The following is a 123530-nucleotide window of genomic DNA, read 5'->3' as shown; positions in this document are numbered from 1 at the left end:
GCAAATTGGCAATGTAAGTATGGTTTTATGGATACATAAACCCAATGATAAACCTCAACGTCTTTAGTTCCAATGCAATTAAAATGACCCTTAATTCTTCTGACATTGCAACAGCAATTATGACAAGACAAGAAATTAACTTTTTAACTTTGCTATTAAAGAAGACAAACTCAAGATGCAAAATATATGAACCATCCACATTTAGATCATCTATACCTGCAATGGCCATTCAAAACTGAATACATATTTCATGGCATTTTTGGTAAATTACGTGTGATCCCTTGGATTCACTAAAACATGAATGCAGAACTTTGTTCCACATGTTTTTTTCTTTGAACATGTGAGGATAAACATGATGAGATAGTGAGATACCACTGTAGGCAGTAGGTTCAAAGCCTCAACCCATTCCCACCCCCCACCCGAGGTCTACCACTTTACATACCCCCCCCCCCCCCCCCCACACACACACACACACACACACACACATAGGCAGATGGGAAAGATGAGTACCGGTATTCCAATATTAAAGGGCCACTTCACCCCTTTTGCAACCACATTTGAATGATGTTTGGGAGAGAAGAAACACTTTCCTGGGGTTTTTATGTGGGCAATATGTGTTTTTAGATATTTTAGTATTTCAAAGTGTCCATGGGCTCCATGATGTCATGGACACTGGGCTAAGTTACTTCCTGGACTACATGTTGTCTCAGTATGGGTCTGGGCACACCTAAGATTCCATGCGCGGACAGAAGAAGCTGTCTTTTGCGTCATTTCTGGGTTTTTAGACAGCTGGTGGATGGAAATGAAGCTCCACCCACGTGGCAGATTGCCTCGTCGGCCAGATCCCCGGAAAAGCTTGCCCCAGCGGCATTCTGCCGCGTGGGTGGAGCTTCATTTCCATCCACCAGCTGTCTAAAACCCAGAAATGACGCAAAAGACAGCTTCCTTTGGCCTACATGTTATTACGAATATCAGAACGCTCGCCTCAGGCGTAAATCCGGCGGAACGGTTTCTGCCTGGTTTTCCTAAACGTAACCTCAGTAAACTATGCCTAAACGGTTAAACATAACCTTATTTCTAACCTTCACTTCACCTCAGTAAAACTATGCCTAACCCTAAACTTATTATTACTTAATTACCGTATCAGTAAAACAAATACAAGAATACAAGAACCGCCCCAACAAGCGGTCGGCGGAAAAATAACTGAGGGCAAGCGTGTTTTAAGGCGAGCTTTCCGGTTACCGTTATTACTAGTTCATTCATATTTGTTCTGTGTCTTAAGGTAACATGGATCACTATTAACATGATTTCCATCCTGTTGCCCTCATTCCCAGAGGAAATGCTTTGAGAAGCTAATTTCTTCTAAACCCCACTGTGATGTAGCAGCTGGTGTGTCCTGTCTGTACTGACCTGGCTGTCTACACAACCTCCCCAGAAGAACAGTAGGTGTTGGGCAGTGACAGCTATGGACTATCCCTGAATTGACTACATGGGGGAAATTGGCATAATAATGACTAAATTGGGGAGAAAAAAAGAATAGAAAAATAGCAGATGCAGAGGGAGAGGCTAGACGACTAAGGGTAAGATGGTAGAAGTGTGAGAAAGGTGGTCAAGGTGTGAAGGTGATTTTTTATTCCTTTATTTATTTTTAACAGCTACTGTGTTCTGACACCATTGAGGCGTAGACTCTAGACTCTTGATGTTTTTGTCCCTTTGTGTATGTTTCTCTGTCTGTCCAGGGCTAATATCACAAACTACTGTACTAACATAGTACAAAACTTACAATATCTTGTGCAAGATGCTAGAAGGTAGTAGGAAGTACAATGCATTTCTTGTTCACATAGTGCAAATATTTTAATTATTGGGCTGAAAACCTATGGTGTCATATAACGCCATAGATATATACGATTGACATCATACTGTATACTGGCCACATTAAGTCTGAAATCCATAGGAGCCACAGTGTTATTACTTATTAGACCCTGTCTTGTTCATTGATCTGCAGGTGGTTCGATCAGGTTAACGGGGGTGGATGGTGTGGGTGTTATGTTGTAGTGTGTGTGTTACGCCACACACTACATGGAGAAAGTAAATGGAATCCTCATTGACAATGAATGGAGAACTTAAATGTGTCTGAGCAAATTGGTAACACAAATATTAAATTCCTATCAACAATTAATGAAAAATCTACGTCATGTATCCTAGCCCCTCCTATATTCAGCTATAGTGTAGATTTTTGTTCTAACACAAACATTAAATGCCATTGACAATGAATGGAGAATTTGTAGACGAGCAAATCGGCCAATTTGATTAATGGACATGGACATGTTCGTTAAAAAGTGATTTCATGACAACTAATTCATAATTAATTCATAATACGTCTCTAAATGTTCTGATGAATTGAAAAAGGTGGACCCTGTTGTAAACAAGTGTAATGCTTTATCAGTGTGTCGTCCACAGTAACAGTCTTTGTATTGAGTTGTGCTTTCATGTGAAATGTACCCATTCTGCAAACTGTTAAGAAATACTTAAATCAATCAATCAATTATGTTGTGCATGTGTATATTTCTCATATCGTTGCTGTCGGGAGGAAACCACCTAACTCCATTTTAGACTTTTTTGTAATGCTATTGAACATCCCTTTGAAGTGAGGGCCGCTCTTATCATCATGCATCATCATACATCATCTCATTTCGGCCAATCACGATTTGCGTCCTCACCTTCGTCTTCAATGTTTGTGTACTCAAAGCTGGCCATTCATTGTCATTGTCAATGGCATTCAATGTTTGTGTTAAGACAATGTTTGTGTTTACACAAAACCTCAAAGCTGGACTTGAACCAATGAAAAGTATTAAAAAGTGCTTCAGCCAAAAACCTCCCCCGCCGGCGGGGGCAGCGGCTGTCCAGCGCTCAGCGGGTCAATGGAGGGAGGAGACCCAATTGGTCTCCGGTTCCAACTCCGATGTTGCGGTTTTACCCCCTTTACCCCCCTGGGGTTTAAGAGGTTAACTCTATTGGACCCTCAAACTGTCTGCGAAAGCAGCTAACTCCATGCGAGTAATTGACAATATATAGTCAAAATACCAACTTTGATGAGATGGTATTGCATTGATTTAAAAATATAAGGTTTTCTTCATTTTATGAAAAACATTTTGGAGTTAGGTGGTTTCTTCCCGAGAGCAGAGATAATTATACTACAGTAAAACCTACCTATAGGCATGCATGCATGTGTATCAGGGACAGAGAAGACAGTTTAGCGCTTTATAAGTATTATTATTGGGTTGTGCGCATCCTTGTTGAGATATGTGCTCATTAGCATACCTTTACTGCACCCGGACGGTCAGTATATGGACACTACTGGCTCTTGTTTTTACGCCACATAGCTGTACTCGTTTGCAGAGTTCTGGCTGCGCTCAATGTACTCGTTGTTGATGAGTCCCTCGATGCATGTCTTGATCAAGCTGATGCTTGGGTTGAAACTGGCGTTGGTCTGGTTGATGACCTCTTGGATGAGGGTGTTGTGTTGCAGAACCTTGCGGGCCTTCATGATTCTCACTATAGCGGAATCTAAATAATATTTTCTCTCCTTATCTACAGAGCTCCTCGTCTGCTCTGTCTCTTGTGGCGTGTCTTTCTGCATCGACATTGTTATCTTGAACTTTGTCCTTTTACTGGTGAAGTCCATATTTAATGAAAACATGGACTTTTCCTTTATTTCCTCCTCTTGCGAGTCGTGGTTGAGTACCTTAGCATCCAAGAGGGAACTGATGGTCTTCTGTAGCTCCTTCTCGTTCATCTGGGTGCTGTCCTGCAGTTCCTTGTAGTCCAACGTTTGGTTGCTGTTGAAGGCCATCAGCACAACCATTTGGTATGCGGTCACCACAGCCACGTAGGGCGTGGACAGGTAGTTCATTCTGACCTCACCTGTGCAGAGATAGTGCAACCAGGTCAACTTTCTACCTCTTGTGTGCTGACTATTATAGAACAATTCAAACATCTGTACAGTCCTCTCTAGTTCTAGAGGGATGGTGAAGGTGGAGGTGATGCGTGTTACTGGCCAGGCTCCTGCCTGTAGTACATAGATTTGGAAGCTGATGCCCAGGTCTACCGAAGTCTCTTGAGCTTTGATAAAGTTGTTGAACTTGTCGTTGAGGCCGGTGCTCATGCTCATGTCCATGTACATTATGTAGAGTTTATTTGTGAACCCATGGCCGCAGGCTTGCTTTAGTTTGTTGATCATGGCTTCTTCTGAGTCCATTGACAATGACAGGCCATATATTAACCGCTTTGCTAGCATTCTGGAGTAAAACTGCTGAAACACATCCTTGTCGTCCATGTACTTGAACACGGTGAATACGCTGGTCAGTTTGTCGTCCAACTCGCTCTCCATCTTTCCCTTTGCAGACTTCTTCAGGAGATTGTCACAGTACTTGGCCAGCAGTTCAGGGGCTTTGCAGCAGATAGACTTGGGTTCCCTATAGTTCACCACAGATGTGAAAGCTTTTTCAAGTGCCCTCATGAAATGAAGATTGCCGCTCAGAGCAGTGTTAATAAGTCGAACAAATTTACTGTGAACCTCCAGCAGAGACTCGACAAACGGTGTTGACGTGTCTTCCTGAGAGAGATTACCAGTAGCTCGGAGGCCCGTGTCATGGATATGGACCTTCAACTCCTGGATCATATAACATACGCCACCGGACACATGCTGCAGTAGGATGTATAGGTTGGCAATGTCATTTGTCTTATCTTGTCGGATGATGTTCTGACACCCCTCGAGGAGGAATTGCTGGTGGTCAACCACCGTCCTCTGCAGGCATTCGCGTTTGACTTTAGCATGGGAGCTAGGATGCAGATAGTTCTGACATAGCAACCCCTCCTCTTTCAACCATGCTAAGACCTTTTCCATATACTGTGAACAGTTGGACTCTTGCAGTAGATTGGAAGATTCCTGTCTGTAATACTCCCCTGTTTTAGCCAGAAATGCCCCCTCGAAGATTTCCTGATATAATTTCAGTGGGAACCTCTTCTTGTAATGTTCAACGTGAACAAAGGAGTTGATGACCCCATTTATACCCCACATTACTTTCTGGTCATTTCTTAATTCATTGAGCAACATTGGGATGAGCACAGCTTTGAGGGGCTCGATCATCCACTTCCTCCACATGTCTAACGACAGCTCTCCGATCTGTGGACACGACAAATGCAAGTCTGCGCCCCAGGTCTGTCCCATGTCGGCTTGTGTTAGTTTGTGCTTGTTGAGATAGCTGTATAAACGGTCCAGGTAGTCAGCAGCCTTGCTGTAGTCTTCCCAGTATCTGTGGTACATCACTAAAACGTTCTCATCTGATTCCAGAATGTTCTTGTGCAATTGCTTGACGTGATTTTCCAGAAGCACCTTTGTCTCCGTGTATAATTCTTTGTGCTGTGGCTCTGGGTATGCAACGCACAAGTTATAAATGTCGGAAAAGTCGTTGTTCCATGTGGCTCTGTCCACACAGTCGAGCATCAAAACATCCTTGATTGTCTTCTGTAGCCTGTTCCATGACTCATCAAAATCCACCCGGGGCTTCTTCATCGTGGTTTCTGTTTTAGACTGTACTATACTATAATTATATGTTGACTTGTTTTGAAAGCTTTCTCCAGCATAACTTAAATGCACTTCAAGTATGGTAGATTTTCACAGGACACATGCTATACATGGTCTACCTCAGTGACGTCACTGAAATGTCATGTCCTGTTGTGGGGAAAATATTGGAATAAACAATCCTATGCATGCTATATTAACATTTGCTAATTGGTGGTGATATATGGGCATATAGTATACTGACGACACCAGGGATCTCCATTATATGGCATAAAAGGGACAGAAGTAGACTAGACCGACACACAGATCCATACAGTACCCTATATGGGCACAAAAGGGACAGGCGGCTACTCTGACAACTAAGGCACTATGACTCAGACATATCGGTCGGAATGGCGGTGCGACATAGGTGTCACAAATATGCCCAAAATATGTTGTGAATTGCACAGGCAACATTTAGTATCTTGCATTATATATTTAGACGTTCCAGGAATCGGTGTCTCTGTGACCCGGTGTGCCTATATCCATGGTCAATGCCACATAGAGATAAGATGACTGATGGCCTCTGTTATGAATTGGCCTTTATCTGCTTGACCCAGTACATACATACGTGTTGAACTACTATCATGTGTGTAAGCATATCCTCGATACCATGATGACCATCAACCACTTTATCAGATAGACCGACTGACGTCTGTGCACAATGATACGAGATGCGTGTTTTGCATGCATGTTCTGTTCTTTTCCATGTCTCATATCTTCTGGTCACCTCATGTGTCCATTTGTCCAATACTGTATAAATATTCTTTGTGTGTAATAAACTTCATGACTTGCCGTATGATACCGTCTGTTCTGCATGTCGTCTTGATTCTGGCTGGTGTCGTCTAGTTCTGCTCACACATGACTCAACTGAAATATCAGTCACCACCAATTGAGTTGAACTCAAAATGTTTGGTTTGTTACACACAAAATAAAATAAAAATGAAAACTCTCTTTCTGCTGCAAGGTGACAATTTCTTTAGGCAGGATGGCTAGTGTTTTCTCATTTCCAAAACAAATATGTTTATATTTAAGACCTTCTTCATACAAGTATTATTTTCACAGAAACACACATTTGCATTGTCAAAAAGAACTCTTCACTTTCACATAAACGTCTCTATAGGGTATAACATTTTATTAATTTGCCTTTCTAATTACATTTTTGCAGTTATCTCACATTACAGTAGTAGGAAATGCTGTTGTGCATGGAATGGAAATTGTGGAAACAAGTTTCAAAGTGGCTAAACTAAATTCTGTACCGTCCGCTAATGCCTGAGATCTTGCAAAAATGATATGTAATAAAAAACAGTAATGGAATTGCAAATGTTTGCTACAAATATTTTTTTGTATGGGAGATGACAACTTTAATTGATGACATGGGTGATGCATTTTTACTAAATGTTAATAAAATCTGAAATGTGGTTAAGAGAGCAAAATAGTGGGTGTTTCACATTCTTAAAGTTGCCTCTATGTTAAAAGGTGGAATGTTTTTAAATTTGGAAGCCAATCAAAGTACCGGTAATTAAAAAAAATCTCCAGCTGTCAAATGTAGTTTTTTAATCCAAAAGTAAAAGATTTGTGGAACACACTTGACAGTATTCCACCAAAGTCAAATGCAACTGTTTTGATGTAGTCGTCTCCTTGGCTGCCCTAAACAGTACATGCTTTTAGCCAATTATTACTTATTTTATTAGAAACTGAATCAATGTTAATGTAACACTGAGAGTGTACACTCTCTGAGTTACAGACCCATAAGGGTTCCAAACTATCATTTAGCTGGGGACCCCCTGGAACTCCCTCAGGTACCCCTGGGCGTCTCCGGACCCCAGTTTGGGAACCACTGCTATAAAGGGTGTATAGAACCTTAACCCTGTATCCAATGTGGCTATATTGAAATGATTTATATCAACATTTTGATAGATATCCAATAATTATAGATATCCACTGAATGAGACAAATCAACAAATACACGTTCAGTGCAGTTCAGAAATGCAAAACACCTTCACACCTTTATGGCTATAAAGAGATAAGAGATTGATAACACATTATTATAAATACAGGTCTAGAATTGAGGAATATAAATAACGTTAAAAGCAAAATTACACTTTGATACGTGTTTGGGTTGTTACTATAGTTACATTAACTATTCTTCTGCCTATAGGCCATGTCCTAGTATGATCGAATAGGGGAAGGGAATCAACGTCACGTGATTCCTTGTTTGACCCGGCAAAAACCAAGGACTGTCTAAAGAGGACAAGAAGCGAAGACCGTAAGGGCGCCGCCATGTTGCTCACATGGTGCTCCATGGAAGGAAAGAAACATGCGCAGTTGAGACCAAGGAAGCTGAACGAGGAAGTGATGGCTGCATAAAGCCCATTGCGCATGTTTCTTTCCTTCCATGGAGCACCATGTGAGCAACATGGCGGCGCCCTTACGGTCTCCGCGTCCCGTCCTCTTTAGACAGTCCTTGGCAAAAACCGGGAAGTGTGTTTCAAATAATACGATTATTGGCAGAATCATGGAAAGTTTTGAATATTTTGCGGTGCAGTTTTAATTTTTCAGAAGATCGCTACTGGTTGGAATTACCTGCACTACCTGCATTACTTACAATAATGCAATTCCAATGATGAAAGCCGTGTCGTTTTACCCCATGAAGGAATGGCCGATTCGGCCATGCCCTGAAATACCCGTATGTCTCTCAAAGACTACTAACATATTGAATTATATACAGTATATGAATTGACTTACCATATATTGCATGGTGAAACTCAAAATCATACAGTAAAAATGTCAACTTCATGTTGATTTTACAAATTGAATGAGGAAGAAGACCCAGACTGGATCTGTGGATCCTTATTTGGATCTTCAAAGCATATATCTTTTCTATGTCCGAGCATAGACATGGCAACGCCCCGCCTGCCTCTGATTGGCCTACCGACACTGCCGGCCTTACCAGAGGTGGAAGATACCTGCTGGATAGTCTGCCGCGAGGTTACTCCGTGGTGGGAAATAATTAAATAATACAAGTACGACATAATACAAGAGAATGACAGCAATTGGCATGCGCGGCAGTACGTTTTATTTTTGTAGAAGAGGCAAACTAATACTGTTTATACCGTTAGCCTATTTATTGGTATACGTGTAAACTTGATACATTATTGTACTGTAAAAAGGTCTATTTTCCTTTGATCTTTATCTTTTTTTTTTGTATAATAGTATTAGTTTCATTAGATTAATACACAATAATCAACACTTAACACTTTAATTTAGAACACAGCCAAATCAAATCATAGTACATACGTACTTGTTCAATCAATTATTCGACCAAAGCAAACGGCACAAACAATATTAGTTTGCCTCTTCTACATGTAAGTTACAAGTTACTGCCGTGCGTGGCGTGCCAAGCTGAGCGAGTAACCTCGCGTCACGGAGGACAGTCTGGTGAGACCCTGGGGGCAAGACGGGCAGTGTCTGTAGGCCAATCAGAGGCAGGCGGGGCGTTACCATGTCTATGCTCGGACATAGAGTAGATACACGCATCTTCAAATAGTAAAATCAACAGGATGTTGAAATTATTAATAATAAGGCTGTGGTGAGTTTTGTAATGTTATACATTGGTTTGTTTACATTCCTTTATGTGTTAAAAATGGTGATTTGAGACCTGTGCAATATAAATCAAAGGGGATGTCTAATCAATTGAGCAACTATTGAAGACATCTCACCAATATCTGGAGATATCATGGCACGTTAACTACACAACCCGAACCTCTACCAAAGCGTAATTTAGCTTTTTCTTTCTGCTCTGCAACCGTAGATCAGAAAAAAGGAATCTTATAAAGGAATGTGTTCATACACAATCATACTTCATATTTGGTCAAAGCATCCTGCAATGACTTAAGAAAACAATCTTTATCCCAAATACCCCCAATATCCCCCAACTCTTTTCTAATATTAGAAGCTAAGTTAGCATTCCAGCCCTTTAGTTATATTCTCATAAGGAGATATTTAGTAGTTTCTATTAATAGTGTTCCAACAACAAAATATATTCACAACTGCTTCAATGCATTGCCTTTCAGACAATCATTGCCACCTGTCCCTTGCAAAGCGGAGGAATGGACAGAATGTTCCTAAAAAAGTAAGGCATACTTAGTTTTACTCTATTAATATTTTAGTGAAATAACTTAAAAATAAAAAACACTACAAACACTGATTGTAGGTAAGCTACTATGCCCAATCATACTTTCTTTATCAGGCTATGTTCGCTTAACCTTGGAAGAGTAGAGTATGGCTGTAGTAAAATGGTCACAGAGCGGTTCCTTTCCTGCTGTATTACACTACAGAATCTCATCAGCAACGTAATGTTAAGTGATGGTACAAGGCCAATAATCTGTTTCTGCAGACTTGTAGTAGTTGCTTACTAAGGCAGCATGTCACTCCGACCCTCTGTGGCACAGATGTCTCAAACAAGAGGATTCTGTTCGTGTGACGATTCTAGGAGTCAGTCGTGTCAAACAAAGGTCTGCACTGGAGTGATGGAGCGTGTGGGAGATCCTGCCCTCTCGGAGGAAGAGGAGGCTGAACGGTTGGTCACCTCTCGCTGAAGTTCCTCCACTCTCTTCTGTAACTCTGCTCGCTTGGCCAACAGCTCCTTGTAACGCTGGTGCACAGGCTCCTGGAAAAACGAATCACAAGAAAATCAAGGAGGATTTGTATACATGGGGAATTATGTACGCTCATATTTCATGGCTGGGGTGAATTCGTTAATGTGTTATCAATATCTTTCTATTGATTATTATAATGTTTTTCATTATTTGTAATACAAGTGTCCTTTTTCTTTTGCTGAATATTTGATGCTTAGCTTTTGCCATGTTATTCCTCTGGCTGTCATACACACGTGTGGCCGTCAGGGGTTGATCGAGTGCTTAATGGCATGTCTATATAATTACTGATGTATTAACTGTGCCTCTGACACTTCTCATTGCAAAGCTGTGTTTTCTTGCTGCTATATAATGAGTGTGTTTGGTGATGTGCTTCATTCTTGCCCAGATGAAGACCAGTGAGGTCGAAACATGTTGGCAGTCGCCCTTTTAATTTAATAAAGGCTTCCCTCCTCTTTTTAACTTTGAGTTCCCGGATCGTCTCTTAAAAAATAAAATCTATGCCTTCATCCCGTTTTGATCTGTGTGAGCACCTTTTTTCATCATTACTTTTTGACATCTCCGTTGAGCACCTGGTTAGTTCCTTTTTTTCTGTGATGAATTCGTGAACATTCTTCAAAGATTATTGTACCCATTGCAGAATGATGCTGCCAAATTCAATTCCCAATGCCATTGTTTTACAATTTGCATTTTGAATAAAAGGAAAAAAGAAAAAACATGGGTTGCAATCTACAAATGAGGCGAGGAATTATGAGTGCAAACAAAACAACACAATACATGCTTCTACATACCTGTGGCCTCATGCGAGGGTTCCAGCGGATGTAATAGCCCACCCAGAGCTCTAGGTGACGCAAACTGACAACGGGGAACAGTACATGGTTGTAGTAGTTCACATACAGAGGGTTGGTAAACTCCTCCAACTGGCTGTTGATGTAGGACCACAATGACACAGACCTCTTGGGAATCTCCTGTCAAATACAAAAATGTTTTTGTTTATTGTAACACGCTTCAAAAAAATCCCCCAGTCAGTGTATGTTTAATATTTTAGGATTATAAATAGAGCTTCATTTTAGTGTCCAACTGGGCACTAGGCACTAGCTCTTAAAACATAAAAATGCAAACATGCACATGTGTGCAAAAATGCATACATTTCACATACATTTCTAGATTACAAAATGCTCAAAATGCGTAGGAACAAATAGGTTAATTCATACTTCTTTCACCCTCTGTTGTTCACTGTTACACAAGAACGTCCCAAACAGGCAGCTGTACAGGTGGTCCAGGATAGTCACCAGGAAGTATTCGTTGAACTCAAAAGCTGCTGGAAACTTCAGTCAAAAAGACAATCATTATCATCACGTTAAACTGAAGATTTTGTTCACTTCAGTAACAGATCCTATCCTTTACCTGGCGGGTCATCTGCCAAACACAGTCGATGAACTGAACGAAGACGGGTGAGCGATCCGCATCCGTGTGGTTCTTATCTCCATGACCAATCCTCTGAAAGAAAAGAGGTGCAAAGGAAAGTAAAGTTATGCAACTGGAACAGTTCGACGAGTGGAGCACTAGCCAATGCCATATGGCATTGGCTTCTTTAATTTCCTCCAGAGATGTTCTATTGCATATCTGGTGGAAATTAAAGAAGGCAGTTGCAAAATGCAAACCCAAGAATACTAGTGAACTGGAAGTCATTGCACATGCGGAATGGGGTTAAGATTCATCAAGAATGCTGCCAGAAGCTGGTGCCTGGTGTCTGGCTATGCATCACCTTTGCAGCAGGTCGAACTGCAATAGTCATTGAAAGTGGCTTTTTATTGAGCCATTTAAATTGTTTTTGTCCGATTCATTTATTGGAAACAAAACGTTGATAGTTGATAGACATACATTTTGTCAATATCCCTAATTTGCAGTGGGGGTTGTATAATTTACGGTGCACATACGGTAGTTGTTTTTGTTTGTTACTGGTTTCACTGTACAACAATGTGTTCCTTCCAATACTTAATTGTGAAACGAAGTGTTTACAGTATGCAGACAAGCAGGCAATGAAATGATAATTGCAATAATTTAGAAGAGAGCCTATTTACCATCTGGAAACGGTGGCCAAAGCTAAGCCACTCTTTCTCCAGGAGCACCTGGAAGCCTTGAATGGTGCGGTAATAACCATCCAGCATTAGCATGGCCAGCGAGGTGAGCTGGGCTGTGCGGTCCCAACCATCGCTACAATGCACCACTACCGACGTCTTCCCAGACTCCACCTTGTCTGCAATCCTCAGTGCTCCAGCCAGGATCAGCTGTGTGTAAAATACATGAAATAACTTGGTCCAGACCTCATTTCTCCTCATTTAAACCTTGGTTTCTACCAAATGTTTGAGGGGCACAGGTTTAACGTCTGTTTTTCCTTAAACAATAATTACGTCTGATAATTACGTCATAAAATATGTATATATAGCGCCCCTCACTTCACACGGGTGTGATTTTTCATTTATCTAGAGCTCGGTAATATGAAGAAAATTAAACCATGTTATATATCGTGATTCATTGAAATTGAACTTCCAAATAACACTTAAGCAACAGGGAGAATATTTTTTGCACTACCTCAAAGCTGACTGAATTCTTCACATCGTTCATTGATTCAATTCAACATAATACTGTATTGCCCAGCCCGAACTGACAGGTGGTGAATGACGGTACTCAAACTGACCTTTATGTGCTCAAGCCAATGAGTGGACTCAAGGTTGGAGAGCCAATGGGATTCCTCGATGTTTGGGTACACCACCTCCTTCACCTTGCGAAGTGACTCCCTCATCACATGGATATTATGTATATCCAAAAACACCAGTTCAGCATTCTGATATGCATCCTCACTTTCATATCCACCTCCTTTCATCTAGAGGAAAAAATGAAAAAGAGGACATTTTCATTGGTGTATTACTTTATGCTCAATACGAATGCAACTTTAATTTAACCCATTTTGGGCGGGGTTTTGGTGTTTTAAGCGTAATGTTATACTTTAGCTATTGAAAAGATCTACAAGCAGATCTAGTTCTGCTATTTTAGAAATCTTTCAGAGTGAACGTTTTAACTCAAATATTTGCTTCTGGGGGGGGGGGGGGGGTCCCTGGAACAACATATTTTCAGATGGGATAGGCAGCCAATTACATATATTTTTGGGGGTCCCTGACATGAAAATGTTTGAGAATGACTGACATAGAAATATGGGTTTTTCAGAAAACTGTCGTGATTTAGAAGACATTTTGTAGAATCGAGCTCAGGTCTAAATGGGTTAATAAATACACGATATGTTATGTGGGGGCGGGGCACACACTCACGCAGAGATTCTGTGCATTAAGTTACAGTAGATGCATCTATTATTGATTTGGCCACCCCCACACATGTGGTACTCAGTTTACACACACATTTACACTCAAAAGCACATGGTCAAGATTTGTTCAGTTTTTTTATCCCTTTCGACAGATATGAATGTTCACGTATCAAACGTCAATTCACCATCCGTGAACAAACCTTATTGGCAGCCGCATTGACGCTGGGCCTGGCATCAAAAATGAAAAGCTTATGGGATTGAGCGTTGGCGTCCATAATGGCCTGCAGGTATTTCTCATCCTCTTTGCTGCGCTTCCCATTCACTCCGACCATGGGTTGACTGCACCGGGTCACTGTGGCCTGGCTCTCTGGATGGATCCAGGACAACACCTATACACAACACCAGGAAACATTATTACCACAGCCAGTATTTCTTATTTTATTTCATTTAACCAGTAAAGAAACGTGTGAACTGGCCAAGAGAAGAGGCAAAAATAAGTGACACAGCTCTGCCAGTAACAATAAATACAAGACAACAACAGGACAAACATGCAACCCTCATAAATAAATACAGTACCCACTAACGAAGAAGCTCAAAGGGAGAACAGGAACGTCTAAATAGCAACAGCCGGCTATGTAACAATTCATATGTACAATCTTGGCGAAGCGTGATCACTTACAGGTATCCTGCCCTTGGCCCGGAAAGCAGCGACTCTCTTCACTTCTTCATCTGGTATGTTGACGGGCACCACCAGAGTAGATGGATATGTGTCACACAGCTCGTAGTGATCATTTACTTTTGTTATCCTCCAGCTTTCATTCGGTATGCCCTACAACAACAACAAACACACATAACCGGCTATAATATCTCTCCAAACATTTTAATAAGGACCCCAGAGCATGCGAGCAGATCATTTTAAGTACCAGTCTTTTGTATTCCGCCTGGGCGTCATACACTTTCCATCCGTTTTCAGGAAAGACCTGCCCGTATTCAAAGGCAAAGATTTGCTGGGGAATGAAGAAAGGAACATGTCAGCTTGGTCTCCATGCAGGATTTAAACAGACATGGTGTGTCAAAGACAAGTGACTCACTCACCAGCCCATTGGAAACAGGAAACGCACATTTCATCAGGACTTCAAAAATTGACTTCCTGAGTGAGTCCTCCATCTGCTTGTGTGCAAACCGTAAATTCCTCATATCCTGGAAAGAGGGAGAGAAAACGCAAAATAACACACTAAATAACTCATGTGTGGGTTGTTTTTTTTCCAAGGGCAATTCCTGCTTCAGCTTCCCAGCTGCTTAGATTGTCATGGTGAGTTAAGTGTCTTGCTCAGGGACTTTGACACGCATGACTGGGCCGGACTCGGGAGGCGAACCAGTGACCATATGATTATCAGCCCACTAAGCTACGACCAGCCCCAAAATAGATAAGAGAAGACCTTAGTAGGTGTTATGGTCTCCATCTGTGTGCTCATTCAATCATTTTTGTGCAAAATCCAAGAAAGGCTTGTTTCCCACATCTTGCTGAAACCATTAGCTTTTTCAGACCATGCTCACCTTGCAAACTAGTCCATAGGAAACATCACCACGACTTGATGCACCTCCAATCTTTTCCACACGACTCACCACCCCAAGGGGCAAGTCTAACACAAATGCTGGCTCCTAGAAGCGAAAGATGAGTTATAGTGACATAAGAAACTACAATTCATTTGTATTGTTACTTACCATTATCTAACATACCCTGTCTGTGCATTTGAAGAAAAGCCTGTAGTTGGTGATAGTGAGTGTTCCCCTGAGTGCTCCAATAAAAGGACAAATATAGGTGACATCTTTGGCTGTAAAACAAAGCAAGTAAAATACTTGGCTTTAACCACCGGCTATATACAGATATATAAATAGTAGTACCGGTAGTTAACACGTAGTTATCACGTCTCAATTAACTGTCAATACATTCAGACAAAGAAACAGCTCTTACTCATATCTTGCACAGTTTCATTTGGAAGTAACTGTGGTTCCTCTTTGTCTGACTCTCTAAGAACCTGAAACAAAAACAAAAGCCCTAGCTGTCAGTCTTGAGCTTGCCGGACTTATCCATTTGGGCCCTATTGGAAGCCCTTGTAGATCTTCTATTTCAAAACATTGCTGAAATGTCATGGACAACATACCTTAATGGGAGCTTTGGGCCTGACCTGAAGGGGGAAATTGAGTCAAACATCGAGACTGTGTTAGAGATACTTGAGTTAATGAAGTATAAAGTTGTCATTTAACACAGTAACTAAAGCCAACATAACTATAGTACGAACCCTCAGCTCAGGGGAGAGCTCTGTTGGAGACACAGAGTCTGAAGACATTGCAGAGGGTGGTTTAGCTTGGCCAGACCGGTCAGAGCGAGATGTGGAAGTGCTGAAGAAAATAATAATTATAACAACAACAACAACAACAACAACAACAACGGTAGTAGACAAAAGATTCATCCTAGTACTTTCATATCAGCAGGATTAGGTTTTCAGTGTACTAACTACTGCACTGCTGTCAACACATCAGACATTGACAAACTAAGACGAGACCAACACATAATACACTGTTGCACACCCAAGCTCACAATGTGTTGCAGTTCATGCAATGCATTGTGAGCTTGCTAATGTACAATCTATTACCGGCGCTAAATATTACCATACATTATATAGCCCAGGGGTTCAGGACCCCCTGGAGAGTCCCCATATGATTTTGGGGGTCCCCAGATAACAGTGGAGACATTTTTGAGGCCCTCCTATGCCCGGCTTTCCGTAAACACAAACATTGGCTTGTGATTGGCTGATCACCCCATAGCAACGTTTTGATTGGCTGAGCAAAGTACATATTGAAGATAAAAGTGAGGGCGCCAAAAGTGATTGGTCGGAATGACTTTTGTGATGACTTGATTGGCTGAGCACGGAATGTGATGTATAAGAGCACGCCTCACTTCACACGGGTGTGGTGCATAAAAAGTAATCAACCAACTATACTATAAAAATCACACCCGTTTCCGACTCCCCGGTGGGTCCCCGGAACTTCCAGACCCACAGGAAGCTGGCCCAGGGTGCCAGCCCGGTTCCGCCGAGCCGCCCCACATCCGAAATGGTCGAGAAATGACAGAGTTACTGTGTGGGGGAATTAGCATTTAGCAGACACCTCTCCCCCTCTCCCTCCCTCCCTCTCTCTCTAATTAGCAGGCAACAGTGCAACACTATATCTCTCTCTCTCGCTCTCTCGCTCTGTTTCTAGCACAACAGCGCCACTTTTGCCCCTACTGGTACTCTAAACATAGTGACAGAGACATTAGTGTATGTCATTGTGTAATTAAGTGAACGTTTCGTGAAGATTCTTGTAAACCATGTTTTTTCTGTTCTATGGACCCTAGAGGACACAAAAAAAACGGTTTACATTTTTTTCCCCCGCCCTAACAATATTTTTTCACCATGGCAATACATGGCAATGTGTAGCAATATTTCGTGTCTGTCTGTATTTCTGTCGACATCATTTCTCCAAATCTGCTAGGCCGATTAACACCAAATGTGGTCCAGGAGTGTATGATGTGCTCTGGAAGACCCCATAAAAATTTCACCACGATCGGCCCATAGGTGGCGCTACAGCACCAAATTCAAAACGAAAATTCATGATTATTCACAAACTACTTGTCCAATTTCAATGACATTGGCTAGGTTGTTGTACCATGGGCTGAAGCACAAGCCCAGAAAGTTTGACCACAATCCACCAATAGGTGGCGCTACAACAACAGATTCAATATGCAATTTCACAAGGTGCTACCTGACCAATTTTCCACAAAAACCTTGAATAATCAGTAACGGACAGTTTTATTTCAAATCAAAGGGTTGAACCCTCAGCAGCCTCACATTTGCAGAGCTCTGTGAATGGAAGGTTATTACGTTTGCAAGAACAGCGGCCTCTACACTTGCTGGCAACACATGCACACTTGACGAGTTCAACAACGGCCTCTGGTGCAGGTGGAACCTTTGAGACTACAGGGACACACCTTCCATCATCTTGTTGCTTCCATCCTAAAGAAAGTGGATCTAAAACATGTGGCTCAGAAACGATGTCTTGTGCCCATACATTGGCTTGCCAATGTGCTCACAGAATGTGTTCGACGATGGACCCTTGCGTTGGACATATCTTTTCAACACCCTGATTGCCCTTGAGCTGTGCCACCGAAGTACTTCAGCTGATTTAAACCCAGGTTTGAAGAGCTGACACACAAACTTTTCACAACCGGCTAACACGTCCAAGGATGGATGAGGGCCAACACCAAGTTCAGCAAGTGCATGGAGAACATCATCACCAGTCTTCATGAACGATTTGAAGCAGGAAGATTGACCTTTTCCTCGGATGTGACCAGTGGTATCGCAACCAGTGAGCGTGTGGAATCCTGGCAATGCGGCTGCTCGTTTGGGGCCAATGGCCGTGTAGATTGGTCTGAGTTTTATCGTCCGTCTTTGATCTCCTGTGCCCATGATGATTGCACTCTCTGGTTGAAGGTCTGGTACCCTTCGAAGGGCAAGTAAGTACCAAAACATCAGTGTCACATGAGTATATATGTGGCATTTTACCTAAATGACTCACTGCTGCGGCATACATAACCAGTAACGTATCCGCCTCTTCTTGTGTACTTGTGATGTTCACCATTTTTGTGTTTGTGGACATGACACCCTTGTGTGTGTGTGTTGTGATTGGTAGCTTGCAAAGATCAACAGCTTTTTGTGCAAGGTAGAGGACGAGGTTGGCCTTGGTTTCCTTGCTTCCGAGGAAAGCCTTGAAGTCTTTGACTGGTGTGTTATCCTCTATTTTATACCCCTTTTCTTGTGCTCTTCCTGCTGTATGGAGATGTCTTGTTCTGTCCTTCATGGAGTAAATGTGTGTGTTCCCACAATGTTCTGCAGGTCCAGATCTCTTGAGGACTTGGCAACGAGAAGCAAGCGAACAAACAAGGAGTTTGTTGCTTTCAAGCTGACTATTTCAGATGATGCCTTAAGCTTGATAGTTTTGCATCCATCTTTCCAGGTCAGATACTTCAGCTTCGTCATTTTGTCCCACATGTTCTTTTCCCCTCTGACCCTCTGATTCACAAAAGTTTCAAGTGCTCTGCTCCCTCGTAACTCAATGTCCAATACATGGCTCTGCACTGCTGTTGTCATTATTTGTTTGGAAACAAAGTTGACTAACTTAATTTCAACTTCATCATCGTTTTCTGGAGGACAGAAGGGGTTTGCGCTGGTCAACACATCCTTGAGTTGTTTCACAGATTTCTCCTGTCGTGCATTTCTAGTTGCTGAGTGTTGGTGATGCTTCTTTGGGTTGGCATCAGCTATGTTAAGTAGGCGCTCAGTTTCACCAGCCAGTCTTGCTAGTACTGGGGTACTCAGACAGTATTTCAGCAGACCCTGAGGATCAGTGGTTAAGCCAGAAATGGCACCTTCTCCTTTATGAATCTTGTTCATAACCAGATTAACACACCCAAGCTTTAAGTTATTGTTGATTATATAAATAAATATTGCTTTGTGCACTTTTAAAAGCAGTGTCTTCATCCTTTGTTTAATTTCATGAAAATCATTCTGGTAATTTTTGAAGCTCATGCATTTACTTCTTAAATGGGTTACTGGAGCGCCATCTATGGGTGTATTATGATCACATTTGCATGGCTTGTGCAGAAGCCCTTGGTGCATGAACCCAGTAATTTTCATTGAAATTGGACAAGTAGTTTGTGAATAGTCATACATTTGCCTTTTGAATTTGTTGCTATAGCGCCACCTATGGGCCGATCGTGGTGATCTTTTTGGGGGGTCTTCTACAGCACATCATACACTCCTGGACCAAATTTGGTGTAAATCGGCCTGGCAGATTTGGAGATATGATGTCGACAGAAATACAGACAGACACGAAATATTGCTACACATTGCCATGTATTGCCATGGTGATAAAATATTGTTAGGGCGGGGGAAAAAAATTTAAACCGTTTTTTTTGTGTCCTCTAGGGTCCATAGAACAGAAAAAACATGGTTTACAAGAATCTTCACGAAACGTTCACTTAACTGGATTCTGCTACATAACTACATACACTACATTGCTGTTCCTTGGAAACTGGTCAAATTGTCAAAAAATATGAGAAAGAGGCAACAATTGTGAAAATAGCAGCTCTATAAGCCCACTAGAGTGTGTAATTCTACTCAAACTGTCATTGACCTCATTCTGACCTTGGACAAATGCAAAATCTCCAAGAAAGGTGTCATTGTGTATGCGGTCATTTTATGATATTCTGTACCCGCAAAAAACAAAAACTTAACACCGTCGGTCCGTCATATCTAGGGACCTCAAAACCTACTCTAGTGAGGTCTTTAACCAAGAATTGGAGAGTCTGGATTGGTCCGATGAGCTTAAGAGCACACTTGTCGAAGAAACATGGATTGGCTTCAAAACAAATTTACATCAGTACTGTACAACATGGCTCCCCTGAGAACCATCAGGGTCAAAACCCGCTCTGAGCCATGAATTCGGACATACCGGTAGTCCGAAATACTGACTGCAATGAAAGCCAGAGACTATAAATGCTCTGAATTTCTGAAATGCAAGTCAAAGCTTACCAAACGCTTCGACAGTGATCTCCAAGCTCAACTGGACAACATTAAAACGCAACGAAACCAGCAAAGAAACATTGTTACTGCCATGACCAAATATGCAAAAACTAACTTTATCAATGATAAAGCTGAGGAAAACAAAAACAATCCTCGGGAGCTCTGGAAGCGCTACTCAACAACCAACTAGGCTGTGGTTAGAAACTGAAATCCAGGTTTACAAACATCAAATCGAACGACACTCTCATCACTGAAGAGCTTGATGTGGCCAACTGCTTAAACATTTTCTTAACAAACTGCCCTCCCACTCTGGGCGTTTTGGTGTAGAGCACATTAAATCCTTCTACAGAAACCTAGGTGTTTGTAAAGACGATTTTAAACTGGTAAATGGTAACAACTACTGTATGAGGTACTTAAGAAACTAAGTGCCCTCCAACCCAACAAGGCCACTGGCCATGACAATATTCCCTCCAAATTCCTCAGACTCACTCAGCCATCTCTATAGATCTACATCACCCACATAATAAACCTCTCCTCCATCAAACAGGGACAGGTCGCCTAAGATTTCAAACTTGCCAAAGTAACCCCCCTGCACAAGAAAGGGAGCAAATTAAACCGCCCTATTTCCATTCTTAGCTCCATCTCGAAAGTGAACAAATAGTCTATCTATGAACTTGTTGAAAAGTATCTTGTCGTGCCACTTAAAAACTAATGTAAATGTACCAGTTCAAATCTGGCTTCAGAACATCCCACTCCACTGACACATGCCTCCTCTATTTGAGCAACCACATCAAACACGAGGTGGATGCTGGCAGATACTGCTGCATGGTCATGCTGGCCTGGACCTCCAAAAGGCTTTTGACAACGTGAACCGGTCGATACTGGTTAACTTAACAAGCTAAAAGCAACATGGGTTTTGATAGCACATCAGTGAGCTGGATGCAATCCTACCTGGAAGGGAGAGAACAGATGGTGGAGATGAACAGAACAACGAGAACAACCAACAACCAAGATTCCTTTACAGGATCTCCTCACTGGTGAACAAAAACACCTTGAAGACCTTAACAGGAGCCCTCGTACAAGGTTTCTTTGACTATGCATCCACCTCTTGGTACCACAGCACCTCAAAGGCCCTTAAAACAAGGCTCCAGACCTCCCAAAACAAACTGGTCAGGCTCCTACTTGGCCTCACCCCCCGAACCCACCTCACCCCTGCCCACTTTGACAGGCTGGGATGGCTTAGGGTCGACGACAGAGTACAGCATCTTGCAATGGGTCTGGTCCACAAGATTCGATACACCACCAAGATACCCATGTACCTGTCTAAATACTTCCTTAATGTAAACGAAGTCCACACCCACAACACCAGAGGGAGTGCAACAAACCATGTACAACCCAGATTCGGCACAAACAAGGGACTAAATTATTTTCGCTCCTTTGCCACCAAAATGTGGAACACCCTACCAACAGTCATTAAGACATGTGAATCCTTGTATGATGATTTCCTGTGTATATTTGTACGTCTCTAAATGTTCTGATGAATTGAAAATGGTGGACCCTGTTGTAAACAAGTATAATGCTTTGTGGTGTCGTCCACAGTTAACAGTTTGTGTATGGAGTTGTGCTTGAAATGTACCTATTCTGCATACTGTTAATAGATCTTTCAATCAATCACAAGATTCACAACGCCTTCTCACCGTGAGCGGTTGTGAGCTTATAGATCAGCTATTTAAACAATATTTTTCTGTGAACCTGAGTCAAACCACATGTAATGCCTCAACTCCTACTATAAAGTGCTTGTCACGTCAGGATGGGGGTGTGTGAATATGATAATTGTGGGGGGTCCCCAGTTCAAACATGTTTTTTTTTTTTTTGGGGGGGGGTCACTCACAGCCTGAAAAGATGAGAACAACTGTCCTACAGGAAGAGTGGGCCCCTAAAGTTGGCCTTCACCAGTGAGTAGAGTAGTTGTAGTTTTATTAAGTATATTGATTGATTGAATACTTAATTAACAGTTTGCGAAAAGAAAGAGCTCAGGAAAGTAGTAAGTACAGTTCAATACAAGGTCTGCTAAGAGGTTTTTCCCCCGTTATTTACCCCCTCTATGATGATTTCCTGTTTTTGACTATATAGAAATGTATATTTGTACGTCTCTAAATGTTATGATGAATTGAACAAGGTGGACCCTTTGGTAAACAAGTGTAATGCTTTATTGGGTTGTCCACTCACAGTTGATACATCAATCAATCAAAAAAAGGATAAGCCTTGTTTCCATTGGGGTCCTTCATACTCAATTAATCAAAAATGAATCATGAGTGCATATAGTTATGGCATCTGCCGGTTCTGAATAATATGTAGTGTACTGTACACAAAGAGTAGTGCCAGTTACTAATCAAAGAACAGAACAGAATGGACTACTGGTACAAAGGACTGCCAGTCCAATTATCTCTGTTTAGTTTAGGGCTCCTCGTCCCAGACTCCCCACTAGCACATCACAGATACCAGTACAGAGTATTTCAATCAGTGCGGTCTCCAGAACGAAAGTTCTGTCATATTGTAAAAATAGACTGGTCTGGTCTACAATAATCTATAGTAGGGCTAGATTTATTGTGTATAATAACAAAACTATATAGTCTATATCCTATATCTCTCAGTCGAACTAACGTTAGATTGCTAATGTGTATTTATTTTACCTGGACAATGAATCAACACTTGGCTGTCTGGACGAGGATCGCTTCGAGCCAAGACTGTCAATGCTGCCACTCTTCTCCATGCCGACCTCATACAAGTTTTTTAAACTAAAGGAACTACTGGTGGTGTTTAATGCAAACTAATATGTAACGAGGATATTATCCACTGGATAATGTTTTAATTCCGCCTCTGGAGTAAAGTAAATACCAGCGATTCCCAGGAAGCTGCCATTTTTTTCCCAGCCTCCTTTAGGTCACAATGGTCACAAGTTCCAGACAGTTACCGATGACGCTGGCGCCCCCTGTCGCTTTCTCATAACACAGCCGTAATCTTACCTGGGCCAACTAGTTAAAACAGGTAAAAGTTGATAGGATAGGTTAAATAAAAGCTGTACTTAACAAGACATTATGACATTTAAACCATGAACTTCAGCTACATGTTAGCCCCTTTCAGGACCCTTGTTTACCGTGGTAACATCTCCCCAAATACAGTAAAGGTAAACAAGAGGGGCTTTTATGTATCCATAAAAACGATCCAGTCCTTAGCTGCTTTTTCCCCCCCTCTGAGGTGACAGTAAATCCATGCAGACTTTAGAGCAGGATCAGAAGTCCAAGGATTCTCACTCAGGTTTATTTGAGATGTTAGTAATATCAAATGGTCAGCAACTAAGACACGGTCGCATTCAGTTCAATATATTTGGGCATTCGGATAAGCGTGCACAGCCCATTATAATAAACGCAATCCTTTTTGTTGGGGAATTTCAACCAGTGAAACACAAGCCCCCAAAACTCACCGTGTGTAAATTCATGTCTTAACCCATTCGTTTCTTATAGATCACATAGGATAGACATAGATAAAAATAGGAAGAAACCTTCACACCAGGTTATAGGACAGAACGTAAAAAAATCTTTTTCACAAAAAAGCAAAACTCACAAGAGGCTTTTTTCTTCAGGTTTATTGACATCACTTTAAAAAACAAAACTACTCACACTTGCATGGAAAGCAACTTCAAAACAAATTGATCCATTACCAAGTTCAGTTTAAAGGGGGTGTAAGTGATAGATTACCGTAGTTAAAATAAGTGTTAAATAGCTCTATATTAGTATTTGTTCAGTAACAGGGGTCTCCCATCTCTCCAGCACTTTAGAAACAGGATATACATTGCCAGGTCAGTAATAGTATATACATTTCACCCAATGAAGAGAGAGAACTCATACAAGATAAACAAGTGAAATTGGAAGTGATGGAGAAAAAATAATCTGACAAAAAATACTATAAAATTGAAGCTGATAAATGGCCTCTCCTGATTGGATGAAGGTGAAAATTGTATTTATTGTTCACTAAAGAGCTGGAGCCATTACTGAACGAACACTAACAAAAAATGTTTCATCCAAACAATTTCACTTACACTACCTTTAATAGGGTATAACTAACTAATTTATTTATATACAACATTTTCAAGTTTGGGGTATATGGAGCCTGTCGGTTAATGTTCCATTTTTGGGTTTGATGAGTATCCCATGATGGATGGAAATGTCCTTTTCAACTGGAGGCCAACACCAGGAAGAGAAATATACGCCAATGTCCAAGTCTTTTACTTTACATATTTCTCCATGAATTTCTTGTGGAACTCTGAGCGCAGGGTGTCATTGATGAAGCGTTTCTCCTTACGTGCATCGTCCACTCCCTTGGCACAGTTCTTGAACACAACATCATCATCCCACCTAGAGGAGGATAGAAAAATATCAACATCACCAATCTACTGCATGTCAGTGTGGTCATTGGTAAAAAGGTGATAAGTGTGTACGTGCTGCATACATACCTCCTTTTGACGCTGAAGGTATTCTGTGTCTGGCTTGCTGCTTGCTGCTGCTGCTGGCCAGCCAAATTTATCAGCGGGTTACCACTCAGGATGTTCTCCATGCGGATCCTCTCTTCCTCTGCCTTCTGCTCACGCTCCTTGGACAGGGACAATGAAGAACATTGAAATACTACATAACATAAAAAGTTAATAACAACCAGACAAATGGGTCTCAGGGTGATGCCTTACTTTGCGTTCTTGCTCCTCAGCCCGCTCCTTCTTGATCTTCTCCAGTTCTGCCAGCAGAGCTGCGGTGTCGTCGTCATCACTCTCATCCTCTGAGTCCTCATCCTCTTCATCCTACAGGACCCCACACGCCACACAAACATAATAATGAATTGCATTTTTATAGCGCTTTTTCCAAGTGCTCAAAGCGCTTTACAATGGTTCATTCATAAATATACATTGGGAGGTGAAGCGGCGAACAGTCGATGTCAGCGTCCTCACATCCCACATTCACACACCAACGGTGGCGAGCTCACGCCGCCCGACTCATTGGAGGCAATGTAGAGTTCAGTGTCTTGCCCAAGGACACTTCGACATCTGGACAGGAGGAGCCGGGATTCGAACCGCCGACCCAGGGATCATTGGACGACCTGCTCTACCTCCTGAGCCACAGCCGCCCGTATGATTAATGATGGCACCTGTTCCACGTCACAGTCTTGAGTGCAAACTTAAGCACTTACATCAGTTAAAGGGTCATCAGCATCCAGATTGGCTGCTGGGATCTGATCAAGCCTAGGCCTCTTGGAGGATGATGAAGATGAGGATGATGTAGTATGCTCTGTTAAAAGGGGCGACACACATTTCAGATGAACATCTACCCGCCACAAAAAAGAAGCATCTACAAATGGTAAATGATTCAAAACAAAGAATCACGACAGTCAAGATAATTTAATTGTCACTACTCATACAGGTACAAGCAGCAAAATACATGTGGCAAGGTACTGAAAACTGTGCCAACAAAAATGATCAATATAAAGTCCCAATTTTAGGAAAAACGAAATAAAACATTTAAACAAAAATAAAAGAATACATCCAAAATATAACCGAATGTAATGTCTGCAAATATTACCCACCTCTTGGTCCCCTTTCCCTGGTCTTCTCACGCACTACCACACGTTCCCTCTCCTCCAGCTCCCTACGGAAGTCACGGGCACGGACCTCCTCTGGGTTATCCTGGGTGGGCTGCCTGCAAAGAGAACAATATATAGGCTCAACGACTTTCAACTCGACATCTCTATTTTAGGCAAAACATATTTCCCCAATATTTAACCCATTTAGACCAGATTCTACTAAATGTTTCTATGTCAGTGGTTCTCAAACTATTTCATGTCAAGGACCCCCAGAATTATATGTACTTGACTGCGGACCCCCATCTGAAAATATGTTTTTCCAGGGACGACCCAGAAGCAAAGGTTTGAGTTAAAAATGTTTGCTCTGAAAGAATATATATATATTCAAAGATTTGCGGCACATTTTCACAAATTAAAAAAAATAGCAGATCTATAAGCTCATCAAGCCATTGTACGAGCCTCCATTTCATTTCCATGTTAGCAGGGAGGAGGGTGGTGGTGTTGTGATGATTCATCATGAGCATTAGCGCACACCCTTTACCTCTCGCCAGAAACAGTTATATGTCAGGAGCAATGCGAGACAAAGTCACAAATGACATCCGAACATCGGATGTGCGGCGGATTACCATGGACAGATCGAAGCTTTAGAGATACGGGGCTTTAATCCTGCTTTAATGGAGTCTAAAGGGAGGTGAATGTAAAAAACCCATAGCTGGTGGGGACGGAGGCGTTGCATAGCAACCGGATCAAGTTAAAAGGTCATTTGACAGGCCTGGGCCATGGCTCAGCGGTCCAGGCACCTTGGCCGGTAGTCCGAGTCTGGCAGTGTGCCACGGGTACGATTATGTTCAGAGATGGCAGAAAATAATTAAGCATTCTGTACAGTGTACACAATATTTGTCATGGGACTGGTGCAGTGGTCTTGTACCACAAGTTTGTGTACTGTTTTGCAGTTGGCTTTGTCCCAGCTGCGTCCCAGGAGAGCTAATGTTTTGTCCCAAATACGATTATTTTAATATTGCTTGTTCGACAGGGCACTTCTGGAAGACACTGACCTGTCGCTGTATTGCATGGTTTCACTCACTGACCTGTATTTGAGCTTTGTGTGACCGGGTAGATCACGACTTGAGTATTGCTTAGACAATGCACTTAGATCCCCTTCTCCTTTACCCCTCCCTCCTCTTGCCGGCTCAAACGTGGGTCTTGCAGCTGTAGTCATCTTGAATGGCTCTGTACATAATAGAATAAAAGGAGTACTGACATTGATTTACTACTAGCTTGTAAGCAGCTACCTTTAAATTAAATCCACCAACTGGAAACAACATTGAGTATGACAAAATCAAACTTTCACTTTAAAAAACATACACTACTGCAACTATATCCAAATCAACAATGGAAGCTGTTGTGACGATTAAATAAAACCATGATGGATTGGAACATACACCTAAAACAATGGCACAAAAGGCAGTCCCAGACAAGTCACTGAACTAACTTTTACGTCACTGTTAAGGTACGTTTGAAATCCAACTTATAACTTCCATTAAAGTTGAGGTTTTTTTTTAATATATTTTCTTGATTTAGATTGAAAAGCTAAAGTTAGCCATATTAGCTAACAAGTATGAGCCTTGCCGAAGCAGGACATTAGAAGCGCTATCCTTACAGAAAACGCGCGGTCCAGGGACAGCAGTGAGCATTAAATTATTACATAACGCTATATTGATTCAGATTACCGTAAAAAGGTTACTTTGTTAATTAATTCCACAATTTCTACAGTAACATCAATACAAACCTGCCCACACTTGCTTCTGCAGGAAGTTATGGCAGGAACTGAAGACGCAAGCCTCTTCGACTCTCCTTGTTGTTTACGGGGCCACAATAGGAGTATTATCGCCACCTACTGCTCTGGAGTGTATACCAGAAATCTTCTACTTACATTCGAATTGTATTCTTGCCCTGGCTTACTTCTTGAATCACAGTGAGTGCACACTGAATATTTTTTCTTTCAGTTTCATATTTCTTAGGCCCTAGCGGTATTGATACCGGAAGGTCGCCAGTTCGCATCCCCGGACCTGCACGTTAAAATTACCACCGCTGAAGTGCCCTTGAGCAAGGCATTGAACCCCTACCATGAAATGTTCTATGAGCAGGGTGTGGCTGTAAACAAGTCCTTGGCTTAGTCCACTTCCCTGGGTAAACAAAGAACTTTGCTTTGCTTTGCCCTACTGAACTATTATAGCCAGTAGATTTAGTAGAAAGACTCAAATCAGCAAGACACTATAGTATAAAGTAAACCATAAAACTTGGTTTAATCTTTAGTGTCATGCCTGTTGAATTGAGTCTTCCTACTGACTATAATTAACCTCGCATCACTCCCAGTTATATTGTGCTTTCCACCACAAAGAAGATACTATAGTAGGGTGTTTTGTTAAGGAAACCTGACAAATATAGTATACCGGTATGTTAGTTAGTTACATCAAAATGTGTACACACGTCTATGACCTGTTAGTTGTTACACCACTCGTTATCTAGAATGGAAATGACACCATTTCCGATTTCATCCTGTAGCCTGCGAGTGTGAATACTGTAGCAGTGTATGCCAAGATTTGTGTAAAAACACCATGAACAGATTCAGCACTGACCATGTTCTTAAGCATGGTTTGGTATTGAGCCTTAAACAAATAGTCCCAAAACAAAGAGAGAATACCGGACTGCAGTTGTTTCACATGCATTTGAGCAAAAAATATCCAGATCACACCCACAGAAATTTCACTAGCAGCAAATCACAAAATAAACACACATTTCTGGCATTGGTGTAGGCTGTTGTGCTCACTCATTGGCTTGGTCTCTCCTCCCCGTTGTGTTGTAACTGTAACTGCCCTAATACCAAGGACTACACCACTACAACTACTGGCTACAGTCTTGGGAACAGCTCCATTTCATGTTGTCAACCAGCTGAATATTTAGTGAACTTATCAGTTTTACATGACAGAAAACAAAATAATCACAGTGAAATGACAAGATATCCTATTTTTTAGCAGTTTTATTTCACCTAGTTTTCCCTTGTAAAATATAAGGTGACATACAGATTTACATAAAATAAGTAATAGCATCAATTCTATACAATACAGTGCATGAAATATTAATTAAGAATTGTGATGTGAAGATAAGAGCAGGTACTGGGCACTAAATGAGTACATGAATCTCACAAGCTCCCTTAAGTGCTTGTGGACAAACCCCCTTTTTTCCATCAAAATCTAAATGGAGTTAAATTAAGCTAAAGAGTTATCGGAGAAAGACCATTAAGCCAAATTGATACTTAAAGCAGATCTAGACGCTCATGTGTCGCGAATGTGACACGTGAGCGACACATGAGCTTGTAGATCTGCTTCTCACCATGGGGGACACCATCGTGGGACGGACCATAAATCGGGCTTTAAGAACCACACATCAGACAATCGTCTCGGTTCTCCAGGGAACAGACCAGGGCAGCAATGTTCTGTTCTTTGATCTCCTCTTTGGTCTTGGTTGGCTCGGCGTCCATTAACTTCTCCTTGTTCAGAGTGAACTGGATGGGGTTGGCTGCAGGCTTGGTCCGCAGGTAGTACATGCCAGTCTTCAGACCCTGTGAGAAGATGGTGATATGGATTATTTATTTATTGTTCCCATTTTAATATTAAAGCTTTTTGTCTCAAAACCTTTCATGTCAAGGACCCACAAATTAATGTATATGGCTGTGGAGCCCCATCTGAAAAGATTTTATGCCAGGGAGGGTATGATTCTATAATTTCACAATTTCTACAATTTAAGCCTGCAACGCATTGTGAGATTGTAGAACAGCCATTTTCAAATATCCGAAGAATAAAATAGGGCTAAAGTAGTGTTAGATTGAATTCGATGCCATATATTATTAACACATTTTGCGGGGGGACTCCACTTTGAGAACCTGCTGTCCAGTGGGCCCAACTTACCAGTTTCCAGCCATAGAAGTGCATGCTGCTCAGTTTTCCATAGTTTGGTTCTGCAATATGGATGTTGAGGGACTGGCTTTGGTCGATGAAAGCGCCACGATCTGCTGCCATCTCAAGGACAGTCTTCTGGGAGATTTCCCATACGGTTTTATACAGCTGTTTCACATCGTCTGGGATCGCCTCAATACCCTGCAGCAATCAAAGGATGTATAAAAATGCTATACCAAAGAATTTGAAACTTTGTTGATGTTTTAGTGCCTTTATATACACTAGAATGACCATGAATAAATAATAATTACCTGGATAGACCCATTCTGAGCAATCAACTGATTCTTCATCTCCTCATTCCACAATCCTCTTTCTGTCAGATCTTTCAAGAGGTGAGGATTCACAATCTAAGAGAATACGAAATAGCATTTTGCAACTCAGCAGCGTGTACAGACAACTTTGAAGAGTACAAGGAGGAATGACGCCAGTCAGACATTACTGACCTGGAACTCTCCAGAGAGAACCCTGCGTGTGTAGATATTGCTAGTGTAAGCCTCAACCGACTCGTTGTTACCCAGGATCTGGGCGGTGGAAGCTGTGGGCATAGGGGCCAGCAGCAGGCTGTTCCTCACTCCATGCCTGAATAGAGTCGGTGGTTTTGATTGATTGATTGAAATATTTATTAACAGTTTGTAGAATTTACAGTACATTTTAAGCACAAACTCAATACAAAGACTGTCAACTGTGAGTGGACGACCCAATTAAGCATTACACTTGTTTACAACAGGGTCCACATTGTTCAATTCATCAAAACATTTAAAGACATACAAACATTTAGAGACATACAAATAGACATTTCTATGTAGCTAAAGAACAGAACAGTAATTCATCATAATGGGAAGCAAAAAAGGGAAAAGATACAATATACAGTGAGGGAAAATGGGGTGGGGGGATTCAGATTTTACATGAATGAATATACACAGACATACACAGACAGGGGCAACAGTGAAGAGGTTACAGTCTTACTTTGCAATCTTTTCCTTCAGTGCTTTCCAATCCCACAGGTCTGTTGGGGTTTTCTCCCACATGTCATGCTGAAGAATCTGACAAACAAAAGCAGGTCTCAATCAGGATTGCATAGGCTGAACTTTAAAGCCATGAATAATGTATTTTTCCTCACACACTGTAAGAGATAACTTTGACAATATACTCACTCCCTTGCTGACAGGAGAGCCAGGGTAAGTTTCATATGGTCCTAGTTCTGCCGCCAGTTCACAGCTGGACTCCAGGGAAGCATAGTAGATGGTCTCAAATATCTGAATGTTCAGCTTCCGAGCTTCAGGGCTTTCAAAGGGATAACGCATCAGGATAAAAGCATCAGCCAAACCCTGGACACCAATTCCGATTGGCCTGTGACGCTTGTTAGACTTCTCAGCCTGAAAAAGACAGTAGGAAGGGTAATTTCTTAGTCTAAGGGCCGATTCATACTCCTATTTTACCGGTACCCGCCCCCCCGAACCTCAAATGACGTCAAATTGTAGGCTTTACAGCGCCGAACCGACTTTTATTCGGCTCTAAAATAGGAGTATGAATCGGCCCTTAGTCGCCATGGGTAATCCTAGATCCATAAATAAGTTGGAAACCATTACTAGACAAGACAACATACCTCAGGCACTGGGTAGAAGTTGACTTCAATGATCTTGTTCAGGTTCTTGACAATGACTTTGGTGACATCTGCCAGCTTTTTAAAATCAAAGGTCTTTTCTGGGGTAACGTACATGTTGAGAGCAATGGAAGCCAGGTTACACACAGCAACCTGAGGTGGGGAGAGAAGGGACAGAGTTTCAAAGACATCATTAAACAAGACGTAAGGTTAGGCAGCTGGCAACACCAGGGTAAATACGCATGTGAATCAACCAATAAAAATGATCCAATGTTGTGCTTCCCGTACCTCATCTGCACTAGTGTACTCAACAATCTCTGTGCACAAGTTGCTGCATTTGATGGTGCCCAGATTCTGCTGGTTGCTCTTCCGATTGCAGGCGTCCTTGTAGAGCATGTATGGTGTCCCCGTTTCGGTCTGGGACTCAATGATGGCGTGCCACACTTGCTGCGCTTTCACCACTCGCTTGGCCTTGCCCTGCTTTTCATAGCTGTGGACGCACACATGACCCATGAGACAAACTAGCCTAGAGAAAACAGGATCTACAGTATGAGGAGAACAGAATCTGGCATCTGCTGTTGTCCTTACCTAGTGTAGAGCTTCTCAAACTCCTCCCCCCAGCACTCATCCAACCCAGGACAGTCACTTGGGCACATCAAAGACCAATCCTGTAAGTAAATATGCGCAATTATGGGTGGACAGTAGAAAAAGTACGGTATGGATGTTGACCATACTGTGGTACTGTGCTTACCGATAGAGCTATTGTTTTTTTCCCCCACTTGGTTTGTTTTGTTTAAGTCTTTCGAGAAAAAAAGTCAGCAGTGGACCAACTTACGACATGCTATCACAGTGTACTCGAGTAAAAACATTGAGTGATTGAAAGGGCTTTAAAGACATGACCAAAGCACTGGATGCAAGATATGTGGTACCTGCCCACAAATACTTTTGTTTTGCCACATTGAAATGACAGAACTAAATGTTTCTTCTTCTTTTTTTGTATTGCAGTTTTTCACACAATAAACATTCTTAAATACCCCTGTACTATGTTTGTGAAATATATTACGTTCTAATCTGGACTAGTAATGCATTTAAGAGTAGAGCTGCCGTTGCCATACACCCCTTCAGAAGCATTTATATTGGAACTTTTAAGAAAAGGATAATATGTATATAGTTACAGTGGCTCAGTGATTCAAATGATACTTTTTATTCCATACTTTGAGCAATTAAAATGAGTTAAGATGTTTAGCTTCTGTTTCGCATGCCTTGCATATAGTTCTACTAATTGTCTAAGACGATAGGAATAACTTTTAGGGTGGCTCGCTTATTTCAAAGCCCACCTGGTTGCTCTCAACTCTCTTCATAAAGAGGTCTGGAATCCACATGGCATAGAAAAGGTCTCTGGCTCTTTGCTCCTCTTTCCCTGTGTTCTTCTTCAGGTCCAAGAAGTCGAACACATCAGCATGCCATGGCTCCAAGTACATCGCAAAGGCTCCAGGTCTCTGAGAGAAGAGAATGTGCATTACATTCACCTATTCACACACCGATGCTGGAGGAAAGCATGCAAGGCACCAATCTGCGAACTGGGAACCTTACGGTTGAGGGCCCAGAATGATTATTTTCATTCATTAGAATATTATAGTAGTATGCAATAAAACAATGTTAGTCATATTTACCCTAATCTAGGTTCCCAGAAGCTCATATTTACCCACACCACAGCTAGGTCATATGGGAAAACTCAAGTCCTACTAACCTTGTTGCCACCTTGATCAACATAGCGTGCAGTGTTGTTGTATACCCGAAGCATAGGAACCAGGCCATTGGAATTGCCATTAGTCTGAAAAGCAGGAAACAAAAAAGTATTAGACAAAAAACACAGATGAGCCACAGAAATTTAGTTTAGCCAGTTTGTTTTATCCCTTTTTGTCCCAATTACCGGTAGGTCGTTAGATCAATAAACCCTCCCCATGATGACTCACCTGCCAGTGAGGAGCACCCACTGGGAGGATGTAACCTTGTGTCATAACTCATCAGGCTTTTCACCTAAATATATATTTGCGTTCCGGTTGGCGTTGCATTGTTTTTGTTCCCCACATAATGCAAATCAATTACTTTAGTGTCCCTAGTCGCACTACGAGTTAGAATAATATACTGTATACTTGTATGATATAGCTGTAGACATACCAAACGATAATGGCGTAAAGTTATTTCCGCTTCAGAACACGATAAATGGTATTGATCCCAGGCTAGGGAGGCTGTATCACCTTCCCTGCCCAGAACATGCGCAATTGTGTTTGTGTTAGATAAGACGCTGGATGCACTGGATGCACTGCGATGGATTTGAAAGTCAAACCCTGAACTCTGCTGTGGTGGTGGACAGGTACTTTACCCCTGTGCTACCCAAGTATAACTGAAGTTATGGAAATCTACCATAATATATTTTTTGTTTTTAAAAAACATTTCCCATTATCGACTACTTTGTAATAAATTGAAATTAGTCTCCTACTCTCCTTTCAGTCTGTGCCCCTTATCGATTATGAACATCATTGACTAATCTCGGTATGATGGAGGAGCTGGAGTTTTAATGTTTAACTGAGGGAGAAGCATTCTGCCTCACTTTGATGTTTACTTGCATAATGCTTTTACTCTAACGTGTGGCAAAGACTGGACTGGCATATTTATCACTTACCCCTGCAATGTAGCTGCCCGTTGCTCTGATACAGCTAACTGCCACACCAATTCCTCCAGCTGATTTGGAGATGAGGGCGCATTGTTTTAGTGTGTCATAAATGCCTTCAATGCTGTCATCCTTCATGGCCAGCAAAAAACAGCTGCAAATAGTCAAGGACAGGTCAATTACAAAATGCCATTTCAAGCATGCACCATTTGATACTGTCCAATGTCCAACATAATTTTTACCTTGACAGCTGTGGCCGGTTGGTGCCAGCATTGAACAATGTTGGAGATGCATGTGTGAACCACTTCTCTGACAGCAGGTTATAGGTTTCGATGACTTCATCAATTTCTCTTTTGTGGATTCCAACAGCCACTCGCATGAGCATGTGCTGGGGTCTCTCAGCAACTACAGAACACAGAATTCTTTATTATCAATTCATTGATACAGAGTAGACCAGTCTATCAAAAATACCAACATCATCATTATGAGTCTGAGCTGCTGCCTGACCAAAACATTACCAGTCAGTAAACAGCCTCACCAGTCACCATGAACTATAAATTAGTCAAATAAATTCTCACCTTTGCCATTAATCTTCAGCAAGTATGAGCGCTCAAGTGTCTAAAACCAGAAAGACAATTTTAAGTTTATGCGCCAAGAAAAAAAAACATGTACAAATGCTATTTAGTCATAAAAGTACCTTAAAACCAAAGAAATTATAGGAGAAGTCTCTGTCGAAAATGATGGCCGAGTTGAGGCGCTAAAAAAAAAAAGGCACAATATGTTAGATGGAAGTGATGTGTGCTCAAATGCAAGTAACAAACATACATAGTTGACATAACCAAACAGCATACTTACATCCTTGTTTTCAAGGACAATGCTGAGTGTATCCTTGCAGATCATGGGAGAGTGACGGTTATTTAGGGGGTTGACATAGTTGTACAGATCCTCCATCACATCTGCAGTGGCAGAGAGAAAAAGCACCTAGGTATAAACTAAGTGAAGAACTTAGTTACACAATCCTTAGAGGGCAAAAAAAATCTTTGTGAGTCAGAGTAATCTAGTAGGAGTGGCGACACTAGTGTTGACTCCCATTGTAACAATGGAATGCGGAAGTGCTCATTCTATCTCAATGGGATAGTTCCAATGTTTGGAACTATCGCCCATAGGCTTTGCGGCGAGATCAAAGCGTGTCGCTACTCTCCTACTCTACACTCTGATGTGTGAGTAACAATGCATATCATTGTTGTACAGTGTAAACACTAAACAGCCATTTATTACAGTATGATGTAGACCGTTAAGAAGACCATATTACACAATCTCCAAGAATACACTCTCTTTAAAGTTATATACACTCACCGCTGAACACTTTCTTTGTCTCTTTATGCAGGTTTGAGACAGCAATGCGTGCTGCCAGAATGGCATAATCAGGATGCTTTGTTGTGAGGGTGGCAGCTATTTCTGCTGCCAGGGTGTCAAGCTCTATAGTGGTGACTCCACTGTATAGACCCTGGATCACCTTCATTGTTATCTGGGTCTGAACAAAAATAATGAAAATGTTACTGTATAATTTACACAGAGGATATTTATTTACAGAGAACAGCGGTCTGTACTCTGTAGTCTGTACACACTTACCGGATCCACAAAGTCAGAATTGAGTCCATAACAAAGCTTCTGTATGCGAGATGTTATTTTATCAAACATGACACGCTCCTGGCGTCCGTCTGAAATTGAAGAATATGCATTGATTAACATCAATGTATAAAAAAGAATTGTAAGTGTGCTAAAACGACCAAAAAAATATATACCCACTTTCAAAATTATATTATATTATATTTACATTTTATAAATGGGGCCAACAATATATAATCATTGTTAATTACATGTAACACCTACTATTTCTACAATTACTACAAAGCTTGTGGCTAACCAGTCATGTTGGGCACAAACAAGAAGTGTGAGGATACACTAAAATGTTCCCAGTATACATACTGCGAAATTAATATTTCAATTAATGAAATCATCGAGCACAGAGCATTTTCATAGGATTTTCCACAGCATGCACTCGTTTTTATTAACGGGTCGCGCTGCTGCTTCCTGCATGATGTGCAAATTCGAAACAGGTGGTACGCAGGGACGTTCAGTGACATACGACGAGTGCTTCCAAACTCCAACACTTGCACAGAATTTTATGAAACAAACTCTTGGCAGATTGAAAGAGGATAATTCAAGCTTGGCCTAGAGCTGCAATGTTGGCGAGTTTAACGTCGTTGAATACAAGCAGATCGCAAAAGCAAATTGAACGAATGGGGAGTCAATGGAGGTTTGCAACTCTAGATTCATCCCATTATTTAAAAAGTCTAGTGTTGCAAATTGCGGCCAGGTGCCTAGTAGACCCCGTATTTATACCTGAATGTGATACCTATACATTTATAAATTCCCAATTTGTATAGTCATCAATTTGTTCATTGTGGTTTGCTTGGCGCCAATTACGACAAAGAGCATACCGTACCGTTTATGTCAAAGATAGATTACATGTACATTTTATAACGCGCGTGCAACAAACGCCTTGCAATACACTCTATAGAATGTCAGATTTTAGTTTAACAATTGTATTGTTGTTGACATGTCTTGGTTTTTATAGAAAACCAGATTAACGTTCGCAAACATTTTCCATCTTTGTTTTGACTCTATTCAAATAAAAAACCAAACCCAAACCTACCTCGCTTTATTACGTGCATATCAGCAAATAGTCCCTCGGCAGTCCCCGAGAGAGAAGGAGCGATAGTTAGAGTAGTGTTTTGCAATAAATTGCTGTGCCAAAACCGAGTGATCTACTTCCACAAAGTGTATGATGTTCACAACAGAAGAACCTCTCAAACTGAAGAGACTAGAGAGAGCGCCAGCCTAGTCCAAAAAGCCCGCGACTATTGTGCTTGTGTCAACAACACAGCCAATCCAGTGTGGGAAAGCCTGGTGACGCAATGTCACAGCCAATCCGCGAGTAGTTGCACGGGCTTTTGGCCCAATCACGACCATTTATGGGACGTACTTCCCTACTTTTGTTCATATCCGGAGCTAAATATTTGGCGGGTTGCATTTTGTCATGATTATCAAATGATGACCAAGTGAATGTGGTTTATTATTAATTACACAATATGTAATTAATAAACATTAATTATTGCTATTTGCTGATCACAATATCGATCAGTCAATCTGCATTTACTGTGATCAATTGAGTAGTGTTGATCAGCATTTAGTCAGATTGAAACAGTACAATACAACACACACACACACACACACACACACACACACACACACACACACACACACACACACACACACAGTGTTGTTGACACTCTGAGCCCAGCCCACCTGCTATTTACAGATATAACTTGTGTGTGTGTGTGTGTGTGTGTGTGTGTGTGTGTGTGTGTGTGTGTGTGTGTGTGTGTGTGTGTGTGTGTGTGTGTGAGAGAGAGAGAGAGAGAGAGAGAGAAAGAAAGAAAGAAAGAAAGAGAGAAATTATCTGGATGTCTGAAATGTCAGAAAGATCTCAGCTGTTCAGTTCCACACATGTTGGATAACAACTGGCACACACCCCACTGTTATGTGGGACACAGCGGGTGTCAATTCCAGGGGCCCCATGTTCTCTAGTTTCAGAGTCATCCTTCTTCCACACAAGCAAGCATGTATATTTTGTACTTGCTGAATTCAATGATTGAGCTTTATTTTGAAAAGAAACAAGACAGGATATTACGTTGTCTCACCACCGTGAAGCGTGAATGAGGGGCCGGGTGTGAACCTGATCCTACACGGAACATTTAATTCAACCATCAAAGCAGCAAGCAGTTAAACCACCAGCAACAGCACACCCGGCCGTCCCCAACCCCAAGATGGCAGGGGTGTTCGAGGTGGAGGTGGATGGTATTGAGCACCACGATCATGGAGTGGAGCATCACGAGGAACCACATCAGGTTAGAGACAGTCCGACAGGTTTACATGAATGTACATGGTGGAACAGATGGTGCTGAAAATGAACCCAGCCATGATGCGGCCAACACGGAACTGTAGTACTCTAGACATCTTTGCCAGCGGTGTTCTGGGTTAGCCTGAGCTACATAACGTTTAGAAGCTAATCTAATGAATGGCTGTTTTGCCATCTGACACGGCGATATCATGAAGTGATCATTTGATCCAGTTATCTTGTGTGAAATGTCTCGAGCGATCAATATACTCCGTAATGTTCAGCTGTTAGCGTTAGTTAGCTGGCTAACAGTCATAATGTTGAACCTTAGCACCAGTGGCAGTAGCCGAGTGCTAGCTGTCAACAGTCATTTGCTTAATTAACATACGCACAGCTTCTTCAGCCTTGTATCAGAGCCAAATATATGTGTTATCGATGGAAGTTACTACGCCTGTGTTTTTACAAAATGCCAATGAGCTGCTGGTGTACGTGGCCCGGTTGATGGAGTCAAAGGTCATACATAATACAGTTACAGTACTATGTCTATATAGCTCCCAATGAAAATGTTACAGAAATATGTTAACACCATATATAGGAAAGTTAGAAGAAGAGTAATGTATGACTGTCACTGTCCAAGCCAAGGATGGTGCACGAAAATGATTACACAAACATTTCTGTTTGCATCTGTAACATTTTGATTACACATGCATTTCTATTTTCTACCAGTAGTTATAACACACACACACACACACACACACACACACACACACACACACACACACACACACACACACATGCATTACGTTTTATAGCAATATAACAATTAATAGTTATTAGTGTTGACACTGACTAAATTAGCCATTGATTGATTGCTTTCTGTTTTCCCTGTTATAGGTGGATCTGTCCAAGCTCTCACCAGAGGAGAGGTGGAGGTCAGTCTCTTAAGTATATGCATCTGTTATGAGAAGTATAGAACTAAACTACTTCAACCAGTGATTTGTGTTGATACATTATAGTAACCACGTCTATCGCCCTGTCTCAAAAGTTCTTAGTACTACTCTGTAAAATACCATTCAATCAGCTGACAGACCTATCTCCACAACAATAGAGCTGGGCAATATTATCACTTATATATTGACATTGTATTTCTGATATGATACTATATATTGTTTAGTGCAGTGGTCCCCAAAGTGCGGTCCAGGGACCCCCAGGGGTCCATGAGAGAGTTCCAGGGGGTCCCCAGCTAAATTATAGTTTGGAACCAAATGGACCCTTATGGGTCTGTAACTCTGAGAGTGTACACTCCCAGAGTTAAATTAACATTGATTTCACAATATAAATTGGGGGTCCCAGAGATAGAAATTAAATGGGGGTCCGTAGACTAATGCATGTCAAACTGGTGGTCCTTGAAATTAAAATTGAGAATCACTGCTAGAGCCGTCAAAATCTTCTCTTATGATGGACCCCCATCATATATTTTCTAATGGGGGTCCGTGGGCTGATAAGTGTCAATTTGGGGGTCCTTTACATGAAAAAGTTTGGGAACCACTGGTTTAGTAACCTCGCCTCACCAGGCTTTCCACCACCTCGGAGGAAAGCCTGGTCTCTGATTTTTTTAAATCCTTTATTTACCCAGGGTAGTAGCTGATCACAAGTGCTCATTGTCAGCAACGCCCTGCACATAGAAACACACAGACAGACACACACACACATTAAAACATGGGAGCTGACCAGTACAAACACAGTCTTATACTGTTGGCCACTAAGCAGCTCCACTGGAGCAGTGCCTTGCTCAAGGGCACTTCAGCGGTGTTGGGTGAGTGATGACAATCACTTCCCGAATCCCGACCCAGATTTTTCATGCCCCATCGAACCGGCAACCTTTCGGCAACAAGGGCGCTAACCCTTAGGCCCAAGTACAGTGATGTAAATCATCTGAATGTACCTGACTGTTCTAAACTGACCTTTACCCACGTAGTTATTAGATATTATATTACGAATGATTATTTATCAAATGTCATTGAATAAATGTAATGTTAAAGCACCAATAGTCCTCCCCCACAATATTGTCACAATATCAAGATTGATGTATTTGGTAAAAAGAATATTGCAATAAAATATTACTGTCTTTTCCACCACTTGTTTCCTTGTTTACTATTCCTTTTACTTAAAGATATATTCAGTGATTTCACTTAATTCAAATATCACTTATTTTTTTGTTTTGTAGTGATAATCCTCCCTACTATAGAGTGTGCTGGTCATATAAGGAGTTTCTCCCTGTCCCCAGTTAACCCCTGGGGGTCAAAAAACCATAGGTTTCGTTTTTGACTCTCTATCCTGATTGGACGAAAGGCTGGGTCCCACAGCCAAAAACGAAACCTAAGGTTTTTTGAGTGAAATCACTGAATATACCTTTAATAGAAGGGACTGTTTAAGATTTAATCCTTATGTCTTTTACATGTGCTGCAGACTAGATGAGGATTTAAAAAAAAATCTGAAATTTGAAATTTGAAATTTAGGATTAAGTCAAGGAAACATTGATTCTGGAGAATGTCTTTTTGCTTATTTACCTGTTATATTATGTTGTGTTACCTGGTATGTATACACAGTAAAATCCTGTGTACACATACACAATTTAACAAGTGTAATAATTTGTACTCTCAAAGTTGAGTATTTCAATGAGTACTTACCGCCTTGAAATTAACAGAGGCATGCTTGCTAATTGCCTAAGTATCCACTGTGTCCTTTCCTTTAGGGTCGAGCATTCAAGAATGCATGCCAAACACAAGGGCCACGAGGCCATGCACGCTGAGATGGTGCTGATCCTAATCGTCACCCTGGTTGTCGCCCAGTTGGTCCTCGTTCAGTGGAAACAGCGGCATCCTAAGTCGTACAATGTAAGCCTCTGCAAAGGACTCGCCAGCAAACCATTTTAAAGCTAAGACATGGACAGATATGCATGCATGTAACCGAGGTACACATTGTTGTTTATCACCTGAAACGGGTCCTCTGTAAGAAGCTTCTTTCTGCTACAGAAAACCCTATTCTTAAATTTACAGTCTGTGGCATGTCGGATGTTAACTATTGAGCACCTGCGTGTTCATTGAGGTATTTGTTTGTACACTAATCTGTATTCTCTGCTGTGTTTTTTAGCTGGTGACTCTGTTCCAGATGTGGGTAGTTCCTCTCTACTTCACTACCAAGCTTCATTGGTGGAGGTTCCTGACCACATGGTTTATCTTCTCTGTCGTCACAGCATTTGTCTCCTTCCGTGCCACTCGCAAGCCACTGAACTGTACCACTCCAAGGTACAACAAATCCCATGCACTTTTCTATAGGCTCTTTATGACTACGAAGGGTAAAGCGCAATAAATAACATAACTAAATGATATAACTACAAAATCATATTGAGCTTCGCTCTGGGGCGGTCCCAGAACTATAGATTGGAAAGACTTTCCGAACTGGGACAATTTCCGACATCAGAAGGAGTATGTATTGCGCTTAGTTACCCCAGAACTTATTTTGTTTGTTTCCAGAACCAGGGATGTACTTCATTAAAAAACGCAATACAAAGCGAAACTAGCTCACATCAGCTTGTAGATCAGCTATTTTATCTACTTTTGAAACATTTGAAAGTACAAGTTTGTTAGTACCTCCTGAACCGGGCCCAAATTAGGTTCTGTGAACTTTACCAACCGAGTCATAGCGCATGGAAAGAAAGGACCATGAAATATGTTGGATTGCACAGTTCACTAAATCTTGTTCGAATCGAAAAGAGCCATTAATGCCAGAATTTTTGTGTGACCTGTTTCTTATCAAACTGTTGTTTATTGATGATGCTTCATTGAGATTAATTCCACCTTTCCTTTCGGTTAGGTTGGTCTACAAATGGTTCCTGCTCCTTTACAAGATCAGTTATGCCACAGGAATAGTTGGCTACACCGTTGTGATGTTTACGCTTTTTGGTCTAAACTTGATATTTAGGTAAGTATTATCATGTGTGTAAATCATTCTAATACTTAGTGGTTCCAAACTTCTTTCTTGCTTTCTGTTTGAGAAATTCCTGCTTGGAAATTATGCCTGTGTCCTGTCCACTAGATGTAGCTGTCGGACAGTTTTTGCACTGCTTTTTGCCACAGGGCTCTTGTGTGTGGATCAGTTGTGAGGGTAGTCCGGAAGTGCTGATGCATGGGTGAAATAATGACACATGCTGTTTTCTGTACTGTATGCAAGATGGACATGTTTAAGCTCATCAGATAAAGGAATTCCTAGTTTGGGCTTGATAGCACATGTAATACACGTACTGTATACCCATGTTTTGTTTAAGACAAATGTAAACGGATATCCTGACCTAAGCCACCTTCCATTACAATGCATTTTCAGATATTCAAAATAATTGACTTGACATTCTATCAGTTTATACAATTGGGATAATATTTAATTGGGAACTTTTACAGTTTTGCCATTTCTCTGCCATGTACTCAACCACGATGAATTCTACAGACTATTTAAAATCTTGTGATGTTGTGCTACTGATATCACCAACTGCATGTCATGTAACCGCTAAGCTAAGCAATGCCCTTTTTTTGTCCAGAATAAAACCGGAGGACTCAATGGACTTTGGTGTTTCTCTGCTTTTCTATGGTTTGTACTATGGAGTCCTGGGTAGGGACTTTGCAGAAATGTGTGCGGACTTCATGGCTTCAACAGTGGGGGTAAGTGGACAGGTTGTACTAGGGGTAAAATAGTTAATTGAATTAATCGATTATAAAAAGAATAGATTTCTTTATTTGGGGGAACTTTTTTAAATTCCCCTTTTTTGTTTTCCAAATCTTTAAAAAACAATTGTGAAAATAGGTCTACAAGCACGTCAGTGTGAACTTGTAGAACATTGTGAACTTGTACATCTGCTACTTTCACAAGATACCTTGTACTCAGTGGCAAGTATTAAATAGGACTTAAGTGGTTAGTCAGACTAATCGATTTAGTCAGTTATAATAATATTGTTATGTTAATATATATACAAAATAAAACTATCAAAAAATGTTCTTCTCGAAAAAGAAATTGATAGAATAATCAATGAGAAAATAGTTGGAAGTTGCAGCCCTATTTAATACTTCAACATTTTACAGTGAAATAACACCTCCACTGCTTAATGTAATGCATGTAAGATACTATCTTAGATTTAACTTCTCTCTCTCTTTTTGTCTTATTTGTTTTAGTATTACAGTGCGTCCGGTATGCCAACCAAGCACCTCTCAGATAATATCTGTGCTGTGTGTGGTCAGCAAATCCTTGTAGATGTCAGTGAAGAGGGAATCATTGAGAACACGTACAGGTTATCCTGCAACCATGTGTATCCTTCCTTTTGAAATGTATGCCGAGAACTTTACATAGACGAGACCATGCCATTTCAGTTGCCTATTATTGAATCGTTAATTGTTATCCGTATGACAATTGGAGGGAATGCGCGTGACGTCGTCATACCCGGAAGTTATGCGGGAACGCCTACTGTGATGCAAAAAAACTACTTTTCTGGCCGGAAAAGTCCTATCTGATTGCATTAAATGACGTTAAACGACATTAAACTCACTTTGCCAAGTCACTTTGCCACTCGATTTCCCATTCACTTTATGCATGTGCATACACGCTATTGTGGTTTGGACGTTGAACATCGGAACATTTACATTTCTGCATTAAAAAATGCAGATTTTTTTTTTAACCCTAACCCAGTATTGAATACCGTATTCAAAAATAATGAATGTACTAAAACAAAACATGCAATAATTGTATATTTTTTTATTAAATTTATTTTTTTATCGTGGAAATGGCACATCTACAAGCTCACAACGTGTCGCATTGTAGATCGTCTATTTCTTCTATTTTGAAAATGTTTGAAAATGCATGCAACAGCTGAATTCATACAGTTTAATGGAAATTAATAACTAATGCGATTATGTAATAATTGTGAGGGGCCTACATGGAAGTATTGACACGGTTGTTTGTTCATGGTAAATTATTACCACCTACTTCATAGGAAACTCACTATACTCCAATACAAGAAGAGGAATTAACGTGACCTTTATCTGACTACAGTTCTCATGGAGGCACGTTGTAACCTACAATACTTCCCATTTCCCCTTCCAATAGAAAGGCCCTATTATATCGGTATCTAAACTTCAACTGTATTGTTGCATCACAAATTGACACTAGTTTAAATAGATTATTTTGAATTGCAGTTACAATAGTAAATATAAAGAATAAAAACAAATGTGTAAAGTATGTATATAAGGGTCACAATAATGATCATACTGTGATATCAGAATCACATGTGTGAAGTGAGGGGCCCTCTTATCATCATACATCACATTCCGTGCTCAGCCAATCAAATCATCACAAATGTCATTCCGGGCAATCACTTTTGGCGTCTTCACTTTTCTGTCCTCACTTTTATCTCCAATGTGTACTTTGCTCAGCCAATCAAATCATCGCTATGGGGTGATCAGCCAGTCATCAGTCAATGTTTGTGTTCACACAAACACACAAAGCTGGGCCAAGTAGGGGCTAGTGCCCCTCAAAAATGTTTAAATATACATTGTCTATTTAGCTAAATGTGTCAATATACTTACAATTTGTGACCGTGAGGATACGTATATCTACACAGTCAGGCTTCATCCACACCTACATAAACGTAGCTTTTTCGTTTTCGTTTCGTTTTTTTAAATCTCTCTGTCCATACGACACGTTTTTTTTAATCTCTCTGTCCATATGACCAAAGGCAAGACCCATGCAAAACTCAGTTTACATTGTCCACACAGGGAACACACAGGCGGAGTTTTAAAAAAATACACTGTGGCAGGAGTTTTCCAAAAGATGCGTTTATATGGACCCCCCCCCCCAAAACGCATATAAAAACCTACGTTTATCCGTTTACCCGGATACGTGTGGACAAGGCCTCAGATATACAGTGACATTCTGCAATCTATTGTGCAACATGTACAATATCAAATGCCAAATAAACAATGTAAGAGGATGTATCTACAGTCAGATAAGTGACATGTTCACACATCAAATAAAAATGCAGAAGGTAAAGGTATATGGTTGGAAGTGTACCGACATGTGCAAACGGGGCTCAAATGAATGCCAGTTCAGCAGCCTGACATTTGATACTGCCGTATGCCCAGCCTGACGGTAGCAGCATGAACAGATTGTGGCTGCGGTGATGCTTGTTGCTTTGGCTACACAGTCTAATATGACGGAAGCTTACCTCCGACGCCTCATTTGAACTAAGACATTGGACTGACTAATACAGGACAATAACTACATCATTGGTTCAGTGTTTAACGTGATGTCCTGCGGTTATGTTGGACTATTGGTGTTTATCGGTTGACACTGTTGTATTAAATAATGTATTTTTTTTCTATAATATTATTGAGCCCAATTACTGCCACATGAAACCTTAATTCTTCACCCAGATTTCATGAGTTCTGCATAAGGGGATGGTGCATTGTGGGAAAGAAGCAAACGTGCCCATACTGCAAGGAGAAGGTGGACCTGAAGAGGATGTTTAGCAACCCGTATCCTTTTAACTACAGTACTGTACAGTGTCTGGATTATTCATTTTTTTAATTCATATTCTTAATGCATTGTTTCTCCCACACTCACCAGTTCATTTGTGCCAAACCCTGCTACTCATTGGGAGAATCGAATCAAACTCACATGTGTGGTAGAAGCTTTTATTCCAAGCTAGTTAAACTAGATGCATACATTTTTATTACAGTATAATACATTGGCATACTGTTCCAATTGCTGCATACATACTAGGGGTGTAACGATACATTTTAACGATACGTATCACGATACATACACATTTATCGATAGACAAAGTGTAGCTATATGGAATGGAAACGTATTGTTTTCTTCTTAAAATTGCTAAATACATTGCAAAATACTACTCATTGTCACACCCCTAATACATATAGTACTAATACAGTGATGGAACCAAAATCCCTGTTCCACACACAAATTAAAGGACATGTCAGTGCTTAGTCATAGCTAAAGTATAATAAAGATATTAATTCCATTGTATCAAGCCAACCTGCCAGTTAGTTTGAGGTCCACGTGACTATCTGGCATGCTATGTGAATGAGAACATGAGGTTATATAATATATAGTGTAGTTGAAGGTCATAGAACTACTAGGTTCCTGTTCCTTTTTTCGCGTTGCAATCGATTGAATCGAATGACATTTTGAGCTACTATTAACTAAAATGACACCACGCTGACATTAAACAATTGATACTTTCATATTGCATTTTTTTTTTTAGAATGTATTATTGTGACAGTTTAATGCAATGTCCTGTGCGTTAATTCATAGTAAGCATGCTGTCCCGGTAATTCAGCACTTGTTTTATTGTTGTCTCCTTAACCCACTCTAAAGCTGGGAGAGACCACATGTCATGTATGGACAACTTTTGGATTGGCTTCGGTACCTTGTTGCCTGGCAACCTGTGATTATAGGACTAGTGCAAGGCATCAACTACATCCTGGGCCTGGAGTGACATGCAGCTGTGGGGGAGGATGAACATACTACATACTGGCTCAAAGGACCGAGAGCCTCACAGTGGACTAAAAACATCCATTTACAATGTGTCTATATATGTACCTTTTGTATATATTTACAGGCACAATGTATGTGTATTTACGATTTGTTGGAATTTACTAGTAATCTGTATTTTGATGTCTGTTGCCGTTTTCCAGCTCTATGTTTCACACAACATCACACCGTGAGACTTAATTTTGGGTATTGGATGGCCGAGTAAACTGTTTTTATAGTTACATTTCCCAGTAATGTTTTAATGTTTCATTCAAGGTATTGGCATCCATAGTAATGATTAACAAAAGGGTCTCTTCTAGAGTAAATTATTTCCTTCATCTAATGCCTAGCAGTCCTTTCTACCTCTCTTAAGTTCTGCCCCCGTTGGTTTGTAAGATTTCAGGTTGTGCAATGAAATTAAACCTGTTGCTCCCTTCGACTCCGACATGCGCATAAAATACTCCATAGACTCGGGACTCCTTTGTCCTTGTGGATTTGTTTTTGTTCTTAAGTCAAGTACTCTTCAGGTCTTTGTCAACAGTCCTTAAACTGTTAACATGTTGCCAAAACGGATCTACAAGCTCACAATCTGATGCTTTGTGAGTTTGTGTGTGGGGTGGGGGATTAGGCAATATTCTGCTAATAAAGTTCATGTTCTGACTCTTCAGAAATTTGAGTGTAATCTGACCAATACACAAGAAATATTGCTGACGTGTCTCCTAGTACAATACATGTAACTTATCCTTAATGAAATACCTGAGCTTGTTGGATCAGTGAATATCCCAAAAATATCAATAAATCTGAAAATTGTGGAGTACCCTGATATAGTACTGATGTTGAAGACTAGCCTAGACTCCATATTTAGTTATGCCTTACACGAAACTCCAATATGGGCATAAAAGGTACAATACAAATCTTTAATGGCAGAACACAGACTGGTACAACGGGCATACCATGTGGAGTATGCATTCACAACTTTGATCGTTTGACATGCATCGTTCTACATTGGTTTGTTAAACCTATTGTCTCATTAGCAGGTTTCCTGTTAAAGGGATATAGGGATCACAATTTTTGAACTTAACAGTTGTATGAAATACAAAATGACTGGAACTACTTAATATATTTCATTAAAACCAGAGCAGAACTCCCACCACAGGACTCGGGCAATCAATTAATACAGTTGCAACCACTATATTAATGGCTATTTCATACAGCTTAAAGGACAACTTTAGTTTTTTTCAACCAAGGTTCATGTTTTAGGTTATGAGAGAAACTAAAAGATGAGTGTTATTTTTATTTTTCATTTTCTGCTTTCTTTCGTTTTAGGGATTTTTAGCTGTTTTTGACGGGGTGGGGGCATTTGAGCATGGGGCTAAATATATATATTTTTTTACAACATTTTATAGCGATTTATTTTTTAATTATTTACTATAGTCCTAATAAACCGCAGGAAATTTCATCTGGCCACAAAACATCACGATATCTACTGAATGTGTCAAACTGACATTGAGCCTATGACACACAGTGTGGCTTCCCCCCCCAGTAGGCTACCTTCACATTCAGTAGATCCTGTGATTTATTTGTGGCCAGATGTAATTTCCTGGGGTTTATTAGGACTATAGTAAATAATAAATAAATAAATCTCCATAATATTTTGTAAAATAATACATATTTAGCACCATGCTCGAATGCCCCCGCCCCCCTGTACAAAACAGCTAAAATCCCTAAAACGAAAGAAAGCAGCAAATGAAAAAATAAATAACACTCATCTTTTACTTTCTCTAATAACATCCTAAAACATGAACCTAAAGAAGAAAAAAAAAACAGTTCTGAACTATCCCTTTAAAGGTAGTGTTCATGGTTTTCTGGAAGTACTTGTCAGTGTATGAACCACATGCTGAACTCTGAATTTCACCTCGGACAGCACTATGGACGACTAGGCATGGAGGGGGAAAGCATTTCATCACTTCATGTGTCGTCCCTTAATAAATGTCATGATTTAGATGGCGTGTACATACGTTACACACCAGTATCTGTGGGTTGTCTGTGAATATTAGGATCACATGACTTGTTTGGAAGGTCAGCATACATTCACACAGTAAAATCCTCTGTTCATTTACCGCATCCAATTTCATTTATGACCCAACCAAGAGTTGAATTAACACAGGCTTTTGTGTATGATATTGATTTACCATCATAATGTATATGACAAATTCAATGAAAGCAATTTGTGATCAGGTCCCTGCGGAAGTTCCCTGTGTGCCTGCTGTTGGGTGCAGTGCGTGTAGGGAAGTAAGAGTTGTATATATAGTCATTAGGTCAATGTAACAAGGTATTGCTAGAACCAACACAGCGAAGATGCAGATGACACATGCTCTCACGGGTAATAACTTTAAAAACGGTTTAATTTGTATTTGCTTATAAATGCATGATGACATTGTCTAAAACATTTCTATTTTCACACCCAGCTGTTGGATGTCTTTTTGTCCTGCTTTCCAAAGCTGCAACAGGTACAGTTTGTATTGAGGGCAACATTATATTTAAAACATTTGTAATTAATGAATCACTATCATTCAAATTGGTTTATTTTCTCTAGAGGAATCTCCTGAAATAATTGGGCCAGACCATATCGAAATGAAAGCCTGCCCAGGTACTATATTTGAATTTGCACAAATGACACCACTGAACATTGCCCTCGTATCTATAGCAAAAATACCTCATTGTTAGAGGACAGTCAAGTTTCAACTGACTTATGTTTTACGTTCGATGGATGAAGATTACCATGTATTAAGAGCAGCGGAAATGCAAGTCATTTTAAAGGTTTAAACCTTTTGAGTTTCAAACTGTTCTGGATGGTATTATACATTTTCTGACCTCAACAGGAAAGCAGCTGGTTCTTGACTGTAAGGCATATCCCAATTGTCAAGATGACTTGACTCTTATCTACTGGTTGGTCAATGACTCATTCCCTGAAACAGCCTTCACCAATGGTAGAGGAGTTGAAACCGAAGAGTAAGTTTGAGGAGTTGAAACATTTACATAATACTAAAATAAATCCGACCAGTAGGCCTATAAGTTCACCATATCACGTTGCCAGCCACATCTCTGCTGATTCTAATGAAGTTCTGTTATTAGGACAGACTGCTGGGAGAATTGTGAAATGAATGAATTAGGACCCATTCTAAGTACACTTGAGACCTGTGAATAGAACATTAATGAATGCAGTATTATTATCATATATCATATATTTTTTCCAGATCAGTGTCTGAAGGCGGTAGGATTATCCAGAGGAGTTTGATGTTGAAGAATGTCAAATCAGAAGACTTCACTTCTACTTTTGTGTGTGTGGTGATAAACTCTGTTGGGTTTGCAGAAAAGCACATCACACTGACTACAAAGTGTCCCAAGAGAACTTTGTTCAAGTTGAGTAAAGTTATATCCAAATGTATGGAATAATATGGAAACAAATGTAGTAGGAAGAATGCCAAAGAATAGTTACATTACATTCAGGATTTATTTTGCCTGATGTGTAATCAAATTATTAAATTACTTAACGCTACGCATCATATACTTTAAATTGTTATTCTGTTATATCTTTTAACATGTTTAAGTCCTCCATACAGAGCTGGTGGAATAACAGCTTTTAAGCCATTATTGTGGTTGTCTAATACACTGGAAATTGTATGTTATTTGAGTTTAGTTTTCTGTAATGCTCTCTGTTACCCTCTTGTTTCCTTCCTCACTCACACACTCGCTCTCGTGCATGAGGCACAAAAGATAAGCTCTCACAAAATAAAAAGAGAACAGTTAAAATAAGCTCTTGACCTTTTTATTATTATTTTGGCATACAAATATGTTTATGCATATGCAATTTGTCAAAGATGTCAATCAATCAAAACTGTTTTTGTTTATGACATGTTTTCTCAAATGTGGTTTGAAACCATGTCCATAAACATTCAGGGTGCTAAAGACAAAATACATTACATTAATTGGTAAATAGAGATGAATCCTAAGGTTTAATCAATTCCAGAAGTCTGCTAAAAACACACCACCTTTTGCCAGTACAGAGCTTTAAGTGAACCTATAAAGTCAACTGAAATGAAGGCAAATTAACAATGATTTATGAAAATGTATAGTTCATAGTCTCAAAGTTATGTAGCAGGATGATAGTTTCTGTGTCGTTAGTTTCTATACTTTGGTTAAACGGGATTGTGGAACAAATAGTGTTCCTTCAAAAGAGCAATCAAAGGGATGTTTCCTGCCTGGTTCCTACACCCAGCTCTTCCAAACAGTGATGCAAGTTGGCCATCCTGTCAGGGTGCAGGTCTCCGTTGAACTTCTTCTTGATGAATGTGGCCATGTCCTCCACGACAGATTTCTCTGAAGAGGTTATTACGTTCTTCAGCAATTCTTGGTTGGTGCTCACTGCCATCCCCATCAGGAATCGCAAGAAGATGTCGTCTCTTCCATCTTCGCAAAGCAGACTTCGCTCCACAGCACACTTGTACAGGTCCAACAAACTGTGCATCTCAAGCGTTGTGAGAACATTCTTCCCATGATTTCTGAAGGAGAGAAATACATAGAGAGCAGCCATGTACTCCTGCATGGTGGAGTGGATAAAGGTCTGGCCCCTTTCCATAGTGAAGACATATCTTGAATTATCAAACTCTGTGCAGAGGCCACTGTTTTGTATTGCCTCTTCGAGGGTTATCCCACTTTCAGACCAGAGTTCCCTATCCATGTTCCATTTGCCACTTTCAAGCATGGAGAAGGCCATCTTTCCCATTTTTATGAGGAAATCTTGTTCCTCTTCTGGGGTGCGGGGTTTGGCTCGGGTGCTGCGACTGTTTAAATTCCACAGTACGAGCTGTGTGTACACCTTGGTAATGGTTCTGGGCAGCTCTGCGTGTAGGCCATGTTTTTTAAACTCACTTTGGAACTCTGTACGCAACAGTGAGCAAAACACAGGCAGGTGACACATGATGTACATGGTCTTGCAGGATTTCACATGGTTAATGACTTTTTCTGCTTGAGCTGGGTCCTCAAACACTTTCCTGAAGTACACATCCTTTAGGTCATCATTGAATCCACGTACTTCTGTTACTTTTCTCGGCACTGATTGCACTGGAATTCTGCAACTCTTCAGCGGCCGTGTAGTGACCCACAAGAGATTGTTGTGGTACATCGTTCCCCTGAGAAGGTTCACTACCACTTGAGTCATGGGAGCAGGAGTTTCGGGCCAGACACTTAAGGTTATTTGGGTGAAGTTAAGCTCCACTGGGTACTCATCATAACCATCAAAGATAAACATGAAGTTTCCCTCTCCAGCTATAGTCTCTAATGACTTCAACTTCCGGGCTTCTGGGTAGAACCTGTACAACAACTCCAGGAAGCTGATCTCGGGGTCCTGAATTTTGTATATATCTTTGAATGGCAGGGGAAACAGGAGGAAGATGTGTTCGTGGCTCCGCTCTTCAGCCCAATCAAGGATGAACTTCTGCACAGACATAGACTTCCCTGACCCTGGTAATCCAACACTCACAAGCATGGTGATCTGATCTTTCTCAATCATATCCATATCAAAGATCATATCTCGTGTCATTGGTTTTTCTGGGTGACGATTGCGCTCTAGCTTCTCTATGTTCCTTATCTCATGTTCATAATTTGGCCCATGATTATTTGATAAGGTCAAGTGGAGAGGACTGTAAACACTGTAGAAGGGCTTCTGCACTTCATTTTGTTCCAAAGTCTCCTTTACACTGCCATATCTCTGCTTTAGGGTGTTCCTTAGTGCAAAGCGTACTTCATCTGCACAAACAAACAAAACAAAACATTTAAGTAAAAAAATGCACTCTGCAGAAGCAGTATCTGCAGACATACAGTATATATATATATATATATATATATTATAATTTTTTTACCAGGGTAAGTAAAACATTTGAGCTTGTGCAGGCCATCTGCAGATTTTTGGAGGAGATCAAAACAATTTACAATTTGCCCAAAATAGACACCGGGGACGAGGTTAAAGGACAACTTCAGTTTTTTTTACAACCAAGGTTCATGTTTTAGGTTATTAGAGAAAGTAAAAGATAAGTGTTATTTTTTATTTTATTTGCTGCTTTCTTTCATTTTAGCGATTTTAGCTATTTTTGACAGGGGCCGGGGGCATTCGAACATGGGGCTAAATATGTATTTCTTTACCAACAATTATGGTGATTTCTTTTATTATTTACTATAGTCCTACTAGACCCCAATAAATGACATCTGGCCACAAATGATCACAGGATCTACTGAATGTGAAGGTAGAGGTACTAGGCGGGGGATGCCATAGTGTGTATAGGCTCAATATGTGAGTTTGTCACATTCAATAGATCCAATCAGCTTGGAAAAGGGAATGGGAGTCAAATGAGGTCCCAAACAAACACCTGGTGTCAGACCCCAACCAACAGGCACCACCCTCCCAAGGAGACAGTGGTCTACGGTCAATAGATTCAGGACTGGACATGGCCCCTGCTTGGCCAGCCTTCACAAATGGGGCAGTAGCCCAAGCCCACTGTGTGCGTGTGGTGAGGAGCAAACTATGGAGCACATCATAGAAGTTTGTCCTCTCCAAAGACAGGAAGGAGGATTAGTCACCCTCCATACAGCAGACCAGGAGGCAACCGCTTGGCTTAAGGACTTGCATTCGCTAAATAAATAAATAAATAGATCCTGTGATCTTTTGTGGCCAGATGTCATTTCTTGGGGTCTGGTAGGACTATAGTAAATAATAATAAAAGAAATCACCATAATTGTTGGTAAAGAAATACATATTTAGCCCCATGTTCGAATGCCCCCGCCCCCCTGTCAGAAATGGCTAAAATCGCTAAAACAAAAGAAAGCAGCAAATGAAAAAAAAATGAATACACATCTTTTACTTTCTCTAATAACAACCTAAAACACGAACCGTGGTTGAACAAAGCTAAAGTTGTCCTTTGGTTTGGTTAGCGTCTCCCCTGCAAAATTGTATTGTTGGTCAATGGTCTGCTAATCAAGGTCATGTTTTGACTTTTCAGTGAGTGTAGTCTGACAAATTCACCCAGATATTGCCGAGCCTGACTACACTACTGGGTCAGAAAAATATGAGCACATTTTCTAAATTATGTACATTCTTCGGTACACGTAACAGGAGCATACTAAAGAATATATCCGTAATGTCATCAATATGACAGTACTGACATCATATAGACCAAACTGAACTCCAATGAAATGCCTTACACAAAATGAAATTAATTTAACCCATTCTGGATGGGAACCCCTTTTGGTGTTTTAAGCATTACCGGTATGTTATACTTCACTTACTAAAAAATAGCAGATCTATTAAGCTCATAGAGTGCCTCGCTACGAGCTTGTAGATCTTCTATTTTCGAAGAATCGTGAAATTGTGGCACAAATCTTTGGGTATGCCTTACACAAAATCCATCCTATATTAAAATTGGCTCGACCGGCCGGTGGCCATAAGGCACGGATCCATATCTGGGCACAAAAGGGGCATGCCCATATATGGCATATACTGATGACATTAGGGATCTGGTGACTGACATACAGAGATCTCAATATATGGGCAGATTAAACTTCTAATACAGTATGAGCATGAAAGGTACAGTACACAGTCCATAATAATGACCCAACAGGAACACAGACAGACCGGTACAACGGGTATAACCAGGTGGGTCATTCATTCCCAACTTACATTGTTTTCTATTGGTGGTTAGTATGGTGTCATTAGCAGGTGTCTTGTTAAAGGTCATATTATTCATAGTCTTCTGTAAGTACCTTTCTCAGAGTAAATTTCTTTTAAATTAATTTCACCACACTGACAATGTGTCATTGTCAATGCTTTTATTTAATGTCCCTTAAAAATGTCATGTGTGTGGCTATGAGGATCACATGACTGGTTTGGAAGGTCTGCATTCACACAGTAAGTAAAATTAAGATAAAAAAGTCTTGGGGAATAGTTTCCATTATGGTCCCATGTATTCAATTCATCAACATGGCATGGAATATTAACACATCAATACACGCCATCAACTACAACTATATGCAGAGGAGAAAAAAGAAAAACGGAGGCAGTGACTGACACCTGAGAATTGAGCATTTTGTTCAAGTTGAGTAAAGTTATGTCCAAATGTAAAGCTATATGGAAATAAATGTAGTGGGTAAAATGGCAATTCATGTTCTGGAGAAACAAAATTAAATTATGCACAATTATTTTTGAGTGGTGCAACCACTCCTACAACCAGCAATGTCCGTGCGTATCTATGTATACGCGTATCTATGCATCAGTGGTCATGAGCACTAGTATGTGACTTATTAGTACCAGTAGGGGGCGCCAGAAACAGAGAGAGGCATAGTGCTGTGCCTGCTGCCTGCTAATGAGAGAGAGAGAGAGAGAGAGAGAGAGGGGTGGGGGGGAATTGCACCACTCAGTTCACACGGGTGTGATTTTTATTTTTTCCCCTGATGTATAATTAAATTGTATGCGACACAGATTTGTATCATATCCGTTTATACTTTGTTACTCAAGACACAATTAAAATAAGATCTTGGCCTCTCATTTTATTCTTTTGACAGAAACATACAAATGTTTATGCATTTTATACAACATGTCAAAGACCAATCAATCAAAATTGTCTTCTCAATTTGTTTTCTCAAATTCAGTTCTGAAGTCATGTCTATAAACGTTTAAAAGCTGTGTGATTTTATACATGATTATTACCTTATTTCAGGGTGCCAAAGACAAAATACATAATTGGTAAATACAGATAAATCTTAAGGTTTACTAATTCCATAAGTTTGAAAATATATATACACACTCATATACATACACACCACCATGTTGCAAAGCAACCTGACATGAACTAAAATCAAGACAAATTACAATGATTAATGAAAATGTATAGTTCATATGTGTCAAAGTTGTGTAGCAGGGTGATAGTTGGAGGCTTGTGTAGTTTACGTTTCCATACTTTCAAAAAGGGAATGTGAACTTAAGCAAACAGTATGCAAGAGTGTTCTTTCAAAAGAGTAATCAAAGGGTTGATGCCTGCTTTGACCCTACACCCAGCTCCTCCAAACAGTGATGCAAGTTGGCTATCCTGTCAGGGTGAAGGTCTTCGTTGAACTTCGTCTTGATGAATGTGGCCAAGTCCTCCACGAATGACTGTTTTGCTGAAGAGGTGATCATGTTCTTCAGCAGTTCTTGGTTGGTCTTCACTGCCATCCCCATCAGGAAACGCAAGAAGATGTCATCTCTTCCATCTTCGCAAAGCAGACTTCTCTCCACAGCACACTTGTACAGGTCCAACCATGTGGTCATCTTAAGGATTCGTGAAATCTTGCCTTTCAGGGCCGTTGTGAGGAGAACATTCTTCCCATGATTGCTGAAGGAGAGAAATGCATACAGAGCAGCCATGTACTCCTGCATGGTGGAGTGGATAAAGGTACATTCCCTTTCCATACCAAAGACACTTTTTCCATTATCAAACTCTGTGCAGAGGCCACTGTATTCTATTGCCTCTTCCTCGGTTATCCCACTTTCATCCCAGAATCTGCTATTTATGCCCCATTTTCCACTTTCAAGCATGGAGAAGGCCATCTTTCCCATTTTCATGAGGAAATCTTGTTCCTCTTCTGGGGTGCGGGGTTCGGCTCTGGTGCTGCGACAGTTTAAGTTCCTCAGTAGGAGCTGTGTGTACACCTTGGTAATGGTTCTGGGCAGCTCTGCGTGTAGGCCATGTTTTTTAAACTCACTTTGGAACTCTGTATGCAACATTGAGCAAAACACAGGCAGGTGACACATGATGTACATGGTCTTGCAGGATTTCACATGGTTAATGACTTTTTCTGCTTGAGCTGGGTCCTCAAACACTTTCCTGAAGTACACATCCTTCAGGTCATCAGTGAATCCACCCACTTCTATTAATTCTTTATTCACTGATTGCGATGGAATGCTGCAACTCTTCAGCGGCCGTGTAGTGACCCACACGAGATTTTCGTGGTACATCGTTCCCCTGAGAAGGTTCACTAGCACTTTATTCATGGGAGCAGTTCTTTCGGGCTCGACCATTAAGGTATTATAGCTGAAGTCAAGCTCCACTGGGTACTCATCATAACCATCTAAGATAAACATGAAGTTTCCCTCTCCAGCTATAGTCTCTAATGACTTCAACTTCCGGGCTTCTGGGTAGAACCTGTACAACAACTCCAGGAAGCTGATCTCGGGGTCCTGAATTTTGTATATATCTTTGAATGGCAGGGGAAACAGGAGGAAGATGTGTTCGTGGCTCCGCTCTTCAGCCCAATCAAGGATGAACTTCTGCACAGACATAGACTTCCCTGACCCTGGTAATCCAACACTCACAAGAACAATGGTCTGCTCTTTCTCAATCATATCCATATCAAAGATCATATTTCGTGTCATTGGTTTTTCTGGCTCATGACGATTGCGCTCTAGCTTCTCTATGTTCCTTATCTCATGTTCATAATTTGGCCCATGATTTTTGCATAAGGTCATTTTGAGAGGACTGTAAACACTGTAGAAGGGCTTCTGCACTTTTTCCAAAGTCTCCTTTACACTGCCATATCTCTGCTTTAGGGTGTTCCTTAGTGCAAAGCGTACTTCATCTGCACAAACAAAACAAAACATTTAAGTTAAAAATGCACTCTGCAGAAGCAGTGTTTGCAGACATATATATATATTTTTATTTATTTTTTTACCAGGGTAAGTAAAAGATTTGAGCTTGTGCAGGCCATCTGCAGATTTTGGGAGGAGATAAAAACAACAAAAAATAGAGACACCGGTGACGAGGTTAAAGGACAACTTTTTTCAACCAAGGTTCATGTTTTAGGTTGTTATTAGAGAAAGTAAAAGATTAGTGTAAAAAACAAATCATTTGCTGCTTTTTCGTTTTAGCGATTTAAGCTATTTTCTTTTGATCAAAGCTATGTTTGACAGGAGGCGGGGGCATTCGAACATGGGGCTAAATATGTATTTCTTTAACAACAATTATGGTGATTTCTTTTTAAGGGACCAAGAAGTCACGAAGTGACTTTGGTCACTTATTGTTTGTGTTTTTTTTTTCTTCTTCTTCTTCCGCCAAAAATAGCTGTTCTGGCTGAACCGTGCAGTTGGTTTTCGCGAAACGCAGTAATCTGGTAGAGGTCCATGCAAAATGGTGACTATGCGAAGCCCAAGACGATTGGCCAATTGGTGGCGCTATAGCTCTCAATTGAAAATGCTAACTTTGAACGTGCATAGCTCATGAAGTTTGACCGTTGGCAATGACACTTTGATACACATGTGTCTCCTCATGCCGAACAACCTTCGTGTTCTGACTTTTAGACCTTTAGATCACCCGCCATTTTGAATTATATGAAAAACAGTTAAAATGTATCTCCTCCCAGGATCTTTGATCAAAATGCACGTCATATGCTTTTGCAACTGTACAGTATGGTAGAGGGTCATGCCAAATAGCACTGAAAGCAGTCTTACTCCAATAGGTCAAAGGGGGGCGCTATGGCAATTTAAGGCATAACTCATGCCTCGTTTGTCCAAAAGTCATGACACTTGTTTCCACTTGTTCCTTGACTCATGGGGAACTTATGTGTCAATTTGATCAGTAAGCTCCACCCTCAGACCTTCTGCCACTTTAAGCAGTTAAAAAAATGCTTATACCTGGGTTTTTTGAGCAATTTGCATGAAATGTTCATTGTCTCTGTGTAGCTTAGTCAGTAGATCTCTTGCCTCCGGACGACAAGGTTGTGTGTTCAATTCCGGGTTCTGTCAACTCAGCTCGTCAGTCGTATTTGTGCATATTGTTCTTATTGCATATTGTCTTCTTTCTTGGTCCCGCCTTATCGCTGCTTGCAGCTATATTTAAAGGTATATTCAGTGATTTCACTCAAAAAACCTTAGGTTTCGTTTTTGGCTGTGGGACCCAGCCTTTCGTCCAATCAGGATAGAGAGTCAAAAACGAAACCTAAGGTTTTTTGACCCCCAGGGGTTAACTGGGGACAGGGAGGAACTCCTTATATGGCCAGCACACTCTATAGTAGGGAGGATTATCACAACAAAACAAAAAAATAAGTGATATTTGAATTAAGTGAAATCACTGAATATACCTTTAATGGACCAAGAAGTCACAAAGTGACTTGTCACTTATTGTTTGTGTTTTTTTTTCTTCTCCTTCTTCCGCCAAAAATAGCTGTTCTGGCTGAACCGTGCAGTCGGTTTCGCGAAACGTGACGGTGTCAACATGGTAGAGGGTCATGCCAAACGGTGATTATGCGAAGCCCATGACGATTGGCCAAATGGTCTACACGTTAACTTTGGACCTATACGGACAAATAATCGTAGTACATTTGTTTTAAGTGACAAAATGAAGTTTTTATGAGCCAATGAAAATTGCTGTTATGTGAAACTTCTTCTTCTGCACCTAATACCTATGAATACTGAATGATGTTACTGTTTAGAATGAGTCAACTGACTGTCTGCATAGCTCAGTCGGTACTCGGTAGAGCTCTCGCCTTTGGAGCACAGGGTCATGGGTTCAAATCCAGGTGCTGTCAACTCAGAGTATGCATTGTGTGCTGCAAGTTTTGTAATGACTCAACTATAGAAATATTGAAGTAGATTACATTTGACTCACTTTTGTCTGAGATATTTGGCAATGTCTGTTTGGGACAAATTTGACCTATCAGGCACTAGGACATGACATCACAATAATAGAGATACTAGTAACTGTATTAGTGTAATAGTGTAATAAGTCTAATTTTGTAATAGTGTAATAAGTGCAATAGTGTAATAGTGTAATAAGTGCAATAGTGTAATAGTGTAATAAGTGCAATAGTGCAATAGTGTAATAAGTGCAATAGTGCAATAGTGTAATAAGTGCAATAGTGTAATAAGTGTAATAGTGTAATACCATACTGTACTGTACCGTGCTGTACTGTACTGTACCGTACTGTACCATACGGTACTGTACTGTACCGTACTGCAGTGTTTCCCAACCTTTTTTGCTCCAGGGCACACTTTTCATAGCCTAAAAATCTCGGGGCACACCATACGTTGTATAGGCCTATATATATATATATATATATATATATATATATATATATATATATATATATATACAGTGTTGGGATTAATAAAGTGACAACTTTTACAATATCACCATTACCATTATCCAAATTAATTCCTTATTATATATATTTTTTTAAATGTTGTTATCGCACGTCTAATGGTTAGACGTGTGACAACACAACAATAGGAAGCCTGCAGCCCAGTAGCTATAATATTGCTTTCGGGGGAGGGTTAGTGTGCCGCCTGATTTTGACAGAAAGTAACACCAACTTATATTACTTTCTGACAAATCAGGCGGCACACCTAGACATATCAAAGGCACAGTAAAGTGCCGCGGTACATAGGTTGAGAAACACTGCCGTACTGTACCATACGGTACAGTACCATACTGTACCGTACTGTACCAGGACATGTTATGAGCATGTAGATTTGCTAATTACTATAAGTTTGAGTACTTATGCTGAACTAACACTGAATGATTTTTCTGTTAATGGAGTAACTGATTGTCTCCGTGTAGCTCAGTCAGTAGAGCTCTTGCTTTTAGACCGCAAGGTTGTTGGTTCAAACACGGGTACAGACAACTCAGCTCGTCAGGCTTATTGGTGCATATTGTTCTTATTGCGTAGTCTTCTTTCTTGGTCCCGCCTTATCGCTGCTTGCAGCTATATTTATATTATTTACTATAGTCCTACTAGACCCCAAGAAATGACATCTGGCCACAAATGATCACAGGATCTACTGAATGTGAAGGTAGAGGTACTAGGGGGATGCCATAGTGTGTATAGGATCAATATGTGAGTTTGTCACATTCAATAGATCCTGTGATCTTTTGTGGCCAGATGTCATTTCTTGGAGTCTGGTAGGACTATAGTAAAAATAAAATCACCTTTTTTTGTAAAGAAATACATATTCGAATGCCCCCGCCCCCCTGTCAAAAATAGCTAAAAACAAAATAAATCAGCAAATGAAAAAAAATGAATACACATTTTACTTTCTCTAATAACGTAAAACACGGACCGTGGTTTAAAAAACTAAAGTTGTCCTTTGGTTTGGTTAGCGTCTCCCCTGCAAAATTGTATTGTTGGGCAATGGTCTGCTAATCAAGGTCATGTTTTGACTTTTCAGTGAGTGTAGTCTGACAATTTCACTAAAATATTGCCGAGCCTGACTACACTACTGGGTCAGAAAAATATGAGCACATTTTCTAAGTTATGTACATTCTTCGGTACACGTAACAGGAGCATACTAAAGAATATATCCGTAATGTCATCAATATGATACTACAGTACTGACATCATAGACCAACCTGAACTCCATATTTGGGCATGCCCTACACAAAATGAAATTAATTTAACCCATTCTGGATGGGAACCCCTTTTGGTGTTTTAAGCATTACCATCGTGAAAATGTTGCGCAAATCTTTGGGTATGCCTTACACAAAATCCATCCTATATTAAAATTGGCTCGGCCGGCCGGTGGCCATAAGGCACGGATCCATATCTGGGCACAAAAGGGGCATGCCCATATATGGCATATACTGATGACATTAGGGATCTGGTGACTGACATACAGAGATCTCAATATATGGGCAGATTAAACTTGTAGTACAGTATGAGCATGAAAGGTACAGTACACAAAAGTCTCCATACAATGACCCAACAGGAACACAGACAGACCGGTACAACAGGTATAACCAGGTGGGTCATTCATTCCCAACATTGTTTTCTATTGGTGATTAGTATGGTGTCATTAGCAGGTGTCTTGTTAAAGTCACCCGTCATATTATTCAGTCTTCTGTAAGTACCTTTCTCATTGAAACTCAATGAATTTCACCACACTATGGAAGACTAGGTAGGCATGGCGGGGGGGGGGGGGACACATTGACGTTCATGTGTCATTGTCGACGCTTTTATTTAATTTCCCTTAAAAATGTCGTGTGTGGCTATGAGGATCACATGACTGGTCTGGAAGGACTGCATTCACACAGTAAAATCCCCAGTGTTCATTTATCCAATTAAAACCCCCGAGTTAAATTATGATTTACCATCATAATGTATAATGGAAAATGCAATGAAAACTATTTGTGATCATGTCCCTGTGGAAGTTCCCTGTGCACAAGGCCACCTGCACCCGCTTAGTGGGTGCAAAGACCTGTTCATCATGGAACTAATATGCAGATGACGTCCTCTCAACAGACAACACATTTAAAAAAAAACCTTTTTAATTGATTGATTGATTACCGTCAGTAAACGGTAACGGCGGCCTAGGCTGCCAAGCCAGCCGGACGGCGTGCCGCGGGTTTGACTCCCGAGCCCGACGGCCTTTGCCGCGTGTCACTCCCCATCTCTCTCCCCCTTTCCTGTCTAGTTACTGTACCCTTAACCTGACACTGCCAGATGGGGGCGGTATTGGGTAACCATGTTCCCCAACACAGCAACCATCTGGAATCTCTCAGGGAGTTCAGCTAACACCGAACCGCTCTGTGGTCGAACCAATCAGCGTGAGCTAAGGGCGGGATATGTGCGAAACCGGATGTGACGCTATATAGACACGTCAATATGATTGGTTGTGTTTGTACGCCCACACGGTGATAGACAGACGGTCCCATCCAATCATCTACCAAGTATCTTGAAAAAAAAGGAACAGCCCTGTCATCGACTTGGCTCCCGAGATCCCAGATCCCAATAAGCTGTGAAACAAATGTGTGTAACAAGCTTCTTGGATCTGGCAGCGTCAGGTTACTGTACCCTATCAATAAAGGCAAAAAACGCCAAAAAATTATCTTTAATAAAAAAGAAATGCTAACGGCACAGGGGCACATTAAGACATTTAGGCTAAAATTAAGACAAAATAAGTATTGGGGAATTGTTTCCATTATGGTCCCATGTATTCAATTCATCAACATGGCATGGAATATCAACACATCAATACACGCCATCAAATACAACTATATGTAGAGAGGAGAAAAAAGAAAAACTGAGGCAGTGAATGACACCTGAGAATTGAGCATTTTGTTCAAGTTGAGTAAAGTTATGTCCAAATGTAAAGCTATATGGAAATAAATGTAGTGGGTAAAATGGCAATTCATGTTCTGGCGTTAAATTATGCACAATGGATTCTTTTTTTCCCTGATGTATAATTAAATTGTATGAGACACAGATTTGTATCATATCCGTTTATACTTTAAATTACTCAAGACACAATTAAAATAAAATCTTGGCCTCTCACTTTATTCTTTTGACAGAAACATACAAATGTTTATGCATTTTATACAACATGTCAAAGATGCCAATCAATCAAAATTGTCTTCTCAATTAGTTCTCAAATACAGTCCCGTAGTCATGTCCATAAACATTTAAAAGCTGTGCGATCCATGATTATTACCTCATTCCAGGGTGCCAACGACAAAATACATAATTGGTAAATACAGATAAATCTTAAGGTTTACTAATTCCACAAGTTTGAAAAAATATATATATATAAAAAATATATACACACACCACCATGTTGCAAAGCAACCTGATATGAACTAAAATCAAGACAAATTACAATGATTAATGAAAATGTATAGTTCATGTGTCAAAGTTGTGTAGCAGGGTGATAGTTGGAGGCTTGTGTAGTTTACATTTCCATACTTTCAAAAAGGGAATGTGAACTTAAGCAAAAAGTATGCAAGAGTGTTCTTTCAAAAGAGTAATCAACGGGTTGATGCCTGCTTTGACCCTACACCCAGCTCCTCCAAACAGTGATGCAAGTTGGCTATCCTGTCAGGGTGAAGGTCTTCGTTGAACTTCGTCTTGATGAATGTGGCCAAGTCCTCCACGAATGACTGTTTTTCTGAAGAGGTGATCATGTTCTTCAGCAGTTCTTGGTTGGTCTTCACTGCCATCCCAAACAGGAAACGCAAGAAGATGTCATCTCTTCCATCTTCGCAAAGCAGACTTCTCTCCACAGCACACTTGTACAGGTCCAACCACGTGGCCGTCTTAAAGAGTCGTGAAATCTTGCCTTTCAGGGCCGTTGTGGGGAGAACATTCTTCCCATGATTGCTGAAGGAGAGAAATACATAGAGAGCAGCCATGTACTCCTGCATGGTGACGTGGATAAAGCTCTGGGCCTTTTCGACACCGAAGATATATTTTCCGTTATCAAACTCTGTGCAGATGCCACTGGCTTCTACTGCCTCTTCCTTGGGTATCCCACTTTTATCCCAAGTTTTGTCCCCCACCTCCATTCGGCCACTTTCAAGCATATCGAAGGCTATCTTTCCCATTATTATGAGGAAATCTCGTTCCTCTGCTGGGGTGCGGGGTTCGGCTCGGGTGCTGCGACAGTTTAAGTTCCTCAGTAGGAGCCGTGTGCACACCTTGGTAATGGTTCTGGGCAGCTCTGCGTGTAGGCCATGTTTTTTAAACTCACTTTGGAACTCTGTACGCAACAGAGAGCAAAACACAGGCAGGTGACACATGATGTACATGGTCTTGAAGGATTTCACATGGTGAATGACTTTTTCTGCTTGAGCCGGGTCCTCAAACACTTTCCTGAAGTACAGATCCTTCAGGTCATCAGTGAATCCACCCACTTCCATTGTATGTCTGACGTGTGAGCCCCACTGTGGCAGGTTCACACTTTTCAGTGGCCGACATGTGACCCACACTAAACTATCACGGCACATCAATCCCCTGAGGAGGTTTACTAGCACCGAACCCACGGGACCGGGTTCAGTGACCTTAACAGATAAGGTGTCGTTGTATTTGAGCTTCTCCGGGTACTCATCATATCCATCAAAGATAAACATGAGCTTTCCCTCTCCATTTATGGAACCCAATTGATTCAGCCTCCGGGCTTCTGGGTAGAACGTGTACAAAATCTCCAGGAAGCTGAGCTCGAGGTCCCGCATTTGGTACAGATCTCTGAATGGCATGGGAAACAGGAGGGAGATGTTTTCGTGGCGCCGCTCTTCAGCCCAATCGAGGATGAACTTCTGCACGGACATAGACTTCCCTGACCCTGGGGGTCCAAGGCTCAGAAGAAAGCGGACGTTATATTCATCGTACATACGTTTCGCGAAGATCTTATCCGATGTCATCAGTTTGACTTTTTCTGGTTCATATCTACTGCGATCTACTAGCTGCTCTATGTTCCTTATCTCATGCTCATAATTTGGCCCGTGGTTAAATGTTAACGTCAGGCGGAGAGGACTGTAGACACTGTGAAAGGGCTCCTCTTGTCCCAAAGTGTCCTTTACACTGCCATATCTCTGCTTTAGTGTGTTCCTTAATGCAAAGCGTACTTCATCTGCACAGACAAAACAAAACAAAACCCAAAACTTTAAGTGAAAGACCCTTTTTAACGGTTTGTTCTTTGGTTGATCAACTGTTTTACTTTATCTACGCATCAGAGTTGATTATTCCATTATGGACGTCCTCATGGGGTTGACACTTAAAGGTTGCTCTATTTACTGGGGCAAGTGGAATTTGCCATTTCTTGTTGCCTGAATGGGCACATGGGTTTTTTAGGGTTTTTTACCAAGTTTAAGAGCCATAAACGTCAAGACGTCTAATTGCCAATTATGTACCGGATGCCACGGACGACAAGACGTCTTCCCATGGGAATTAAAAAAATATATCTGGTGTACAGGTGATGACATGCACATTACATGCATAATAGAATTACAAATTCTTTCTTTCTTTATAATGGGAGAATTGGCACTCAAAGCCTAAACTGGTGTTAAGTCAATATACACTCCATCTACAAGGTGAGGCAGTTTAATTCCCATCGAAAGGAGGTGTCAGAACCTCCCCGTTGGCTACAATGGGAGCAGGAGAAATGTCGCCCATACCGTTTAAGTTCAATAATATTATCCCCCGTGAAATTAGATAAATCCATTTACAATGGATCCATTGTTATTCACAGTATGATAAGAATCTGGAAACAAATCAAAACATATTTTAGGGACAACTCACTATCTTTTCTGCTCCCTATAGCTGATAACCCCTCATTTCTACCATCCCAACTGGATGATACGTTTGCACAATGGAAGGGTTTGGGTACACACACACACAATTGGAGACTTATATATGTGTGGAACTTTTGCCTCATTTGCTCAACTGCAGGAAAAGTATAGACTCCCTAGGAGTGACTTTTTTAGGTTTCTAAAGATTAGGAACTACATCCGTAACTTTTCTCCCACTTTTGAGAGAGCTACACCTTCATCCCTAGATAGGTTCCTTCTTAATAATACAGTACCAGACGTGAGGGTGTCACATCTTTATGAATCATTTAAAGTGGCAAACCTACCTACTACATGCTGATGTAGTAGGTAGGTTTGCCACTTGAAATGATGTGTGGCATGGGAAAATGAGCTGGGGACTTCAATTTCAGACGAGCTCTGGGAAGACAGCCTTGAAGAAATTAATGCGTGCTCTATCAATTCCAGACATTGCCTCATCCAGTTTCGAGTCATACATAGACTCCATTATTCCAAATTAAAATTACATAACATATACCCAGATATTTCTTCGCATTGTGACAAATGTAATACAATAGATGCAAATCTTCTTCATAGCTTCGCCCTTTGCCCTCGGATACAAAGATATTGGATTAAGATATTTGAGACGCTCTCTGATATTTTGAGTATTCATATTGACCCCGATCCTGTACTAATAATTCTGGGTTTGTCAGACTCCATGCCTATGTTGACGAGAGCACAGAAACAACTCTTCTCATATGGTCTGATTACAGCGAAAAAACTAATTCTGACACACTGGAAGAAGGAGGAGGCTCCTGCATTTAAGCACTGGTTAAATGAAATGACTAGTACACTTCATCTTGAGAGAATAAGGTATTTCCTGAGAAACAGGGAGAGCCAGTTTGATAAGGTTTGGCTGCCCCTTGTCCATTACCTGAGTAGAAACGATTAATAGACAGGATACCATTGATATGGTTGACTGTACGCCATTTTCTTTTCAGATGTTTTCCATGAGCTTTCTATCATCTTATTATAGTATGCAGTGTCACTGAGCAGTATGGGTGGGAGGGTTAAGGGATTTCTTGTTTATTCTTTCTTTCATTTTGTTTCATAAAAAAAGTATTTCATATCATAATGTTTGTAATAATTTATAATCTGTTCAATAAAAACATATGACAAGAAAAGAAAGGAGGTGTCATTCACTGCTGCCATTTTACCCTTTGTACATAATTATAGTCGTTTGTATTCGTTGATGACATGCAATAATATTCTATGCTATGTTGATGAATTGAATATATGGGACCACAATGGAAAGGACAACAATGGAAACAAGTCCCCAGGACTTGTTTGTGCTATCCTTTTCAGGAGTCGACACTAAGGTCGCATTCACACGGGACATGTATGCGCTGCGTAATAATGCCTCCTCCTCGTGTGCCAAATACCAACTTCTTCATCCCACAATGGCACAGTCTTTGGTTCATCCCGTATATGTGATGCGATTGCATTCACACCTGCAGTGATTAACGATCCCAAATCCTCAGAATCTACAGCACTCAAGCAAGACACAAGATCCAAGACCAAGAACATGTCAACACATACGACAACAGATACCGTGAATAGCTCCTATTACCTTTGGCACGAGTCGTCTAGACGAGACAGAATATATGGCTAATGGCTAAGCAACTCGTAGAGCATTGAAGTAGAGGTTTCTACATCCCGGTTAAGTTTGTATCGAACACCACTGTAGCGGGTCCTAACTAAATAACCAGCACTGGCTCGAGCTATTTTACCCTCTGGTGTGCTTGGAAGTGGTGCGAGACCCCCGTTTTTTGGCAATCTAGAATGCGTTCGTTTGATCCGCACCAGAATTCGAATGAGCCTTCACACCTGCCAAACGCACTTTCCGACAATACGCAGGATTAATTTTAAATCGCAGTAAAACATCCTGGTGTGAATGCGACATAAGATGCCCGACTGCCTGTGGCAGGTAAATAAAACTAATCGTCTCTGTCACACACACACGGCTATCCACAAACTCACGTTGTTTCAATTTCAGCTTTTCCAGTAGAAAATCTAATCATGGCTTTTGACTCTACAGTGTGCGTGAGGAAAAAGACCCCACCCGCAGACTTTTGTCACCTGTGCTGCGGTTCCCTCCCTAGTCCCGTAACCCATTCTGACCTGAGATCAGATTCTAAAAATGTCTTCTACATCCTGACAGTTTTCTGAAAAAGCTATGTTTCTATGTCAGTCGTTCTTCGATTTTTCAAAAAATAGCAGACCTACAAGCTCGTAGCGTGCCACTCGGTGGCGCGCTATGAGCTTGTAGATCTGCTATTTTTCAATAGCTAAAGCATGACATAATGATAACACCAAAAGGGGTTCCCGAACTTCCCGCCCAAAATGGGTTAACCAATGTGTGAAAATACAAGAATGCACCAAGCAATACATAAAGCCTCCCTCTAAAACAGTAGTGCCAGTACCTGACATTTTGTTTATTAAAGAACGTCAATGTGAACCCATAGCTATAGTTAGATATTTGGCCTGCATATTGCGGTAGCCGGTATGACTTTTTTTTTATATCGCACAGCCCCAGAACTCAAGTATAAAACGTTTTAAATTGAACGGTAAATAATGGGCAAAAACACACATTTATGGGTCACGGACCAATGTTTATGGGTCACGAGTAGAGTAAAAATGTCCTTTTACTACATAAAAAAATATAAATAAAGCGACACGCTGCACTTCTATTCCATCTGCTGTTTTCACTATCGTTTGGATCCTGGGCAGAAACGTCTAATCTCTCTTTTGGGTCTCGACCTGAAAAGCTTGGGAAGATCATGACCTGACCAACGGGCAAGTGCCTCCGAGACCTCTTAGTGTCAACCCCTGAGACTTACCATCCCTCCCCGTTTACATCTGACTAATGAATAAATAGTAAATACAGTAAAAAAAAACCCTGAACCATTACATTTGAAACAGACGTTACTAGGTGCATACTTACTCCTTGAGCACCTCTCATGAAGATGATCGATCAGCGGTTTCTTTCCCATGCCGTGGAGAAGGAACTGGGTGAGCCGCAGTGTCACTTCGATGTCATAAAACTCCATCAGCTTGTCCACCAGGTCAATCATGTCCAAGTGCATCGGCGGAATGCTGAATGGCTCTGGATACCGATCCCACAGGGCGGCTTTGAAGCACGTCAGTTCATTCGCTGTCAACTTTGTCAAGATTTCACTGATCACCTGATTTTGAGAGTATACCAAAGCAAACTTTCATGAGTTGGGATTTTAAGAGTACACCAAAGCAAACTTTCCCAAGTTGGGCAAAGGTTTCTTATGGCCTTTACTTGTGATGAATAGCCTAAAATATCAAATAAATTGACAAATACTATATTCAAATGAGCCCGCAAACAAAAACCAACCTTGAAAGTGAATCCTACAGTCAGGGAAGGGTGCTTAACAAAATGTGGGTCTCGGTTGAGCTCTGGTCTTGCAGGAGGTAGTGAGATGGGGTCATCTTTGGTTCGAACTCTGGCGAAGGCATTGGTGAAATTTGAATATGATGCAGTCAATTAACAAATAGTTGTACACGGTAGAATCCTGTGTTAATTCCACATTCACTACTCAAATAATAATGATTTTACTTTGAATACACATGTAACATTGGATGACAATTGTCTTACTTGCGAGTTCTTTTTTCACAATCATCACTGTCGTAGGAGTAGCAGCTTGAGAAGGAGTCCCTTCTCTCTAGGGAGACACTGTCAGACAGGAACCACAAAGCACAAACAGCACAAGTGTGATTTTCAAGATGCATGATGGTACTGACTGAACCCATGAGATCACCTATTATAGCACATTTCTTTGTGATTAACATTTAGACTTGAGGACGATTCTACAAAATGTCTTAAAGGTTTTATGACATTCATTTTCATTTATTTTTCTTTTTTCTTTTAGGTTTTATGACCTCAATTACACCCAAAAAACCTGAACTTTGAACATTCAGTGGATTTTCTGTGGTCTGGAGTTTTCTTTGGGGTTTTTTGGGCCTTTTGAGCTACAATGAAAACAGGCAACACAGTGAAACAGTGACATCTGCTGGCAAATCCCATTGACATATATGGGATTTGCAGTAAGTGATGTCACGCAAATCAGAGCACCTGTTTGAGCCAGAAAACCCCAGATCACAGAAAATCTACTGAATGTTAAAAGTTCATGTTTTTTGGGTGCAATTGAGATTAGAAAACCTAAAAAAACAAGAACAATTCCAAAACCTTTTTTTTAATGTCACAATCCCTTTAAAAAATCATGAAGGTTTTCTGAAAAACCCATGTTTCTTTCTGTCAGTGGTTTTTAAACTATTTCATGTCAAGGACCCCAAATATTATATGTAATTGGCTGCCGACCCGCCCCCATCTGAAAATATGTTGTTCCAGGGACCCCCCGAGAAGCAAAGATTTGAGAAAAACGCGAAAATATATTCAAAGATTTCACGATTAAAAAAAAATGAAAGCGCTATGAGCTTGTAGATCTGCTATTTTTCAATAGCTAAAGTATAACATAATGCTTAAAACACCAAAAGGGCGTATGTTTGTCTTGTTTTTGTTTTAAAAAAGGTTCAGGTTATGTGGTTATCAGTGTCGCTTCCATGTTAGCATAGGGCTTGATGCTGCCACAATATTTTGTGTATGGTGCTCACAACATTTATATATGTACATGTTATTTCTTTGATATGTTCCGTATGGGTGTGTCACATATACTGTCATTTTGTTTGATTTACTGTATACCCTGAGTCTTGAATAAACAAAACAGTGAAAAAAAAAAAAAAGAACACCAAAAGGGGTCCCTCACAATGTATAATACATTGTGAAGTCACCGTGTGGCGTGTGTACAACAACTTGACTACATGGTGTAGCACTCGACCCGTACCTTGCAGAGTATTTATCTTCACCGTCACAAGACTGAAGACCACTATCGCTCCCCATTGAAGTGTAACTCAGAACTGGAGATGCAGCCCTTTCAACAATTTGCCTATGACAAATGTGTAAAAAAAATGTTATTTTCCAGAACACACACACACACACACACACACACAGAACTGCACATCACAGTAACAATACAATCGTAAAGAATAACCTAGTAACATATCATCAACCACCTTTCTTTAATAATTTTATTCCAAAGACTGACTAAAACTAAATCCAAAATTGCTCTCAAAATTAACATTGCTTTGAGGTTAGTGTTTAGCAACAAATGGGTGTGTAAGGCAAGCATAGTTTGGACGTCAAGGCGCGGCAAAAAGCCACACGTGGCAGGTGTCTCTTCCTGGTTTTTAGACAGCTGGTGGATGAAAATTAAGCTACACCCACGCAGCAGAATGCCACGTCGGCCAGATTCCCGGAAACTAGTGCCCCTGCAGCAAGTGGAAGCCGTGGGGAGCTTCGTTTTCCATCCACCAGCTGTCTGGTGGATGGAAAGAGACGCCTGCCACTCACAGCTTTTGGCATCTTCGTGACGCTACAGTGTGTGCCTGCACTGGGTCTGGGCACACCTAAGATTCCATGCGCGGACAGAAGAAGCTGTCTTTTGCGTAGTTTCTGGGTTTTTAGCCAGCTGGTGGATGGAAAAGAAGCTCCACCCACACGGCAGGTTGCCGCGTCGGCCAGATTCACGGAAAAGCTTGCCCCAGCGGCATTCTGCGGGTGGGGCTTCATTTCCATCCACCAGCTGTCTAAAAACCCGGAAATTACGCAAAAGACAGCTTCCTTTGGCCGCGCATGGAAGTTCAAGTGTGCCCAGGCTCTCTGTCTGTCTGCCTACCAGTGACTGGTATCCATAGGTGTAAGCTCCAGAGAAGGTCTCTTCTCAGGTGTATAGTAGATCTCGTCGTCATCATCATCCTCTCCTGTTCCTTCCAAAACGGAAATCCTGTCCGAGTGCGTGGAACTCATTTCTACTTCCCCCTCCATGGTTGTGAAGGAGTCAGCTCACAGGAAAAGCCTACAGCAAAGGAACAAATAATTTGACAAATTAAAATTGACTCAACATTTTAGTAAAATGTATGTGTGTGTGTGTGTGTGTGTGTGTGTGTGTGTGTGTGTGTGTGTGTGTGTGTGTGTATGTATATATATATATATATATATATATATATATCAATAAATAATCAATTTGTTATAGGATTTTGCTAAACGGCGATATTTTCATACAATAATTTATTTTTACACATACTCTGTAGGCTACACAAGAAAGACATGTAGAACAACACTTGAGAAATATCATAGGCAACGCAGATACAATTTAAATCACCATATGAGAATTAACAGCTCTTTTACGATAATAAAAAAAACATTTATCTTGATGTCTGCTCATGTCTTGTTTTATTATCAGTGCATAGTTTTAGTATTTCATAATTAGGTCTACGAGCTTTTCATCTGCCCACATAATCATTTTAATGTTCGAAATTGTATACAATAAGCCTACAGTTTGATTGTGTTTTATGGTTAGCTATACGGCGGACTTTGGCCAACGGTTGACGTGTTGGTATCGTTTCCTTATTACTTCTTCTATCTATGGAGAATGCGGAAATACTGGGCCATGCAGTACATGACGGATTGAAACTTTACTAAATTGTAGCCTTTCGACGATTGAATCACGCGATGGGTTTCATGATAAAATCGGCTTTCTGTGGTCACAAGTTCACAACACTGACTGCATAATTGACTGTGAGTCAAAGTGTAATTTATTATTTACTTAGCGATTAGTAATCTTTGTTCATAGACAGTACAGCTGCAGCAGGCCAATAAACTACCACAAGAGAGCAATGCCTACCACTATTAGCTTTCCATGTACAGTACAGTATGGATGTAGGACCCTGTAGGATATAGTCTACAATACATGATTATGCTAATATTCTAATGAAACAAAATAACAAATTAAAAGTCTTAAAGGTTACCCAAATATGTCTCGTTGCGGAGCTTCCTCAATGTCATCAAACTTTTCGAGTGTGCTCTCACTGGCACTGTTCTGCAATCTGCAGTCTATCCAGACAGAGAGGCGTGACTCCTCAAGAGTGTCGGTGGGGCGTTTGCTTTGCTGTGTGTCGCCTGTGTGCATTTACTGCCACCAACTGGACTGGAATAATAATGCTCAAATTTTACCTAAATACATTTTAACATAGGCCTATACCATAGACTCACCTTTGTGACCTTGCCATTATATTTTGTTATTAAGTGTTATACTGACTCCAAGACAGTAGCCTTTTATTATACCTCGCTAGGGCTAAGCTATTGGATGCGTTGGACAAAGCTGATACATAAATTAGGCCTATACTTAGGCTAAATGTAAAATGAGGCAAACCACATAGGCAGCAGCCGCATTCTTTAGACTAGAAAGTGAGAAATCTGTACACTGTGTGTGTGTGTGTGTGTGTGTGTGTGTGTGTGTGTGTGTGTGACTGTGTGTGTGTGTGTGTGTGTGTGTGTGTGTGTGTGTGTGTGTGTGTGTGTGTGTGTGTGTGTGTGTGTGTGTGTGTGTGTGTGTGTGTGTGTGTGTGTGTCTGTGTGACTGTGTGTGTGACTGTGTGTGTGTGTGACTGTGTGTGTGTGTGACTGTGTGTGTGTGTGTGACTGTGTGTCTGTGTGACTGTGTGTGTGTGTGTGTGTGTGTGTCTGTGTGTCTGTGTGACTGTGTGTGTGTGTGTGTGTGTGTGTGTGTGTGTGTGTGTGTGTGTGTGTGTGTGTGTGTGTGTGTGTGTGTGTGTGTGTGTGTGTGTGTGTGTGTGTGTGCGTGCGTGCGTGCGTGCGTGCGTGTGTGCACACAGCACACAGGTCTACAGTCAGTCTATTGTAGCAATCCGGGGAATAATCATGTCTTTTTCTTCTATAGGAGAATTCCACCGGTCATTATTATTCCTTGGTTTGTGGTCCTGCATACTTAATCATGCCGCTGCCACTGTACGGTAACTAGTGTACGGTAGGCTATAGCTGCCTAAATGTAGGTTTTAGATTTCCCAAATTGCTAAATCAAGGTCAAACTGATTGCAGGAACGGATTAAGACTCAAGGAGTACCTGCGTGGCCCAATTATGCTCTATAAATATAGGCATAATATAGTTCTATAATATTGTTGACAGCCCTCTATGGCAGTGGTTCCCAAACTTTTTCAGGTCACGGACCCCCAAATTGACACTTATAGCCCGCAAACCCCCATTTAAAAACAGATGCCAGGGACCCCCATAAGAGAACATTTTTACGGCTCTAGCAGTGATTCTCAATTTCAAGGACTCCCAGTTTGACATGTATTAGTCTACGGACCCCCATTGAATGGCATTTCTATCTCTGGGACCCCCAATTTATACTGTAAAATCAATGTTAATTTATAACTCTGAGAGTGTACAAATCAAACAGGTCCGTTTGGTTCCATTTGTACACTCTCTGAGTTACAGACCCATAAGGGTCCATTTGGTTCCTAACTATCATTTAGCTGCAGGGGACCCGGCTGGGACTCCCTAAAGGACCCCTGGGGGTCCCAAGACCCCACTTTGGGAACCACTGCTATAGCTAAGGGCACTGGCCCAATGCATTAGGCCTATATAATCCGTCCGTGCCTGATCGTGATGGATTATGTCATCATATAGTCAGATTAAAGATAGAAACATGTTGATCCATATATAGAGACACAGTAGTAGGCTATAGGTAGGCTATAGTATATGGCTTTAGTATATGGTTGAAATGATTCATTTACCTCATACCACGCTAGAAATCTTTTTAACCTATCAGCACACCACCTGCACCACCCTGGGAGATGTAGGTCTCATCTGCCTTTTAATATAACATCCAGATATGGCACATTTAACTTAAAATAGGCCTATATAAATTAAATACTGAATTGATTTGCCTATTTCATTATAAACTTTCATCAGGTGTAGGAGTAAATTGATTATGCTGAGTGTATTAGTCTAGCAACACTAATAACCCCATCATCCCATGGGTTGAATCAATGTTAAGCCCTACTGTAGGCCTACTGTATGTTTACAGTTTACAGACGCGAGATTAGCAAATAATTGCATGCAAGTCGAGTTCCTTTGCATTTTAGCCTACTATTAAAGTTAATTGTTACAATAATAGAAAAATAGAAAAATGCTCAACATTTATTTTCTACATTGTTGCATGCATGCACTGCAATCTAAAACTATTTATTGGAAAGGATGAGTCACTTTGTTGAGGGTCCCGAAAGGGGCACGGCTATAAAGCAGCACAGGCCACGGGCGTATGCGCTTTCTCAAAAGTTAGTGCCAAAAATGATGAATTACCAGAGAGTAACCTTATACTCTCAATAGTGAAATTGATTCGTAATTGGTATAGCCTAAAACACATTATTGCTTATTTTCTATTATAGCTACTATATAGCCAGCCAGGTGCTGTGAGATAGCATCTTGTTTCTGGACTGGACAACGCATCAGATCAGATGTTTGTCGGAGGAGGATGGGAAATAAGTGGGGACCAGACCATGTCAGCATCCTTGTTCCTTTAGCGCCTGTCGATTCCGCTACACTGAGCTTTGTTTGATGGAGGCATGAGCAGCGACAAAGGAAAGGGAGAGAAGGAGAGAGAGTGAATGGAGGAGGAGGAGGGAGATTAGGAGGAGAGAGCCTTAACGTTCGTGTGATGTGTCGAGATAAACAGGCTGGGAAGCTCAGAGGAGAGGCGGCGATGGCTTCGTGTCTCTGTTGTTCGTGCAGGTTTTTAGAGGCGACGCAAATCTTTCCCGGGCGCGTGAGGTAGGGATGTCTTCTCTTCGCCTTCTCTCTGGATTGTTTGTGATCAATTGCAAACGGCTCACGCATGCAGCCCCGGTAGCGCTGCCCACCCACCACACTGCCAACCCAACATCAACAACGAAGCAGTAGCATGACGTGAATGACAAAAGAGCTTGTTCCAGCAAACAAACCACAACCATAGGAATGTGCGACAACAATCTGGTTGGTGGTTGGCCCAACTCAAGCTGATCCAAGCGACATTCTGGATGTTTGGGGAGCCGCTGTTAGTGAGGCTATAGGCTACTTCTTCTCACGACAATCCCAGTTGAAGAGAATTGTGCGCGCTGGGATTTGGGGGGTGGGGGGGTTGGAGGAGCGATCCTATTGTCAGGCAAGACAAGAACAAACTTATCCAATGGCACTGGTCATGGAGCCTGTGAGCAAGTGGAGCTCAAGTCAAGTGGTAGACTGGATGAAAGGTAGGCGATCATTGCATAAAACTGATAGAAATTAGCACCAAACCTGCTACAATGAATTGTACCGGGCGGGGAGCCAGCAACGATTCGGTGTCGGCTCCAGCCTCAGACATTTATATTATAGCTGTACTGAAACACCTGCTGTAAATCACTGCTGATTTGGAAATTATATAGGCCCAATACAAAGCTATAGTTTCTCTTGAGGCAGTGAAACGGTTAAACAACTGTAGCCTAAAGCATGTGATCAGGGGTGACATATTAGAATAGATGATTAGATAGATGATAGATAGATTACGATTACCCTTTTTGTGTCAGAATCTGAGATTCAATTGTAAGATAATAATTAAAGTTAACAACACATAGGATTAGGCCACATGCATTGGCGAAGTAGCCTAACCATAAGTTCTGAGTAAGAGGAAGATGTTGATGATCAGAGCATTAAAATTGTTTTTTTTTTTTTAAATAATGAACAATCATGTCACATTAACATGTGAGTTAAAACTGATGACATTAGATTACCCCATGTTCTGTGTGCTATCAGAAGCACTTCAGAAATGCAGTTATTATAAGAAGCACCACTTAGTAAGTTCCTTACATGAGCCTATGGCTACTGAAGCTTATGTTCTGAAACTTATCATATTCTATTATTTGTGTTCATATGTGACATATCAAACATTATTGGATTCAGAGTTGTAGGCTACATATAATACAAGGCCAATTAGGCCATACCATTTAATGTATTTATAAGATGACCATCACTTTACCATCATATTATCCATATAAGATTATATTATATATTAAGATTATTTTTAACTAGCTATTATCAAGTTCACATGAACAAATCATCACACCAAATGATTGCATATTGCAAATTGCATGGCTATTTTATACATATTTGTTACAGGAAAACAAAAATTGCAAACCGATTTAAATTCATAAATGTCAACCTCTGATTTATGACTCCAGGTAAAGAAAATCAATGATGAAAGGATGAAATTAATACTTGAAGATAGTGAGATATGATTTGATGATGATATTTATATAGATATATATTCATATCTCAAACCTTTTCTTGGTGTGAGTGTGTGTTTCTGTAGAAGTGTAACTATTTTGTTAAGTTTGTAATGGTTTTTGTAGGCCTATTGTCCGTGCATAGCAGCTTATTCATGGCCACATTACCATAGATGCTCAAGTACAGTAGCCTATAGTCTATATCCCTATACTGTAAAGTCCTGCATTGACTTTATAACTCTAAAATTGTAAAATTGGACCTGTAAGGATCTCGGTACACAACTCAATTTCCAAACATATGCCGGGCCACTCCTTTTGTACAGTCTTAGATAACTGTTTTCTAACATTTTCTATTACAAGAGGACTGAGTCTTGCTATTTTTTCTGCACATTTCTGTGTGTTAGCAGTTACAATATTTGACACGCGTAAGTGTAATTGGAGACTTGCTGTCAGTCTAATGAGAAGGCATAGACCTGATGTGCAGAGGGAAATAAAGAGAGACATTGACAGTTAACACGGTGGTTAATATTAATACGCAATCTAATATTGATTCGGTGAAGGAAATAGTGTGAGTAAGAGATGTAGCCTATAGGATGATGAAGAGAGCGTGGTTATGAGGGGGCGGAGGGGGGGGTTTCTTCAGTGGCCCACATGTGACAAGTGGAGCAGAGACAATTCTTGCATCCAGAGTCCGGTAATGGTAATTTAAAGTGAAGGATAGATCGGCATTTAGGGACTGGGAGAAGAGAATAAGAGATGGATTTGGTTTACAGTCTCCCTTCCATTCTTATAGTTCCTGGGGACCTTTGATTGATTGATTGATTGATTGATTGATGGAAGTGTCTATTAACAGTTTGCAGAATTACAGTACATTTCAAGCACAACTCAATACGAAAACTGTCAACTGTGAGTGGACGACACCATAAAGCATTACACTTGTTTACAAGAGGGTCCACCGTTTTCAATTCATCATAACATTTAGAGATGTACAACAAATATATAGCCAAAAACAGGAAATCATCATAAAGGAGGTAAGAAGGGGGGAAAATACAGTGAGGGGTGCTGAATGCTAATGACCAGGGTCTGGACATTAGCATTCAGAAGTTTCTTTATTAGCATATGACCCAGTGGTGTCACTGGAGGCCAAATAGGGGCACCGTCCTGTGACCTTCCCTGTCACCCTGCTGGTGTTCTGTGACCATTAATAATCCCTGTTCGCACACTGCGAACTAAGAAGAGATTCAGTGATGATTCGATTGTGTTCATTATATCAAGTGCAGTTTATCTGTGTAAATTGTACATTCGGTATATTGTCGCTGTTGCGTGGTATTGTCCAAAAGTATTACTTTTCAGGAAATGTAAAAAATAAGTAAGAACCATGTGTTCCAATGGATCCAATGTAGTTATTGCGACCGAAGGTCGCGGTTAACTATGAAACCTTTGCCTTTTTTGTCACGGCACGGCACGGCACTCACAATCTCTATATATGGGGAAAGCCCCCATATAATATTGTGCCAGGTCTCGTGACATCACTATGACATAGGTCTCGTGACATCACGATGACATCATCAGGGATGATAGTAAATCAGAGATCATATCAGTAGTAAATGCGACCTGCTGTCGCAATTACCGTAAACCCATATATGGAGATCCCTGATGTCATCAATATTAGTATATGAATATATGTCAGAACATTCCATATGTTGATCCTTCCCCATCCATCCTTCCTCTTCGATGTCTCCCTTTTGACTGATACCCGTCCATTTAAACTCTTGACGGTACTGCCCCAAAGTTATTTGTGCAGCCGCGCCCCGCTGCCCGGCAGCCGGCGAAAATTAGACCCAGCCCTAAAGGGAGTAACCAGTAAGACTAGCCTGGCTTTAGCCAGGCTACAGTAAGACGGACTCTTGTTTAGTCACAAGCTCTTGTTAATACTTTTCATTGATTAAATATCTATAAAACCTCCAGACGGTCTTAACAACTTTCACTGTCAGTCTCAACAAATTTCAAAACCAGAGAAAGCAGAACTACAAGCTTGTGTTGCACGATGCGATCCGTTCGTGACCTTGTACATCTGCTTTTTTCACTTATTTTTCACAACACACACAGTCATATGACAAAGTAGGGCATTCATTTACAGGTGAAAAACTAAAAGTTGAAATATGGAGATACAAAGTAACAGCAACACTATATGTAATGTAATGTGCAATCTTATAAATGTGATATGGCACAAAGTGAACATATTTAGAAACATCTGCTGTGTCTAACAGTGCATGGGCAAAATATGTTTTGTAAAACCTTTCCTGTATCCATTTTAAAGTTTTTATTGAGCATAGAAGAGGGGTATGGACAGGAAAAAATGCAGTACATATATTATGCTTATTTTTTCTATTTTTACATACAAATACATAGACAGAGAACAGACAGGAAACAGGACAGTTCTGATACTACATGGACAGAATTGTTTTTGAGTTGGTTTGAGTGGTCACAAAACTGAAACTGAAACAAAACAAAAATTAGACTAAAACAAAACAAAACGAAAGACAAGACGAATAGCAACCCCCCACCCTCCCACTTGGAACTTTGACACCTTTTTCTTTCACTGTATATGTTATTTTTGTTTTTGTTTTTATAGAATAAATAGTGGTAATAGCCAGCAAGGATTTCATAAGCATAAGAGAAGAGAAGAGAGGAGAGATATGAGAAGTAGAAAAGAGAGAAAGATAGACGGAAGTATAAGGAGTGGGGTTGGTGTGCGGAGTAGGAGGGGAACATCATGGTTTATAACCATTGGTCTATGGGGTGTTCAGCAGACTTGAGAGGTTCTCGAGATAGGTTATTGTCGGACCCCAGGAGGAGGTGAATCCTCCTGGAGAGCAACGTAGATCAAACTAAATTTTTTCGAGGTTCAGGAATGACATGGTATCTTTCAGCCAATGGTCTGGTTTAGGGGGGAGTGGAGATTTCCAGTCTAGGAGGATTCTCCTTCGAGCAAGTAATGATAGAAAGGCTATACAGTTATGAACCTTTTTGTTACACTTAATATTTTTTGGAAGTACACCAAAGATTGCCACTTCAGGGCAGGGGAGTAAGGATATACTAAACATTTCTGATAAGGATCGAAATATAACAGTCCAGTATTGTATTAATTGAGAGCATGACCAAAACATGTGTGTTAAGTTAGCTGGGGATATGTGGCATCTATCACACTTGTCGTCAACACTGGTATATCTTCTAGCTAGTTTAGCTTTGCAGTAATGAGAGCGGTGCAGAACTTTAAGTTGGATTAGGTTTAGCCTGGCACATGAGGTACTACTATTTACCTGAGTAAGGGCGTTACTCCACGTCTCATCTGTTATGATTTCACCTAGTTCCCCTTCCCAGCCTGATTTGGTTGTATTGAGAGAGGTGGTCCTTAAATTAGAAATAATGTTATAAATATAAGACAGAAGGCCTTTAACTTGCAACGGGGCATCTAAGATGGATTCAGTTCCAGATTTGGGAGAGATGTTAGGAAAAGAAGGATTATGCGACTGGGCGAAGTGAAGGATCTGGAAATATCTAAACAGATGAGAGTTAGGTAGATTGAATTTAGATGATAGTTCTCTGAAGTTAGCAAAAATATCGTTGACATAAAGATCCTCCAGTCTAACGAGTCCTGATCTAGACCATAGAGAGTAAGTTGGGTCTGACAATGCGGGGGTGAACAGGTGGTTATTACGTATCGGGCTATAGGGAGAAAGTTCTCTGAGGTTGAATGAGGATCTGAATTGAGACCATATTTTCAAAGTGTTCCTAACAATAGGGTTGGAAATATAGCGGTTCTGGGAAATGGGTAGGTTGGATGTAATAAGAGCCAATAGAGATGTGCCCAAGCATGAGCTGGCTTCGTTTTGGCACCAGTCCAAATCAGGATTGTGAACCCAACTGACCAACTTAGATATATTAGCAGCCCAGTAATAATACTTAAAGTTGGGGAGGGCAATTCCCCCATCCCCCATACACCTTTCCTGTATCCAATTATTCACTGTGTTCCTCTTCCACTTTGCTCTTCATTTCTCACTAGGTAGAAACGTGTAATATATGCCTTTAAAATATTACAATTATCCTTTTTTTTGAGGGAGTGCGGGTACCATCAGTTGTCTTTACTTATTTGTTTATTTTATCCTGTAGTCAAGGACACTATGCCAAGACCCTATTCATGGTTTCTATGGTAACATGGAGAATTCTTCACTGACATAATGAGTCTCAATTAACTTAGTAAAGAGGCTGATTAGTTAAGCCTTTAAATGTTATGCAAAGCCATGAAACTCCCCGTGTTTCCTCTCCATCATTTTGCTGCCAGCTATAAACTTGAGCTGAATGCCTGATTAGGTTTAGGCCCAATTATACAATGAGATTGAATTGAATGTATGTGATGAGGGAACCACAGTTTGTCTTTGCAGAAGAGCCATAAAGGAGTGGTGGATGAGAGAGAAATAGAAAGAGATTAACTTGAAAGAGTGCGTGTAGAGAGAGTATGGTTCCACCTTTCTACACTGTTAGTGTAGACTGTACGGTATATGTAGGATGTCCAGGGTGGTATCAGGTACGGTCGCCCCTAAACCATCTCGCCCTTCGATTTCTTCAGTCGCGGTGTGCCGCGGGTTCGACTCCCGGACCCGACACGGCCTTTACCGCATGTCATCCCCCCATCTCTCTCCCGTTTCCTGTCAGCCTACTTTCTATCCCTTAAAAAATCAATAAAGGCGTAAGCCACAAAAAAATATCTTTAAAAAAAGGAAGAAATAAGTTTAGGGTTAGGCATAGTTTTACTGGGGTTAAGTTTAGGAATAGGGTTAGGTTCTGGCCTAGTTTTACTGAGGTTAAGGTTAGGAATAAGGTTAGGTGTAACCGTTTAAGCATAATTTTGCTTAGGTTACTTAGGAATACAAGGCTGCACAGTTCTGCCGGCTGTACGCCCGTGGCGAGTTGGTAAAGGGGCGACTCGTTTGGTATTCACCAGGAGTACTAGACTAGTCCATGATGTCATCAGCACAAATCAGATAGAACTGGTACTTTGTCAAAGAAAAAAATTATTAGACTTGATCTTTTTTTTAAGAACTGTGGACAGTTCTAAAAAACTGTGAGTTTTGAATATGTTGTTTTTGTCTATGAATCTTAAATATTATTTTAGTTGTTGGTTTAGATGAACTGGAAAAGGAAAGAAACTAGATTCACAAAGCATTCACATTTTAAATTATTGGTATTTCCATTTTCATTTTGCATCACATTATAAAGCAGTGTGATGTTTTATTTGTATTCCTTCATTTCACTAATACCATGTAATTAGCACGGATTTGGATTAACGTATTAAAATAAACAAACCTGTGTATTTAGTTTCCTCTGCAAAAAAAACTATTACATGAAGGTATAGGGTACTACACTGGTGTGTGTGTGTGTGTGTGTGTGTGTGTGTGTGTGTGTGTGTGTGTGGATAATGAGTAATTAAGTAATATAAAACGAAAAAAATAATAGTGACAGGTAGTGTAAATGTTCCAAATACAATACAAAACAAAAAAGGTATATAAATGTGATAAACAAGAAAAAAACAGTTAAACAGTGACAGATGTTAACAGACAAACAAAACAAAGAGAAGAAACTCTTGCTCTCAAACTTTCCCAACAAGTTGTTGTATATCAACTGAATTACTGAAATTTTTCTTTTAAAATGAAAAAAGAAGTAAAGAAAAAACACTCCAATTCCAATTTTCGATTATGTTATCTATTGTGTAGGAGGGGTTAGCGTGCACCTATTGAAATAGTCAATGAAGGGTTGCCAAGTCTGGTAAAATCTGTCTTCACTCCCTCTCAATTCAAACTTTATATTTTCCAATTGCAAATAGTGCATAACATCTTTCATAAGTGTGTTTTAGATCCACTTTTAATGCCATCGATATCAACTTAAGGCCCCGGGCGGCTAGTGTAGCGGTCCGGGCACCTATAGGCTGCTAAGTCAGCCTGACAGTGTGTCGCAGGTTCGATTCCCAATCCCGACGACCTTTGCCGCGCGTCACCCCCCATCTCTCCCCATTTCCTGTCACCATACTAACTGTAGTCACTATACATTAGTAGTATAGTTGGTACTACAGTGTAGTGTACAGTACACTAGTATACTATCCAATAAAGGCAGAAAAAGCCCAAGAATTTATCTTTAAAATAAAAATATATATCAACTTAAGACTGGTAATGTTCTTTACTGCACCAGTGGGCCATTGAGCATTCTGTGGGCCACCGCTCTCAATTAACTGTCTGAGTGGTTGTGTGTTTTTAACTGTCTGAGTGTCAGCGTGGTTGTGTGTTTTTAACTGTCTGAGTGTCAGCGTGGTTGTGTGTTTTTAACTGTCTGAGTGTCAGCGTGGTTGTGTGTGTGTGTGTGTGTGTGTGTGTGTGTGTGTGTGCATTCACGACAATGGGGACCAGAGGGTTTAGCCAGCGGGGGTTGGAGGGGTCAGCTACTGTAAGCCAAAGGTTGCTCACATAGAACATCTTGTGCAAGACAGTAATGTGCGTAGTGTGGAGCTTAACATCGATGTACAGCAGATGTACAAGCTCACAGCGCATTACTTCGTGCAGTGATACAAGCTTGTAGCCTTGTACATCTGCTATTTTTGAATGTATTAAAGAAATCGTGAAGTGAGGGGCGCTCTTGTCATCATACAAATTCTTAATATATATTTATATATTTTATAATTTGTTATATTTGGCGGACATTTGACCTAATTTCTGTCAAGGTGGGGTGCTATATCTTGCATCCCCCGCCTTATCCCTTATACCTATATAAACCTATAATATAAACCTATTTTTTACTATTTTGAAAAACATTTTAAAATAGTTCAAATAGCAGATCTACAAGCTCACAACTTGTCGATGTAGGTCGGCTACTTGAACTATTTTAAAATGTTTTTCAAGACAGTAAAATATGGCAAAGAAGTTTAGGGTAAGTTTAGGTAAGGCCACACACTTTAGCCCAATGGTTCCTAAACTTTTTCATGTCAAGGACCCCCAAATTGACACTAATTACCCCGCGGACCCCCATTTGAAAATATATTCCAGGGACCCTCCATAGGAGAAGATTTTTACGGCTCTAGCAGTGATTCTCAACCCATTAAACTTCAAGGACCCCCAGTTTGACATGCATATTAATCTACAGACCCCCATTTTAATGGCATTTCTATCTCTGGGACCCCAATTCTTAGTGTAAAATCAATGTTAATTTAACTCTGAGAGTGTACACTCTCATAAGGTTACAGACCCATAAGTTACAGACCCATAAGGGTCCATTTGGTTCCAAATTATCACCTAGCTGGTAGCCTGAGCTAACGTGTTAGGTTTCTGGTCTAGAGGGGCGGGTCGCGGCTCAGATTTGCGCACGCCCTGATTGGATCTCATCGATCTGTCCGTCACCCCCGGCCCCTCCTCTCCCCCCTAGTGCAGCGCTACGTCACATCATTTGGAGCGACGCCCACCCGGAAGGGTTGCCTCCCACTTTTAGACCAGAGCAGCCAATGCGTTCCTCCAGGCTTTCAATTTTTGCACCAACAAAAATGAAAGCCTGGTACCGAGGCTACCTAGCTGGGGACCCCCTGAAACTCCCTCAAGGACCCCTGGGGGTCCCCGGACCCCACTTTGGGAACCGCTGCTTTAGCCCACAGAGTGACTTTAATCACCTTCCCTGGTGTCCCTATTTTGGGCACAATGTCATTAGTGTAAAATGTTCAAGAAACTATTTAAAATGTTTGCGGAAACGTACAAGTGTACTTGTGACATGTTGTGTGCTTGTAGATCTAACAAAGAACAAAAAAACAGATAAAATATGTGATGATCATTTATGCCTGACACTGACTATATAATGGGAAACTGAATGGGAAGCTGAATGAATGCAACATAATTATGGGTTGTGAAAATGTTTCAAAAGATATTCCAAATATGTTTGTTTTTCAAGATTTTCTCTTGCAAATAGCCTATGGGTTAGGGTTCAAGTGCTTAAACTGATTCTGACGCAATATTAACTGATTTCCCTGGGGACTCCTAGAACCCCTCAACAACAGTCAACAATATGTCACTAAAATTCATATTGACTAGATACTGTAGTGTACAGTACACCACTGGACAAAATCGTGCACAATATTTATCAGTCAAATCTACAAATCTACCTTTCACTATCTGCCCTGCGACAATTTAACCGGCAGTACAGATAGCTCTCCCCGTGTGGAGTGAAGAAAGTATATGTTTCTTGACTGCCAGTATGACTTAACAAGGGAAAGTAATGACAAGAACAAATTATGAATAGGCTCAGAAAGCCTAATGACAAACAAGAAGCCAAAGAAGTATAGGTTGTTATACAAAACCATCAATGTATCATCTTCATCTATACTATGTTCCTAACATCTTCTTCCCCGGCCCACAGGTCTAGATGATTGCCTGCAGCAGTACATTGCAACCTTTGAGAGGGAGAAGGTCGGAGGGGACCAGCTACTCCGAATCACCCACCAGGAGCTGGAGGACCTCGGGGTGTCCAGGATCGGCCACCAGGAGCTCATACTGGAGGCCGTGGACCTGCTGTGTGCTCTGGTGAGCACTGTTGTTTTTGGCAGCAGATTTAGATTTTAGTTTTTAGTCATCATAGTCTCTTCAATAGTTTTCATTCTCACATTTTAGTTTAGTGTTAGTCTAGTTTTAGTTGACTAAATATCATGAGATTTTAGTCGACTAAATCTACAGTTGATTTAGAAAATAGCCGATAGAAAATAGCCGATCTGCAAGCTCACAACGCATCGCAGCGCGACACGCTGTGAGCTTGTAGATCGGCTATTTTCAGCATGCGACCAAGTGTAAATGGACTCCTACTGGATCTCTTGTCCACTAGTCCCTTCCTAACATTTTAGTATCGTTTTTATTTGTTGACGAAATTGTCAGTATATTTAGTCTTAGTTTTAGTCACCATAGCTTAGTTTTCATTTAGTTTCCATTTAGTTTTCGTCAGTGAAAAAAGGTAGTCGATGAACATTTTTCATCTTAGTTTTAGTCGACGAAATCAATACGGCTGGTGAGTCTGTCTGTCTCCCGCTATGGCAGCTTATGGTATGTAGAATGTTTGAAGCATGTGAAGTGGCCTGGGAACCAGACAGGGAATGGCATCCACAAAATAGCCATTCATTCAAACCTCGATCATTTCATACAACCACTTTTCATGGGGTTCTCTTTTGGCTAGCACTATCCGACCGCAAATGTTTGCAACCATTTGTGGTACGTACTCTTTGGAATAATCTCTGCCAAGTCACACACAAACACATTTACGCCACCTCAAGGAATGATTACAGTTACAAATAGACACACATTTTTACAAGATACTGCTGATGGCACAGAATGTAAAGAAAAAGCAGATATAAGGAGAGACTGGATTGAGAAATGGTTTAGTGGACAGAGGTTACAGATGTTAAATGAATGTCTGAATTCAAAGCCCTCTTCATCCTCCATATATAGCTATAGCAGGGTAAGCTTTTGCCTTGGTCTCAAAGCCCCTTATGTAACCTGGGATTTTAGTTTGAATTCTCTCTGGCATGGCTGTATTAAATGATTACTCACCCTCCTGCCCCCCACAACTCTGTCATGACAGACGCCCACAGGGCTGCACGTGCAGCGTGGCATTATGGGTAATGACTGCTCTGGTTATTCCCAGACATGCAAAGTGACAGCTGGAGGGCAGTGGGGGTGGATGGGTGGATGGGTCAGTGGATTTGATCCTCACATTTCTCATACGAGTAGGACCTTCGGTGGGTTGGTTTAAATGCGTTTACTCTGATTTTGTTTGTTTGTTTGTGCGTGTGTGCGTGTTTCATTTTGGAAGTGGCATGTACATTTGACCACAGTCTGGAAGATGCATTCCTTACCAAGGTGCTTAAGTACCAGCATCTTAAGGGGGTACAGGCTTTAGTTTCAACATACTATTGGTCCGACAACGACAACCTAGCCTGGCTAATAAGCCAGACTAATATCACACAACACTGTCGCAGATTTTTTTTTTTTGCCAACGGCTGATTCGGTCTGGCTTATTAGCCAGGCTAACGACAACCTACCTCAAACCCTAACCTAACCATAACCACAAGCACGGAGCAGTGCATGTTTGCCAAACTTAAGGCGAGACACCCCAGGTGAATATAGGGACAGTGCAAATTAAATAATAGCTATCACAATGAAACTTCTCCAGTTGATTACTTATATTAAAACTAAGATTTTTTGTATTACAAGTTTTCTGAAATTACATGTTTAAATATGCAAATTAGGCATTATATGTGCTAATTTGCATACATTTCGGGACGATAAATCTGAAGATCGGATAAAGCCAGGTTAAACATTATCATTTCATTTTGTTGACACATTAGAGACAAAGAAAATTACAGATGGGATTTTTGATATCTCTAATTATCACTCCACAAATCAGAAAATAGTGTCAACAGGCATAAAAAAATCCAATTTTCGGCATGTTTTTAGGTATAAAATGTGATGTAAATCAGGCTGTGAATGATATATCAACAAATCCATCTGTAAATGTCTGCGGAATATAGTTATGAATAAGACTGGAACGTTTGGTGTATGTGAGTTCAACTGAAGTGGAGATTCTTTGTCCCAGGTATGAGGAAAACTAATTTTGAGAAAACGGCCTTTAAAGATTTGTATTGTAAAATTCCAAAACGTTTTATTTGAAGCCACTATTTTGAGACAAAATATCTCATCCAAACCTTGGCAACAACATATAATGGCATATATCATTGGAAAGGTCTGGACCTCGAGCTGACTGTGGTCTGAATAGAGATGGTGGATTTTCACCCAGAAAAACGAGCTGTCATTGGCTAAAATAAACTATCAAAATAAACATCTAAATCTGTATTTTGAATGTTATTTCACCTGTAGTGTCTCGCCTTAACACATGTTGGTCTTATGGTATGTCGGAAAAGCGTGCGCACCCCTCTTAAGGATGATATTATACAGCTTGGTTACAAATAACCAAAGTAACCTACTTGTGTTCATATTTGGAAGCCTCTGTAATGTCCATAAATCAGTTGTGAGGGGCCTGCAGATTGCAGGAATGCCCAAGCCGAGAGCTAAGGCAAAATTCTGTTCAGTCTCTGCGATAATTGGCAGTCGCCATATATGGAGGAGGCGATGCTTCCTGTACCCGTGATCTGTATCCTGAAGCACTTGTTGTTGAGTTTTCCAAGTTTGCATCTACTTTTGTCTGTATTGAAGAATCTCTTGTTGAATGTGAATGCAAATAAAGATGTTAAATGGAATGCAATTGAACATAATTATTCACACAGTGCCTCTTTTGCTCTTAATTTAAACCCCAATTAACCCAATTGACTATGATATAAGAGCGAGATGGCTGCCATGTGAGTATAGGACAGGTCAATGCTGAAAAGTTGTAAAGAAAAAAAAGAATGTTAATCAACGTGAACCTCCCCTGACTGTCCTTTAGAACTACGGTCTAGAGACTGAAAATCTGAAGACACTGTCACACAAACTCCATGCCTCTGCCAAGAACCTGCAGAACTTCATCACAGGGAGGCGGCGCAGCGGCCATTACGATGGCCGTGCCACCCGCAAGTTACCCAATGACTTCCTCACCTCTGTGGTGGACCTCATCGCAGCGGCCAAGAGCCTGTTGGCTTGGCTGGATAGGTGAGTTTTGCAAAATAATGCATGGAATACCTAATTAAAAAACGAATATGATGATATATATGTAATAATTATACACATTTGTGTGTGCCTGCACAAACAGACACACGTTGTTTTGTCGTTGTAGTAGTGGTTGGTGGTGTCATTTTGACTACCGGTACTGTACTCTGAAATTACGAAAAACTAAAATCAGACAAATTAAATATTTCCCTTCTGTGAGTTATCTGGGATTATGTGTTCAAAGAATGCTCAAAAACATTGCATCATACAACACTGCTTTAACACTGCTTTAAACATAGGCCTACTGTAGTCAATTGCAGTAGTAATGTAAGACTTTCACAGTGTGACAGGAGTGTTATATGTAAACAGCATGATAATATTGGTTCTTAGGGAATATTGCACTGCATTGTACATGCGGTACATTTAACAATGAATTGGGCTAAAATTAAGAATGATCTAATGGTTAATTCCAGATGTTACTTCTTTTTCAGGTCCCCATTTGCTGCAGTGGCAGACTACTCCATTACAAGAAATAATGTGATCCAACTGTGTCTTGAGCTCACTACAATTGTTCAACAGGTAAAAAGAAACCCAGTAAGACACAACCCAAGCATGTGGTTAAGATGTTTCTCCTTTAAGCAATATTGAGTGGGTGCTGTTACTGTAACTGTGATTTGGTCATAAGCGCAACATTGAATGCGTTAGGACAATTCTATGACAAATTATTGATCAAAGAATTGAAGACAGTTTGTTATAGGTTTGTGGTTATACTGCTCTTTATCAGGGTAATACTGTTGCTTTTATACACTCTGAGCATCTTTACCGGTAGTCGGGTAACTAAGTAACTTTACAGCATAACGTTACAGGAACATTTCCAACAAAAAAAACAGCACTCACAGAACTCTCGATTTAAGGCACCTTTAATTATTATTTTAATCAGTTGGCATGGTATCGAGATAGACAACGCTGATGAAGGCTTGAGCACCGAAGCGCTTTCGTTGTACAGCTGCTCTGCGGCATACTATGTCAACTGATTAAAAGAATAATTAAAGGTGCCTCAAAACGAGAGTTCCGTGAGTGCTGGTTTTCTCTTTGAGAAAGTTATACTGCTCTGCCAACAAATATAGTTCCATAAGGGCCTCATCAAAAATGTTGCTAAGGACCTAACAGTCAGCCCCCACTATACCGTAGGTATGTAAATAATAAATAATAACTAGATTCACAGTAAAAAGTCCCAGTATTGTTGTACTCTACCATATCTGCAATCATGGAATTGGTCTTGTCCAGTGAAATTGCTTGGCTGGTACTACTGTATCATGGATGTGATATTCCAAATGTTCTAAAGTCAAGTTGGTTAGAGATCCAGTTTCAAATTGAATGTAAACCTGTCAGCAAGAAGCTACAACATACATTACGGTAACAGTTGCTATGCATTCCATGTCTGTCCATGTAAAATGATGGCTTTGAAAGCTTAGGCAACACCAGAAACCCAACCTAACGCCAGGGCTCCACTGGGCGCGTCTGCGTCGCGTCTCCGTCAACGTCGGGAATGTGCCCTTTTAATCAATGGAGGGTGGCTCCACTGCCCGCGTTGCGTCGCGTCTCCGTCACCATAAAATTGAACCTGTTCGTTTTTTGACGCACGCACGCGTGACGCAACGCGCCCAAACGCGCCCAGTGGAGCCCTGGCGTTAGTCAATTTACCGTAGTTTAAAAACCTTTAACCAAGAGATGAAAATATTCAACACTATGGAAAATAGTAGTTGAAATAACATTGGAAGAATTGGACACGCTGACACCGAAAGTATAGTATATCACTCAAGTTGGATCTTTAGTTCGGATTCAGAGAGCGTTACAGTTGCAAAGAGATAGATAGAGAGAAGCATCCAAATGGTAATCAAGCATACAAGCATTTACAAGCAATGTTCAATATGTCAGTCCACAGTTGTTAAATGTTCATAGGTTGGAAAATATCATAACATAGGCGTCCACAGGATGACATATCGCATAATAGAGTCATAGCGCTTGTCATCCGGCGACAGTCTGTGCATGCTGACAACTATAATCTATACAGTATAAGAATAAAGAAACAGTTTGAAGTGAGGATTAGTCTAAGATCGTCTTACAATGACATATACATGAGAATGTGAAGATAAAGGTAGGAGTTGACAGCATGGATGCAGAGGCAGAGTGAGAGATGGACCTCTGTATTGGTGACTCATTTGTGTTGTTTGTGCATGTATGGTTTGAGCATATTGGAGGTTAGTAAAACCCACATACAGTATTTCAAATACTATTAATAGCTACACAGTAAAATCCTCAGTGTTCATTTATCCATTTTCAACTCTGAGAGTGTATACATTTAGCAAAATGTACCATTACAGGCAGGTCATTCTGAATTGATCATAATCATATTCTCTCTATATCTACTGCAGGATTGCTCTGTGTATGAGACGGAAAACAAAATTCTCCATGTGGTGAGTCGCTCACTTTATTCCACTTTTACTTTGTGTATTATAATGCAAAACAAATCCTTTAAATGTACCATGACAGAACTCTGACGACAGTGCCTGCGCTCCTTCCTTCTCAGTGTAATACTCTTTCGGGAGTGTGTGACCATATCATCTCTCTGTCGTCGGACCCCATGGTGTCACAAGCAGCCCATCTGGAGGTGGTGCAGTTAGCCAACATCAAATCCACCGAGGGACTGGTAGGACCCCACCGTTCACCCTTGACCTCTAATTCATCCAGTCATAAGGGCCTTTCAAACGTGAAGCGATAGTTCATTTTCAATGAGACCTGTGTTTGTTTGTTTTTGCGCGGAGAAGTCGCGGTGCGACAACGCAAGCGTATTTACGCGAGCGCGGTCCCGTGAATTTGTTGCGCGCGTGCTCGTTGCGTGCACACGCCCCCCGCGACTCACCACTAGACCTGGATTCTGTTTAGCTTTTTTTTCACGCTTGCGTTGTCGCGCCCCTCTTGAGCAGACCTGGGGGAGACCTGTCGTTGATCCAGGCAACAACGCCTGCGTTCCTCGCTTCCCGTTTGAAAGGCCCTTTAGACACATCTTCCCTTACATCACAGAGACAGTTTATCTCTCATAGTTAATAAAAGGATTCTATAGTGCATTTCACACCACATATTCAATTAACTCTGAGGGTTTGCAAACCCTCAGGTTTTTCTGTATGCCAGTGTACAGCAGCATGTACAGTACGTACAATTTTAAATGCCAAGGAATTAGCATGGACAATATGTTGCCAGGCACATACACAAAAACACCCACCCACATTGCTATGATAAATTCCTATCACAGCAATGTGGGTGGTTTTTTTTGTGTAGAGGTAGAATTTGCCTCCTTATACGACCTATAATGTCTGCCTCTGTCGGCTTCAATGTGGCTTAAAATAGTACTGTGACATTGTCTTCTAGCATGTTTGATTTCATATACTGCATGTCTTAAACTACAGTAATATACTGCATGTCTTAAACTACAGTAATATGTTGTACTAATAATTAGTTCATTAGTTTGATTAGGTCTGGTTATTGGTCATTAATTATTGATACAATAACTAATACAATTGTCTCATGCTTGAACTTACTGAAAATTGTATCATCCAGTAGCTTAGGGACCTCAATTTAACGCCCCCCCCAGTTGGGCAAAATTAGAAATTAACATTATAAATGATATATGGCTACATCATATGTATGTAGCCATATATCATTTATAATGTTAAATAGATAAACAACACTTAAATGTGTCACTTAAAGGAGAATTCCATGCTAGAAGGCTTTCTTTCCTTTATTTGTAGTTGTTACGTTTTTGTGCTAATTCGCTTATTTCCATCAAAATAAGTAGTAAAGTGTGCCGCTTGGGATACTATTTACATTATGAAGAGAGGATACAGTATATACAAAATAAATTGATTTTTGAGCGATGGAAATAAGCGAATTAGCACAACACCCCAATGCCACATTTCAATTCAATGCAATTCAATTCAATATTAGGGGAAATAGCCAATAATGCGCTTTTGCACAAAATAACACCTGGACCTCTTTGGTGGGGACATACTGTAACAACTACAAATAAAGGTAGGAAAGCCTTCTAGCATGGAATTCTCCTTTAAGTGACAAGGCACTTACTATATAATCATCGTCCCTTTGTGAGACTCCTCCATCTGAACATGGACCTACAAATGGACATAAGTACTGTATCTCGCCTGGGGCTACAGTGGTTGCCCCACCCCCACATCCACGCACGTAGGGGCATGGAAGTTCTCTCATCCGTTCAATAAAACCTGCACAGGACACTAGGCCAAGTGGCCTAAAAATAAACCTTTTAGACTCATCTTAGAGACTGCCACAGTGTGTGTGTGTGTGTGTGTGTGTGTGTGTGTGTGTGTGTGTGTGTGTGTGTGTGTGTGTGTGTGTGTGTGTGTGTGTGTGTGTGTGTGTGTGTGTGTGTGTGTGTGTGTGTGTGTGTGTGTGTGTGTGTGTGTGTGTGTGTGTGCGCATGCACGAGTGTGTACTCATACTGTACCTGTACTCTATTTGTGATGCACTTAAAGCCCCATTTACTCTTTTAACTGAAAGCTTTGAGTCTTGGGCTCTGCATCATACTAGGTCAAGCAGGTTTTGTTTTAATCTGATTGAACTGCCAGAGGAGTGAGGTTTAACGAATCAGAAGTGGTACTGGTACTGTGGGATGCCAATCACGGTGGAATTGATATAAAATATTTTAAGCAGACTACTGTCCAAACATGTTCTTGTCATTCGTAGAGAACTTAGACATTTGTTGTCATTCAAGCAGCTGAAAACAATTGCTATGGTAAGACAATTTGACTAGAAAGCTAAGTCTTAAAAAGACAAAGGAGTGGCCTCACACACTGATAGCCAAAGGGCCGATTATTTAATGGAATGCAGAGTAGGAACCAGTTTGACCCCACCGTGGACCAGCATGAACGTTAAGTATGTATACCCTTAAAAATGTGATTGTAATTGTAAATATACCTTCTTACTGTTTGTCTACAGGGCATGTATATCAAATCAACTTATGATGGTCTGCATGTGATCACAGGAACTACGGAAGGAGTAAGTTGGCTATTTTAAGTTGAATTATACCTATGTCATTGTCAACTAGGGGTATCAAAAGGATGGATGCTTTTTAAAGTATGTTTAAAATTATACCATTGCGTTAATTGATATTTATATCAAAAGCACAGAATCTATAAAGAAAACAAATCAACAATAAGATTTTCAACACGACCAAACAACAACCTTTTTATACACCACTCTACTGGCTACTGGTTGTTTTGTGACATTGATGAATCATTCAATTGATTCCATTGGACGAATTAACGGAAATAAATACAATATGTATTGCTTCAAAGAAAGGTATCACATAGTGCTCACTGCTCAACATAAAAAAAATGACATTTTTCAACACATTTTCACTGAAGCATAGATTAGCATAGATTAGCCTTGATTGTGCTCTGTCAGATCTGAAGAGACATTAAGCCACTCTGACCCTTCTCACAATGCGTGGGGTTTGGTGTACCACTCTCACTCAGTATATGATGGTATAAATATCAATTAAACATTGTAAATACAGTACACATGGCTGGACCTACCGTATGTTTTAAATCTATGCCTGTCAATCCATCAGTCTTTGGCTGATCGATGTAAGAAGATCCACGCTGGGGATGAAGTTATCCAGGTCAACCATCAGACGGTGGTAAATATATTTTAATCCAGTGTGTGCGTGTGCGTGTGTGCGTGTGTGTGTGTGTGTGTGTGTGTGTGTGTGTGTGTGTGTGTGTGTGTGTGTGTGTGTGTGTGTGTGCGTGCGTGTGTGCATGTGCGCTTGCGCGTGTGTGCGTGCGTGTGTACGTGCGTGAAACCAGGAATGAAATACAAAGTGCTAAGCAAGAAATCTTTCCAAAAGTGGATGGAAAGTGATTACAAATTTTAATAAAAACCTCAAAACCATGGCATTAGCAAAATCTCTGATTTGATTTGGAGATCCTAACTTCCTATACTTAATTATGACAGGATGCAGTATCTATAAGAAGAACGAGTTTAGATAACTCTTGGACATCAGGACTTGTCATTAGAGAGGATAACAAATATCGGTACAAGCATGATTCACTAAAGGCTTACTCATAATGATTCCAATGTCCGGATGCTTCTACCTGCTTTGTTTTTGTGTGCTAGGTGGGCTGGCAGTTGAAGAACTTGGTGAACTCGTTGCGTGGGGACCCTGCAGGTGTCACTTTGACTCTGAAGAAGCGGCCACAGAGTACACTCACTTCAACTCCTGCTCTTCTGAAGAACATGAGGTGGAAGCCTTTGGCTCTGCAAGTACGGGCGGCACTACGTTATTCCACAGCTGTGTGTGTGTGTGTGTGTGTGTGTGTGTGTGTGTGTGTGTGTGTGTGTGTGTGTGTGCGTGCGTGTGTGTGTGTGTGTGTGTGTGTGTGTGTGTGTGTGTGTGTGTGTGTGTGTGTGTGTGTGTGTGTGTGTGTGTGTGTGTGTGTGTGTGTGTGTGTGTGTGTGTGTGTGTGTGTGTGTGCGTGTGTCTGTGTCTGTGTCTGTGTACATACATGTGCATGTGCAAAAATGCTACACAATAGGGATGCTAGGGTTGAAGTGTTGAAGTGTACATAACAATTGCATATGTAGTCACTAACTAGGTAGCCACTGTTAATTCAACATTGCCCACTCAAGCAACTCAACCATGTTTTCCAACCTCTCTCTCTCTCTCTCTCTCTCTCTCTCTCTCTCTCTCTCTCTCTCACGCACGCACGCACGCACAGCCAATCCTTCCTCAGAGCCCCACTAGCAGTGTTGTCACACCCACCAGCACACTTAGCACCCCTTCAAGGAGGGACAGCTGTGCCCTGCAAGAACTCTACATCCCACCGCCACCAGAGGAACCGTACACACCCAGGTGAACACGCACACACGCACGCACGCGCGCGCACACACACACACACACACACACACACACACACACACACACACACACACACACACACACACACTGTGGCAAAAGCCAACAATAGAAACATTGATTAACCAGAAGCTGTTTTGAGCGGTTAATAAAACAATATAATTATAATATTAATTATAACATTAGCCTCGCGTAGCGATACTAATATCATTGCGTGGATATTAGTCTCATCCCTCTCAGTGTTTTGGGAATAAATTGGGTTATTTGCTATCTATAGACGAATCCAGGAACGGGTCTCATGGTCGCAGCTTACGTATTTCCTGTAGGCGGACTCAACGTAGCTGCGGGGTTTAAACCCTCACTAGGCGCACCTCTTCTACTATAGTGAACGGCAGAGTGACTGATGTTAGTCTGCCTCAAACGTTACTCTTTTACCTGCTTTTTACTAACACTAACATTACAAAGATGCCCAGAACATCGGGATGAACCTGTGTAGTTTATGGCTGCTCCAACAGTAGTGGCAACATAAAAAAAGAAGAAAAATGTCAAAATATCCACTGCGGTGGCTGAGACCCGAGCCATAGAGTAATGAGACAAAGCAGTGAAAGGTCCTGAAAGATACATAACGTCAGTCTTACCCGATAACCAATCTTTCTGTTTTATGAACACAAGGCTGCTGTACTTTATACCTCATACTTTAAATGCTTAGTATGAGGTATAAATACGTAAGCTGCGACCATTCGTCTATTTATACCAGTGGTTGACAATGTGTTTTTTGTATTCTAAAAACGTCCGGGCACCTGACGGCCTGCCGCGGGTTCGACAGCCTTTGCCGCGTGTCTTTCTTCCCCCCATCTCTCTCTCCATTTCCTGTCAGTCGACTTTCAACCTATCAATAAAGACAGACCTACACAATAAAAATCCTTAAATTGTCACTTCACGGCCCCCTCCCTGCCACCCCTTCACAGTCATCTGGGGGCCCCCCCTTCACAGTCATACGTGGGGACCCCCCTGGGTTTCCTGACCCACAGGTTGAGAAGCACTGATCTCTATACGTCCAACCTGAAGGGAGTGGCTCAAGTAGATGAGATGTATCCCTGCAGACCTTGTCTGCCCTCTCTGTCAGCCTGCTACTCCCCAGGGGGCACGCGTTAGGCCGGGTAGCCTCGGAAACCCAGACGTTTTTATTTCCAGGGAGAAAAAAAAAGTCTGGGTCCGAGTCCACTTCAATTTGGCATAGAGTAGCGCAAACATCGATCACTCTCTGCTGATTTCTGATCGTCTGCACCTTTGTTAAATTGACACACACACGCACACCCGTACACACACACACTCTTCTCTCTCTGTGTCGCTCTAATTAATTAGTCTCATGTCCAGCAGCTGCGCACAGTTTCTGCCGGGAGCTGCCTATGCCATAGAAAGCATAGGTGAGTTCCAGGCTAGGGTTAGGGGTAGGGTAGGTCTTTACTAGTTTTCCAAATTTGTCATTTTGGAACGTCCACACCAGCATACAATGCAATAACAAAGGACAACCGGTGATCCGGCAATAAAATGTTTAGCAAATAGAGTGAGAATTTTGGCATCAGCGTTAGATAAGTTTCCTAAGAAAAGTACTGTAGGATCCGTTGGCCCTTCTTACAAATTGCATCCCGGGACAGTCTGTGATCTATAATAAGATCAAGATATTTATACTCCATCGCCACCTCAATCTCCTCTCCTCTAATAAGATAGAGCATCATGACTAGAATCTAAAATGGCCTTGGTGTGTTCAGATTCCAGTTGATATACGGTAGTCATTTAGAACTGGAAAACGTTCGACCAGGGTATCTGCTACGACAACAGCCTGTGTATAAAATATATAGCAATAGTGACATCACTTGTGGTGCAATCACTCCTATAGACAGCTATGTGTGTGGCTGTGTCCCTGTGTCCCTGGGTCCGAGCACGGAAATAACACCACCAAGTGTCACTGTTGTGCAGCCTAACACACAGACACAGAGGCCAGGGAGGACAGCTTGTACAGTACAGTACAGTACAGTACAGTACAGTACAGTACAGTACAGTACAGTACAGTACAGTACAGTACAGTACAGTACAGTACAGTACAGTACAGTACAGTACAGTACAGTACAGTACAGTACAGTACAGTACAGCACCACTCACTTCAGACAGGTCTGATTTTTCAATTTCACATTATACTCCATTGACATGGTGTTGCCTTCCCTTACACTGAGATCTGCCCATAGTCAGCAAATCCAAATAAAATGTACATTTTCCACTTTCTTTTTGCCCAACTCCCCCGTCGTCATCACCAACCATATAAATATTCCTCCAATGTCTCTTTGCCGCAGAGATGAAAAGGGAAACCTGCCAGGCCATGGTGATGAGTCCCACTCAGATGTTCAAGTCGGCAAGGGCTCTGACTCACCCAACTCCTACTTGGACCAGGAGTGTAGGCGGCGTTTCCCTCTGGTGGAGGAGGATGCCATTCTCTACTGCTATGAATATGACCAGAACCATGGCAGGCTGTCACCTGTTCGCAGGGGCAGCAGCACCCCTTCCTACGGTATGACTCACTCAGGCTCTGCAGGCACTCATAAAGCTTTGATGATGAACAACGATATTCTTTTTTTTTATCAAAGTTTCTAGTCACATTATGAAAATAGCATACAACATTTTTTGAACTTTCCACCCCCCCTCCCTGCCCCCGCTCTGAAAGAGCCACAACCCCGGTATCTTGTACCATTCAAATAAATATATACAAATATACATAATAGAAGAAATTAATCAAATATTGGATGATGAACAACGATATTTGATGCTCTTTTCCACTACAAGAACTAAGCGAACCTTTGTGCCGTGTAACGCATATCACAGTTTGTGGGTTTAAATTATCGTATACGTTATACGGCTCGCTTTCAGATGTATGTTATTTATTCTCGTTTACTGGTGTTACGTTTCTTATTTAGAATAGATACAGTAGTATGTAAATGATGAGTCGAGATTAGATCTATCTTGATTTCTGTATACCTGCTACTCTAGTTACTTAGCTGTTGTCTTGGCGCTCTAAGTTGTTGGTTGATTGGGCTCATGCAGCAGAAGAATTTATTTTAATGGCCATATTGGTATGTATGGCTGGCTGGCAATTCAAGGGCTGGAGCCAGGATAGCATTCGGAATAAAGGTTTCAAGGGATTCAACAGCCAAATAGCAAATGGCATGGAGACTCTGGCTGTCTGTCTCCTTTGTTGATCTACAAGCTTGTAGGTCTGCTATTTTTGAAAAATCGTGAAAATGTGGCACAGGAACAACATATTTTCAGATGAGGGTCGGCAGCCAAATACAGATAATTCTGGGGGTCCTTGACATGAAAAAGGTGTGATCACCACTGACATAGAAACATGACATTTTGTAGAATCGTCCTCAGGTCTGAACGGGTTATGTTCTGAGAGCAGCTGCATATAATGATATCAAAATGTTCCCCCTGTGCTGTACACCACCAGGCCGGCTCAGGCCCATCTCAATGCCAATAGAATGCAACTGGGCGGGAGACTATGAAGACCCCACCAAGCTGAAGAGAGAGAGCAGGAGAGGTGAGTGAGTGGGAGGCTGAGGGAGGGGCGCAGAGAGAGAGAGAGAGAGAGAGAGAGAGAGAGGACCAGACAGAGAGAGGGGGAGATGTGGCGAGTGGGTGGATATTTCATGATAGAGGATGGTCCTCTACAGTATGTCGCCCACTCAGATCTCTGTGCAAAGAAGACGCAGGCTATATGCCGACATGTTGGTGCTGTCACGATCATGACATTTTAGTTGACGATTATACAAATTATTTCAATTATTAACATTTTTTAATTGTGTTTTTTTTCGACATTTAACGTTGGAAGATACACATACAGGTATATTTTAATTTTAAGCTTTTCTAAACAGCAATTGCACATGGATGATGGCACATATTATGACAAATTAATTCAATATAGGCCTATAAAACAAATGACTGGTACCAACAATAAATAAATTTGAAAACATGGGAACTATTATGATTATTATGCTAAATAATTTATGATTTATACAGTGTTGTTGTCATGGACGTGACCCGTGTGTGTTGTGACATTGTAGATGCTATTTCTTTCTTTCTTTCTTTCTTTCTTTCTTTCTTTCTTTCTTTCTTTCTTTCTTTCCTTCTTTCCTTCTTTCTTTCTTTCTCACCGTTTCTGTTTTTGGGTTTGAAGGTATATTGTTGCCCTGGCAACTGCTAAAGATTTTTTTCTTCCCCCCCAGGATTTTGACATGCTGTAGGTTGCTGCATGCTAAGCCTCATGACAAATGGAGTGGGATAAGAAAGCAAAATGCTCTCGTTTCAGTCTCAAGGAATACTATGTGTTTAATTCCATAGGGGGGCGTGATGATGATCTGTTGATCCTTTGGGCTTCTCAACAGCCAACGCGAGGGTGCTATATTTATATACGTAAGAGGCGGTATCTTGAAATATTTGATAGCTGTCTACCTGCAGAGAGCCGAGCCGCCTTCTCGTCGTATTTATTTTAACCACTTAAAACCTAGCATCCATATTCTGGTGGGAACATTAGCCAAAAATAAGCAGTTGACACGTTGAGGAATTGTAGATCGGCTATTTTTGGAGAGATTTAGTTTAGTAGATGGAAAGCAGTCCAGAGCCAACTCAGATCCAGTTTAGTAAGTCTAGAGGTTTAAGTGGATAAAGGCCTTTCAGATATAAAGCGATATATTCAATTCAATTCAAATTATATTTGACTAGATACAAAGGTACTGAGGGACAGAATTGGAATCGGGGGCTCCTGGACCACTTTGCCGTTCGAGAAAGCAGTGATGAGACATTGCACGTTTTCTTTGCTCACTTGTGTCCCTACAGAGAACACCTTGCTGCATTATGCCCGCGAGGAGAACAAAGGCACCGCGGTGGAGGAATTCCTGATGGGACGCAGTCTGAGCCAAAACAGGAAGAAGGTTGAGAGGGGAGGTAGCCCCGCCCACTACACGCTTGTCCCCGCCCTCCAGATGGAAGTGTCCCTGTCCACCTCCAGCTCGGACTCCATGTCTCTCTACCACGTCAGTCTGTTTCTAGTCCCTGTTTCCATGTCCCTCCACCACGTCAGTCTGTTTCTAGTCCCTGTTTCCATGTCCTTTGACCACGTCAGTCTGTTTCTAGTCCCTGTTTCCATGTCCCTCCACCACGTCAGTCTGTTTCTAGTCCCTGTTTCCATGTCCTTTGACCACGTCAGTCTGTTTCTAGTCCCTGTTTCCATGTCCCTCCACCACGTCAGTCTGTTTCTAGTCCCTGTTTCCATGTCCCTCCACCACGTCAGTCTGTTTCTAGTCCCTGTTTCCATGTCTCTCCACCACGTCAGTCTGTTTCTAGTCCCTGTTTCCATGTCCCTCCACCACGTCAGTCTGTTTCTAGTCCCTGTTTCCATGTCCCTCTACCACGTCAGTCTGTTTCTAGTCCCTGTTTCCATGTCTCTCCACCACGTCAGTCTGTTTCTAGTCCCTGTTTCCATGTCCCTCGACCATGTCAGTCTGTTTCTATAGTCCCTGTTTCCATGTCCTTTGACCACGTCAGTCTGTTTCTAGTCTCTGTTTCCATGTCCCTCCACCACGTCAGTCTGTTTCTAGTCTCTGTTTCCATGTCCCTCCACCACGTCAGTCTGTTTCTAGTCCCTGTTTCCATGTCCCTCCACCACGTCAGTCTGTTTCTATAGTCCCTGTTTCCATGTCCCTCCACCACGTCAGTCTGTTTCTAGTCCCTGTTTCCATGTCCTTTGACCACATCAGTCTGTTTCTAGTCTCTGTTTCCATGTCCCTCTACCACGTCAGTCTGTTTCTAGTCCCTGTTTCCATGTCCTTTGACCACGTCAGTCTGTTTCTAGTCCCTGTTTCCATGTCCCTCCACCACGTCAGTCTGTTTCTAGTCCCTGTTTCCATGTCCTTTGACCACGTCAGTCTGTTTCTAGTCCCTGTTTCCATGTCCTTTGACCACGTCAGTCTGTTTCTAGTCTCTGTTTCCATGTCCTTTGACCACGTCAGTCTGTTTCTAGTCCCTGTTTCCATGTCCTTTGACCACGTCAGTCTGTTTCTAGTCTCTGTTTCCATGTCCTTTGACCACGTCAGTCTGTTTCTAGTCCCTGTTTCCATGTCCTTTGACCACGTCAGTCTGTTTCTAGTCCCTGTTTCCATGTCCCTCCACCACGTCAGTCTGTTTCTAGTCCCTGTTTCCATGTCTCTCTACCACGTCAGTCTGTTTCTAGTCTCTGTTTCCATGTCCTTTGAACACGTCAGTCTGTTTCTAGTCCCTGTTTCCATGTCCCTCCACCACGTCAGTCTGTTTCTAGTCCCTGTTTCCATGTCCCTCTACCACGTCCACGTCAGTCTGTTTCTAGTCCCTGTTTCCATGTCCCTCTACCACGTCAGTCTGTTTCTAGTCCCTGTTTCCATGTCCCTCTACCACGTCAGTCTGTTTCTAGTCCCTGTTTCCATGTCCCTCCACCACGTCAGTCTGTTTCTAGTCCCTGTTTCCATGTCCCTCCACCACGTCAGTCTGTTTCTAGTCCCTGTTTCCATGTCCCTCTACCACCTCAGTCTGTTTCTAGTCCCTGTTTCCATGTCCCTCCACCACCTCAGTCTGTTTCTAGTCCCTGTTTCCATGTCCCTCCACCACGTCAGTCTGTTTCTAGTCCCTGTTTCCATGTCCCTCCACCACGTCAGTCTGTTTCTAGTCCCTGTTTCCATGTCCCTCCACCACGTCAGTCTGTTTCTAGTCCCTGTTTCCATGTCTCTCCACCACCTCAGTCTGTTTCTAGTCCCTGTTTCCATGTCCCTCTACCACGTCAGTCTGTTTCTAGTCCCTGTTTCCATGTCTCTCCACCACCTCAGTCTGTTTCTAGTCCCTGTTTCCATGTCCCTCCACCACGTCAGTCTGTTTCTAGTCCCTGTCGTCACAAATATTTCTTTTATTATTAGAGCCCAACCGGTATTATATCATTATTAGTCTCTTATTTGCCTTTTTTTATGGCAATGGCATCGTTACTTAATACTTATGCATGTGTCCTGATTAGGGATGTCCCGGAAATTGGAGCCGATCATCTCATTTTCAAATGATCGGGATCTGGATAAATCAAATTTATTTTTTTATTTCAATAAAATAGTGTCTAAATACTAGACTTGTGTCTAATGTAAATCTCAGAGAAAGATGTATAAACAATGATAATTTGTGAAAACTGTCATGTTTATGCTTAATGTTTGTCCTCCTGGGGCATTAGTTCCAGCAATGGCAAACACACCACAATGACAGCCCTTCTATAGTTCTAATAAAATTAGTGACATATTTTTGCCTTTGAATAATTGAAAGGCAACAGACTAGACTAGAGTGACATACATTTCTCACATGGCATAAGTGTTGTATAAAAATATACAACACTTATATAAGATTGGATCGGGAAAAATCTGTATCGGCATGTCTCAAAATCAAATGATCAGAATCAGATTGGGAGCAAAAAAACGTGATCGGGACATCCCTAGTCCCGATGTTTTACAACTTCCAACCTGGCGTCCCTATCTTGGGCATGTCATTGTAGGCGAATATTTCCAAAAATAACAACTTGTATTGTAGATGTGCTATTCTTTGAAGAATGTCAATAGGGCTTAAGAGGTTAAATAAAATAAAATATATTCTAATGGTCTCAAATATAACTTTGTTTTTCAAATTGATTATCTGACAAAAATATTGGCCAATACATTGGTAATCGATGGCTTAGGGGCCTTAGGGATCTCTAAAATGGGGAACGGCATCGGACCCAAATTATCTACACTATTTATTATCAACGGTTAGACTGGCAACAATGGATCCCTCAGCATCTTATTGGCCTGTTTACTTTCTTTTATTTGTAGATGTTTGAACGATCCTCACTTCTCTCAAGGTCAAAGAAGAAGAATAAAGGTGAAGTACATTCCTAGAAAGTGGTTTATATAAACAACCCCCTGATTTTTAAATGATAGTGTAACACAATTGTGATCACATGTTTTTACTGTGCACACGGTTATCATTATGTTACAGGTCATGTACATGTCAGGGGTTCTCAACCTGGGGGCCGCGACCCCGCGGGGGGGGGGGGGGGGGTCCCGAAATTATTTTGGGGGGTCCCCAAATGATTTAAAAAAAAAAGCAAAAAGAAAAATGATTTTGTTTTTTTTGCACCTGAATGGCTGGAAAATGTACATAGTACACACAGTGCATGCATACACTTTCCTTAATGATTATACCTTGTTTCAGTATTTATTTATGATGTATTTTTCTCTATTATTAAAGGTTTTATGACATTCATTTTCATTTATTTTTCTTTTTCTTTTTTCTTTTAGGTTTTATGACCTCAATTACACCCCAAAAACCTGAACTTTGAACATTCAGTGGATTTTCTGTGGTCTGAAGCTTTCTTTGGGGTTTTGAGCTACTTTTGAGCTACAATGAAAACAGGCAACACAGTGAAACAGTGACATCTGCTGGCAAATCCCATTGACATATATGGGATTTGCAGTAAGTGATGTCACTTACTGCCGGCAAATCAGAGCACCTGTTTGAGCCAGAAAACCCCAGATCACAGAAAATCTACTGAATGTTAAAAGTTCATGTTTTTTGGGTGCAATTGAGATTAGAAAACCTAAAAAAAATAAGAACAATTCCAAAACCTTTTTTTTAATGTCACAATCCCTTTAAGGATATTGTAGCAGTCTATTTGTATTGGGGGGGGGGGGGGGGGGGCAGGGGTCGCGAAGACATCAAATCAAATCAAATCGAATTTATTTATATAGCACATTTAAAAACAATTCTCATTGTGCCAAAGTGCTTCACATGGCCAAAGCATTTTCGGGGGTCCCCCAGCCCAAAACGTTGAGAACCCCTGATGTACTAGTACTTTCATGACTCCTCCTGTTCTCGTGTTCCCTTTTCACCTCTGCAGTTGGAAGTCCACGGTCTTCCGTCAGTAAGCGCAGGATCTCGTGTAAGGACTTGGGTCAGGGGGACTGTGAGGGCTGGCTCTGGAAAAAAAAGGATGCCAAAAGCTATTTTTCCCAGAAATGGAAGAAATACTGGTTCATCTTGAAAGACACCTGCCTGTACTGGTACATGAATGAGCAGGTGAATAATATTGTTTGGTTTTAGTTTTCCCATATGCACCCCTCAACAATAATTAAGCCGGCCAAGTTGGAGAAATCTTAATTCTGAACACTTCTTCATCAAGCTTGATGTTATGTTGGAATGATGACGCTGTCGCGTTTGACTTATCACAGGATGAAAAGGCAGAGGGCTTTGTGAGTCTCCCAGAGTTCAAGATTGATCGTGCCACTGAATGCAGAAAAAAGTAGTGAGTACAGATTTTTACGAATGCTTAAGCGATGTCTGATTTACTGCAAAACTGTGGATTAAATTGTCAGAGGGGCAAGTTGGTGGTAATCGTGCCATTTTCTGTATTATCTTAATCTCACGTATAGCGGGATCATCAGTGATCTCCCACCTACTGGGAAAATGGTTCATTTGTGAGCTTGAACAATGCCTGTTGACAGACCTACGGCCAAACAGAGAATACCATGCAATCGTATCACTGTCCCAATATGAAGGACCATCCATAGACTGTAAAGAAATATGGACAAAGCGTTCTCCGGGTCTGATATGGACGTAAAATGAAGCCAGTCAGTCCTTGAATTGTAAATAGCCATCTTTCTAGATCTCTTTGGGCCCAGCTGGCCATTGGCTGGCCCAGACAACGAGGCGGGACTTCCCCCCTTCTTCTTCGTTGGTTTTTATTTTGACTCGAACGGGGGGTGGCTCCCGATCATAGACTGTAACGGTAGCCACGCCCCTCAGAACATACGCGACTTTATGGTATTTCTTTTAATAAATGGGACCATAATTTTCCAAAAAGAATATTATGACATGAGAAATGAGACTTTAAACTAGTGACTGGAAGCAGAAAGTATTCATGACCATGTTTATTAAGGTAATACAGTCTAGGTGAAGTTGGGCCCAAATACATGGACCTCTATGGAGATATGTGGGACCACCCTACAGTATTACAAGTACAGGTTCTGTAATGTGGTTATTTTTCAATTTAGATAAGACTATAAGATCTACTGTCTAATAGACAGCACCAATATGACACATGTTAAATACCTGTATATGTGTATTGGAGACCAATACAGACACCACTCAGATTGCCCAGCCTCTACCTATGTGAATGGTAGCTTGTAGTAAATGCTTCTATAGAGAGTGGAGCACACACAAAAAAAAGAAGTAAAATATTCGTGATTTCAATCAAATAGTTGAATAAAATGCTACTTGCTCTGCTGCATCATGGACTGACTTAATTGTTCACAAATGGTTTAAGTTTAAAAAAATAAAAAATAAAAATAAAAAAACGTTTCTTTTTTTTTTAATGATGCTGTGCCAAAATCTGAGAGCTGTTGATCTGAGGGGCTGCTGATGTCTCAGCCAGTTAGTATTCCACATGGGGCTTACAGTTAGTAACTTAATGTATCTCATCATTCCTGCTTCTTTCTGGCCTGGTGTTGCCATACTAATGCACAAATGTAATTCAATTCACTCTGGCAGCTTCATCAGGTTCCCAGGCTAGTCTCTATTCCACTGTCTTGATCACATACTGAACGGGAAACCATTGCATGCATTATGTTGTACTTTAGCGCGGCACCGAGTGCCGCACTACGAGCTTTATAGGTCTGCTATTTTTTGAATATGTATTCTTTCAGAGCAAACGTTTTTAACTAAAATCGTTGTTTCTGAGAGGTTCCTGGAATAACATATTTTCAGATGGGGGTCGGTGGCCAATTACATATACATTTGGGGTCCTTGACATGAAATATTGGAGAACCACTGATATAGAAACATAGGTATTTCAGAAAACGCTCAGGATTTAGAAGACATTTTTTAAATTTCAACGTCAGGCGTCTAAATGGGTTAAAACCAGTATACAGAAATGAGTGGATTGCACAACAGTGCTCGAGCCGCCTTTGACAAGAGTGCTTGCAAAGTGCAAACAGACACACACATTCCACTTGCAGTCCCTAGCTGCAAAAGAATGGCACAATATGTCTATGTATTTAGTAACCATAAATATATATTTAAATCTGCCCTTTGATTCTCTTTCAGTGCTTTCAAGGCTTGCCATCCAAAGATAAAGAGTTTCTACTTTGCGGCGGAGAATGTTGACGACATGGTGCGGTGAGTGATTGAGGCAGAGCTAGCCGTCACTAAATGGTTCTAATGGCTTTTGGTAGGGAGGCTCAAGAAACAACATGAACTGATCAAGACTACTTACTTACAGATATGAACTGTAGGCTACGGATGAATTAGCAATGTCTGATATTTATTTGTTCTTCAGTATGTACTGCAGTAGCAAATGTTCACTTTACCGCCACCACTGCAGTGACTCATGTGACAGTGCTATATTTACCTTCTGTACATTGCTGTGCTTCCACTTGTACAGTGAGCCACTGAACAGTAACAAATAATACAACCAAGATAACCTTGACAGCAAAATCTAAAAATAGTGACCAAAAAGAGCTCTATACCAGCACAGACTCACCGACACAAACAGACCGACAATCAAACAAAAACCAACAAAGCACATGCACAATCATACCACGCATAGACTAGCGTTAAACTCTTAAACTCCCTAACAGAAGCAGGCTCCTTACCTAACACAGAGTGACTAGGCCTATATTATGTTCTAACCGTACGCTTAACACAACAAGAGTGACTAAGCTTGTTCCATCATCCTAACGTTACAGTCACGGGTTCCAAAAACACTTCAAAGGCAACAAAGGGGGAAAAAATAAGGAAAAATCCACAGATTCGCAGGTCCGTTTTGCGTGGCGTAGAAACACCAACAGTCCTCAAATGTCGGGCGCCATTTATGATGTATCTTTCTTACAAGGAATTAGGTAAATTAATCCACAGAACCCAGAAAGATACATCAGTATTCCCATAGAAAATACTACTACTACTAATAATAATAATAATAATAATAATAATAATAAATAAATAATAGTAATAATAATTATTTTTTTATCCCTACTATCATAGTTTTTTTGCTATTTTAAATTTCATGTTATAATATCCACACACCTGCGCTTGCACAAGCTGTGCAAGCGCTGTAAGATCCTCATTGTCTATAATGGTGCTACCAGCTGTATTTGATGCGTATGTGACAATAAACACATTGTTCACCTTTACCTACCTAAGCACACGATAAGACAGATGATGATGTGACTCAGTCAGGACCACAAGCTGTAGAGACTCACATCGTTAGTGTTGTGATTTCATCCGCAGGTGGCTGAGCCGCCTCTCTACAGCAGTCACAGGGTACTCGGAGCATGAGAGGGCCCAACGAGACCGCGGTGAGAATGTTACTGACACTGTTGCAGCACTGTCTTACACCCTTCATAAGAATTCATAATAGTTATTCCACCATAGGAGACATCACATGGTTTTAATTATTGTGTTGTATACCTTTTGAGTAGCGTCACGATCAATTAATTAAGGTTCATTAAGGTTCAAGGTTCACTTTGTTTGCACATATGTGACCAGATTTGACTGAGAGCCTGGCATCGTGCAAATTCCAGCTTTTCACCAGAGGAGAAAAAACTTTTTTCCCCTTTTTTTCAAAATGAGTTAATAGCACAGGCAGACTCTTCACATACTAGAGCATGTCTGAAATAAGTGTCAGAGCTGAATTTGACATGTAAATATGAAATAAATGCTTAAACATGTAGCTAGGTGTAATGTTAGAGTCCACAGAAGTGAACCTTTCAAGCCTGTTTTCTCAACTCGCTGTTTTCTGCAAGACATTACTCTACAAGCCAGTCAATCAGTCAAACTGAACAACCAATATATTTGAAGCTATGATTCCCTGCTTTCATATGACGAATATTCAAAAATCCAATGACAGTCCCTCAGTCAAATATGGTCACATATATTGATATTATTAATTATGAATCTGATAGAGCCATCTTTGGCCCTGATTACGCTATTCATAGTATTCTTGTGCCTTGTTTTGCTCTACAATATGTCACAATGACAGCTTATTTGAGTATAATCACCCGTTGTTCGTCACCAACATAACATCTTTGATTGAATACTATGAATAGCAATAAAAATCAATTTTATTATTTTTTATTTCTATCAACATATCTAATGATCAATATCCTCACACTAGATTATTGGAGTGAGAGTGATCATGAGGATGTGGAATTGCCTTCGATGTCCAAACAGGACAGTCCGCCACCACCTTATGACACGTATCCAAGACCTTCCTCAGTGAGTCTCCTCCCGCGTCTTCACCTGATATGTCGTATCGTTTTGGGAAGTCGTGGACCTTTTCTGTTAATTAACCAACTGATGTTGTTTACAGGTACCTCAGATGAGTCCGTACCTGGAGCCAAAGCATCGTCACTTCTCTTCGTCCGACACGTTTCAGTCACGCTCCCCCCACGAAGAGTTCAGACCGGCTCCTCACGTGAGCAACTCCAGCAATGACGTCTCGCTGGGCCCGAAGACGAGCAGCCAGCGCCGCTCGTGGCAGGACCTGATCGAGGCGCCCCTGGCCAACACGGGCTTACACTACCTGCAAACACTGCCGATGGAAGGCGGAGTGCTGCGCGAAACCAGAGGACAGGTGTCTGTGGAGTACCGCCGACAGTCCACGCTACCCACACAACGCAGCCTCATGCAAGACCAGTATGGGCTCGTGCCGCTGCCCCTCAACCACGCCGTCTCCGCGGAAGCTGGAGGGAAACCCCGCAGTTTCACTCTACCCCGGGACAGTGGACTCCACGCTGTCCTGGCAGCCTCTACCAGTGCATCAGGACACCGAGACCCCCAGCGCCACCCCCAGCAGGACCAAGCCAGAGACATAGGCAAGACACATGAGACACATTCTCACCACTTCTGTTAAAGCCATTAAACGGCAAAAATGCATTGTTGAATACAGTTATTTTTCTTATTGAAGGAAAGATTCTTTGGACCAAAGATTAATCACTTATATACTTCATTGACTGCATTTCCCCAGGGGTCTATATTAAGCCTTGATGTGGCTTGCAACGATGCATAAAGATGCGTTGTGAGCTTGTAGATCTGCCGTTTTTGCTGAATGTTTCGGCCCAGAATAGGAACGCTAAGGTTCATGTAGTCAATTATTTCTGTGCTAGGCTAGGGTACGGCATCATGCTCGTACCCCCAGTATACTCCATATATGAAAGCGGCGACCGTCAATTTACCTTTTTAGCCTCCGTCCACCACCAGCTATGGGATTTTTAAATCCAGCTCCATTGAGCCTCCATTATTAACAGGATTTCCCCACCTCACTGATAACCAACCACAGCCCCCACCTCACTGATAACCAACCACAGCCCCCACCTCACTGATAACCCGGAAATGAAACAAGGATCGTAGAGTGAGAGCGGACGGCTGGCACAGGTTAGGTGTGCTTATGCTACCACCTAGTGGGCATCGAAATAATTAAGTAATTTTGTACAGTGCAGAATCCCTGAACCGCAAATTGGCTGTTATAGAAATCGTTTTCTTTATTTAAAATGAGCAAATCTTAAGCAAGCATTAGGGTTTTTATTCCAGTACCCCATGATCATTTTCAAAGCATTTTTATCCTCTGAAAATATTATGAAAAATAAGCTACATCCACATAAAGTAAATTACAACTTCATACACCATATTACAGCTGACTTTTACGGTATGGCACCTATGAAGATGAGACATATAGCAAAGTGTGTGTGTGTGTGTGTGTGTGTGTGTGTGTGTGTGTGTGTGTGTGTGTGTGTGTGTGTGTGTGTGTGTGTGTGTGTGTGTGTGTGTGTGTGTGTGCGTGCGTGCGTGTGCGCGTGTGAATGCCTGTGCCTGTCAGTGGCTAATATTGCAAGCTATTGAACCGATCAGCAGCAAGTTTATTGTGCACGCTGCCAGGAGGCCAAGGTTGTAATTAGATCCCCAAATATTCTCCACCTATTGTGAATTATGTTTGCATGAATATTTTCAACACATCCACCGTCCAGCCGTCCATTCATTTTTTGGCAAGACTGATGTCATCAATATAATGTCATCAATATAGCGAGAACTGAAGCCATGCTGTTATAGACCCTAATGTTTTTCATCCCTCTCTCTTGTAGTCTTAAATTAATGTACAGTGCTTGCTGTTTTAATATGATAGACATTTTACCGTCATTTGTGGCCATATTGGCTTGCATCTGAGGAAATCTCCAAGAGAGGTGAAATTTACATTTGACAATGATTTAAGCTGCCAGAGAGTTGTCCCTATAGCCTCAGCCTGAGTTGTGCTCCATGCCAATGTTTATATGTTGTGGTGAGGAACAATCCTTTCAATCCACGTTAATGTTGAACTCAAAGACACTGGCCCGAGGGGCCATTCTTTCTCTGTGTCCTCATTTCTGCGTTGCTCTGCCATTCACTTCCTCCAACATTGCGTGTAAAGACTCGGATCTTGCACAAAAGCAGACTGCGCGATACACACACACGCTACTAAAGCACAGACCCCGAGGCTTCATCATTACCGACTACCCTCAAACGTTTCACGTTCCATTAGAAAAGAGTGATGATAACACATTAACTAGACCAGAGAGGTTGTATTTTTGAAGTGCAGTGTAAGAAGAGGACCACTCGGGGGCAGTGTTTTAAATAAAACCACCAGGCACCAGCTACTCCTGATGACTTGGCCGCAGTGCAGTGAGGCGGCTGCATTAGTCATATGCTTGTGGTCTCATGCATGGGTTTCATCCCACCACTAATTCTGTCTCTCCTCTCTGTGCTGGCTATACTGGCATATAACACATTATTTTAAATAGAACAGATTGAGCAACGCCAACTATACAGTGTATATATACTGCATCAGCCATCGGACCTTGAATATCTTGCAGAGCCTAGTTTCAGGACATTATGTTGTACACTCCAGTGACGCATTATGATTACCTTGTGTTACACACTGTTGGAGATGAATTGAAAATATTCAGTTGGAAAGTCATCCTAATGTAAGATGCACTTACAATTGTGTAACTACACGTACTAAAACACATCTTTATATAGGCTACTGTGACGTTCCAGTTTGAGGGAGTAGAATTGTAAGTACTGTACAGCCCATTAAAAAGGCAGTAGAACAGGTAGGACTTTAGTATTAAAAGAATATGTGTGTTATAGGGCCATAAACATTTTTAGCTATATATATATATATATATATATATATATATATATATATATATAGAAAGGGGTCTGTCTCTCTAGCTCTTTAATAAACACAAAATACATTTTCAGGTGGGTTTAAAATTTCAGCCAGTCAGGAGGCAGTATCCATTTCTCAGCTTCAATTGTATAGTGTTCGATTTCCAATGTTGTCTTCTAATTTCTTTGTGTCATACCTAATTAACTGTAATTTGTGTCGAGTTCTGTCTCCTGATTGGTTAAAATTGTTATCCCGACCTAAAAGTGCATTCTCTGTTTACTAAAGAGCCTGGAGAGACAGGGATGGTTGGGAACCACTGACGTTTGCATTCCAGTTGTTCTATCCAGTGTTGGTAAAATGGTTGTTCTTGGTGCCTGCAGGCTGTGAGCAGGAGAGGAGTCTGTAGACACAGTGTTGGTAAAATGGTTGTTCTTGGTGCCTGCAGGCTGTGAGCAGGAGAGGAGGCTGCAGTCAGACTCCCTCGGGGACCTGTACCGAGCTCTGGAGCACGCCAGTCTGTCCACCAGGCCCGACTACAGGCCAGACGGACACTTGGAATACAAGCGCTCGTTTGTTCGCAGAGTCAACGACCCACTGCTCAGTGAAAAGCTCCACCGCCTCCAGATCCTACAAAGCTCACTTAAGGTAAAACAAACAACTGTCTTGGCTGCTTAATATTTATATGTTTTTTATTATCCGCTCAAAACAGCTTGTGGTTAATCAATGTTTCTGTTTTTGGCTATTGCAAGACGTGTGTGTGTGTGTGTGTGTGTGTGTGTGTGTGTGTGTGTGTGTGTGTGTGTGTGTGTGTGTGTGTGTGTGTGTGTGTGTGTGTGAGGGTGTGTGTGTGTGTGTGTGTGTGTGTGTGTGTGTGTGTGTGTGTGTGTCACAGCACGTCACAGTATTTACGCATTCTGAGATTGTAGACAGGCTATTTTCGGCTTCAGGGTTGTGGTTAAAAAACATTTTAATGACATTAATAAAATCACGATAATGAGTTAATAATCATTTCGTGACATTTATTTTTTACAAAAGTGTGTGTGCGTGAATGCATGTGTTATGCGCTCAGGTGTAAATGAATACAAATATCCATCTCTCTACAGAATGTCCCACTTCAAGACAAAGACCCTTCATTGGACTTTTTAGGATAAGTTCTGAGCATCGGTCTGTTGGTAAAGTCCTAACAACAGAAGCATTTCATGTGCCTCACCCACCCAGCCAGCTCTCTCTTCCCAGTGGCCGGAGGCTCCCAATTTGTCTACTGTACCTGCATGGCTCTTAACCCATTTAGACCTGACAACATATTCTACAAATAATGTCTTCTAAATCCTGACCAGTTTTCTGAAACACCTATGTTTCTATGTCAGTGGTTCTCATACTATTTCATGTCAAGGACCCCAAAACTTATATGGAATTGGCCACTGAAAATATGTTGTTCCAAGGACCCCCAGAAGCAAAGATTTGAGTTAAAAACGTTATATATATATTCAAAGATTTGATCACATTTTCACGATTTTTCTAAAATAGCAGACCAACAACAACACTCTGTGCCACACTACGAGTTTGTAGATCTGCTATTTTTCAATAGAATGGGTTAAACTGCAACCCTTCTACTTCCTTCCACGAAGTTCCACCTTGCTCACACAACAAGAACACAAGATTATTGTTTAAAAAAAAAAAAGGCAACACATGATATCTTGCGTGATGAAAATTGGTCTTACTGAAGACCTTTACCTTTGATAGATTTAACAGAGTGCCCTATAATTCCCCGTGGCTAATGGCTATACTCCCCTCGATGGAGAGACATTAAATAGTTGTAAGATTATGCTGTAGTTGTGTACACTACAGCAATCTCTTATAGAGTACTCTTAAAGCATAGCAATATTGTTTCAGATTTGTTTCCATCAACATAATGCATCATTGTCAAAATATGGTTACGTTAAATATGAAACAACACTTTGTAAAGGCTAAAGATACAAGGCATTAAAGACGACAAGCTTCCATGTTGTCAAATAGTATGATTTCACAGTAGGCTAATGAATGCTATAGAGTGATAGCCTGACGACACATAATAAGTATGTCTACTTGAAGTTTCTTTAGTACCTTGTCACCTATCTGGTTTGTGATGAATATGTAACATGTTACTTCACAATGTGTATCTTTTATGGCAAATCCTCTTGACCGGTGTGGTCTGGATGTTGTGTAGATGCCTCCTCCTATATGGAGGCCTCGCTGACATCGAGGCGTTTCACAGTGAGGGCGTAGCACATGTAGAGGAACGCGCTTTCCCTTCCAGGTCTGCTTCCATGAGCCCAGCTGGTGCCCCAAACAACCAGTTGGAGTTCAGAGATCCTTCCAGCTTCCCATCTGCAAGTGCAAACACGCCCAATTGTGTTCATTGGAGCGCCCGGCCAAGCCGGGAGTCACCAAGGAAGAATCGAACACACTTCTCTGCCATGTTTGGAAGATTTGACCCCTATTATGCCATTTGGATGCTCCACTTTAGCCGTTACTAAATATTGTTTCATATTTATATATGTACAGTGTACATTTGTGTACATTACAAATAATATTAATGCAGAATTAAATATTTTTGGCAGTTCTTTTTATGTGCTTCGGTGATTCGTTTTGGTGGAATGCACCTATAATATTCTTAATGTTAAGAGTTTCATGTCTATATGCCTGTGATTATGGTGGATAATGGTGGTAGAAGCAAATGTGGAGAAATAAAATAAAAAAATCACAAACAAAACAACAAAATCCACTGGTGGTATCCTGTAACCTTAAGGATAAGTATTATACAGTATATGGCATGCAGGCTATAGGACACATCTTGATCCACATACATAATGGGAACTTTGCGTGAGTGAGGTCTACTGTACATATACTGTACATACGGATGGACGGGCAGACAGACAGACAGACAATAAGACGATAAGAATCGGCAGCAACGTGATAATATTTCAATACTAAGCTATCCAGTGAGGTTGTGTTGCGTGATGTACGGAATGGGTATCATATATGGCAGCATCATAACGTCTGGGTTGAAAAACAGTGAACCTATTTTGGTATGCATGAGTGTATGGTATAATTATGCGTATAGGCTGTCTGTTCTAAAAATGCACAGGTTGTTACACATTAAAAAGTGAAAGCACAATGTTTTTGGGCTATATGAATACAATTGTAAAATAAGTGCTGTGCCTCAGTGGTTGTGAAATGTACACTACAATTTACCATTCCAAGATAGAATATGTGCACAAAATATTCCTCAGAGCCCAATACAATTTTGTGATGGGATCACACAAGCCAAATCTGTGTTTATGGTGGGCTTGAGCTCTGGGTGAAGACAGAGAGAGGGACACTGAAACAGTACTATGACAGTACTGTTTGGGGGAGGCCCAGAACGCTAAAATGTGTTGAGATTAGGGGTGCACGATTATGAAATTATGACCGACCTCCGATTATTCGGAGGGTCATATCTGCCGATACCGATTCTGACTGATTCCGATATTATATAGAGGACCACAATGGAAACAAGCCTAAGCCCTATAGGGCCCAAAGCCTGTTAATACAGTATTCAATCAATCAATAAATGGCATACACTCTTTTCCAAGTGTCTGTTTTCACAACTGAATGACTACTGAATGAGATGAGTACACAAATTAATTTTACATATTTACATTTTTACATTTTGTTTTGCTGGTGAAAACCAATTAAATAATCTGTATTGTTTTGAGACCGATATGGCCAATTCTGATTATGCTACCGATTAATCGTGCATCCCTAGTTGAGATTGTTGAGGTACAGATCAAATAGTGAAAACCCTTTTTAATCAACACTATACGGTTACTGAGATAATCTGTCCACAGACATATAATTAAACACCCGACAAGGTGAAAAACAGTACCAGCCATGCTGTTGGATCTGGTAATAAAGACTGGCAATAATAAGCCAGTTTTGTACAATACCTGAATACAATGATCAGAATATGTGTCTATTTTTGTATGCATGCTGTCTACCCAAATGTTTGTAAATGGTTTTGTATTCCTGGGTGTGTGTGTGTGTGTGTGTGTGTGTGTGTGTGTGTGTGTATGTGTGATCTGGAGACAGCTGGCATCAACCTAATTTCGCCTTGTGTTTCCAATGTTTATTTTTACATTAACCACTGACAGTTTTTTTTTTTGTGTTCTCTGGAAAATGTGAATAATGGTATTTATGAACTCTACAAAGTACATAAGCATGCTTTGTATAATGGAAACACGCCATGCCATTTGACATTGAGGTATGCAGTAGGCTACTGTATGCTGTGCCTCATTGTAATTAAACTTAACTTTTTTTTTTAATCAAATAAACTATGGCATGGTCATACAGTACTCGAACTCATTCACTAAATGCTCTGAGTCCTATGTTGAAATCAGATGTTTGCTAGCATACGGTATGTCATCAGGAACTGCAGAAATATGAGTGTCAAATCTGTCAATTAAACTGTAAAGCAGTGCTGCATGCATTTACATTTTATAAAAATCAAATCCCTTATGAACATACACACAGTAGACAGTATATGCCTAATTGGCACTCAAGAGGAGGAAGGATGCTTTAATGTAAGTTATTTAACCCATTTTGACCTGAGATCAGATTCTAAAAATGTCTTCTACATCCTGACAGTTTTCTGAAAAGGCTATGTTTCTATGTCAGTCGATTTTTAAAAAATAGCAGACCTACAAGCTTGTGGCGCGCTACGAGCTTGTAGATCTGCTATTTTTCAATAGCTAAAGCATAACATAATGGGAGGCCCTCTAGGATCTGTCAATATCAGGTTCACCTCTGCATGACAGTGCTGCACTGCAGACTTCTCATGCCCACTCACAGCATCAGACACAGACTCACCTGTGCGGACTATACATTAACCACCACATGAACCTAGCATGGAATAGAACAATAGAATGGGAATGGGATCCAGAAAAATGTAATTTGTGTGAAGGTTATGGTGGTTAAAAAACGTTCACTGGAGAATCAATTGCTCAAGTTGTAAAGGAAGTTTCCAGATCCAAGAACAACAGATCATACCAGGCATGATTCAGACCCTACATAGTGTTTGAAGTTCACATTGACAAAGAGTATTCTCCAGCTCTTTAGTAGGCCTAAACTAAAACAGAAATTATGTCCAACTCTGCTTGGGAGTGATACATGTAATATGCATGTATAGGCTAATAATACATTGTATGCATCTAAGACTAGGTGGCAACAATGTTCTATTTAAAGAGAAGGTATGGGGAATGGGGATTGTGTTGTTTTTAGTTGATGTAGCCTATACTTGGGGTCATATTTCATGTTTCGTTTCATGTCCATCAGCTGCAAACATATTCTATTTCTATGTTCTCACTAGAGCAGGGGTTTTCAACCAGTGGTCCAGGGACGACTTGAGGAGATAACTAGAAAAAGTGCCCTTCTGGGCACAGGTCTCCACCAGGATAGGAATGTAGGACCAAGAGTAAAATGTCTATAAAGCCACAATGACCTGAGATCCATGTACACTGTACTACAGTATATAGCAGATTAGATGTGTGGCTCAATGAATTGCATTGTAGCCTACTAGTCAATATGTCTGTCAAAAAAACTTAACAATTGTCTTGTAAGGTCATGCAGTTCTATTTTTATGGTTGATGATTTATTGGAATGAGAGTTGAACCAGTCAGACCGTGGTCAGAACCACACTGTTAGTGGACCCACAGAGGTTGAGTCAGCTCCAGTGGTGTAAAGAAATTACTGTAAGTACATTTATCACAACATCAAATGCAGAAGATGCATCATGCTTAAGTAAAAATGTATAGATGCTTTAGGTTTAGAATAAATAACCCATGAGGAAATACGTTTTTTGTGTGACTTTTTATGCCATGTGTCAAATATAAACTGCGTTACTAACAAATAAATTGTATTATTATTATTATTATTATTATTATTATTATTATTATTATTATTATTATTATTATTATTATTCATGTATGAATCCAACGCTATTTATATTTTTAATACAACTACAGTCTATGAACTGATTCCATTTCTGAGCAAAACGATAACCACCCGTTGCCCGGCGACGAATCTAACCAATCAGGGTGCGATCAACCGGCCGGGGTATGGGATCACCAGAGCCATAGAAGCTCTGAGCCTGTGCTTTGAGCGAACCTAGTCGGAACACCGTTTCTGATTGGTGGAGATGCCCGTTGTAACCATGGTAGCGCCGCAGCGCGTTATTTAAGTTGGCAGAGTGTCACTGTTATGACGTGGTGTCTGGTAGGTTGTGACGTGGCGGCCCCGTGTCGGTTTGACGTTGCCGTGTTGACAGAATCACCGTTTCTGGTTGGTGGAGCTGCGCGGTAACCATGGTAGCGGCGTGGTCACATCAGTGACAGTGTGACGTTGCTCTGTTGACAGAATCACCTTTTCTGGTTGGTGGAGCTGCGCGGTAACCATGGTAGCGGCGTGGTCGCATCAGTGTGACGTTGCTTTGTTGACAGAATCACTTTCTGGTTGTTGGAGCTGCGCGGTAACCATGGTAGCGGCGTGGTCACATCAGTGACAGTGTGACGTTGCTTTGTTGACAGAATCACTTTCTGGTTGTTGGAGCTGCGCGGTAACCATGGTAGCGGCGTGGTCACATCAGTGACAGTGTGACGTTGCTTTGTTGACAGAATCACCGTTTCTGGTTGGTGGAGCTGCGCGGTAACCATGGTAGCAGCGTGATTTATTTGTTTACTGAACCAGAGCTGATCTGGAATAAAAAGGGCTGCAGCCTGTCACAGACAAACACCTTTGATTTAGTGTTAATGGAAATCCTGTCTACTAGTGCTAGCAAGCAGAATAGTCACACAAGTTTTACCAACTGTATTATGGTGGAAACAACTGACATGGAATCCTCCAGAATAGCTGAGCAGCAGCTCAACACTTATGGCATTATAACACCTGATTGCCGCAAAACCAACGGAAGGAAGATGTCAACATGCACTTGGAGCAACAAGCGCAAGGTGAAGGTTTTCGGAGCACCGCTGAAGAGCCTACAGTGTCATACTGACCACGGGGATGTGCCAAGGTTTCTGGTGGGTGCATTTTCCATGCTGCTGGAGCACACTGACAAAGAGGGCTTGTTCAGAAAAGCAGGTTCCATTACTAAACAAAAAGCACTCAAGGTCCAGCTGGATGCGGGCAAGGAAGAGTGTCTGTCCACAGCAAATCCCCATATTGTGGCCGGCCTGGTGAAGCAGTTCTTCAGGGAGCTTCCAGAACCCATCCTGCCCACCGAGCTGCATGATGCCTTTCTGAAGGCCCAGGAGCTGACCAGTGAGGAGGACAGAACCGCCGCCACACTGCTGCTGTCTTGCAAACTGCCTGACAGAAACATCAGCGTGCTGCGCTACCTTTTTGACTTCCTCCACAGTGTGTCCAAGAGGAGTGCAGATAACAAGATGGACAGCAATAACCTGTCTGTGGTCTTCACCCCTAACCTCCTTCCACCTGGAGAGGAAACTGAGAAGATGGAAACCAACCTCAAGCTGCAGAGAGCAGTCATTCAGTGCTTCATAGAGAATGCTCAGGACTTCGGTGTGTTACCACAGTGCCTCTTGGAGAAAGTCATGTTTGGCGGTGAGACCAGCGAGACCAGCGATCCACTGCCTCCTCAAGACAGAGAGGAGAACACCCTAGGACAGAGAGCAGAGAGGGCAAAGAAGCAACTTACAAGATTTGCAACTTGGATTCACAGGACATTTGGTTGCTATGTGCCTCCTGCCTCCTAAGACTTCAGCCAGGCTTTCCTGGGTACGGGAAGCAAGTCCAAGAGCTCAAAGTACTTCAGTACATCTGAAGAGAACCTGCTAAGCACCCTACGGACCTCATGGATCGGTGAGACATCCGGTGGAGCCCAGGAGTTCAGCGAGGGATCCTTGGCAGACTCCCCCATGCCATAGATACTACTACACCTCTGAGCCTGCCATCATAGCATCTACTCCGTTGGGGGAAAGATGTGCTGTGCCTCCAATGCAGCGAGTCTGGAGAACGAGGCACACCTAGAACGGTCCCACTCTGCTGAGGATTTCATTTAATTTCATATTTATTTATTTCATTTCATTTATGGTTTTACATGATTATATTCATTTTACTTTGTACTTATTTTTTACATATTCCATAGCACTAAAGATAAGGAGCAGGAAGAAGATACATCTTATTTATACCTTTAAATCATTAAAAAAAAACATCTAATTGATGCTGCTGCCAACCATACAGTTTATGTATCACCATGATTACATCGAATAAAAAAATAAAGAAAATAAAGAAAAGCTACAAGGACACAAGAACATAGAGCTCAACAACGCTAAGGGAACAAAATAACACTTATATCTAACCTCCGATCAAGACGGCCTTGACAGAACCTGGCGGTGACCTGCGAGCTGTCACACAGGACCACCACGGCCACTGTTGGAGAAACATATCAAACCCTCTGAGAACATCTTAATGTGAGTACAGCGAGTTCAGTCAGTAGACACATAGACGTCCACTGTCTCTACACTGTAAGTAATGTAAATTATATGATGATCTGAACAGACTTGAACATTTAACATTTAAGGCCTAAAAATACACTTGCAACAAATTGCTACAAAACCTGTGATCAGCCAGTCATTAGGGGCATACAGTAGTTGAAGGATATATTTAGGTCTGCTAATTATGTACCATGCATGTTCAAATCCTATATACTTTACGTATTACTTCAGACCATTTTCCAAATGCTTTATTTTTTACATAATTACATCATTTACAAATAAATAGCTTATTTAACATTGAGGTTTTCTACAATGTTCTATTTTCATCCTTCCATATCAGTAAAATGGCAAGCCATGCACTACTCTGTAGTGATGTTAGTGCCTTGAGCAAACTTTCTTTGGACATTGGAAGCAAGTGTGAGAGCAAAGGTCCACAAAAATTACAATTCTTAGTTACACAATTTAGGGTTTATCATTATAATTTAGCAAACTGACAGTCACGTGTTTAGCACGTTTCCCAGGGCTTATTGGGTTAGTTTAGATGCAAAGTATGACACACAGAGCAACTATGAACATTAATATTAGATAATCATAACAATAAGGCTGAACTATATGGTGACTTACTTGAATACATTAATAAGGAAGAGGTGTTATAAATATGAATGTGATTCTACTGACGCACATACAATATGCTGGTCAGACTAGGTCAATAAATGTATATAATCTGTTTTACTACTTTTATAAATATTGTTATACATTTTGTAAATTGTTGATGTTTGAATTATTAAAAAAAAAGAAAAAGGAAAAAAAAAAAGATTACTGACAATAATATACAGTATTAACTTTAATTATGGTAAAGTATAGTAGAAGACAGCCAGCACTCAACAAAAATTTCCTTTTCACATTTTATTTGCCTCAACCAGACAGAGCGTTTCAACCTTAACAGCCTTCCTCAGCATATAGACCGATTCCGTACCGGTTTCATGGTCGCAGCCTACGTATTTCCTGTAGGCGGACTCGACATAGCTGCGGGAGCAAAACCCTCACCAGGCGCACCTCTTCCACTACAGTGAACGGCAGAGTGACTGATGTTAGTTTGCCTCAAACTTTACTCCTTTACCTGATTTTTTACTAACACTAACATTACAAAGATGCCCAGAACATCGAGATGAACCTTTGTAGTTTATGGCTGCTCCAACAGTAGTGGCAACATAAAAATAAAATAAAAACGGAATGTCTAATATCCACCGCGATGGCGGAGACCAGAGCCATTGAGTAATGGTTGAGACAAAGCAGTGAAAGATACATAACGCCAGTCTTACCCAATACCAAATATTTATGTTTTATTAACACAAGGCTGCTGTACTTTATACCTCATACTTTAAATGCTTAGTATGAGGTATAAAATACAGCAGCCTTGTGTTCATAAAACAGAAAGATTGGGTATTGGGTAAGACTGAAATTATGTATCTTGCAGGATTCTTCACTGCTTTGTCTCAACCATTACTCAATGGCTCTGGTCTCAGCCATCGCGGTGGATATTAGACATTCCGTTTTATTTTATTTGTTATGTTGCCACTACTGTTGGAGCAGCCATAAACTACACAGGTTCATCTCGATGTTCTGGGCATCTTTGTAATGTTAGTGTTAGTAAAAAAGCAGGTAAAGGAGTAAAGTTTGAGGCAAACTAACATCAGTCACTCTGCCGTTCACTGTAGTGGAAGAGATGCGCCTGGTGAGGGTTTTACCCCCGCAGCTACGTCGAGTCCGCCTACAGGAAATACGTAGGCTGCGACCATGAAACCGGTACGGAATCGGTCTATACAAGACCGATTCTGTACCGGTTTCATGGTCGCAGCCTACGTATTTCCTGTAGGCGGATCCGCCATAGCTGCGGGGGAGATCAGCACGTCTTTCACTACAGTGAATGTAAAGTGACTTGTGTTCGTTGGCTCACGTTACGCTAATTACTAACACTACAACTTTACAAAGATGCCTGAAAAATCGGGACGAACGTGTGTAGTTTATGCCTGCTCCAACAGTAGTGGCAAAATTCATGCACTTAGGAGGAGACAAATTCTACGTCCTGACTCATCATGACGATTGTCTATGAGCGCAGGCTGCGCAGCGCCGGCAGCCATTAGATTCCCTGCGAGTGCAGAGGACAGATGTTCGCCAGAAGTGGGTCAAAAAGCGAGGACTTTGTTCCCACTTCCCAGGCACAAAGAACAGCATGGTAAGTTTGAGACTTTTCGTTAGTTGCCATTAACTACCATTAATATAATACTAGCATGCAGCCCCCATTGAGTGGTGAAATATGTTACATGTCATTAATAACTGTTCACTGTCCAGCTAGCGAAACACGTGGCGCCGATCGTTACATTTACAGTGAAAACGTGTTCATAAACATTCAGATTTCAAATATAAAGTACTCACTACGTGTGCCACGGGTGTTATAAATGTGCTGGTACAGCGATTAGCACTGCTGCATTCCACGTAGTTTAATAAATGGCATTTTTATCCAAGCGCCTCGTTATTTTTCTCAAACGGGGTGCGTTCGGAAAATACACAGTTTCTCACCGGGAGCGCACTCTCTCATTAGTTTGTATTGGCAGTGCGGTCAGCGTGAATATATCGAACACACCCACTGTTTCAGAGCGCAACACTCCTTCCTCGACCTGACAAAAAAACTGCTCGGATAAAATGCCTTTTATTAAACAACGCGGGATGCAGCAATGCTAATCGCCGTACCAGCACATTTCTAACACCCGTGCCCCACGTGGTGAGTACTTCATATTTGAAATCTGAATGTTTATGTACACGTTTTCACTCTAAATGTAACGATCGCGTAAAACAGACTGCAGTAGCGTCATGTGAACAATGGCTAAGCTAACGCTAATAACATTGATTGATTGATTGATTGATTGATTGATTGATTGAAAACAGTTTGCAGAATTACAGTATATTTCAAGCACAAACTCAATACAAAGACTGTTAACT

General features: G+C 41.1%; 8 protein-coding genes across 10 annotated transcripts; 3 read left to right on the top strand and 5 right to left on the bottom strand.

Moving 5' to 3' along the window:
• Nucleotides 1–3370: 3370 nt before the first annotated feature.
• Nucleotides 3371–5575, bottom strand: LOC310855345 (cullin-2-like; the record flags this gene model as incomplete). The annotated part of the gene is made up of 1 exon (XM_083760308.1): nucleotides 3371–5575. One exon carries the CDS (start codon nucleotides 5573–5575, stop codon nucleotides 3371–3373), a length of 2205 nt encoding a protein of 734 aa, XP_083616434.1.
• A 3252-nt stretch (nucleotides 5576–8827) lies between these two features.
• On the bottom strand, nucleotides 8828–23133 carry mtmr2 (myotubularin related protein 2). Its single transcript, XM_083771669.1, has 16 exons — nucleotides 22923–23133; nucleotides 15907–16006; nucleotides 15769–15792; nucleotides 15579–15642; nucleotides 15344–15438; nucleotides 15161–15265; nucleotides 14699–14803; nucleotides 14527–14610; nucleotides 14283–14432; nucleotides 13804–13992; nucleotides 12983–13168; nucleotides 12366–12572; nucleotides 11689–11781; nucleotides 11496–11609; nucleotides 11073–11249; nucleotides 8828–10295 (listed from the first exon to the last, which is right to left on the bottom strand). The coding sequence occupies exons 1-16, from the start codon at nucleotides 23000–23002 to the stop codon at nucleotides 10131–10133; spliced, it is 1938 nt and encodes a 645-aa protein (XP_083627795.1). The 5' UTR covers nucleotides 23003–23133; the 3' UTR covers nucleotides 8828–10130.
• Nucleotides 23134–23857: 724 nt separating this feature from the next.
• On the bottom strand, nucleotides 23858–27666 carry cwc15 (CWC15 spliceosome associated protein homolog). The gene is made up of 7 exons (XM_083759699.1): nucleotides 27647–27666; nucleotides 26946–27087; nucleotides 25861–25973; nucleotides 25468–25565; nucleotides 24971–25081; nucleotides 24743–24879; nucleotides 23858–24644 (listed from the first exon to the last, which is right to left on the bottom strand). The coding sequence occupies exons 2-7, from the start codon at nucleotides 27074–27076 to the stop codon at nucleotides 24515–24517; spliced, it is 720 nt and encodes a 239-aa protein (XP_083615825.1). The 5' UTR covers nucleotides 27077–27087; nucleotides 27647–27666; the 3' UTR covers nucleotides 23858–24514.
• Nucleotides 27667–29119: 1453 nt separating this feature from the next.
• Nucleotides 29120–37041, bottom strand: rrm1 (ribonucleotide reductase M1 polypeptide). Its single transcript, XM_083762548.1, has 19 exons — nucleotides 36870–37041; nucleotides 35783–35871; nucleotides 35507–35684; nucleotides 35006–35106; nucleotides 34848–34907; nucleotides 34729–34768; nucleotides 34393–34555; nucleotides 34163–34304; nucleotides 33227–33310; nucleotides 32814–32975; nucleotides 32065–32144; nucleotides 31765–31966; nucleotides 31480–31629; nucleotides 31028–31249; nucleotides 30840–30916; nucleotides 30317–30452; nucleotides 30125–30220; nucleotides 29826–30014; nucleotides 29120–29479 (listed from the first exon to the last, which is right to left on the bottom strand). Exons 1-19 carry the CDS (start codon nucleotides 36886–36888, stop codon nucleotides 29291–29293), a joined length of 2379 nt encoding a protein of 792 aa, XP_083618674.1. The 5' UTR covers nucleotides 36889–37041; the 3' UTR covers nucleotides 29120–29290.
• An 875-nt stretch (nucleotides 37042–37916) lies between these two features.
• On the top strand, nucleotides 37917–47148 carry rnf121 (ring finger protein 121). Its single transcript, XM_083766275.1, has 9 exons — nucleotides 37917–38124; nucleotides 39009–39046; nucleotides 40870–41011; nucleotides 41268–41422; nucleotides 41991–42098; nucleotides 42709–42829; nucleotides 43337–43470; nucleotides 45590–45691; nucleotides 46554–47148. The coding sequence occupies exons 1-9, from the start codon at nucleotides 38044–38046 to the stop codon at nucleotides 46672–46674; spliced, it is 1002 nt and encodes a 333-aa protein (XP_083622401.1). The 5' UTR covers nucleotides 37917–38043; the 3' UTR covers nucleotides 46675–47148.
• A 1832-nt stretch (nucleotides 47149–48980) lies between these two features.
• On the top strand, nucleotides 48981–50410 carry LOC310859633 (interleukin-1 receptor type 2-like). The gene is made up of 5 exons (XM_083766286.1): nucleotides 48981–49092; nucleotides 49178–49219; nucleotides 49306–49359; nucleotides 49592–49721; nucleotides 49967–50410. The coding sequence occupies exons 1-5, from the start codon at nucleotides 49068–49070 to the stop codon at nucleotides 50163–50165; spliced, it is 450 nt and encodes a 149-aa protein (XP_083622412.1). The 5' UTR covers nucleotides 48981–49067; the 3' UTR covers nucleotides 50166–50410.
• Nucleotides 50411–50559: 149 nt separating this feature from the next.
• On the bottom strand, nucleotides 50560–72826 carry nlrc3l1 (NLR family, CARD domain containing 3-like 1). 3 transcript variants are annotated; one of them, XM_083766240.1, is made up of 8 exons: nucleotides 72758–72826; nucleotides 71626–71805; nucleotides 70735–70836; nucleotides 69489–69566; nucleotides 69228–69336; nucleotides 68808–69048; nucleotides 63352–65130; nucleotides 55509–55599 (listed from the first exon to the last, which is right to left on the bottom strand). In XM_083766240.1, exons 2-7 carry the CDS (start codon nucleotides 71772–71774, stop codon nucleotides 63530–63532), a joined length of 2280 nt encoding a protein of 759 aa, XP_083622366.1. In that variant the 5' UTR covers nucleotides 71775–71805; nucleotides 72758–72826; the 3' UTR covers nucleotides 55509–55599; nucleotides 63352–63529. The 3 variants fall into 3 exon arrangements, with proteins under 3 accessions (XP_083622368.1, XP_083622366.1, XP_083622367.1); XM_083766242.1 differs by lacking the exons at nucleotides 55509–55599; nucleotides 63352–65130 and adding an exon at nucleotides 50560–52517; XM_083766241.1 differs by lacking the exon at nucleotides 63352–65130 and having other exon boundaries at nucleotides 55509–57374.
• A 3150-nt stretch (nucleotides 72827–75976) lies between these two features.
• On the top strand, nucleotides 75977–113150 carry LOC310866756 (connector enhancer of kinase suppressor of ras 2-like; the record flags this gene model as incomplete). The annotated part of the gene is made up of 22 exons (XM_083776481.1): nucleotides 75977–76040; nucleotides 85497–85660; nucleotides 88566–88768; nucleotides 89257–89344; nucleotides 91201–91242; nucleotides 91356–91475; nucleotides 93794–93853; nucleotides 94428–94496; nucleotides 94976–95122; nucleotides 95578–95711; nucleotides 98066–98280; nucleotides 99217–99306; nucleotides 100602–100798; nucleotides 103634–103682; nucleotides 104701–104879; nucleotides 105032–105105; nucleotides 106905–106976; nucleotides 108087–108154; nucleotides 108973–109073; nucleotides 109168–109672; nucleotides 112445–112644; nucleotides 113103–113150. The coding sequence occupies 22 exons, from the start codon at nucleotides 75977–75979 to the stop codon at nucleotides 113148–113150; spliced, it is 2889 nt and encodes a 962-aa protein (XP_083632607.1).
• Nucleotides 113151–123530: the final 10380 nt, after the last annotated feature.

Source organism: Protomyctophum parallelum (assembly GCF_964188405.1).
Source record: "Protomyctophum parallelum genome assembly, chromosome: 1".
Classification (NCBI taxonomy): domain Eukaryota; kingdom Metazoa; phylum Chordata; class Actinopteri; order Myctophiformes; family Myctophidae; genus Protomyctophum; species Protomyctophum parallelum.
The sequence above is the reverse complement of the archived record's forward strand: the minus strand, read 5'-3'. Positions and strand labels throughout refer to the sequence as shown.

Bases quoted from the DNA above. Each gene is read 5' to 3' on its own strand.
- mtmr2 (XM_083771669.1), bottom strand. From the start codon at position 23,002: ATGGAGAAGAGTGGCAGCATTGACAGTCTTGGCTCGAAGCGATCCTCG. The intron at 14,433-14,526 runs GTACTTAAAATG...TTGTTGTTGTAG, and splicing joins AGGCGGAATACAAAAGACTG to GGCATACCGAATGAAAGCTG. The intron at 11,610-11,688 runs GTAAAGGATAGG...TTTTGACTGAAG, and splicing joins TTTGGCAGATGACCCGCCAG to TTTCCAGCAGCTTTTGAGTT.
- cwc15 (XM_083759699.1), bottom strand. From the start codon at position 27,076: ATGACTACAGCTGCAAGACCCACGTTTGAGCCGGCAAGAGGAGGGAGG. The intron at 25,566-25,860 runs GTGGGTAATATT...CCCTTTTAACAG, and splicing joins CAGGGAAAGGGGACCAAGAG to AGCATACTACATCATCCTCA. The intron at 25,082-25,467 runs GTAAGTGCTTAA...GGGGTCCTGTAG, and splicing joins CTGATGACCCTTTAACTGAT to GATGAAGAGGATGAGGACTC.
- rrm1 (XM_083762548.1), bottom strand. The intron at 35,107-35,506 runs GTGAGTGTATAT...CTGCCACTGCAG, and splicing joins GACAAAGAAAGTGTTCAGCG to ATGTGATGGAGGATCTGTAC. The intron at 34,556-34,728 runs GTGAGAATTTAT...TGTGTTCTGTAG, and splicing joins GCTGAAGATTAATGGCAAAG to TTGCTGAGAGACCCCAGCAC.
- rnf121 (XM_083766275.1), top strand. From the start codon at position 38,044: ATGGCAGGGGTGTTCGAGGTGGAGGTGGATGGTATTGAGCACCACGAT. The intron at 38,125-39,008 runs GTTAGAGACAGT...TCCCTGTTATAG, and splicing joins ATCACGAGGAACCACATCAG to GTGGATCTGTCCAAGCTCTC. The intron at 45,692-46,553 runs GTATCCTTTTAA...CCCACTCTAAAG, and splicing joins AAGAGGATGTTTAGCAACCC to CTGGGAGAGACCACATGTCA.
- LOC310859633 (XM_083766286.1), top strand. From the start codon at position 49,068: ATGCAGATGACACATGCTCTCACGG. The intron at 49,220-49,305 runs GTACAGTTTGTA...TATTTTCTCTAG, and splicing joins GCTTTCCAAAGCTGCAACAG to AGGAATCTCCTGAAATAATT. The intron at 49,722-49,966 runs GTAAGTTTGAGG...TATTTTTTCCAG, and splicing joins AGAGGAGTTGAAACCGAAGA to ATCAGTGTCTGAAGGCGGTA.
- nlrc3l1 (XM_083766240.1), bottom strand. From the start codon at position 71,774: ATGGAGGGGGAAGTAGAAATGAGTTCCACGCACTCGGACAGGATTTCC. The intron at 69,337-69,488 runs GTAAGACAATTG...TGCCTTCGCCAG, and splicing joins TGTGAAAAAAGAACTCGCAA to AGTTCGAACCAAAGATGACC. The intron at 65,131-68,807 runs GTAAGTATGCAC...TTGTCTGTGCAG, and splicing joins TCATGAGAGGTGCTCAAGGA to ATGAAGTACGCTTTGCATTA.